Source organism: Bombina bombina, chromosome 4 (assembly GCF_027579735.1).
Source record: "Bombina bombina isolate aBomBom1 chromosome 4, aBomBom1.pri, whole genome shotgun sequence".
Classification (NCBI taxonomy): Eukaryota; Metazoa; Chordata; class Amphibia; order Anura; family Bombinatoridae; genus Bombina; species Bombina bombina.
Genome location: NC_069502.1, coordinates 724894744 through 725038922, shown reverse-complemented (window position 1 = coordinate 725038922; position 144179 = coordinate 724894744).

Sequence of the window (144179 nt, the reverse complement as noted above, 5' to 3'; positions counted from 1 at the left end):
TCTACCCCTCTCTGTTGGGGTACTTCAAGGCTCAGTTCTAGGTCCCCTTTTTTCAGTCTACACATCATCACTAGGCTCATTAATCAAGCACTGTTGGTTTCAGTATCATCTTTATGCTGATGACACCCACATCTACCTTCCTGCACCAGGCATTTCCTCTTCTTGTCACCAGCTGCCTAGCTAATATCTCATCCTGGATGGCTTCTCACTATCTAAAGCTGACCTTCTCTAAAACTGAACTCCTTCTATTTCCTCCTTCTACCAATATCCCCATTCCCCAAATCGCACAACTCTGTCATCACCTCTTTCCCTCAGGCCTGCTACCTTGTGGACTGGTCACACTTGGCTCAGGACTTTACTCCCCAAGTTAAAGGTACAGTCTACCCCAGAACTTTTTTGTTTAAAAATATAGATAATCCCTTTATTACCCATTCCCCAGTTTTGCATAATCAACACAGTTATATTAATATACTTTTCACTTCTGTGATAAAGAGGAAGTGGCAGGACTTAGCTAAGGACTTAAAGGGACAGTCTAGTCAAAATTAAACTTTCATGATTTATATAGGGCATGCAATTTTAAATAACTTTCCAATTTACTTTTAGCATCAAAATTGCTTTGTTTTTTTGGTATTCTTTATTGACAGCTAAATCTAGGTAGGGTCATATGGTAATTTCTAAGCCCTTGAAGGCTGACTCTTATCTCACTGCATTTTGACACAGTTAGACAATGGTAGTTTGTGTGTGCACGCCTCATAGATAACATTGTGCTCACTCTCGTGGAGATATTTATGAGTCAGCACCGATTGGCTAAAATGCAAGTCTGTCAAAAGAACTGAAATAGGGAGTAGCCTGCAGAGGCTTAGATACAAGGTAATCATGGAGGTAAAAAGTATATTAATGTAACTGTGTTAGTTATGCAAAACTGGGGACAGTGTAATAAAGGGATTATCTATCTTTAAAAAAAAAAAAATCTGTAGTAGACTTTTCCTTTAATGCTACAGTGCAGTGTAATATGTTGGTTCTTTACAAATAAATAATAATACTAATAATAATAAAATAATTATAACTTTTAGGTAAAGCTATTGAATATGGCTGTGATTTGTGATGCACTGTGTAGGGATAACTACTGCAAGCTCACAGTAGCAATTAGCGCTCAGAAAATTAATCAGAGATTAGATCTCTGGTTAATTTTATAAATGTGCCCAGTTTTACACAACCAACATGGTTAGAGAAATATCATTTTTACCTCTGTGTTACCTTCTATCTAAGTCTCTTCTGACAGCCCCCTAAGATACTTGTATAGCACACAATCTCTAACTTAATCGACTTGCAGCACAGATAACAGGTATTGTTATTACCCAACTTAATGGTACTCATTTTACCAACCGCAGAAGGATGAAAGGCTGAGTGGACCTTGCCGGGATCAAACCTGCAACCATGGGGTTGCCACAAATCTCTGCAACAGTGCATTAGCATGATGAGCTATCTGTCTGGCTTTCACATGGCTATTTATTTATTATATATTGACTTAAATTTTAGCCAATTAGTTCTGTGTACTGCACAACACCACGGGAGAGAGCAAAATGTTATCTATATGGCCCACATGAATTAGCTGTCTCTTGTTGTGAAAAGCTAATAAAAAAGTATGTGATAAGAGGCTTCCTGTAGTGGCTCACTGGCTTATAAACATGCAAACATTTAAAAGGTTTACATGTTATAAAGTATATAAATATAACAATGTTGGTTGTGCAAAGTTGGGGAATGGATAGTAAAGGCGTTATCTATCTTTTTAAACAATAAAAATTGTAGTGTAGACTGTCCCTTCAAATATTTTATTCATTTGCATTCCTTTTATAGTTCAGTATCATAATTTACAAACCCGGCTTAAAAGTAAATCCCTGTATTTTAAATTTAGAATTAAATGTAGTTATTTTTATTCCGCTAGTTACTTCTTTCATACGTGATAATGCTTGGCATGGCAGATGTTATTCCTGCTGTGCTATAATAGTCAAAAGATCATTTTTTTTACTTTTTTTTATTATTTTCATGCCAGACCTTTTCTGTTTAGCAGGATCTGAACATTTCTTCCTTTAATTTGTAATTTTATAGTCTTGTGTTTTTCTCCTTTGTGTATCATTTTGCATGTGTTTGTACTGAAGCCTATTTGTCCTGGGACCTTATTTCAATTACTAAAACAAAATGCAACTGTACATTTCAATCATTTTGTCTTTATAAATTGCACAATCTGTTTCTCCTGTGTTGAAAACAAAGACAGCATTTTAATAACTTGGTTTCACTGTGAAAACAGCATATTGACAGCCTTTATAATTGATAGGTAAAACTGTACAGACATATATAAATGACTCCCACAATAAAAAAGCTTAATGTTACTACCTCACAATCAGGTTAACAAGAACTTGCAGCATATGCTTGGAGTCCCTGATGAGCAAGTTTATTATTATGGGTAAGATTACAAGTAGAGTGGTATTTAACACTTCCTCTCACATGCTAACTCTGCTAGAAGTAAGCTTTTGGGCTCGTCAGGTAATGCTCATATTGCAAGAAGAAAGGGAACAGTTTTTGCACTAGCTCTAATACAATACATGCAAAAAGCTGAACTTAGGATATTGTTAATGCGCAAACTCGTTCAAATATTATACCTATATATATATATATATATATATATATATATATATATATATATATATATATATATATACACACAATTACATATAGGTAGCGATATATACATATATATTTAGTGATATCTATTTTAAAGTACATAGAACATTCTGCTACGGAAAGAACTAGAATATTACTGTGAAATATTTACAGTAAAAACACAGTATAACACTTTATTCAATCTGAATATTGCATAAATAGTTTTTTTTCATGTTTTCATCTACTTAAAGGGACATGAAACACCATTTTTTTTCTTTCATTATTCAGATAGAGAATACAATTTTAAACAACAATTTACTTCTATTATTTAATTTGCTTCCTTCTCTTGTTATTATTTGCTGAAAGGTTTATCTAGGAAAGCTCAGGAGCAGCAGATAACCTAGCTTCTAGCTGTTGATATGTTGCTGCATTTATTTACCAATTGTGATTGGCTCAACCATGTGTTCAGTTAGAAACCAGTAATGCATTGCTGCTCCTTCAGCAAATTATACCAAGAGAATGAAACAGATTAGATAATAGAAGTAAATTATAAAGTTGTTTAAAATTGTATTCTTTATCTGAATCATGAAAGAAACATTTTGGGTTTCATGCACCTTTAACTGCAAAGGGCTTGAATGCACTTATATACATGTCTACAAAGTGCACATACGCTTATAATAACACTATCTAATAAACAATATTTAAAAAAACAGTATTGCACACAAAAGTTATAAGGGCTCAAAGATAAAAGGCAGGCAAAGAGCTTTAACATTGAGATACATATATATACATGTCTAAAGATGTATATATATATATATATATATATATATATACCTATGTATTTATATGTGTATATATGAATTTACAGACATATATACACATATAAACACATAAATGCATATGTACACATATATATACATACATATACGTGCATTGGAGCCCTTTGCAGTTAAGTAGATGCAAACATGTAAAAGCATATTTATGTCATATTTATAGTTAATAAAGGTTTTAACTATGTATTTACAATAAATATTTCCCATTCCAATTTTCTGCACATAGGGAATATGTTCTTTGTATATATAATTAGCACTCCACTTGTAATCTGGCCCTATATGGCTAAACAGCCACGATAAACCTGATTTTGCTTGCTTGTAACTATTAGAGTGCCACTCATAATCTGGCCCATAGAAAGTAAACATTATACTTTTCTGCAAATCTGATTGTGACATTATTATTTAATATATTTTTGTGCAAATTACAGTTTCACACCAAGTAGTTGAGTGTTTACCTTTATGCTAAAGCTGCCCTTTATTCAAATTCACAGCCAAACCAATATGGTATTGCTTACCTCATACACGCTAAGCAGACAACAGTCCAATAACTGTACTCCAAGCAGTTCTTTCATTTTCTGAGGGTAAGAATGAGTGATACAGGTAATCAGATATGGTATTGCTTACCCCATACAAACCAAGCCGCCTGCATTCCTACACCTGTACTTAAAGTTACCAGGTTCCAGTATTTAACCAGACTGTCCAGTATTTAAGCAGGCTGTCCAGTAAAATCGTCACTAAAATACTGGACACTTAAATGTCCAGTTCTTAAAAGTCCCTGTATGTTGGCTAAATGTAAAAGGCTTCCTATTCCTCAACTCAAACATTTGGAGCAGAAAGAAGTGAGGGTCAGTCTAGGGGGCATTACTGGCAGCCAAAGAGGTAAAAAAATTGGTTTCTATGTTATAGGCAACCCAGGGGTAAAATTACTGCTCAGTTGTGAAACTATACATGTTGGGTTCAAGAGTGGGACTAACTTAGAGCTTCTGTGATCCCACTTACCATTGAGTCCAGTCAACAACAGTTTGTCCAGTATTTTTGATGAGGACACCAAGCAACCCTACTTGTACTCTAAGCAATTTTCCATTTGTTTTTTGATGGTGAGTCATACAGCCAATCAGTCACTGCATTGCATACCCATGCAAACGTAGCAGAATGCATTCATACAGCTGTACTCTCAGTAGTTTTTTGTTGGTTTTTTTTTTTTGCATTTTGACCTCGATCACAATCTATCAGCAATTTGCTCCCATAAAGGATTTTTTCTTTCTGACCAAACTGTGAGTCATACAGTTGTTAAAACCTCAACCAAAAAACTCCCAAAAGGGATTTTTAGTGTGTTAAGTACCTGTTTTTAAAATAGAAACTGGGAGGTATCCTGAAACGGAGTGATACAATAGTCCATGCACTCCTCTTAAGGTTACAGGAAAGTTCTATTCATGTAACCCCTTTGTTCACTCTGCAAGGAAAATACTCATTTGCATATGAGACATTAACCTATTGTCTTCAAAATCCATCCTCAACACTCATTAACCATAAGACTGCCAAAGGTATCTTTGCATGAATGGGCATGCTTCTATAGTCACTTCAGGACCCCAACATCTACAAATGGCGTGCTTTCATTTTTCCTACTTTCTTGCTACATTGTAGAATATTTTCTGGCAAATTTCAATTTTCCCTCCCCCTGTATAATGTAACAGCCATCAGTCAATCAGAAAAGTCATACATATATATATATATATATATATATATACAGGGAGTGCAGAATTATTAGGCAAATTAGTATTTTGACCACATCGTCCTCTTTATGCATGTTGTCTTACTCCAAGCTGTATAGGCTCGAAAGCCTACTACCAATTAAGCATATTAGGTGATGTGCATCTCTGTAATGAGAAGGGGTGTGGTCTAATGACATCAACACCCTATATCAGGTGTGTATAATTATTAGGCAACTTCCTTTCCTTAGGCAAAATGGGTCAAAAGAAGGACTTGACAGGCTCAGAAAAGTCAAAAATAGTGAGATATATTGCAGAGGGATGCAACACTCTTAAAATTGCAAAGCTTCTGAAGCGTGATCATCGAACAATCAAGCGTTTCATTCAAAATAGTCAACAGGGTCGCAAGAAGCGTGTGGAAAAACCAAGGCGCAAAATAACTGCCCATGAACTGAGAAAAGTCAAGCGTGCAGCTGCCAAGATGCCACTTGCCACCAGTTTGGCCATATTTCAGAGCTGCAACATCACTGGAGTGCCCAAAAGCACAAGGTGTGCAATACTCAGAGACATGGCCAAGGTAAGAAAGGCTGAAAGACGACCACCACTGAACAAGACACATAAGCTGAAACGTCAAGACTGGGCCAAGAAATATCTCAAGACTGATTTTTCTAAGGTTTTATGGACTGATGAAATGAGAGTGAGTCTTGATGGGCCAGATGGATGGGCCCATGGCTGGATTGGTAAAGGGCAGAGAGCTCCAGTCCAACTCAGACGCCAGCAAGGTGGAGGTGGAGTACTGGTTTGGGCTGGTATCATCAAAGATGAGCTTGTGGGGCCTTTTCGGGTTGAGGATGGAGTCAAGCTCAACTCCCAGTCCTACTGCCAGTTTCTGGAAGACACCTTCTTCAAGCAGTGGTACAGGAAGAAGTCTGCATCCTTCAAGAAAAACATGATTTTCATGCAGGACAATGCTCCATCACACGCGTCCAAGTACTCCACAGCGTGGCTGGCAAGAAAGGGTATAAAAGAAGAAAATCTAATGACATGGCCTCCTTGTTCACCTGATCTGAACCCCAATGAGAACCTGTGGTCCATCATCAAATGTGAGATTTACAAGGAGGGAAAACAGTACACCTCTCTGAACAGTGTCTGGGAGGCTGTGGTTGCTGCTGCACGCAATGTTGATGGTGAACAGATCAAAACACTGACAGAATCCATGGATGGCAGGCTTTTGAGTGTCCTTGCAAAGAAAGGTGGCTATATTGGTCACTAATTTGTTTTTGTTTTGTTTTTGAATGTCAGAAATGTATATTTGTGAATGTTGAGATGTTATATTGGTTTCACTGGTAAAAATAAATAATTGAAATGGGTATATATTTGTTTTTTGTTAAGTTGCCTAATAATTATGCACAGTAATAGTCACCTGCACACACAGATATCCCCCTAAAATAGCTATAACTAAAAACAAACTAAAAACTACTTCCAAAACTATTCAGCTTTGATATTAATGAGTTTTTTGGGTTCATTGAGAACATGGTTGTTGTTCAATAATAAAATTAATCCTCAAAAATACAACTTGCCTAATAATTCTGCACTCCCTGTATATATACAGGATACCTTTTCACATGCTCAGTAAGATCTAGAGCCTCAGAAAGAGTGCATATAAAAAATGTGCACATTTTAATAATGGAAATATATTGTAAAGTATTTTTTTAATTGCATGCTCTGTCTGAATCATGAAAGTTTAATTTTGGGCTATTTCCATACCCACAATTGTGTTTTCAGATGTTCGCTTAAAGCCCAATTTTTACTATTGGACCACAAAGTTCATAGAAATCCCAATACATTTTTCATAGACTTCTCAGCACCTTATCAAGATCAGTTTTGACTTTTCAGATTGGACATTTTGATAAAGCCTCTGAATAGCATTTTGTGAACAATGGAGATCAGAACACAACACAAGAGACTGCAAGACAACTACAAGAAAAATGCAAAAGCAACACAGAAAAAATTAATGAGGGTATCATACTGCAGCGTTGTCAGCACGTACACAAAATCACTGACTTGCAATACCAAAAAAGGAAAACAAGAAGATTGTAAACTTTGGAGACAAACTCATATGTGAAACCACTGATGCAATTAAAAGGACCACTCAATGAATAATTAACATGTGTATAATAAAAAGACAATGATTTAATGCCTACTCTGAATTTCAAATAAGCAGTAGATTTTTCTCTGACAAATTCTTTTTTTTTCACCCATTTTCCGGCCCCCTGTATCATGTGACAGACATCAGCCAATCCCAGACTAGTATATGTACACCATGTAAGCATATGCATAGTAGGATCTTGTTCCCCAGAAAGTGTGCATACAAAATTACTGTGCAAAATAATTATAATTGAAGTACATTGGAATGTGTCTTAAAACTGCATCATCTGTCTGATTCATAAAAGTTTATTTTCACTGGCTTGTCTCTTTAAAGTAATGAAGGGCATCAAGTAAAATTGCTATTTTTATTGTACATTTTACAAGAAACTAGAAAAATACAAGGTGGTAGCATTCATTGCACAGTATTTTACATCCCCATGTGGGACATAATTTACTGATTTGCTTGTAGGACCATTGGGCTATACATGACAATTTTGAACTCTAAGGGGTCCATTTGGCACGTGTAGGAGTTTATTCCACATGTTGTAGAAAATGCACATACTATCATTTGTCTTTATTTACCTCCTTATTATAAGGAAATTTCTTAAGACATTTAAATAGATGTGCTGACTTTGCTTTCCTTTATGTTTGAAAACTCCTTGGGAAGCGATTCCTCCCTACTGATAATGACGCTGCTCAGATGCTGCACTTCAGTGCTTTTATTCTTTCACTGCTAATGCCTCTCTTATTTTTGTCTCACTAACTCCCTTGATATAAAGACTCCCACAGAAATCTTTATCTGCAAAAAAAAAGTTATTGAGAGTGCAAAACAATTGGAAGTGTAGAGAGGTACTTTTCCCACATAGCGCTGGTACTTTTGTACAGTTTTGATATTGCTATAGATTATAATTCTAGCAAAAAAAATGGATGATTATTGAGATAACTCTAAGTATGATTACAATAGAAAATCTGCTGTTTTGTAACCGCTGGAAAATGCTGCAATTAAATGGACACAGGTAATGAAATTTAAAGGGACGTGGAAGTTAAAATTAAACTTGTATGATTCAGACAAGGCATGCAATAAAAAGCAAAAATGTTACTTTTATTATAAAATGTATTTTGTTCTCTTGATATCCTTTGTTTCAACTTAGAACCCCATTTAAGAAACTATCACCAACATCCCGGCCAAAGGGCAGTAATACACTGCCAACATTTAAGATTGCGCAAGCAGTTTCTTGTGCAAATACCGCCCCCAGCTCGCACAGTCAATCACGTAAGCAGGGGCTGTCAATTACCCTGGTCGTACTAGTCTGGGGTGATTTGAATCCACCTGATCAGAGATGGCATATAAGTTGATACCAACTGTTCCTTAACTATCGGCTGCAGACTCGTTCAAGTGAGCCTTTAGCCTAAGACGCTCCAAAGCTGCAACCAAAACATTTTGAAATAGAGCCCTTAGCTACTTTCCGTGACAATTTTATACATACAGGGGTTTATCACAATCCTTTAGAAAAAATATCTAATGATTTACCAACATAACAAAACATTTTATGCAGAACATCATTTTGAGTTTAATGTCCCTTTAAACTGCTTCAACTTAGAGATCTGACATTATGTAAAGGATAAATTGATATTAAACTCAAAATTTTAATCTACGTAAATTAAAAATGTTAGTGTACTTACGTTATTTATTTTGCCACAGGTAATTTTAATACAAAACTCTGGGGTCTATTTATCAAGCTCCGAACGGAGCTTGATGTCCTATTTTTCTGGCGAGCCTTCAGGCTTGCCAGAAACACAAGACATCAACGAAAATCAACCCGATCCAATACGATCGGGTTGATTGACACCCCCTGCTGGCGGCCAATTGGCTGCAAATCTGCAGGGGGCGGTGTTGCAATGATAAATGCCGACAGCATATGCTGTCGGCATTTATCGTTCTGCGGTGGACATGGTTTGCTATAGCGGATCATGTCCGTCCGCACAATGATAAATGGACTCCTTAATGTAGAGTAGTTTGAAATTCAGAATATTTGTATATTTGCAGCTGTAAAATGTGACAGCTTGGAGAGGGGATGGCACCAAGTATAAACACTAATATAGATTATATCATTTAACAATATTTACATGCCATACTACAGCTTATACATGCAGCTTAAAGGTAGAATTATATGATTTTTTATATACACAGTAGCATCAGAAAGATAATACATTACTATAATCAGAAAGGTAACACCCCAATAGCCAAACACTTCAGACAAACAATATGTAGGGCGCACCAAGCACGCATTATGAAATAGAGCCCTCCAACACCTAAGAGACAGCAAACCTGGCAGTAACACCCCAATATCCAAACACTTCAGACATAAACATCAGTCAAATGACATGTTTTTACAAATATAAGGAATTGATCATGTCCCAAGACATAGAAGCGGAGGGGTGATAGGGAATGACTGCTGATGGATGTCTATGATGGATGTCAATTTATTTTATTGAGATCATATTACAAATATATTATTTTCCTAAAAATCATAGAGTTTTAGATTTAAAATCATATATGTATATATAGGTATTTATAATCATTTTATTGATCCATTCTGGTGCAGAGGTTACCTGGCTTTTGCTCAAGTGCTAACCCAAAGGCAGGCTTAGTTTAAGTATGCTAAGCCGAAGGTGTCTTATTGCAAAGACAGATTTCTAAACAATATGTTCCTTGTCAAGAAAAAAAAGGAACTTCTTGTCCAGTAATAAATTTAAGATTTCTAAATTATTTTATTGCTTACAATGATTTCAACATGAAAGGAATTCATTTACTCAAAGATTGTCTGATGGACAAAGATTGGTTGGTATGGTTGGATCTATTTAATGCTTACCTTACAGGGCCCATTCATTTTTCCCATAAGAAGTATCTCCATTTTATTTAGAAAAAATATTTATGGCAGTCTACTTGTCTACCCTTTTGGCCTTCCTCAGCTCCTTGGGTATTTACAAAAATTCTCAAACCAGTTATTGCCTGGCTTCTATTTCAAGGAGTCCATCTATTTATTTATTTAGATGCATCAGTCTCCTACTATACTTCTTAAACATCTCAATATGACCTTTTTAAGCTTTCAGATAGAGTCCCTATCTTCTACCTTGAGTCAACCCTCAAATAGGATTAAAAAAAGATCAAAAATAAATTTATCTATAAAAAATAATTTTTCCCAACCTGGAGTTTGGCTGAAATCGTGTTATTAATATCTTCCTCAATTCAAGCCATATTCCTGGCTCCTCTTCACTACAGAGCTGCCCAGAGATAAAAAAAAAACCATCACCTATGGAAAGGTTTATCTTTTCCACAGAAAATAAAAATATCATCAGATGCAAAAGAGAAACTCCTTTGGTGATTATTCAATATGGAAGCCTGGAATGGCAGAGCCATTCAGCAATTTCCCAGATGTAGTCGGATATGAGCAATTCCGGTTAGGCCGCAAGATTTGGCTATCTAATTATAGAGGGGAAATTTTATTGATTATATCACCAAAGAATTAATCCACCATTGTCTTCAACAAAACACTAACATTCATGCTTTTATCAACGGTCTCTCCAATATAGCTGCAGACTGGGGTTCTCTGTATCTAATCTATTCCAGTGATTGGAGACTAAAAAGGAAACTTTTTCTTTATATTTAGATGCTCAGAGGTCCTCTGATTCTGGATGTTTTTTGCTTCTCTTTTGAATTACCAGATTTGTTCCTTCTTCAGTTTGATCCAGAAGCACAAGTTATATATACTTTTCTCCAGATATAACCAAAGGGGTGAGCTTATGCCTTTCTCCCTTTTTCAATGATTTACCAAACAATAGCCAATTTCAGGAGAGATCAGGTTTCCATAACTCTTCTATGGCCAACTCAACCCTGATAGCCTTCTCTTTTAGATATGTCCCTCAAATTCTTAAAAATATGAACTGGAATGTTCCATCATTTAATAGCCTTGACAATATACATGGGTCTTTCATCAGGAGCTAATCTCCTGCTGCAAAATATATGGGCCCCCGGAACTCAGAAATGTTTCCTTTCATCTTGGTCAAAATGAACTAGCTGGTGTAGCGCTGAATATCTTTTTTTAGCACCTTTAAATCAAGTTTTAAATTATTTCACTCATCTTTTTGAATCTAGTTTAACCTACAGATATATTAATCATGTGAAATTTGATATTTCAGTAGGCCATTCTCCTTTATCAGATATTCTTATTGGACAACAGCCACACGTTTGTAGATTTATTATTAGTTATTAGTTAATACAGGGAGTGCATAATTATTAGGCAAATGAGTATTTTGACCACATCATCCTCTTTATGCATGTTGTCTTACTCCAAGCTGTATAGGCTCGAAAGCCTACTACCAATTAAGCATATTAGGTGATGTGCATCTCTGTAATGAGAAGGGGTGTGGTCTAATGACATCAACACCCTATATCAGGTGTGCATAATTATTAGGCAACTTCCTTTCCTTTGGCAAAATGGGTCAAAAGAAGGACTTGACAGGCTCAGAAAAGTCAAAAATAGTGAGATATCTTGCAGAGGGATGCAGCACTCTTAAAATTGCAAAGCTTCTGAAGCGTGATCATCGAACAATCAAGCGTTTCATTCAAAATAGTCAACAGGGTCGCAAGAAGCGTGTGGAAAAACCAAGGCGCAAAATAACTGCCCATGAACTGAGAAAAGTCAAGCGTGCAGCTGCCAAGATGCCACTTGCCACCAGTTTGGCCATATTTCAGAGCTGCAACATCACTGGAGTGCCCAAAAGCACAAGGTGTGCAATACTCAGAGACATGGTCAAGGTAAGAAAGGCTGAAAGACGACCACCACTGAACAAGACACACAAGCTGAAACGTCAAGACTGGGCCAAGAAATATCTCAAGACTGATTTTTCTAAGGTTTTATGGACTGATGAAATGAGAGTGAGTCTTGATGGGCCAGATGGATGGGCCCGTGGCTGGATTGGTAAAGGGCAGAGAGCTCCAGTCCGACTCAGACGCCAGCAAGGTGGAGTACTGGTTTGGGCTGGTATCATCAAAGATGAGCTTGTGGGGCCTTTTCGGGTTGAGGATGGAGTCAAGCTCAACTCCCAGTCCTACTGCCAGTTTCTGGAAGACACCTTCTTCAAGCAGTGGTACAGGAAGAAGTCTGCATCCTTCAAGAAAAACATGATTTTCATGCAGGACAATGCTCCATCACACGCGTCCAAGTACTCCACAGCGTGGCTGGCAAGAAAGGGTATAAAAGAAGAAAATCTAATGACATGGCCTCCTTGTTCACCTGATCTGAACCCCATTGAGAACCTGTGGTCCATCATCAAATGTGAGATTTACGAGGAGGGAAAACAGTACACCTCTCTGAACAGTGTCTGGGAGGCTGTAGTTGCTGCTGCACGCAATGTTGATGGTGAACAGATCAAAACACTGACAGAATCCATGGATGGCAGGCTTTTGAGTGTCCTTGCAAAGAAAGGTGGCTATATTGGTCACTGATTTGTTTTTGTTTTGTTTTTGAATGTCAGAAATGTATATTTGTGAATGTTGAGATGTTATATTGGTTTCACTGGTAAAAATAAATAATTGAAATGGGTATATATTTGTTTTTTGTTAAGTTGCCTAATAATTATGCACAGTAATAGTCACCTGCACACACAGATATCCCCCTAAAATAGCTATAACTAAAAACAAACTAAAAACTACTTCCAAAAATATTCAGCTTTGATATTAATGAGTTTTTTGGGTTCATTGAGAACATGGTTGTTGTTCAATAATAAAATTAATCCTCAAAAATACAACTTGCCTAATAATTCTGCACTCCCTGTAGTTTAAAAAGACCACAAGTTGCTAAACATTCTTATTTTAGTCATGTTAATCTAATTTTTTCCTTATTTCAAAGCTGGTCTTCTAGCTATTCACTTACATTATAGCAGCCAGTTAACTTTTAAACTTGCTACCATTTTTTATGTTTGTTTTCTTGTAAACATGTTTCTGATGTTAAAGGGATAAAACAGTGCTCCTTTGGTAAAAACAAATATGCTAAAACAAAGCAAACTTTACTTAGCACTTAGAATTTTTCAATGTAGCCCCTGCCCCCAGTGTGTGAAGCTTAAGATTCATCCTGGAAGTTCTGAGCATGTGTTAATATGACTCCCTTTTTGTAGAGACAACAGCCTCCTTGTAGCGCTGTGACAGGAGGCAATGGACACTGCACAAATCAAGTTATAAAAGATAAATAAAATATAAAATCTATTTAATTAGATGAATATCACATACTGCAACTATTTCTATTAAGTATATACCACTGCAGTTTCATATCCCTTTAAAGCTATTGACTATAATTCAAAAATGTTTTCTCTACAAGGTGTTATTTTCTCACTCTGTCATAGAACTAAAACTCTATTATCTAACTTTTTGTATCCCTATTTTTTATTATCCTCATTTATGTGTTGAAATTTGTCTAAAAAAGTATGAATTTAGAACTAAGCTGGTTTTGCTGCTTACTGGTTACTAAATGGTCAGTGGGACATCTCTGATTGGTCACTCATAACTTTGACCACTTAACCTCTGTTTTCATTGGTTTCATTCTTTTTTTTGTCTTTTTATTGGTTGTTTTATTAATATCTGTGTATCTATTTGCTTTCACTTACTGCCAATACAGTAAAGACAAAGTTTAAAGGGACACTGAACCCATTTTTTTTTTTTTTTGTAATTCAGATAGAGCATGCAATTTTAATCAACTTTCTAATTTACTCCTGTTATCAAATTTTCTTGGTATCTTTATTTGAAAAGCAAGAATGTAAGTTTAGATGCTGGCCCATTTTTGGTGAAAGACCTGCTGTCCATGGTCGTGAACCAAAAATTGTCTGTCTCCTTAGCTTAGATGCCTTCTTTTTCAAATAAAGATAGCAAAAGAACGAAGAAAAAATGATAATAGGAGTAAATTAGAAAAGTCCTAAAATAGTAACAATATCATTAACTGATACCTCAAATAATTATTAAAATATAATGTATATTTTTTAAATTCAGTGACCACTCTTAAAATCTTGTTCCAAGCATGTTATGTAGAGGAGTGAGATAGACTTTAAAGGGACATTATACACCTAAATTAATATTTAAATAAAGCATTAAGTATATATAACATTTGCAATTGGCATGCATTACCTATTTTGCAGCTAACTCTCCTAATAATGGAAAAAAATTATGCAGGGTGTTTCACTGAATATGTATACCTACGTACTATACTCTAATCACTGAGCTAATGTTTCTTGCTAGCTCCCTAACTAACTGCCTATAGCCAGGAAGTCACATAAATATTGACGGCAGATAAGAGCCATAGGCCCAACAAGTCTGCCTGATATTACCTAACAGTATAAACGTATCTAGTTTGTAGGATAGCCTTATGCTTGTCCCAGGCATTTTTAAAGTCCCCAACAGTGTTTGTCATTACTACCTCTTGAGGAAGTTTATTCCATAAATCAATCACTCTTTCTGTAAAGAAGTGCTTCCTCAAATTTCTCCTGAATCTACAACCCTTCAGCTTGAGATCATGACCCCTTGTTCTTGAATTTTCCATTTTATGTAAAATACCCACAGCCTCAGTTTTACTAAGCCCTTTAACCTACTTGAAAGTTGCTATCATATCACCTCTTTCCAGTCTCTCCTCTAAGCTATACATATTTAGGTAATTGAGCCTATCATGGTAAGTTTTATGTTTTAGACCATGTACAATTTTGGTAGCCCTCCTTTGCACAGATTCAAGTTTGTTAATATCCTTCTAAAGGTATGGCCTCTAGAACGGCACACCATACTCAAGATGAGGCCTAACTAATGATCTATAAAGTGGCATAAGAACCTTACTATTTCTGCTGCAAATACCTCTACCAATACATCCAAGCATTCTGCTAGCCTTACTCGCTGCATTACTACATTGTTTACTAAGTTTTAAATCATCTGAAATAATAATTCCCAAGTCCTGTTCCTCATCTGTAACAGTCAGTAAAGTGTCATTGAGTCTGTAATTAACATTTGGATTTCTCTTCCCTAAATGCATAATTTTACACTTTGCTGTGTTAAACTTTAGATCCCAGTCATTTGTTTAATTGTTGTATATCACTTCTCATTTTGTCTACCCCCCCTGGAACATCCACTCTGTTGCAAACAGACATACTTTCCCCTGTATACCAAGATATACACACAAGAGGAGGGCGGAGCTTGGTGGACAAACTATTAATATTTAAATGTTTCATGTACTTCTTACAAGCTTATAGATGTGGGACCAGTTGCAGTATGTAACAATAAGTAATCAAAATTATGTATTGGGTCTAGACTGTCCCTTTAACAAAGCCTCTCTTGACTGTTTAGGTTTTCATACGTTTAGTTCACAACCCACTTAAACATGATTCTTTCCTGGTTTGATGTAGGTCCAATTACACTGTTAAATTATGGAACTGTACGCCACCAAAATACCAAATACTTTAATCAGTGTGCTAATTTATTACTGCAATTTTGGTAGTCAGATTAAACTAAATACTAATATAAAAATAGACAAAATTATATGACATTATTAAATGTAAAAATTTATATTATTGGCTGAAGGGAAAAATATCTGTATTTTTATATATATATATTAGACAGTCATCTGCAATACTGAAGCTATTAAAGGGACAGTCAAAATTAAATTAAAGATTCATAATACAAATAGAGCATTCCATTTTAAACAACTTCACAATTTATTTTGCTTCCTAGCTTTGTATCCTTTGATGAAACACATATATACCTCTTATCACTGGCTTACCAGATGTGTTCGGTTAGCTACCAGTAGTGCATGATTCTCCTTCAACAAAGGTAACAAGAAAATGAAGCAAAACTTTATAATAAAAGTAAATTGGAATGTTATTTATAATTAAATGTTCTATCTAAATGAAAATGAAAGACATTTTTTTTAATTTTATGACCCATTAACCACCATGTTTCACTTATTCATTGGCAGGTATATTTTTCTTCAATATAGGTGTGTGGAAACTGTCCAGGAAAAACTCTACAAAGTGCTTGAGAAAATCTTGTTTTGTCTAGGGAGTAACATTTATCATTAAAATATTCAAGACAAAAATGTATATATCATTTTAAAATGCAAGCAAAAATCATAGTATAAAAGGACATAGTTCAAAGTGAATAGGGGTGTTCCTTTGGTGTGTCTCAAGTTCTCTCACAGGTCACATAATAGTCGCTTAGTATGTTTCTTCTGCAGGTCTCCATGATTTATCTGCACAAATAAACTAGAGAGTTAGTCTGAAATACACTATGTACTTTTTACACTGCTAAAAAAAAAATATGAAATGCAAGTTAATTTAATTTGATTTGAATTTGCACCAGGTGCTCCCTGTAAACCTACTCTTTCTAGCTAAATTCTGTAGTACAGGTATCTTAATTACTTTCCCATCAGATTACACCCTGAGAGGTTCGTCATGATGATTTCATCCCATGTCTATACATTTTTTTAAATTAGATCCACTGTCACAATTATAGTTTGAAAACAACAGGAATGGGGAGTGAAAAGAGGACAAGAAAGGGATTAACTAGCACTCTCTCCTAATTAATGAATATCTAGGCTGAATAAATCAGCTCACTAAGGTATGTAAATTAATTAAGTTAAAAATCAAACTTTAATTAAATGTATTAAAATGGGTAAAGTACAAACCATCTACCCTTAAAAAACACACAACCACTACCATCACCTCTGAGAATAAACTAGAACCACTTTAAACCATCCCCCTGTATTCCTGGCCTATATCTGGAATCGTCCACCTCAGCTGCCAGGGATAGTAAAATCAGTGGTCAAGCTGAGTACAAACGCGTTTCGGCCACTAACATGGGCCTTTTTCAATGTATATCTTATTGCGGTTTTTCACCGCAGTTATTTAAGGGTAGATGGTTCGAACTTCACCCATTTTAATACATTTAATTAAAGTTTGATTTTTAACTTACTTAATTTACATACCTTAGTGAGCTGATTTATTTAGCCTAGTTATTCATTAATTAGGAAAGAGTGCTATTTAATCCCTTTCTTGTCCCCTTTTCTCTCCCCATTCCCTGTTGTTTTTAACTATTATATAAGGGGCAGCACCGATATCTTAGTTCTTTGTTTCCTGAAATACACTACTCACAGTGATAATATATCTCTTCTTTTTTATTAAGCAATTATAGTTTGGCAAAAAATGTTTTTACAATGTGCCTGTTGGCTGCTTCATTGCCAGTATGTATCTGACCATTCAAAAACTGCAACTGATAGCAACAGGGTAAACATATCCAGAACAACTCATTGTGGGCAAGATTATGAGTGGCGTGTTGGTATTACAGGTGTGGCGCAATGCAAAAGTAACCTCGGGTTCACATTGCCGAATGTCAAGCACTCATGAGAGTGTGCTTCTATAGGCTCCAATGGCAACAGCAATAAATAAATATATTTGTATATGCTTTTATATATATATATATATATATATATATACACATACACATATATATATATAAATATATATATATATATATATACATACATACACATATATATATGTGTGTTTATATGTGTACATATACATATTAACATAAATATATATGTATATAAGCATTTATATTTATAGAGAAAACACAGTCTCTGGTTATTTAACGTGCCCCCGTAAATGGGCAACTGTGCCCCTTTACGGGTGCACGTTAAGATAGCATCTCACTTGTAATCTAGCCCTGTATCGTTCTGTGAGTGTAAATTATTATTTTTTTTTTAAAGGACTTCAGAGTTTAAGTAACACATTGTACAATGTATAATACTTAAATTACCCCTAAATGCAGTAGACTTGCATAATTAACAAGTGCATAATAAAAAGAGAATGCAATAAGTATTACTCTAAATTTCAAATAAGCAGTAGATTTTTCTTTGACAAATGTATTTTTTCCCTATTTGCCGGCCCCCTTTATCATGTGACAGACATCAGCCAATCACAGACTATTATACATATACCCAGTGCTGGTGCCAAAATGTGATAATAAAAGTAAATTGGAAAGTCTCTTAAAACTGCATGCTCTATCTGATTCATGAAAATATAATTTTGACTTTAGTGTCCCTTTAATTCCTTTATTTCTTTTTTATTTTATTACATTAACAGTGTCCTCTTAAATAAATATACAGTGACTAAAAAAACTACAAATAATTACTGCTGTTGTTTTAAAAAAGTTTTCTAAGTTGATATTGTTTTATCTTTAATCCTCTAACTTATAGTGTAAAAATGCAGAAATTGTATATTCTTAAAAGTTAAAATAATTCTGATCATTGAACTGAACAAAAGCTTGGTATATGTTTAAGCTCTGATTAATAAAAAAACAAGAGTGCTCATTATTTTTCCTGATTTCGTGGCTTATTCACTGAGGTAATAGTATGCAAAAAGAAATGGCAAAGGAGCTCATTAACAGAAGCTTAAAGTCACATTATTTCAAAATTCCAGAAAATGAAAAAGCCCTTTAGTTGGAAAATATTACTAAGGAAGTAAAGAAAGGAAAAACTATTTTTTTTTCATATTATTATTTCTGTTTATATTAAATGCTCTCCTTAAAGAGGAAATATACCAATGAATTGCTGACTCTACAACATTAGCAAATACATGTTAACAGTGGAAAACATTACAAATTAGTTTATGGGGCTGATTTAACAAAGCGGCAAGCTCTGTGCATTTGCTGGTGTCAATATGCTCGCCAGATATCGCTAAACATCGCTACAGCGAATCTACATACGACGCCCTTATTTATTAAAAACTCTGTCAAAAACACACGCATCAAGTACGGAGCGATAAACATCGGACTGTTGATAAATAAGAGTCATCGATGTTGCGGATATTCTGTTTTTTCCAACTTTATTTACCATTTCATTATCACATTTCTCTAAAGCTAATCTTTTATTTTTCATCTGTTAATGTCCAAGAAATAGCTAGATTTATACCTGAACAAACAATAATATTTCATAGATATATCTTTTTTATGTATTTGTTATAAAAAAAAAAACTAATATATGATATTTTCACATACATTAATGCATATTTGTATTTCTAGAAATCATGAAATGCCTATCTCATGTTTTTTATTTTTTTTTAAAATGATTATTAATGCTAGAATTTGTACATATATCTTTGCACATACTTGTGTATATATATATATATATATGTGTGTTGTCAGAAATCTTTTGCAAACATATTTACATGTCCCTAAATTTACATTTATATAGTGTAAATATATTATTATTATTCTGAGCAAGAATAATTGTGAATGTAACATGTAATCAGGGTATCATATGTATTTATTTGCAATCAATGGATATTTTAAGAGCTTGGCCAGTTTTCTCTCTGCACCTGTGTAACCCCTTCCTGATTGCAGTCTAGTTTTAAACACCACCCCTACACAGGTGTTATATAATGGGCTGGCATATAAGATATTTCTTTATGAAAATGAAATTCAAGAGAAGGAAGAAAAACATTAAAAATTGCATAATAATAAAGAGGTGATTTAAATTTCTGCTGTATCTGATTCATAACAGTTTAATGTTAGGTAGACTATCCCTTTGAGCTATCAGTTTAAGATTATATTGAATCAAACATCATTCAATTATTAAAATCATTGTCAGAAATATTACACTGTGAGGCCTAATGTCATCATCAATGTTTATCTTTAATACTAATTTCACATATACATACTTTCAAAGTATAATACACAATGTAACAAATTGCACTTACTAGTTCTGATGAGTGATCAACAACACAAGTATTGAGGAATTTGATTCGTTAGTGATATTATAAAATGTATATTTCAATCAGATTTGATGATGTCATAAATCATTTGATTATGCATATCCCAATCAAAAGTGGTGGAAAACTTCAGTATTTTGTGGGTTGTTTATGAGTTTGCGTCAAATTTGGTGCGAAAAGTGTTGCGTCAAATTTGGTGTGAAGTGGAGAGTGGGACTTGTATTACATGCGTTAAGCATAGTGCAAATAGATGTATCCAAAAAAGGAAGTTATCTATATTATGTAATGTATTTATTTCATTTTTATCCCTATATCTACTAGTGCCCCAAATTTGGAGCAATAATTGCTTTGTAATGAGAGACAAAGATGTAACATAATCCACAAGTAGCAATGTATTTATTCCATTTTATCCCTATATCTACTAGTGCACCAAATTTGGAGCAATAATTGCTTTGTAATGAGAGACAAAGATGTAACATAATCCATAAGTAGGGTAACATCTCCCTAATTTACTTTTATTATGTAATATGCTTCATTGTCTTGCAGCATCGAACATAACCTCTCTGTGTTTTCAGACTCCCATTGATTTCTATGGCATTCGCCGCCTCAAGGGTGGCAGTTTGAATGATGGGTATGCTGCGGCGGAATAGACGCAAGCGTACCTGTTGAATGTTTGATAAATTGGGAAGAGGGTCAAATAGAGTTGAATATGAATTTGAAACATCTGGAATGACGCAAGCATCGTTCTGCGTCGGATTGATATTGCGGGAGCGTATATTACATCACACATTTTAATATTTGATGATCTTGACGCTTTGTTAATTACGGCGGATCAACTTTGCATCTAATTTGACGTGAGATTCCAGAGTATTATCAGTTGAAGCTTTGATAAATTGGCCCCATGTGTGTATATGTATGTATTTTATATATATATATATATATATATATATATATATATATATATATATATATATGTAATATAGTGATTTTCAGACAGATGTTTTCCAATTATGATTTCCAAGAGGGGGGGGGAGATGACATACAATATTCAATAAAAATCTAAATATATTCATTTTAGCTTTCTTCTTTAGTGGTGACCAATTCCTTCCATGTGTGATGCTAATAGCCCAAATTATTAAGGCTGCATTTAAATAGTTGTCAAATAATGAATAATTGTCAGCCACTAACTGTCCCTTTTATATATATATATATATATATATATATAATATATAATATATATATATATATATATATATATATTACCATGGTAGCTCAAAATCAGCAAAATCAATCATTTAGCAATACATTAAATGATCAGATGATGCATATTTTTCAATATAACTGTTTTAACGGGTGGAAAAGTTTTAAAAATTAAGGCAAAGCCATAGTTAAGGAATCTGTGGGGCTCATCATCTGCTATGCCTCTTTATCAATACCTTCCCTGATTCCAGAATAAAACAAAAAACTTTACCTTAACTTTTAAGGCCCTCAAAAACACTGTGCTGACCTTGTCACCAGATACTCTCCCTCCAGTCCCCTTTGCTCTGCTCATGACCAAATTATGTCTTCTCTTATTACCTTCTCACATTCCTGTCTACAGGATCTCTCCAGATTGGATCCTATCTTGTGGAACTCTTTGTCTTGTTCCATAAGACACTACATGAGTTATAAAAAGTTTAAAGCTCTGCTAACAGACTCAATTGTTCAGGGATGCATATAATGTACGCTAACCTCTTCTTATCATAGTTCTTCACATCTTATGTAATCCCCTTAAACCCCCTTAGTACATAATCTTACAAGCTCAGCTGTCCTAAAGATCACTTCCATGTACGGCAATCTACAAAAGTTGGCAACTCTTTGCAGCTTACTCTACCTATTTCCTTCTTTTAAATGATGACTTTGCATATTATACCAATGATTATAGCCACAGAAGAATCTGTTGACACTCTACAAACAAATAATAATAATTCTAGTAAGACCCTCTAGGATTTGCCTACTTATAGTAGAAGACTATATTTCAATGAAAACATACAATAGAATCCAGAAAGTCTTAAATAGAAAATTTTAGATGAAAATGTTGATGAGCTGCTTAACCAAATTAGAGGAAAACTACCAAAGAAAAGATACAAGTGCAAATAAAATAGTGCACATTATGAGAACTGGGGGAATTTTAAATTAGTAGAGTTTTAATATTCAAGAAAAAGGGCAGTGAGGGAGCAATTTTAATCAACACCAAACTATATATATTCTCTGTCATCACAGTACCTTCAAAGGCAGATCAAATAATCATCTCATGTAACCTGGAAAGACATAAAGACTATAAACCAATAATGCGCACAAGCAAATTGCAATAATAGTATAAAATTACAGATACAATCCCCAACACAATATGCTTGTATACATTATTAGCATACAGTCTTCTATTTTCAGAATACATACATATTTGTATTTTCTACATAAGTATGTATATGTCTTATTAAATTACTTAAATGCAACATGTCTGTATATTGAATTATTTTGCTGTAGAGACATTTTCTTTTACTTTGTACTACATATACACTTTATCATTTCTGTGGGAGGCAGCTTCATATGTCTTACTAGATTATGTGAGACAATAGTGATCATTTGATCTGCCCTTTAGGGAATATAAATAGAAAAGAGAAAAACAGATACAGTTCTGTGTTGATCAAACATTGCTATGCCACCACATTTTCTTATTCTTCAAAAACCAACAGAAAGTATAAGCGTTTTACTCATTTACTTAGAAGTGATTTTTTTAGCAAGTTCAGCGAACATTGGATGAAGAGAGTAAGTTATTGAATTTATCAATTAAAAATATAAACAAAAATCTACATTTATATACATTGTGGGCCACATTACGAGGGGAGCACAAATAATTATGCGCAAGCTAAAAGGGGTTTATCAAAGGTTTTTGCTCATGTCAGGTTTTTTGCTTGTATTACAAGTTGAAAGTAAATGCGATCACTTGACCACAATTGAAGTTAACGCGCTTCGGGATAACGCAACCCCAGAGCCCTGGTTAACTGTTCTGCAAAACAAAAAGGGGTCACAAAACACATCATAAATAATGTTTCACGGTCCAATATCCTTCACATAGGGAAATATGTTTTAAGTATTGATAAATAGATATTCCTATATATATCTGTATATATCAATACCTATATATAATTGTCTATATACTGTATATATAGGTATATATATTTATATATATTTGTCAAAAAAATATCAGATATATGTAGAAATATGTATTTATGAATAAATAGAACATATTCTTATATGTGAAGAACATTGGAATGTGAAATATTCATATTGTCATGTTGAGTTAGCTCACTTGATAATATGTGAATGGGTATGCGCGCAAGAAGGTTGTTAGTCTTTTTCCAATTTGTTTTTGCTGCATTGCCTTCTATGGGGAAATACGTTATCGCGTGCAATATTTGAAGTTCGGCTTTTTACACGCATCAGGGTAGTGCATGAACAAAAACAGTTTACTTTCAACTTGTAATATGAGCACTACCCGAAGCATGCAAAAAGCTTAGTTCTAGCAGACTTAAAGCTCGAGCGGGAGCATTAAATACCGCTCCACTTGTAATATGGCCCTGTATTTGGCATGCAATATTAGAAAATAAAAAGTTCTGTTTTGAAAAATATTAATAAATTGTATTTATATTAATTAACATTAGGTTTGCTCAATGTATACATTTATTTGGACATATATTAATACTACTTTTTCCACAACCCATTTACCGTAACCTGTACAGTGTAAAATGTTATGTTTACACAACAGTCTCGGAGGAATAATTTATTTAATCAGTATTCAATTTGGCTAAATCAGAGTCTTTAGCTTCAGGATTGGTCTCTATTAATTGCCAAACATACTAATTTGTTTTAAATTAGTTTTCATTTACCTAAATCTTAAACAGTATAGATTTTTAGATTCAGCAATCAGAGATGCAGTAAACGATCATTGATAAAGTGTTTGCATTATATTACATACAAAAGCATACACAGCAATGAACTTGGATTATATTATTTTCAGTTACAGGATTACAGTTTTATAATAATGTTACAATTCTGGCGTGAGCAAAAACATTTGTTTCATAAAAATGAACATCAACTAATAAAAATAAACCAAATCACTAATGGAACTTTAAAATGGGAAACACAAACACACAAAGGTTATCTATAAGGTTATAATGTATAGTTATCTAGAGAGGAATAGAAAAGCAAGAATCAATAGAGTTCTCAGGTGTTAAACCACAGGGGGAATAGGGCAGAACATGTTCTGACAATTTTTTCTGTAGCTATCAAATAACCTTGTTTAAAAAGTATTTGTAATAAAATGTTGAGTTAATTGCGGAAAATATGAGCAGAAAACCTATTACTATTTTCTGTTTGCTTTAAAGAGAGGATCAAATTAACCTATCCTGAAACAAGTATATTTTTGCTAGGAAAATTCCAATGATAGACACTAAGAGCTACTAAGCATCATAGAGGATAAAAAGTGTGAGCCACAAACTCTTTTCCCCTCCTGACTGTCAGCGAAAAAACACTATACATATTAACTGCAGATTAAGAGAATAATCCATTTGTAGCCATATCATTTCAAATGGCAGTGATGGGGTTAACTGACAGTCACTAAAATATAAATATGTCATTAAACCCCCATGTGTAGTGCTTCTCATGCATGATATAGGTTCAAATATTATAATTTGTGGTAAACTGTTTCTGGCATTTGATTGGTTGAGTTCAGGATTATGGCACGAACATCTATTAAATATGTCAACAATGGATCTTTTGGTTTCCCCATGAAATTAGTAATGCAACTCCACAAAAATACAACGTAAACGGCAGATGTGTTTTGCAAGCCAATTTAGTAAGTCAATTTACAGGTTTATGGATCATGCTCTTTTCTACTTTATAATCAACCTAGGGAGATATCCTAATGAATTCACTAATTGACAGAAAATTGTTAGGTGGGTTAGGAAGTGGTGCAGTACCAGAAGATATTGTGTACTATTTTTATTGTTACTGGTATCTTTGCAAATGGTGCATAGTAATTAATTAATTAATTAATTTGTTCTTTTAATAAGTAAATGTTTTAAAAGTCCTTAATGCTATTATAGAAAAAGTTACGTGTGGTTACAAAAGACAAAAATCCATAAAGTTTCTTATAGAATTATGTCTACAAAACTTAGTTGAGAGCAATATAATTCCAGTAACATTAAACAAATTGAAGATAAAGCTATTACTTCATTTACAAAATATAACTTACTTTTCTTTAAAAAGACATTCTAGTGTAATAATAAAATGCTTTCATTTGTTAGAGTATTTTATTATTTAATAATTGCTTAGTTATGATTGGTTAAGTACTGATAAAGAAGATACAATGGGGTCGAATTATTAGTCCCAATATGTCAAGTAGCAGGTGCGCTTTTATTCTATTCCTGGTTGTTTAACTGGACGTGTCTTTCTCAGGAGTGATGATACACTGTGCAGACAGAACAGTTTGAACTTTGTGTTTATTTCCTTTGCAGGATTAAACCACGCATAGGCCACATTTCAATCAGAATTCAAAAGAAAAATGCATAATCTAGCATTAATGGTAAATAAAAATTAACGCATGAATCATATTTCTATTTATAATAAAACTCACAGAGTAAAATTGACAAAGTAAAATTCAATAAATGCATATATGCTCATTAGCAATTCATAAACATAAATATCTAAAAGTATGTTGTGGCCACAACAAAAAATAATCAAAGGATAAAAAATAGTAAGCTAGCATATCTAACAAAAAAAAAGAGACTTGTATAGGCGTCTATTGTTGATGTATACAAAGTGCGTATAGCAAGACTTGTTGGCGTTTATTATTGATTTATACAAAGTTCGTATAGCAAGGTCTCTTTATAAACACAGTGGAAATATTGGTATTGACTTTGTCGAAGAAGATAACACAATGTCCGTGGAAAGTGTGAATGAATGCGTTCCAATTCGGCTTATACAGTATAATGTAATACAAAATGTTCAAAGGGAGATCATACACCAGCCGGGCTTACCCGGGGAATCTTACCAGGGTCGTCTTAGATGTAGGAATCCATCTAGAGTGGAATTGGAGCAGTTCTCACCACCAAAGTGACACCGGAGAGAGCATCTTCTCTCTGCGCTGTTTGAGCATCCTTGGTCACTGCGGGCAATCAACTCACTGAACTCACAACTTGTGAATGGTCACATGTGTATCATAAGATTCCCCGGGTAAGCCCGGCTGTTGTATAATCTCCCTTTGAACATTTTGTATTCCAATATATAAACCGAATTAGAAGCCATTCATTCACACTTTCCACGGATATTGTGTTACCTTCTTCGACAAAGTCAATACCAATATTTCCACTGTGTTTATAAAGAGACCTCGCTATATGAACTTTGTATACATCAATAATAGACGCCATCAAGTCTTGCTATACGCACTTTGTATACATCAACAATAGACGCCTATACAAGTCTCTTTTTTTTGTTCTATATGCTAGCTTACTATTTTGCTAGCTTTTTATCCTTTGATTATTTTTTGTTGTGGCCACAACATACTTTTAGATATTTATGTTTATGAATTGCTAATGAGCATATATGCATATATTGAATTTTTACTTTGTCAATTTTACTCTGTGAGTTTTATTATAAATAAAAATATGATTCATGCATTATTTGTATTTACTAGTATTCATTAGACATATTTTATGATCTAACTATACTGTTAAACTTAAGTTTGAACATTATTCATCAGATTATTATATTTAGATACAATTACACATTTTGGGTTGTTATATATACATATAATGCATCAATACATTTGTCCAATAATCCCGATTCCCTAATAGAAGATACAACCTGTAATATCTTTTATTTGTATATACTATTATTATCATACCTTAACCCTAGCATCTAGTGCCCCTTTTCCACACCCTTATATTTGCCCATTTTTTCTAAAGTGGTTTTGGGAGATCCACTTTTATTTAAAAGGGAGCTTTGGGATTAGAGATCGAAGATAGAACTTTACCTTCTTTTTTACTAGCATTAATGGTGTCTTCTAACCCATAGAAATCTATTTGAAAACACAATGATAACTGTTGAATCACAACTGCATTATTATCATGAAAACATCCACTATACACCTGTACTCCAATCGTTATGAACTCACTTTACAGCAGGATTTTTTAACCTTTCAGATTCTTTATGGTGGAATTGTTAAAAGACCATTATCTTCATAAATTAGCAGCCATGTTTTAATTTTACTTTGGCCATCAATTTTTTGGTTCCGTTAAGGTTTTTGAGATTCTTGCTAGAGCCTATGTGAAAATCCTGTGATACCTCATTAAGAAAATACTTTACAGAGGTGTTTTGCAGAATTCTTGAACCTTTTAAATGGACTTATTAAAAGACTATTTTCATTATCAATATTAAATTACCTGCCATGTTTTAATTTAACTTTGTACAACACATTTTTATTTACTTTTTTGCTTCTGTGAAGGTCCATAAAATCCTCGCAAGAACCTATGTGACAATCCTGAAATACCCAATTTCTAAGTTGTTGCTTTTTTTTTTGCTGTTATATTAGCTAATAATTATTTTTTTATTGATATATATATATATATATATATATATATATATATATATATATATATATATATACACAGTGCCCTCCACTAATATTGGCACCCTTGGTAAATATGAGCAAAGAAGGCTGTGAAAAATTGTCTTTATTGTTTAACCTTTTGTTAAAAATAATACACAAAAATACTCTGCTCTCATGGATATCAAACAATTGCAAACACAAAACAAAAACAAAAAAAAGATTGGCACCCTTTTAGTTAATACTTTGTGCTACCACACTTTGCCAAGATAACAGCTCTGAGTCTTCTCCTATAATGATAAGGTTGGAGAATACATGGCAAGGGATCTGAGACCATCTCCAGATCCTTCAAATTTTGAGGTTGACCCTCGTGGACTCTCCTCTTCAGTTTACCCCACAGGTTTTCTATGGGGTTCAAGTCAGGGGACTGGGATGGCTATAGCAAGACCTTGATTTTGTGGTCAGTAAACCATTTTTGTGTTTATATTGATGTATGTTTTAGATCATTGTCCTACTGGAAGATCCAACAACAGCACATGTTAAGCTTTCTGGCGAGACAGTCATGTGTTCATTTAATATCTGTTGATATTTCATAGAGTCCATGATGCCATGTATCCTAACAAAATGTTCAGGTACTCTGGCAGAAAAACAGCCCCAAAACATTAAAGGGCTACCACAATATTTAACCTTGGGCATGAGGTACTTTTCCATATCGCTACCTCTCTGTATGGAAGTCATGGTTGAACAACTTCCTGTTCCTAGTCACCCAGATGTACTAAAAATGTCAAATATCAATATATATATATACTACAAATATATTGTTCCCATATGAAATTATAGGGGTGCCAATAATTGTGGCACACATTTATTTAACAAAGATTTTTTTTTTTTGGATAAACCTGTGTTTTGTTTGCAATTGTTTTGATATCAATGAGAGCAGAGTATTTTGTGTAATTTTTTAACAAAAGATCAAAAGGTTAAACAATTAAAGGACCAGTAAACACAGTAAATTTGCATAATCAACAAATGCAAGATAACAAGACAATACAATATCATTTACCCTGAATTTCAAATGAGTAGTAGATTTCTTTCTAACAAATTTCAAAGTTATGTATATTTCCACTCCCCCTGTACCATGTGATAGCAATCAGCCAATCACAAATGCATATATGTATAGTCTGTGAATTCTTGCACATGCTCAGTAGGAGCTGGTGACTCAAAAAGTGTAAATATTAAAGACTGTGCACATTTTTTTTAATGGAAGTAAATTGGAAAATTGTTTAAAATGACATGATGTTTCTGAATCATGACAATTTAATTTGACCTGAGTGTTCCTTTAAGACAGGTTTTTATAGCCTTCTTTGCTCATATTTACCAAGGGTGCCAATATTAGTGGAGGGCACTGTGTGTATGTGTGTATATATATATATATACACAGTTACAAGAAAGGGATTCACTGAATAATGAGGTGAACGATTTATACAGTCCTTTAGACTAAATGCTTACTCGTGCGATAAAAACCAGCACTATGTGGTGCCAAATTATCCTTCAAAAGCGGTGACAATCATTGTGCATATAGAAAAATAGGATCACATTACAGAGTCCCATTTCCAAAGTTACGTAAACAATCAATCAATGCAGAGAGGCCCAGCGTATATACACACATGAACAGTGCTACGCTGTGAACAAGGGATCTTCAGTACACACACGGTAGTGGATAATGTAAGGATCAGCCTGTGCTCTGACAGCCTGTGGCTGTTTCCACTTACCGCTCTGTAGTGTGTCTGCAGGCCGAGCTCCAAAGCCTCCAGCCTCCAGATAATACGCTCCAATCTTCTGCTGCCCACGGCAGCATCACATAGATCAGGGGGCGTGTCCGGTCGCTCCGTTGTTGCCGTAGTCTGTGCAATGAGTGTATTCTGTCAACCGCTATTACAAACAAGTAAGAAATCAAGCTCCCCTTGCCTCTTGGAAGTCTGGCCCATAAGTAGTTTAGAAACAAAAAGCGATCCAAGGGCAAGTTAAAAACAAGTACTTTATTCTTCACAATGTTAAAATTTCCAGGAGAGCCCAAGATACATGTTAGTATGACATCACAGGCAAACTGAAGGCTAACATGTTTCGGCTAGAATGCCGTAATCATAGCTAATTCAGTATACCTGTGGTGCCTATTTAAAAGCAAACCTTGTAGATAATTGGTCAACAAATGCACCAATGCCTGTATGGCCATACAACAATGTTGGGGATTAACCCTTAGCTGAGATTACACCTAATATATCAAACCTAGAGTCTTATATGAGAAAATATAAAACAAGTACAGAGTATATACATCAAATTACTGTACACATACAGGAATACAGTTCATATTATTATGTGTATTCAGAAGTTTACTATGTATTTCTATAGCTTATATTTGCAAGAGAATTATCAGCACATAATTACATATGCTGTGTGGGGGGTAATATCTTCCTTTTATATATACCAAACAGACAATTCAAGTCTGTATAAACATAGTGTAAGAAAATACATATAAGAGAAATTAGTGTGTGCAGGTATACGGATTATATACATCAGTGTGCACAAACTCTCTTGTTAAAAAATGCATACATCAATTTGAATAAATCAAAGATATAAAGGATATAAAAAATGGCATAATAGCCCATATATGCACATACACACTCATATACCTACAGAGTAAACACACTAAAAAACTAGAAACTCAAGTGCAAATATAGCTTATGCCTTAGGGAGCCAAATACTGTATTATATAGAATACATTCACAAGAGCATGTATATATATGCTGAGTCGCATTGTATAAAAACAATGTTTTGTACTCATAAATTGCAAAGTAACTTATATTTCACTGTGCAAATTATACACTGCAATATATACAATATAATATAGTGCATGGCTCAAACACTTAGCAGAGAGCATATTTATATACAAATCTACATGTAGCACACCACATGTAGATGTATGTGCATACATATATATACTCCAAGAGCAGTATGTAAAGGCAGTACTTAACCCAGAGAAATGATCACAAGATGTATCAAAGCAAACCATCTTGCGTAAGTTATTTCCAATAATTAATTAAATCATACTCTGAGTTAAGTCCCTTGGGTACTCAAATTTGTAACTTGAATACCCAGAACATTTATATATATATCTATCTATATATATATATATATATATATATATATATAATTCCACGGAAGAAAGCGCACTCCTAAGGACTTACTTAAAGATCCACTTTATTATGTGAAAGTTTTCGAGCTAAACTAGCTCGTCCTCAGACAGACAGAAAAACAACAATTGCATTTACTACCACCGTGACTTAAATACCCAGTGAACTGAACGTGCACATTCTACACGTTTGCCACGCCCCTCTGGGGGAGGAGTAGTCAGCCATGTCAGCGTAGCAACATAACAGTATTACCCAAATGTGACATACAAACATCGTCAAGCATATTTAAATTCATCCTAACCAGTGCGTCTAAACCAGAAATGCTAGAAACAGACCCAAAATAAGCTATCCCTAACAGTATCTAGTAATACAATGTAGCATAACAAACCCCAGGTACCAAGGACTGATCCACGCATGACGTTTGTAAAGACCTTTACAGGGGATAAAAATTCAATCTCACAAGTCTTTGAGAAACAATGGAACCTCATCAGGTCTGACAGAACTCTCTCGTTCACAGGAGTATCAGCACCCAGACTGGGTTTTCGGAGGGCAAAATCTTTGAAAGACTTTTTGGTCAAGACTGACCCAATTGAGTCCTACAGACAATCAACCTGGTTGGATACCAAAAAGGTGGGAGTATTCTGATGCCTGGGCTGTGTCACTTGTAGTGGATTAATCACGGGGACATCCTTTACACACCCACACAGACGACAGACATATAGACACAGGTTTTGCCTTACATGTACTACGACCTACATTGTGTACTTGTTACACTGCACCTGCGGTCTGTACTATGTGGGCAAGACCTCTGATGACCTCAGGACCAGGATGGCGAACCATCGTTCAGCCATCCGGACCGCCCTCAAACAGGGGACTTCAGAACAGCCGGTAGCACGGCATTTTGTAGACTACCATCACACGGTTGCGGACCTAAAATATACCATAATAGATAATGTCCCCCCTCTGGTGCGAGGGGGTGATCGCAATAAGTTACTACTCCAAAGAGAGGCGCGTTGGATGTACAAGCTGGAAACCGTGACACCAAAGGGACTTAATGCCTACCAGGATTGGCAGGTGTTCCTCTGACTAATCAAGCCCATAAATATTGAGAGCCACTTCCCATTCATCCCCTGACTAGGGTTTGATAATAATTTTTTGGAATTTCTTATAACTTTTTGCAATTTTTGGTAAAAAATCTTTTTGTATATTTTTTTGGATTTTTTTTTTTTAATTGTCTAATATTTTCTTTTGCATTTTTTGGAATTTTTTGTGACCTTTGCACATTTTTTGGCCGGTCTGTTGACCTTTTTTGCTGACTTTTTTGCTGTCTTTTTGATTGCTGGCTTTTTGTTGGCTAATTTCATTTTATTTCCTTATTTGCTAGATCAGGTACATATTCATAGTTTTAACATTAGATGGTGGGCAAATTCTCCCAATAGGTTTTATATTATAAACCTTGCCTTTTTTCTATGCCCTATAGAATGGTCTAATATTCTTTTTTGAGTAGGCTATGTACTTTCATTTTTGTTCATTTCTGTTTTTCAGTATATTGGATTTATTTCTTCAGATTGTTTAATATGCAACTATATTCATTTTGTATTCTGCAGCTACATAAACTATCTTGTGATTCTATGCCTTAGGATTTGTGTCATCGCGATTATATAATTGACTTGTATTACAGGATACTACACCTGCTCAGTCGTTTCGCCATCACACATTTCCTGCAGTTCCGGCTGCATCAATATTAAACAATTGGTATTTGTTAATTTGTTATATTATTTTATTACATCCTATATTGTTCAACGCTCTTTTTGGTGCTTATGCCTATATTGTTTAGCAGCATTTACTCCGCCACAGTTTTCATGGCATCTGACTTTATTTACAAACTTTTGTTTGTTGCAGTCCCAAGTCTTAGCCGATGTCGGCTTAGTTGTATTGGGTTACCATGCCAACTGGGACGGACATAACTGCTTCTAGTAATAATAATATAACATTTTATTTCTCAATTGTTTCAATTGTCATTTGGATATTTGGACTTTCAGTCTTGCAGCGCTTACCCCGCCACGGACATCATGGCACTGAAGTTTATTTACAAACTCTTGCTTGCAGCTCACACAGTCCCAGTACTCAGCCGATGTTGTATTCAGTTGCCATGGTTACCAGGACGGGTATAATGGCTCGTGGTTTTAAGGTTTACTGTTCCATTCAATATGCATGTACATTGGTATGTATAGCTTCTTTAATGTCCCTGCCTTTTCAGGATGGCCATAACATATTATGTTAGTGTAAGTGTAGCCACATAGTTTACGGTCTTGGCTTCTCAGTTTCCATAGTTACCGGACTGGAAGGGATTGCAATACAGTTTATTATGCTACATTGTATTACTAGATACTGTTAGGGATAGCTTATTTTGGGTCTGTTTCTAGCATTTCTGGTTTAGATGCACTGGTTAGGATGAATTTAAATATGCTTGACAATGTTTGTATGTCACATTTGGGTAATACTGTTATGTTGCTACGCTGACACGGCTGACTACTCCTCCCCCAGGGGGGCGTGGTAAACATGTAGAATGTGCACATTCAGTTCACTGGGTATTTAAGTCATGGTGGTAGTAAATGCAATTGTTGTTTTTCTGTCTGTCTGAGGACGAGCTAGTTTAGCTCGAAAACGTTCACATAATAAAGTGGATCTTTAAGTAAGTCCTTGGGAGTGCGCTTTCTTCCGTGGAATTATACATATTGTTTGCTGCACCCAAGGCTATTCATAATAAGGTTTGGAGTGCACTTTGTCCATATTATATATATATATATATATATATATATATATATATATATATATATATATATATATATATATAAATGTTAGGAACTGCACTCTCACTAACCAAAAATGAAAACAACCAGGGTGCCGGCAAGGGCGATAAATAGAAAGTATACAGACCGCACTCGCTGGGTTTCAGACAAACTTCAATATTTCTTTATCTTGGTGACGGAAGGGGAGATTATCCTTGAAACGTCACCAGCATAAAGAAATACTGATGTTTGTCTGAAACCCAGCGAGTATGGTCTGTATACTTTCTATATAAATAGTAATAAAAAGAATATTGTAATAAAAAGACCAATCTTCTCTATTAGGTTTTAAAATGCAAATCCAAACTGGTTGATTGACTATTTTTTAATGCTGTGAATTTAAAGAGACATTCTACACTAAAATTGTTATTGTTTAAATGTATAGATAATGCCTTTTCTACCCATTCCCCAGCTTTGCACAACCAACATTGTTATATTAATATTCTTTATAACGTTTAAACCTCTAAATTGCTGCCTGTTTCTAAGCCACTAAAGACAGCCTCTTATCACATGCTTTTTTAATTTGCTTTTCTCAACAGGAGACTGCTAGTTCATGTGGGCCATATAGATAACATTGTGTACACGCCTAAAGAGTTATTTAAGATTTAGCACAACACAGTACTAAATGCAAGTCAATAGATAATACATAAAAAATCATGTGATCATCGGGCTGTAAGAAAATGCTTAGATACAAGGTAATCACAGAGGTCAAAAGTATATTAATATAACTGTGTTGGTTATGCAAAACTGTGGAATTGGTAATAAAGGGATTATCTATCTTTTAAAACAATAAAAATTCAAGTGTAGACTGTCCCTTTAAGATGCTCATTAAGGTGTAAAAACAAATTGAATTACCAAAATAACGCTGAATTTATTGTTTTTGGGCTTTTTTTGCTTTTGAAGTCACTTAAAAGACGAAGAAACCTTAACCATATATAAACGGGTTCATATGTATAAATTACACGTTCTCTTTTCAGACAGAGAACTTGGAAACAATGTCACTGTGTTAATCAATAAACAAGGGAAACAGCCCATTAATATAGCACTACTTTAATGTCAAATCCACGTTTTACTAAACTTAAGTATATCTCATACAAAAAAAAGGGTCAACCCAAATGAATATACTCATAATAGTAACAGTGTGTATAATAGGAAACAAAAGAATAAATGGAAAAATGGAAAATATGGCAAAAATTTCTTATAATGATGTATATTATAATCTTTATTATTAGTAGCCTGACAAGTATTAATGTTACTATAATTATTACATAAAAAATGATCAAATGCACTGAAATAAAAATAATACAAAGTCATAAAAATGTATTTAAATCCAATGATTTTTCTTTGTTATCTTAACACTTTAAATTGGATTTTAAGCTCTATTTGAATGGCAGCTTGACATTTTGGTGTGAAAAAAGACAATCACGTGTTGTGTACAAGACATTTTTTCACTGCCCTTTACATATCCTATCCTATATAGGATAAAGGTGTCTGTGACCAGCCAACTCTCTACAACTTTACATTGCCTCACTTATGTAAGAAACATAGGGCTAGATTACAAGTGGTGTGGTATTTGTTTTTTTGCGTTAGCAAACAGACATCTAGCATTAAGCTTTTTGCACTATTTGGTTTGCACTGGTATTGCAATCTACAAAAAAACATATTTTGCGCTAGTGCTAACCCCAATATTGCAAAAGCCCTAAAAAGTTTTCACATGTGTGTGCATGCATTCCCCCATAGAGATCAATGGAGAAAAAAGTGGGGAAAAACGTAACACCTAAGATCCCGCAAACTCCATCGCCTTTTCACATTCCTTATAGAAGTCAATGGAGAGAAAAAAAAAATTGTTGGGAAAAAAACCACCCATTGCGCATACAACATAGCATATTCGCGTTATTAAATGAGAAATATTTACAATAAATACATAGTTAAAATCTTTATTAAATATGAGTTCCGGTAGAAGGAGGACCTTGGTTGCAGGAACGAAAACCCTAAGCGTTGCAAACACTGAAACGCTAAGCAGAGAATCTTCTTCCATAACAGCAATTTTCCTGCCTAAAGCAATGACCTGGCAGCCCAAGCAAACCTTCTTGCATACTGCCTAGGCATGAGAGAAACCAAGGGGACAACCCGCTACATTTGCTACACTCTGCGGGCAGCAGAACCCACTAAGGGGTAGAAAGAGTTATGGCTCACTGTGACGCTCGACTTAAGAAGCTGGTGCACGGCACAGAGAGGTCTAAAGACAGAGCTGTGTCTACAGATTACCCCAGGCTGGCGTCGGTACTCCACATAGAGCTGGTCTGTCCTCTGGCCAGGACACTATATTCATTACAAGCTAAGTAGCGTTTCCCCTGTTATACAGTACTAATGGCTATTTACCATGATTATAACGCTGAACACAATGTTGAATCATTCTGTTGTTTGTTATGCTGGCTGAAGAATAGTGGTTCTTTTATTGGGACTTTTTGAGGCCATCTACTTAAGTGCCAGAAATTACTATCGGCTAGATTACGAGATGTGCGTTAAGGTAAAAAAACAGATCCTAACGCTGCTTTTAACACCCGCTGCTATTATGAGTCTTGCAGGTATAGGTGTACCGCACACTTTTTTGGCCTTACCGCAAACCTACTTACGTAAATTTCATAAAGTCTTTTTTCTATGGGACTTCCATAGCACTGGTATTACGAGTTTGTCCTGGGAGGTCAAAAAGTGAGCAGTACAGCCTCTACCGACAAGATTCCTAACGCATTTTAGTCATGTTATGAGTTTTACACTACAACGCTGTAGCATAAAACTCATAACTAAAGGGCTACAAAGTACACTAACGCCCATAAACTACCTATTAACCCCTAAACCGAGGCCCTCCCGCATTGCAAACACTATGATAAAAAATGTAACCCCTAATCTGCCACTCCAGACATTGCAGCCACTATAATAAACATATTAACCCCTAAACCGCCACACTCCCACCTCACAAACACTAGTTAAATATTATTAAACCCTAATCTGCTGCCCCCAACATCGCCGCCACCTACATTATACTTACTAACCCCTAATCTGCCGCTACGGACATCGCCGCCACTATAATAAACATATTAACACCTAAACCGCTGCACTCCCGCCTTGCAAACACTAATTAAATATTATTAACCCCAAATCTGCTGCCCCAACATCGCCGCCACCTACATTATACTTATCAACCCCTAATCTTCCGCTCTGGACATCACCGCCACCTACATTATATTTATTAACCTCTAATCTGCTGCCCCCAAGATCACCGCCACCTACCTACATTTATTAACCCCTAATCTGCCGTCCCTGCCACTATTCTTAATTTATTAACCCTTTAAACCTAAGTCTAACCCTAACCCTAACACCCCATAACTTAAATATAATTTAAATAAATCTAAATAAAATTAATATCATTACCTAAATTATTCCTATTTAAAACTAAATACTTACCTATAAAATAAACCGTAAGCTAGCTACAATATAACTAATAGTTACATTTTATCTAGCTTAGGGTTTATATTTATTTTACAGGCAAGTTTGTATTTATTTTAACTAGGTAGAACAGTTACTAAATAGTTATTAACTATTTAATAACTACCTAGCTAAAATAAATACAAATTGGCCTGTAAAATAAAACCTAACCTAAGTTACACTAACACCTAGCACTACACTACAATTAAATAAATTCCCTACATTAAATACAATTAAATAAATTAAATAAAATTAGCTAAATTACCACAAACCCCCCCCCCACTAAATTACAGAAAATAAAAAACAAATTAAAAGATCTTTAAACTAATTACACCTAATCTATTAGCCCTATCAAAATAAAAAGCCCACCCAAAATAAAAAAAAACCCTAGCCTAAACTAAACTACCAATAGCCCTTAAAAGGGCCTTTTGCGGGGCATTGCCCCAAAGAAATCAGCTCTTTTACCTGTAAAAAAAAATACAAACAACCCCCTCAACAGTAAAACCCACACAACCAACCCCCCAAATTAAAGCCTAATTAAGTAAAACCTAAGCTCCCCATTGCCCTGAAAAGGGCATTTGGATAGGCATTGTCCTTAAAAGGGCATTTATCTCTATTGCTGCCCAAAGCCCTAACCTAAAAAATAAACCCACCCAATACACCCTTAAAAAATCCTAACACTAACCCCCGAAGATTCACTTACCGGGAGAAGTCTTCATCCAAGCGGCAAGATGTCCTCAACGAAGCCGGCAGAAGTGGTCCTCCAGACGGGCAGAAGTAGTCCTCCAGACGGCAGAAGTCTTCATCCAGACGGCATCTTCTATCTTTATCCTTCCGACGTGGAGTGGCTCCATCTTCAAGACATCTGGCACGGAGCATCCTCTTCAATCAACGGCTTCTTCGGAATTAATGTACCTTTAAGTGATGTCATCCAAGATGGCGTCCCTTAGATTCCGATTGGCTGATAGCCAATAGAATGCCAGCTCAATCCTATTGGCTGATTGAATCAGCCAATAGGATTTTTTCTACATTAATTCCGATTGGCTGATAGAATTCTATCAGCCAATTGGAATCTAAGGGGCACCATCTTGGATGACGTCACTTAAAGAAACATTAATTCCGAAGAAGCCGTCGATTGAAGAGGATGCTCCGCGCCGGATGTCTTAAAGATGGAGCCACTCTGCTTCGGAAGGATGAAGATAGAAGATGCCGTCTGCATGAAGACTTCTGCCCGTCTGGAGGACCACTTCTGCTCATCTGGAGGACCACTTTGGCCAGCTTCGTTGAGGACATCTTGCCGCTTGGATGAAGACTTCTCTCGGTAAGTGAATCTTCGGGGGTTAGTGTTAGGATTTTTTAAGGGTGTATTGGGTGGGTTTATTTTTTAAGTTAGGGCTTTGGGCAGCAATAGAGCTAAATGCCATTTTAAGGGCAATGCCCATCCAAATGCCCTTTTCAGGACAATGGGGAGCTTAGTTTTTTTTAGTTAGGCTTTTATTTGGGGGGTTGGTTGTGTGGGTGGTGGGTTTTACTGTTGGGGGGGTTGTTTGTATTTTTTTTACAGGTAAAAGAGCTGATTTCTTTGGGGCAATGCCCCGCAAAAGGAACTTTTAAGGGCTATTGGTAGTTTAGTTTAGGCTAGGGTTTTTTTTTATTTTGGGTGGGCTTTTTTATTTTGATAGGGCTATTAGATTAGGTGTAATTAGTTTAAAAATCTTGTAATTTGTTTTTTTATTTTCTGTAATTTAATGTTTGGTTTTTTTGGTAATTTAGCTAATTTTATTTAATGTATTTAATTGTATTTAATGTAGGGAATTTATTTAATTGTAGTGTAGTGTTAGGTGTTATTGTAACTTATGTTAGGTTTTATTTTACAGGTAAATTTGTATTTATTTTAGCTAGGTAGTTATTAAATAGTTAATAACTATTTAGTAACTTTTCTACCTAGTTAAAATAAATACAAACTTGCCTGTTAAATAAAAATAAACCCTAAGCTAGATACAATGTAACTATTAGTTAAGTTTATAGGTAAGTATTTAGTTTTAAATAGGAATAATTTAGGTAATGATAGTAATTTGTATTTAGATTTATTTAAATTATATTTACGTTAGGGGGTGTTAGGGTTAGGGTTAGACTTAGGCTTAGGGGTTAATAAATTTAGAATAGTGTTGGCGATGTTGGGGACAGCAGATTAGGGGTTAATAAATGTAGGTAGGTTGCAGCGACATTGGGGGAGGGAGATTAGGGGTTAATAAATATAATGTAGGTGTCAGCAATGTTGGGGGCAGCAGATTAGGGGTTAATAAGTATAATGTAGATTGCGGCGATGTTCGGAGCGGCAGATTAGGGGTTAATAAGTATAATGCAGGTGTCTGCGATGTCGGGGGCAGCAGATTAGGGGTTAATAAGTGTAATATTAGGGGTGTTTAGACTTGGGGTTCATGTTAGGGTGTTAGGTGTAAGCATAAAATGTGTTTCCCCATAGGAATCAATGAAGGCTGCGTTACTGAGCTTTACGCTGCTTTTTTGCAAGTGTTAGACTTTTTCTCAGCCGGCTCTCCCCATTGATGTCTATGGGGAAATCGTGCACAAGCAAGTACTGACTTAAGCAGCGCTGGTATTGGAGTGCGGTATGGAGCACAATTCTGCTCTACGCTCACTTCTTGCCTGTTAATGCCGGGTTTGTAAAAACTCGTAATATATCAGCGCTGCAGGTAAGTGAGCGGTGAGAATGACGTCCAAGTTAATACCGCAACCGTAATTTTTTCTTATATGGACTGAATAATAGTGGCGCTCTTACTAGGACATAAGAACCTAAACAAATGTGTTTGATTTGGCTTTTCTACATATTCATCTGCATGGGTACCTGTCTAAATCTAAGCAGAGTTAATTAATATAATGCTGAATAAATTGGTTGTTTGGATGTGTGTTATATTGGCTGAAGAATAGTGGTTCTCTTATTTGGACATAAGAAATTAATGGATTCTCTGAGACCATCTACTTAAGTGCCAGGAATCAATTTGTTTATTATATAGGCTAAAGACTAGAGGTTCCCTTATTCTAAATGTTCTCTGTCAAATTCTGATTTGATTTTCAGCAAAGGATATCAAGAGAATAAATCAAATTAGATAATAAAATAAATTAGAAAATTACTTAAAATTGCATGCTCATTCTAAATCATGAAAGAAAAAATGTGGGTTTCATGTCCCTTTAAGACCACTACTACTTAACTATAGTTTTAGGCAATCCTCCAAAGCAGAAATCGCTGCTTGGTAAATGGAGTCCTATGCCTGTGCTTTATTCACATTTCAATGTTGAATAATTGCATAATGTTTTACATTATTTTCCACTCATGGTAGGGTGAAAAAAATATTAACAAACCATAAGACTTTATGCTTAATATTTCACACAATTTCTATCAGAAGCACATAATTTTGTATTTGATATTTTAGATAATTTACACATAATTGTTTTTTAGCCCAAGCGGCAGAAGGCAAAAGGGTAACAAGTCACCAGTCACATCACATTTTAGCTTAAGGCTATAATAAATTCATTTTTATGAACTGGATATTAATGAAATGAGAACCATCAAGAGGAGATGTCAGTCAACTGAGGTATTAAAAATAAAGAAACCAGACAGAGAGGTGGAAAGTGTAGATTTTATAATGAGTGTAAATATTTTACTGTAGAAATCATCAACACATAATATTCCTTTCTTGCATATAGTGGTTAATCATTTAAATGATGTGTATTATATTATTTATGTTTTAGATAGCTAGACAGGAAAAATGCAGATAGATGATAGATAGATAGGTAGATAGAAAGATAGATAGATAGATAGATAGATAGATAAAGAGATAGATAGATGATAGATAGATTATTGATAGATAGATAGATAGATAGATGCATAGATAGATAGATAGATAGATAGATAGAAAGATTATGATAGATAGACAGAAAGATGATAGATAGATATATAGATAGATAGATAGATAGATAGATAGATAGATTATGATAGATAGATAGATATATTATGATAGATAGAAAGAAAGAAAGAAAGAAAGAAAGAAAGATAGATAGATAGATAGATAGATAAATAGATAGATAGAAAGGTTATGAGTAGTCCCGGGATTCAGACACCAAAACAAAAGTTTAGCTCTGTTAAAAAGGTAGCTAGAACACCCACTTTAAGTGGAAAATAACAGACACTCCCCCCTCCACCTTCCTCTGCAAGACCCTTTACAGAAACAAGAGCAAGCTGTCAGTATTCTCCTAAAACTTTGGGGCTTGGTTAGGAGTCTGAAAATCAGAGCAATGTTATTTAAATATAAGCAACACTATACATTTTTTTTTAAAAAAAAATAACCTGTATGGGCTATATAAATGGATCATCTATAAAACATTTATGCAAAGAAAAACGAGTGTATAATGTCCCTTGAATCAGATATCAAAAGATTGCTTTACTAGATTTACTGTTGCAACAGAGGTTCAGCTAACCGGCAAAAAAGTCTCATAAAACTTAATATGTTTCAAGTGTTGACCAATCTGTTGCTGTGAACTTCGATAACATAACTTCATGCCTGGGATTCAGAGTTCATTGCTCGCTGTATAGAAGTTTCTAACCGAAGCTGCTCAATATTGAAATCGTATTGCACACAGTTTGAAAGGGGCAAAACACCAACTTAAGTTACAGACCTTCTTCTACAGGATCATTTACATTTGCACTCCATGTACAGAAGTTTGGGCTGCTCCCCTGGCAACCGGGCTATTAAGCAGAGTAATAATCCTTCTTATCTGTCACTACCCTTGGAGTTTGATAGAGTACAATGTAGATGGCTCCAAAAAAAATTGAAGAAGCGCTACAAAGAATTTTTGAGGAACATTTCAGAAACCTCATTTTGGAGCTGACCTATTTCCTCTTGCTACAGGTGACAGTGATGCACCTCTCTCGCCACCTCAAGAGACATATTTTGCTGATCAGGGAGGCTCTCATGACTCAGAAGTAGATGTGAGGGCTGCAAGTGATGATCAAGTTTTCTTACTACTTGTACATAGTGAAGGGTCAGACACTCTAAGTATCACCCTCTCATCGAGCTACCCCAAAACACTTTGGGCTCTATGTACAAAGCAGCAAGATCTGCTCCTGAGCCCTTGCGGGGCAGGTTCGCATATGCAAGCCTGCTTCCCGCAATGTAAGAAGCAGGGGTCATTAGACTGCTGCTTCTTACCACCTCAGAGGTGGCGAAGAGAAATCACTGAGAGCTTACTCGCTTTTGGAGAATGACAGTCCCTTCACTCACGTGATTAGTCGCACGAATGAAGGGGGCGGGCATTACACACAGTATACACATATTTTATAGTAAGTGTCAGCTACTTAGCATATTGCTGTTTGGTGCCAACGCTCGGATGTAGGCAGACTTTTCTGTGTGACTCTTAAATTAAGCATATTGCTCCTAGCAGTAGGTTCGTATTGTTTCTATTTTGTTAATATTTTGGACATCTCCTATGCTAAACGAGGATGATATTCATTTCAGGGGTATATACAATATATGTACAGGTATAGTGCTTGATTACAAATTGAGCGCAAATTTATTGCGAGCCCGTAAAGTGGCTGGTTGACTATTTATATCTGTTCGCTAAATATTTACTGTATAGATTGGTACAGATTATACCTTATTATTTTGTTTATTGTTTATATGACTCACATGATGATGCATATGGGCAGTTCTTCTCTAAATAGGGGTGGGGATAGCACCTGTTAAATGCACTATTTGTCGCTTACCTTTTCCCTTAGTCTGATGAAGGGGTGATTGATCCCCGAAACGTTACTGTTTTTTACTGTGTGCCAATAAAGCACCTTTTTGGCACAAATCCAGCGAGTGCATGCCTTTTTGGAACTATATATATTTATACATATATATATATATATATATATATATACATACACCTAAATATCTAGATGAATATTTACAGGTATATATATATATATATATATATATATATATATACAGTACAGGGAGTGCAGAATTATTAGGCAAGTTGTATTTTTGAGGATTAATTTTATTATTGAACAACAACCATGTTCTCAATGAACCCAAAAAACTCATTAATATCAAAGCTGAATAGTTTTGGAAGTAGTTTTTAGTTTGTTTTTAGTTATAGCTATTTTAGGGGGATATCTGTGTGTGCAGGTGACAATTACTGTGCACAATTATTAGGCAACTTCACAAAAAACAAATATATACCCATTTCAATTATTTATTTTTACCAGTGAAACCAATATAACATCTCAACATTCACAAATATACATTTCTGACATTCAAAAACAAAACAAAAACAAATCAGTGACCAATATAGCCACCTTTCTTTGCAAGGATACTCAAAAGCCTGCCATCCATGGATTCTGTCAGTGTTTTGATCTGTTCACCATCAACATTGCGTGCAGCAGCAACCACAGCCTCCCAGACACTGTTCAGAGAGTTGTACTGTTTTCCCTCCTTGTAAATCTCACATTTGATGATGGACCACAGGTTCTCAATGGGGTTCAGATCAGGTGAACAAGGAGGCCATGTCATTAGATTTTCTTCTTTTATACCCTTTCTTGCCAGCCACGCTGTGGAGTACTTGGACGCGTGTGATGGAGCATTGTCCTGCATGAAAATCATGTTTTTCTTGAAGGATGCAGACTTCTTCCTGTACCACTGCTTGAAGAAGGTGTCTTCCAGAAACTGGCAGTAGGACTGGGAGTTGAGCTTGACTCCATCCTCGACCCGAAAAGGCCCCACAAGCTCATCTTTGATGATACCAGCCCAAACCAGTACTCCACCTCCACCTTGCTGGCGTCTGAGTCGGACTGGAGCTCTCTGCCCTTTACCAATCCAGCCACGGGCCCATCCATCTGGCCCATCAAGACTCACTCTCATTTCATCAGTCCATAAAACCTTAGAAAAATCAGTCTTGAGATATTTCTTGGCCCAGTCTTGATGTTTCAGCTTGTGTGTCTTGTTTAGTGGTGGTCGTCTTTCAGCCTTTCTTACCTTGGCCATGTCTCTGAGTATTGCACACCTTGTGCTTTTGGGCACTCCAGTGATGTTGCAGCTCTGAAATATGGCCAAACTGGTGGCAAGTGGCATCTTGGCAGCTGCACGCTTGACTTTTCTCAGTTCATGGGCAGTTATTTTGCGCCTTGGTTTTTCCACACGCTTCTTGCGACCCTGTTGACTATTTTGAATTAAACGCTTGATTGTTCGATGATCACGCTTCAGAAGCTTTGCAATTTTAAGAGTGCTGCATCCCTCTGCAAGATATCTCACTATTTTTGACTTTTCTTAGCCTGTCAAGTCCTTCTTTTGACCCATTTTGCCAAAGGAAAGGAAGTTGCCTAATAATTATGCACACCTGATATAGGGTGTTGATGTCATTAGACCACACCCCTTCTCATTACAGTGATGCACATCACCTAATATGCTTAATTGGTAGTAGGCTTTCGAGCCTATACAGCTTGGAGTAAGACAACATGCATAAAGAGGATGATGTGGTCAAAATACTCATTTGCCTAATAATTCTGCACTCCCTGTATATATATATATATATATATATATATATATACAGTGGGACCTCGGTTTACGAATTTAATTCGTTCTCCGGGACGTTTCTTATTGCGAAAAATTCGTAAACCGAAACACGGTTTCCCATAGGAATGCATTGAAAACCAATTAATGCGTTCCGGAGGTGAGAGATAAAGTCTACAAAACCTGCTGCAAAAGGCTCCAATGGCTCCAAAAGGCTCCAAAATTTGCTGCAAATGGCTCCAATGGCTCCAAAAGGCTCCACAACTTGCTGCAAATGGCTCCAAAGGGCTCAACAACTTGCTGCAAATGGCTCCAAAAGGCTCAACAACTTGCTGCAAATGGCTACAAAACCTCTCCAACTGCTACCCACACTTCAGTATGCAGGGGCAAACCGGGACACTTGTTTCGTATTGCGAAAAAAAATTCGTAAACCGAGGGGCAAACCGGAACATTTGTTTCGTATTGCGAAAAAAATTCTTAAACCGAGACAATTTTTTTCAAGATTTTGAATTCGTAAACCGAAATTTCGTATACCGAGTCGTTTGTAAACCGAGGTCCCACTGTATATATATATATATGAGTATATACTTAAAATAAAAAAACAAAGAATATTTTCTACTATGTGAAGAACATTGGAATGTAAAATATTTACAGTAAAACACATTATAAAATATTATTGTATATACATATATACAAATATAAACACATAATACACATGTATATACACATATAGGCACATATATGCACACACACACACATATATATATATATATATATACACATACACACTCATACACATATTAAGACATATATATTTTTTATATATACACATTATAGCCCTTTCCATTTAAATACCTTGTCATATACTATATACCTCTTAACCTTTCAACCCTTATACGATATCTTTTTAATATTTATATAAATCATTTTTATTAGTGTATATATGAGTGTAAAACTTTATTTTATGTTGTGTTTGGTAAACATTTTTTTACGCTAGGTCTCCACTTGCGCTAACCCGAGGCATGAAAGTTTGTATTGCATTCGAATAAACGGACATTTAATACGCTCACACGTTTGCGTATCTATTAGTTATTGCGCAACACTTAAAATCTGGCCCTGTATCTTTATCAGGACATTTCTTATCCTTTTGTTTGTAAGAAAATATAATACCTTTGATCCCTTTTATTACAGGGGAAAAAATAATAATAGATATTAGCACAAAATATAACATATTATAAACTAATTAATGTATAAGGCCCTTTACAATTAATTAATTAATTAATTTGATTAATTAAAAATATGAAACTGTAGAAATTACACATGTAGCCTCATATCTATTAATATATAGAATAAATATACCAATAAATAAATATGCATATACTAAGTATAAACAGATACATTTTATAGTACCTCAAAAGGATTGCACTACAAATAAGTTAGAAAGAAAACCGTGTAAGCAATATATGCCTTAGGTTAAAGTAATGGTAACACATGAACAATAGAATTAATGTGTGTATATAAAAAATATATATTTATATATATACATATGTGTGTGTGTCAGTGATATAGAATGTGCTCCTAACTTTTGTCAAAATGCTGTGAAATATTTTTTACTTAATAATAAATTATACCTTTTATGGCACCTTCAGACTGCCCCCTTCAAAAGCAGTTTTTTTCTCTTTTTCACATAGCATCTAGTATTACACATGTAGAGCTGTGCTGCATATTCAATTCCACTAAATGAAAGAGAGCTCCAGTGTCACAGCAAACTCCATGTGCTGCAGCTGCCTATGTAAACAGTGAATCTTCACTGTTTTTGTGATTCTTGGTTTACTGGGATCGTAGCCAGCAAGCTTTATATACTGAGTAGTGAGTGACAGTGGTTTAAACAAATAAAGTGGTGATTGTAAATCAAAGAAATGTTGCCTCTACATATGAAGTTACCTCTATATTTGTTTATTTCAACTTATGCTTTTGAATTTTGCTTTTGCTTAGGTACTACACTGCTACAGGTCACTGAATAGCTTTTTAAGCTTCTAAGGGGGCAGAAGGTAGATTGGTACCTGGTGGAATTTTATTGATTAAATAGAAAATAATACTGAAATAGAATTAACTAGTACAAAATGTTATATATATGCAATGCACAAATTGCGTAGTATGCACTTTTTACAGCATTTTTTACTATCACTTTAAAGGGAAACCGAAAAAAAAAATTTTCTTTTGTGATTCAGATAGAGCATGCAATTTTAAACAACTTTCTAATTTACACCTATTGTCAATTTTTCTTCGTTCTCTTGCTTTCTTTATTTGAAAAAGAAGGCATCTAAGCTATGTGTTTGGTTCAGCACCATGGAAAGCACTTGTTTATTGGTGAGTGAATTTATCCACCAATCAGCAAGAACAACCCAGTTTGTTCACCAAAAATGGGCCGGCATCTAAACTTACATTCTTGTATTTCAAATAAAGATACCAAGAGAATGAAGACAATTTGATAATAGGAGTCAATTAGAAAGGTGCTTAAAATTGCATGCTCTATCTGAATCACAAAAGAAAAAAATGTGGGTTCAGTGTCCCTTTATATAAATGGAGGGATAATATCATAAATGGTGGAAGCAAATTTGACTGCAGCAAAATATAAAAATGGTAACAATAAAGATTTTGTAAGATCTCCCATGTGCGATCTGGGTGAGAGGGGGAAGCAACAATCAGAACAAAAAGTAGACAAATTACTACTAAAGAAACAGAAACTAAAAGAAATACACACAAAAAAACATAAGGTTTACTTGAGGAAAAAAAAGTTGCAACTTACAAAAATACCAAATAAAACAGACAAGAAAGATGAAAACATGAAACATAAGACAATGGAAACAATATATTGTGAGTAAATAAGTTATATTTATCTCATAAGCGAGAAAAAAAAAAGAGGGCTGGTTGGAAAGATTTTTGAATATGCTATTTGTTTCTGGTTGTTAGTGCTGTTGTGGAAGAGAAAGTTCATTTGTTGCAATAAAATTGTGGAACAACTTGAAAAGAGGCGCACGTCTGGTCTCTGGTCTGATGCGGGAATATAGCTGTCATAAAGGGGTTGTGGGGAGCATTTCTCTTTTCTTGGGGTCCTTTGTTGACATGCAGCTGGTATAAAGTGTTGTATTGGGATGCATTAACTCTGGAGCGTTATATGAGTATACAATTGACACTTGTCATTTTGTACCTTGTTCTTTAAGTTTGTGTTTTTTAGGTAAATCTTTGTTGTAAAAGGATCATGAAACAGTTAATACATGTTAAATATATTGAAGTATATAAAGTAAAGATTAACCTAAGAAAAATACCTAGATGTGTAACATTTTAGTTTTCATAAAGTTCTATAGTTGCTATAAACGAAAGAGTGCCATCATGTTGAACCTAGAATTCCCTTATCTTATCTATTCTGCTGAGTACAATTATGGAGAGATAAAGTGTGCAAACAAGGGATGTGCGTGCATACAGCTTTGTTAAGTCTATTTAACACTGTGATATTGCCCAAACAACCACCCTTTGTTCATTCTATCTGTCATTAATTGTCATTAGAAAAAAAGAGTAAGTTTAAACATGGTGATACCCATTACTTTTTAGCAAAAAAAGAGAATTAGAAAGCTTACATTTTTTACATTTAAATTACAGAAAAGGAGGACAAAATAAATTATGGAAATATATTGCTATTTTTTTTTTAACTGCAAATAATTAAACCTTTTGGCCTAGAATACAGAGGGAGCGCAATCATTACCACAAGAAGCACAAAAGGCATTAAACAAATATCACAACCTTGCTTGCACAAGCTTGCAGTAACTGATGCTCTCTATACTTTCAATAAAGACCCCAAAGTGGAAAGTCACTCTCGTATTATTACAAGTCCATGGTTAACCATTGTACATGAGATATAATCACATTACCACTGGAAATATTAACCAATCTGGAAAGCTCTGGTAAAGTCATTGTCACTGCTTATAAAGGACTTCATAAACCATAAAACTTCACTTCACTGTTTCAAGACTTTTTACAAAGAACATTGCTTTTGTGCATAGATAAAAAAATACTAATGCCATTTTTAGATGTACTGAAAGAGAAAGTGTATTATAAAATAGTTTTCCCCTTGATACCAACCAGGATTGCAGGAACCCAGTCAGTACAGTGAGAAATTATACTTTTTTGATAAAGAAGTGGCTCATTAGTGTCAATGGTAGAAATCTCACCTTTTTACAAAACACGTTTTATAGGAATCGATTTATCAACCCCTGCCTATGACTGCAGGTTCTCACAAGAGAACCTGCAGTCAGTATTTGTGAAGGAGCAGTCATCAGAACGCTGCTTCCCTAACCTTTCGCCACCTCTTAAGTGGCAAATTTCAATATCCCCAGGGAGATTGACAGCTCCTGCCCGCACGTGATTGGCTGTGTGAGGGTAAGGGGGGGGGGATTGCACGCAAGTGCAAAATAGTGCTTGTGTGCAATGCTGAATTTCGGCAATGGAATTGAGCACGTTGGAGGCGAGCTGCAGCGGACAGGGAATCGTATGTGCGCCCCTGTCCACCGCAGCTTCATAAATCAACCCCATAGTGTGAGAAATATTTAAATGCCCCCCCCCCCCCCCCCCGGGAAAAGCGGCGACAATTGTTTTATGTGACATATTAATATTCTGCATTAATCTTATTTCTAGAGCAAAACATCACCAAAAAAATTAAAATGTTTTCAATAAATAAAATTAGAAAAAAGGTATAATGAACTGTTTAAAACTAAAATATACATCATATACTTTATATCCTTACACGATTTGTTACTCTTTTGGAAGGGAAAAAGTTCAATTGAAACATGTAAATTGCTAGACTTTTTAGTGGTTTAGATTTGTATTATGTAAAATTGGTAGGTTTCTGGTAACTTCACAATTGAAATTATAGTTTACTTTCAGTTCTGGTAACTTGTGCTCAAGCAATAATAAATGTTAACCAAAAAAAATGCTACTTTCAATTCACGAACGCACAGATGATTGCAATATACTGACTGTATGCATTTCACTCAAGCACAATTCATATTGGAAATCTCAAGCAAAATACTGCTCTACTTGCAATCTAGACCTTTTTTTATAAAAATCTCAAACCACATTTAAATTTAAAAATGTTTGCTTGTTTTAATTCCTATAGGTTGACTAATAAAAATAATCCCCTTTATAATGCAACATTTGGGATAAATAAAAATAATCTTTTGGGTTTTTTAAAACGAATACTCAGTAAAAATCTTTGATTTATAACAAAAATAAATACAATTCCATGTGGGTAAATCCCCAAAAAATTGCATGCAATCACCCACGCCACGAAGTCTTCTTTTGTCTCTTTCAAGTTTAAAGGGACACTGAACCCAAATTTTTTCTTTCATGATTCAGATAGAGCATGAAATTTTAAGCTACTTTCTAATTTACACCTATTATCAATTTTTCTTCATTATCTTGCTTTCTTTATTTGATAAAGAAGGCATTTAAGATATTTTTATGGTTCAGGACCACGGAAAGCACTTGTTTATTGGTGGGTGAATTTATCCACCAATCAGCAAGAACAACCCAGTTTGTTCACCAAAAATGGGCCGGCATCTAAACTTACATTCTTATATTTCAAATAAAGAAACAAAGACAATGAAGACAATTTGATAATAGGAGTCAATTAGAAAGTTGCTTAAAATTGTATGCTCTATCTGAATCACAAAAGAAAACATTTGAGTTCAGTGTCCCTTTAAGATTTTAAACTGAAAAATAATGTTGCTCATTTATCTCTGTATCTAATGTCTACATTTCTTCAGCAGTCTCTTTATAGACTAAGAGTCATAAACTGGACATATTTTTTAGCATAGTAATTGGTAAAAATCCCTACATGTAATATGCATTCCCTTCAAATTTGCCTCATGCATATGAAAAATATCCTGAAAACCTTCAGGCAAGCACTGTAGTTCTAAATGAACACCTGTATAATTTACTCTGTCCCAGAATGGTACTACATAATTACAAGTCTGTTTCTATTTTGATGCCATGGTTTGAAGAAAAAAAAACTGAAAAGAAAAGAAAGAAATAGATCAGACCAATAGACAAAAACAGGAAAAAAAAGTGAACAAATTAATTCCAGTCTTTGCCTTAAAAAAGATGAAATCAAGTAATTACAGTAAGCCTCAGCTGTACTAAACTTTAGCTGCACTGCATTTATGCAAACAAATTCAATTCACATAATTTAGGAAGCTTGACTGATTTTTTGAAAATTATGCTGAACATTGTCATCTGTTTAAAGCTCACTTCTTCGTTTGCTCCCTGGTGTTCAATAGTTCTAGAAAATCAAGAAAAAATCAGGTGCTCCTATTCAGAGCGGAACACAATTTCAATTAAACCTCAGACAAAAAAAAAAAATTAAAATGGTGTGAGGCAGCAGTGGTAATAAACTGCTGTTCTTTATTTATGTGGCATGAATATTACTTGATGAATGTCAGTTAATTTATTCCATATAAATCTTGCTGATACTCTATTTCTATCTGTCCCCTTAATGAAATAGCAAGCTCACAAACATATCCTAACAAGTTTTTGGTCAAAGATCAAGCTAAAAAATAAATTAGCATTCAAACTAGCTATACACAGCAACTCATTGGAAACAGCACTGTCAATTTAGCATTTGGACATAAATGATGGCTTTTGAATAAATTAAATTGAGATGACTTTATTGGATTCAATTACAAATGAAATTGAATATCCAGAAACAAAGTATTATGAAAACAAGAATGTATTTATTAAAGTGATGTGTTACAAGCTCCTGATAGACATATTATAAATTTGAGTTACAGCAAACAGAGTCAAGCCAATCCAATTTCATCACTGGCTAAGAGGTAAGATTCCATCAGTGTCTGTAGAAGCAAATTATTTTAAATGTTTTATATCTCTGAGTGAACAGGTCCAGTCATCTTAAATATGCATATTATCAAGAGTCATTTTTAATCAGAGGTTTTAAAATGATTTTTGTACCCAAATACCATAATGTTAAAGGGACATTACACTCAAAATTATATACATTATAGAACTATATGCATGTGTGTGTGTATATAAATATTGGCAATGAAAAATACTGTGGGGGACTTTAAGAATGCCTGCGATAAGCATATATATACACTGCAATGAAAAAAAAAATAACTTTACTGTCCATTTAACAATATATTCTGTTTTATGCAAATGTAAAATATTTCTGGTTGGGGGTGGGTAAGGTTATGTGGTGCCTCGGTAACCCCCTTTAGCAATCACTAGTGAACTAGTAGCTTTTAATAGCATTGCTATGGAATGTTGCATGCCATTGCAGTGCAGCTTTATGGTGATATCATGAAGGCTCAACAGTCCCAATATGCAGAATTGAGCTAAAAATATAAAAAACAAAAAATGGCAACAGAAATGAATATCTAGTTGTCCAATGATGGACTTAAACTTAGGCACTAGTAAATATATATAGAAATTAAGGGTCTATTCCAGTTGATGGGAAGAGGTCTCCAAAGTGATTCATGCGGTTATTTATGGGGTTTTCAAGTTTAAGGCACTTCCAGTACATTAGAAATCCCTTGTAAATCTGGTTATCACATGGTTTTCCATAAGATTCAAACTAAGATTATTAGATTATTCAGCGATTTTGCTTGCGCCCTAACCAGTGGAGGCTCTTGTATAGGAACACAGGCGCACGTGAACCAGCTGAGAGAGGAAAAGAAAAAGAAAAGAAAAAACAACTTTTTGGCTGAATAAATATAATTTTTCCAATAGCCCCCTTTTGGAAAATGTATATTTATACAGCCAAAAATGTTCCAGTCCAGTTTTTTAAAAAAAACAAAATTTTTCTTTTCCATTTTTACATCTATCTATCACACCGCAAGTGCGATAGATAGAAGTATAGGCTTCAAGCCCTTTGCACTTATTTCAAAGTGCCTGCAGCGCCGCCCCTAACCCAGCCCTATACCTTGTTAATCTCATAGTTTTTGATGTGTGAGTGAGAGCACATTATGATGGCGTGCAAGAGGAGGAGCCTGGTTGGTGCAAAACTGAGTTGGAGCTAGTGAGATGAGAGGGAGTGTCCTGTGGCCAGGACCAGATTGGGCGATAGGGATACCGGGAGAAATCCCGGTGGGCTGGCAGCTGGCAGGAGCTGACTGTGCTTCACTTGTAAGAGTACAAGGGCCGTTTCTAGCTGACTTTTGTTTTATTGTTTAGAAACATTTAAGTGTAGGGGCCTGTCTAGCTGTCAGATGTCAACCCCACATCTAAAGTGTTGTTGGTCATATGCAGATTCAATACTAGCCCCCTCATCTTGCCATTTTAGCTTTAAGCACTTTTTAACCATTTCACTGCCAGGAGGCATTACAGTCTGCAGTGAAATAAGTAAAATAAGTTTACTAAAACTCCAGTAACCACATCCCACCACTCGTAAGAGTGAGAAATGTAAGAATGATTTAATAAAACGTAAGGGGGAAAAATGAATAACCCCCACCCCCCTGGAGTTATTTCATTTACCTTTATTTTGTCATTTGATGTAGCTGTTTTTGCCTGTTAACGTCACCACGTATACAGATAATATGAATACTGCTGTATTGCTCTATCTCCACTGCTATAGTTGAAACCAATTATAAAATACTTGCTAGGTGGTATTTAGTCCCAGTGCATGTATTGTGAACCCCCATTTGAATAACCCACAAGCCGTCACTGGCCCTAACTGCACTAGAAGTAAACTTTTTGCACACACCGGGTTGCACTCGTATTACAAGTTGAAAGTAAAAATGTATCGCTCGCACGCTAACCTGATGCATGCAAAAAGCCAAAGTTAGAATATTGAGCTTGCGATAACCCATGCCCATGGAGAAAAAAGTATAAAAACACCTAACACCCAACTCGCACGCTAACCAGAATGCATATTCCCAAGTGCACTAACCCTACATAAAATTCTCAATATTCCCCATTCCTATGTTCTTCACATGTTCTATTTATTCATAAATACATATTTCTACATTTATCTGATGTTATTTTGGTCGAATATATATATCTATACCTATATATCTATATTATTATAAATAGGTATATACAGATATATATAGGAATATCTATTTAAAAATACATAGAACATATTCTGCTATGTGCAGAACATTGAAATGTGAAATATTTACAGTAAATACACATTATAGCACTTTATAAAATATGAATATTGCATAAATATGCTTTTACATGTTTTCATCTACTTGACTGCAAAGGGCTCCAATGCATATATATATATATATTCCTATATATGTGTACATATGTATTTATGCGTTTATGTGTATATATGTCTGTAAATACATCTATACACAAAAGGAGAAAAATATAGAGTAAGGGTTGGACCTTCTTACTTAAAATTATCTGAGAAGGTGCTAATATATATATAGCTTGTAAAAAAAGTCATCAATAAAAGCCAAACCAACCAAGGCGATCAAATATAGGTAAACCAAATAAAGCTGAAATGGTAGGTAGGTGCAATGAAAAAACGCCTAAAATGGCAGGGGAAGGTTAGTTCAAAGGTGCCAAAAAACAGTAAGAGTGCTCAACAGCACTGTTAGTTTTATATATGACTTACTTATAACCTATGTTACACCTCTCAGATAAGCCACAGGTGCAGCTTCTCACCAACAGTAATCCCGGTGCCATTTCTTCAGCGTGTCCAAAGTGGGTATATAGGGGGTGTCTGCTCCATCAGCCAATCAGCGTCGACTTTGCTAATATTGCGCTGTAGCAGAATAAGCCCTCTCAAAACCATCCGGTCCTTTAGCAACCAGCCCAGCAACCCTGAACGATCACGGTGTCATCTTCTCTAGCGTGTCCAAAGTGGGCAAGTACAGGTCTGCTGTATCAATTGTATTGTACTTTGGCAGGATTAACCCTCTAAGACCTCCATGTAGCAGCCTTGTCACGAATACCCTATGATTGAGATGACAAGGGGTTAATTCTCTTTAGCCTGTGAGCTGAAAAAACATTTGTTTTTTCAAGAAGAACTGTGTCCTGTTTTTATGTTGTTTGTTTTTTTGTGATAAAACCAAATCCCATTATAAATTGTTTCAGAGTTCCACTTGAATAAATGTTATCTTATAGGCATTGGTGCATTCAAGCAGTGAAAGTGTCAGTTTTAGAGACACAGAGCAGGGGTGCGGTATTAACTTGCACGTTATTGTCACCACTCACTTACCTACAGCGCTGGTATTACAGGTTTTCAAAAACCCAGCGTTATTAGGCAAAAAGTGAGCGTAGAGCAAAATTGAGCTATTCCTATGGGGAAACAAATTTTATGTTTACACCTAACACCCTAACATGAACCCCAAGTCTAAACACCCCTAATCTTACACTTATTAACCCCTAAACCGCCGCACTCCCGCATCACAAACACTAGTTAAATATTATTAACCCCTAATCTGACACCCCTAACATCGCCGCAATCAACCTACATTTATTAACCCCTAATCTGCCGCCCCCAATGTCGCCGCCACTATACTAAATTTATTAACCCCTAAACCTAAGTCTAACCCTAACCCTAACACCCCCTAACTTAAATATAATTAAAATAAATCTAAATAAAACCTACCATCATAACCTAAATAATTCCTATTTAAAAAGAAATACTTACCTGTAAAATAAACCCTAAACTAGCTACAATATAACTAATAGTTACATTGTAGCTAGCTTAGGTTTTATTTTTATTTTACAGGTAAGTTTGTATTTATTTTAACTAGGTAGATTAGTTAGTAAATAGTTATTAACTATTTACTAACTACCTAGCTAAAATTAATAACAATTTACCTGTAAAATAAAACCTAACCTAAGCTACACTAACACCTAACCTTACACAACAATTAAATAAATTACATAAATTAAATAAAATTACCTAAATTACAACAACAAAAACCCACTAAATTACACAAAATAAAAATAAAAATTATCAGATATTTAAACTAATTACACCTATTCTAATAGCCCTATCAAAGTAACCCCCCCCCCTCCCAATAAAAAACCCTAGTCTAAACTAAACTGCCAGTAGCCCTTAAAAGGGCCTTTTGCGGGGCATTGCCCCAAAGAAATCAGCTCTTTTACCTGTCAAAAATACAAACACCCCCCAACAGTAAAACCCACCTCCCACACAACCAACCTCCCAAATAAAATCCTAACTAAAAAAACCTAAGCTCCCCATTGCCCTGAAAAGGGCATTGGGATGGGCATTGCCCTTAAAATGGCAATTAGCTCTTTTTCGGCCCAAAAGCCCTAATCTAAAAATAAAACCCACCCAATAAACCCTTAAAAAAACCTAATACTAACCCCCGAAGATCCACTTACAGTTTTGAAGACCGGACATCCATCCTAAACGAAGCCAGGAGTACTCTTCACCCAAACCGGCAGAAGTGGTCCTCTAGATGGGCAGAAGTCTTCATCCAGACGTCATCTTCTATCTTCATCCATCCGGCGTGGAGCGGCTCCATCTTCAAGACATCCGGCGTGGAGCATCTTCTTCTTCCAACGACTAACGACAAATGAAGGTTCCTTTAAATGACGTCATTCAAGATGGCGTCCGTTGCATCCTGATTGGCTGATAGAATTCTATCAGCCAATTGGAATTAAAGGTGAAAAAATCCTATTGGCTGATGCAATCACATTCTATTGGCTGTTTCTCGTTGGGCCTCGGTTTAGGGGTTAATAGGTAGTTTATGGGGGTTAGTGTTCTTTTTAGCACTTTAGTTATGAGTTTTATGCTACAGCTTTGTAGCGTAAAACTCATAACTACTGACTTTAGATTGCGTTACGAATCTTGCCGGATAGGCTGTACCGCTCACTTTTTGGCCTCCCAGAAAAAGCTTCTAATACCGGTGCTATGGAAGTCCCATTGAAAAAAGACTTTACGCAAATTGCGTAAGTTAATTTGCGTTACGGCCAAAAAAGTGTGCAGTGATCCTAAACCTACAAGACTCGTAATACCAGCGGGAGTTAAAAAGCAGCATTATGAGCCTTAAACAAAAAAGTGAATGTCAGATGCGCCTCCTAATATAATGTAAAATCATGTGTAAATAATGTGTAAATACTGTCGACATAAACAATACAAACATATATTGTGCAATAGTGTAAATCTACACAAATACCAATCTCAATAGAGGAATGAATATTCCTTCAATTTTAATACATATCCATATCACATAACAAGTATAAAATATAAATGAGGTAAATAACTGTGCGACACCCACATGGGTTAATGGATGAGTGTTATTATAACAGTCTCATTAGGTTTACTTATACATAGACCTTAAAGTCCACTGATGTAAATAGATTCTTGGTATGGCTGCAAAAACTTCTTCCACAACTTGAAGGCAGTTCAAGCGAAACAGATCTGTACATAGGAAGATAAAGAAGAAGGCGCCAACATAGTGTGTATCAGTATATAAATGTCAATCCCCACGCAAAAAGATAAGCGTACTTACAAGAAGTCAAGCACTTGATAAGTGCCACAAAAGCCTTCTGGAGCATTAACAGCTGTCCAGGTAGCTGCTCTCTCGTTACACAGGTTATATCCTCTTGATGCAACACCTCTCCTGTTAGCCAGTGGCACCTAGGATTCCTGTGGCTCTTGGTCTTGTAGTTCCCTCCAGAGGTATAGCCGTCCTCTAGTGTCGGTTACCCGACAAGATGTAAACTGGATATTTAATAACTATTGTACCTAGTTAAAATAAATACAAATTTGCCTGTAAAATAAAAATAAATCCTAAACTAGCTACAATGTAACTATTAGTTATATCGTAGCTAGCTTAGGGTTTATTTTATAGGTAACTATTTAGTTTTAAATAGGAATAATGTAGTTAATGATAGTAATTTTCTTTAGATTTATTTAAATTATATTTAAGTTACGGGGTGTTAGGGTTAGGGTTAGACTTAGGTTTAGGGGTTAATACATTTAGTATAGTGGCGGCGACATTGTAGGCGGCAGATTAAGGGTTAATAAATGTAGCTAGGTGGCATTGATGTTAGGGACGGCAGATTAGGGGTTAATAATATTTAACTAATGTTTGTGAGGTGGGAATGCTGCGGTTTAGGAGTTAATATGTTTAATATTGTGGCGGCAACATTGGGGGCGGCAGATTAGGGGTTAATAAGTGTAGGTAGGTGGCAGCGACATTGGGGACGGCAGATTAGGGGTTAATAAATATAATCTAGGTGGCGGTGATGTTGGGGGAAGCAGATTAGGGGTTCATAACTATAATGTAGGTGGCGGCGGTGTCCGGAGTGGCAGATTAGGGGTTAATCAATATAATGTAGGTGTCGGCAATGTCGGGGGTAGCAGATTAGGGGTTAATAAGTGTAAGATTAAGGGTGTTTAGACTCAGGGTTCATGTTAGGGTGTTTGGTGTAAACATAACTTTTATTTCCCCATAGGAATCAATGGGGCTGCGTATAGGAGCTTTACACTGCTTTTTTGCAGGTGTTAGACTTTTTCTCAGCCGGCTCGCCTCGTTGATTCCTATGGGGAAATCGTGCATGAGCATGTACGACCAGCTCACCACTGACTTAAGCAGCGCTGGTATTGGAGTGCGGTAATGAGCAAAATTTTGCTCAATACTCACTTCTTGTCTTTTAACGACAGGTTTGTAAAAACTCGTAATACCAGCGCTGTAGGTAAGTGAGCGGTGAGGGAAAACTGCTCATTAGCACCGCATAGCCTCTAACGCAAAACTCGTAATCTAGCCGTAAATTAGTTAGCAAACATGTTTTACTTTTGCATTGAACTTATTTTGCTTCTAAGCTTGTTTTTGGGAAAAAAATATTTTATATTGTATTAATAATTTGCTTATATTAACTAATTTAAACAGACTCTTCTAGCAGACTGGAATGTCATAGAAAATAGCCAAAAACCTGAGTTGAATACGAAAAAAGTGAATTGCAAAATTAACCCCTGTATCTTTGTTTTTATGGTCTTGTTGTTAGTTAAGATATTTTCTTGTTGTTTGTTTAAAAGAGAATATCTAAAATGGCAATCTAGATTTTTCTTTGCATAAATGTTTTGTAGATGATCCATTTATAGAGCCCATCTGGGTGTGTTTTTGTAAAAATATATAGTTTTGCTTATTTTTAATAACATTGTGCTGAATTTCAAATTCCTAACCAAGAGGCAAAGTTTTAGATGCATACTGATGTCTACAGATTCCTGTGGCTCCTGTTTGTATATGTCTTTTCATATGCAGGGGAGCGGGGAGGATGGAGTGTCTGCTCCATTTCAGTTGGTGTCCCAGACTAACCTCATCAACAGTGCTAAGCTGGGAGCTTCTAAGTAAGTTTTTAAAAGGTTTTATACTGGATTTCTAGAACAGTATCTGTGTATATTCTTCTTTATAGTAGTGTCCATTACATGTAGTTATATGAAAACTGGTGTATAATGTCCCTTTAATATATTAAGTCTTGAAGACATTTTATATGACAGACGGATCATGTTTAGTACCAAAATAATAACCATAAATTCATGATGTGAGTGATCAACAGTGTATTGTTACTTAATGTACCTAAGTAGAACTAAAAAGTAATATATAATTTCAGCTAGGCTGCCATAAAATGTGTGGCTACATTCTTGCCCATGCTGTGGAATGGAAATGGCAAGAAACCTGACCTCAGCAAAAATGTATTTAAAAAGAGTGATAAACACCTTAAGATTTTAATATAAAATATTTAGTTATGTGTAATGAAACATATTTTCTATATATTTTCATTATTTATTTTTACCCCTTTTTATGTAATTTAGCTCTGAAAACTGAGGAATTTCTAATTCTCAGAACAGGAAAAGCACACTACTGACTTATTAACTGTAACTCTGCTGCACATCCTTCACTAATTGGCTTTAACTTACAATAACAGCAAAACAGATTACTTTAAACTAACTTTATGACAGTGGCTAGCCTGGTAGTCTGCCGATTAAAGCCCAGATTTGGTCTTCCAAATAGGGCAAATGATGGGTGGAGTTTCACTGATGAAAGATCATTGCAGTAAAAAAATATTTTAATTTGTTAAAAAAAAATATTAATACTTAGCTGACAAGTTATTCTATGGCAATACAGCAGAAATGGTTTGTATATACCAGGTGTTAACTGACTCTTTAATGTTGAATCTGGCTAAATTATACTGTCTTGTACTTGAGATGCTGCAACACCATAAATAACAATCTCTCATGCCAATCACCCTTGGAGCAGAGACTATACTGGTACAGTATTAGGTTCTGTTATTTTCTCCTTTTATTTTGCTTAGTGTAATTGTGTTTGTTAATTAAATTTTTGTATAAATGCACTGTGACTATTTTTATTCATAATAAATATTCCTTTTATAAACTTTGCCTTTGTCTAATATCTGAACCAAATTGCTGAAAAGACTATTAATAAAAGTATTGTGTTTATAGATTGATTTTTGCCAAATTGAGGGTTTAATCTATTAGGCTGGGGTTTCCTTAGGATTTCCAATATAAAAATCCTAAGAGGTTGCAGCTGAGATAGTTTAGTGTGGGTGACATTAAGAAGGGAGTTTGGGGCATTTTTCTAGGCCTAGCACATACTAGAGAGTGTTTTGTTAACACTTGATCCTACTGAACTAAGATACAGACTTGCATCAAGTGGCTTTACTGTGTCAACCTGATTAAAGTGAAAAGGGCTGGTATAACCCTGTGTTGCAGGATTGGTTAACCCTTTTTGTTACACTTATAAATCTAATTTCTGTGAATAAGTTATACCATGAAAGTTATCTACTCCTTTTTGACAGAAGGTACAGTTTACTAAAATCACTTAATGAAGTTATAATATGATCAAAAAGCTGATATATTTTTTTCTGTCATATTCTAACATACAACCTACAATAAGAGAAAAAAATTGTTTTCACCCACAAGCATTTTGATTGCCTGATGATGCAAATATAATTATTTTATATAAGAACTGCCAATGATTCTGATAGTGAATAAAGACACAACATGGCATCTAGACTGTCTGCTCATTGTGACCAGCTGCATAATCATCTGGTTGTTTTTATACTAGGCCTGGAGGATTTTTTTATGTTCAAACAAGTGCTGATGTATTTAATTAAATGGCAATATAGAACATTAAGGAACATATTATTTGACAACATTTCTATTTATTCCAGGAGCAAATGGAATGACATTTTAAAAATAAATCATGAAATTTAGTGCATTTTTATTTAGCTTAATTTAAACCATAAGGCATATCTATACCAATTAGGTTTTCAATATAATATTTTTATACTAGTCAGAGCTAACCTTTAAAAAAAACACTATATAGTAATCAGGGGTCAAGTCCTACAAAAAAGTGTGGTAACTCACAATTAATATTGTTTTAAACACACACTGTTTCTAAACACTCTGGTTAATGAAAGCAAATTAAAATCAATAAAGGGCTGAATGGTTGCCTTTGGGTATGAGGATGGACATCCATGGTTACATTTTTACATGGCAAGGGTGATTGATGCTGAATACTGAGAAGCCAGACACACACTTTTTAAAACACATGAAGAGGCTAGTTTGTATATTGATGATGTTGAATAATCCAAAAAGCTAAGAGCCTTAGTGAACTTTTAGGAGATGTTACTCCCTGGCTCTCAGGATGTGTAAGGCTCTATAACGTAAATACCTGACTTCCCTGCCTATATATTTAACATTAGCTTGGGCTGTGCATTGCTACAACAACATATGTTCACATTTTTGAAGTGAACATTTTATAAGTGAGGCATTAAGAATAGAATTATACAAGAATTAAATAAGGATTGGGCAAGGAGACACAAGGCAAGTACTTTTGTAATATTATGTTTTATGTACCTTATTGCTGTTGTAATACTGTGGCTTATGTGTTTAATTGGTTCCCTCTTTTGTAAAAATGCTCATATCTTCATATTCCTTTTTGCTGCCTCTTGTCTCTATAACAAACTACATTATTCAATTACTCCTTCTCCCTCTCCACCTGCACTGTTCATTAGCCCATCTCTCTTAAACTCACCTTACTTTTGTACTCATGAACTTTACCTTTTCCTAAACACTCTCTCTCACCCCCTGTACCTTGTCTCAAAAATAGTCTCATTACTGCAAATCTGTATCTCATCTCATGTCACTCTCCCTCTTGCTTTTACTAACTGCTGGTTACATCTCCCCTAATCCTGGTCCCCAACAACTGCCTAGGCATGCACATCCATGTGTACTGTCCATAGACTCAGAAAACAAAACTCTGCCAACCTTACTCACATTCCTCTTGCATCTAAAGTCACTACCCCTTTCACTTGTGCACTCTGGAACTCTCGCTCTGTTTGCAACAAGCTCACTTCTATACATGACCTCTTTATCTCCCGCTCCCTCAACCTTCTGGCCCTAACAGAAACCTAACTCTCTCCCCTAGACACAGCATCCACTGCTGCTCTGTCACATGGGGGTCTCCACTTCAGCCACACTCCTAGGTCTGGTAATAGACAAGGAGGTGGTGTAGGTATTTTACTTTCCTCTCGTTGCACCTTTTTAACAAATACAACCTATCTCTTCCCTTGCATTTTCCTCATTCAAAACCCACATGATTAGCTTATTCTCTCCCCTCTCTATACGTGTTGCAGTCATATACCGCCCCCCTTGCTCCTCAACTCAATTTCTAGATAACTTGGCTGCCTGGCTACCTTATTTCCTTTCCTCAGACACCTCTGCCCTCATTCTTGGCGACTTCAACATCCATCTTGACAATCCCACTCCCTCTTCTGCAAAACAACTTCTGCAACGTATAAGAAGAATTTATAGGATGATGCTTCATTTAGTCCATTTGGCAAAACAGATTTTAATTCATGTATCCATCGACATTCTTTTGTAGTTTTTTATTCACATCCCCCTTACGTCCCTTGAGATTCACTTGTTCAATGGCAAAGAATTGGATATCATATTTGTTCTCTCTGTGATGTATATTCATGTGTTGAGCAACTGGGACTGACTAGTTCCATTCTATATCCCCTATATGCTCTAGGACTCTTGTCCTGAGCTCTCTTGACATATCTCCGACATATATTTTGGGGCATTTACGCAGTGCAACATATATCACTCTTTCTGAACGACAGTTTAGGAGTGTTTTTATATCATATGTTTTTCCTGTGTCTGGATGTTGGAATGTTTTTATAGGACTCATGTTTCTGCATGCTTTGCATCTTGCACATCTAAAAAAGACCTTTGTCCTTTTCAGCCATGTTGTAGATTCTGGGGGTTTGAAATGGCTATTCATCAACATGTCCTTTAAATTTCTTGATCTTCTGTTGGTAATTGTTGGAGTGATAGTAATTACCTCCTTCAAATCAGGATCCCCTTGTAAAACATGCCAGTGTTTCTGGAATATTTTTCTGATTTGGTCATGTTTATCATCAAATGTGCCGATTATTGACACTACATCTTTTTTTGCATCTGTGTCCGTCCTCATGAGCCTTTTGTCATCTAGCAATGTTGGTCTCTCGATTTGTTTTGCTCGTTGATATGCCTTTTTCAGGCCTCTACTAGGATAACCACGTTCTTTAAATCTACTTTGGAGTTCTTTTGCTTCCTTTTCAAATGCTTCACCTGTACTGCAGTTCCTTCTAGTTCTTAAATACTGGCCTGTTGGTATTCCCAGTTTTTTATTTTGATTTAGCCGTACTTTTTCTGAATAATTTGGTGTTCAATGAGCCATCAGTTTCTTTTGTAACTAATAGATCAAGATCAAGAAAGGGGATGCTTTTCTCTTCTATTGAATGTGTATATTTCATTCCATGTTTGTTGTTGTTTAACCATATCATGAATTCACATGAATCATTTTTTACCAGACCAAATGATTAGCACATCATTGATGTACCTGATGTAAAAATCTATGTACTTCATATAGGGATTTTCATCTGGGTTCAGAATACTTGTATTTTCTATCCACCCTAAAAAGAGGTTAGCATATGTTGGTGCACAGCATGTGCCCATTGTTGTGCCTCTTTTTTGTAAATACATCTTATTGTTGAAAAGAAAATAGTTATGCTGTAGTGTGAATTCTAAGAGTTCCACAATAAACTCATATTGTGGGGTTCCCTGATTTACCGTCCTCAAAAAATATTGTACAGCTTTTATACCTAAGTCATGCTGAATGTTTGAATAGAGACTCTCCACATCAATGCTTGCTAGGAAAGTTTATTTTTCTGCTATCAAGTTTTCCAGATTTTTTAACACATCTTTAGTTTCTTATACATAGGATGTCAATGTATGCACAAAATGCCTTAATTTCTTATCAATGAAAATACTCACTTTTTCAGTGAGGCAGCCATTTCCTGAGATGATTGGTCTCCCTGGTGGATTTAATTTGTCTTTATGTACCTTGGGTAAGCTATAAAAGGTTGCAACTCTAGCAAATTTATTGCACATAAAGTAATATTCATTTTTAGTGATTAGCCTTTCATTAAAGCCTTGGTCCAAAAGGGATATTAATTTATTGGTGAAACTTTTGGTTGGATCATATGGGATAACAATATAGTTGTTAGTGTCATTCAATATGTTTAGACACATATCCACATATTGATCATTGTTCAATATTACAGTATATCCACCTTTATACGCATTCTTCATTGTTACATCTTTATTATTTCTTAGTTCATTAAGGGAAGTTCTTTCCTTAAAAGTTAGATTTTTCTTAACTTTGCCTCGTGGGTTAATATGGTCTAATTCGGTAGTTACTAAAGACACACATTTATCTATTGCTGGATATGTGGAGATATTTGGCATAAACATACTTTTATTTTTCACAGTACTCTGTGTTTTGTCTTCTACCAAGTCTTCATTGTCATTTAGTAAAGTTAGCATTGAATTGAAACCTCATGATAATTTTCTACAATGCCCATGTCAGTTAACGCATTTTTATTAGTTATCTTAAGGTACTTATGTAACGCTAGTTTCCTTGTGAATAGGTGTGTGTCTTTGACCCATTCAAAATTATCAAATTTTAGGGTTGGTATAAATGACAGTCCTTTTTTCAGTAGTGAATGATGTTCCTGTTTTAATACCATTTTTGATAAGTTAATTACTTCCAAACTATCTTTTAGTACCTCTGTCTATTTGGTGGCTGGCCCCTGTATTGTTGCCTTGCTCTCACACCTCTCCTTGGAGGGAACAGGTCCTTCTCTAAAAAAATCCTAGTAATAGATGGTTCATTAGTTGGAATTACTGTAGGTACTATGACTGTTTGTGTATGTTCCTCGTCTGATGTGTCTGTCTCTGTAGAAGGATTATCAGATAAGTTAGCTTTGTCTTTTTTGTCTTGAACAAACCTCAGATTCCTTCTCAAATAGTTATATACACATCAATAATCTCCACTATAGGTTTGTGTATTGTTTTTGTCTTATTTAGCATAAATGTCAATAAAGTGTTGTGTTTTTAATAATATATTTACCTAATCTAATAGCCCTATATAAATAAAAAAGCCCCCCCAAAATAAAAATACCCCCTAACCTACAATAAACTTAGGGCATTGCCCTAAGTTAAACAGCTCTTTTACCTAGAAAAAATACAAAGTCCCCCCAATAGTAAAACCCACCACCCAAAATAAAAAACCTAAGTCTAAATAAAACCTAAGCTACCCATTGCCCCTAAAGGGGCATTTGTATGGGCATTGCCCTTAAAATGGCATTCAGCTCTTTTACACTGCCCTTAAAAGGGCATTCAGCTCGTTTACAGTGCCCAAAAGAACCCTAATCTAAAAAAAAAATCACCTCCCCCCCAAAAAAAAATAACACTAACCTCAGAAAATCTACTCACGGTTCCTGAAGTCAGGTCATCCCTCCTCATCCAGGCGTTGAGAAGTCTTCAAATACAAAAACGATTCCACTTGCACTGTTAATGGATAAAGTTAGACCAGCTCCACAATTTATAAGACTCCCTAAAAATCTTAAAAAGATATTGTTAAAAAATAAACAATAGTGGTGGGAACTAAACAAGGCAGGTCTAGAATAATATAACAAGTAAATTCACAATGGTTATACCAAAACAAGTAGAAGCTTCAAAGTAATAAGATGTTAAAACATGCGTTTAGAAAAACTTAATACAATTTATTTAGTGCAATGGAGTAAACAAGCACAGAGTAAACAATTTATGAGCAATTGGGGCAGAAAAAAACAAAACACACAATGATAATCTCTGCTGCAGACAGATTTTTAAAAAGTGAAAATAGGGTATACGCAGAATAAGAGAGCAGCTTCACATAGGATATGTCAAAGTCAGCAAATGGATCCCAATAGTGAGAAATCCCCAAATGCGATCCATTCATAAAGTGCAGTGCACAGAGGTAATAGCAACCAGGTACCTTACTAAGGGCTCGCTTCCATTAAGCCATTAAAAATGGAGCCATAAGCTACCAAAGCGGCCATCAGCTAAAAGTAATTTACGGCTCCATTTTAATACCAGGTTTCCATTAAAAAGGTTTTCAATAGAATTTCAGTAGCTCTCATCCTATTGGCTGATTTGAAATTGAAGAATCAAATCAGCCAATAGGAATGCAAGTGACACCATATTTAAACGCGTAACTTGCATTCAATATTCAGTGTACGGCGGTGACCGTACGAAGAGGATTCTCCATGCTCCTTGGCACCGCGGTCGCCGGTCTTCAGTTCCTCCATCGCCGGTCTTCAGTTCCGTGGTCCTGGATGTAGATAGAAGAGGTCGCAGCTTGGAAGAAGACTCCACCACCGGACTTCAGGAACCATGAGTACCTATCTGGGGGTTAGACTTATGGTTTTTTTTAATTTTTTTAATTTTTTAGATTAGGGATTTTGGGAAATTGTAAAAGAGCTGAATGCCCTTTTAAGGGCAGTAAAAGAGCTGAATGCCATTATAAGGGCAATGCCCATACAAATGCCCCTTTAGGGGCAATGGGTAGTTTAGGATTTTTTAGTGTTAGGTTTTTTTTTCTTTTGGAGGGTTTGGTGGGTGGGGTTTTTTACTGTTAGGGGGAACTTAGTTTTTTAAAGGTAAAAGAGCTGTTTAACTTAGGGCAATGCCCTACAAAAGGCCCTTTTAAGAGCTATTGGTAGTTTAGTATTAGATTAGGGGGTGTTTTTATTGGGGGGGGGCTTTTTTACTTTCATAGGGCTTAGGTTCAATTTTTTTATTGTTGATAATTTGATTTATTATTTTATGTAATGTTAGACTTTTTTATTTTTTGTAATTTTAGTTGAATTTAAACTTATTTTTTTTTATTTTTAAAGTAATGTTAGGTTTTTAATTTTAATTGTAGTTTAGGATTATATTAATTTATGTAATGGGGTTAATTTAGGGGGTGTTAGGTTAGGGGGCTTAGTGATTAGTTATTTGCGTTGTGGGGTTTGGTGGTTTAGGTGTTAATAGATTTATTAGGTTAATTGCTACGTGGGTTAATGGCGGTTTAGGGTTTAATAGATTTCTTAGGTTAATTGCGATGTTGGTGAATGGCGGATTAGGGGTTAATAGATGTATTAGGTTAATTGCTATGTGAATTAATGGCAGTTTAGGGGTTAATAGTTTAAATCGATACTTTGCGATATAGGGGCATAGCAGATTAGGGGTTAATGGTTTAAATAGATACTTTGTTATATGTGGCAAGGTGGATTAGGGGTTAATAGTTTTAATAGCTAGTTTGCATTGTGGGGCATGGCAGATTAGGGGTTAATAGATTTATTATAATTTGTGATGGGGGGGGATGGCAGATAGAGGGGTTTTGACATGTCGGGTTAGACTTTAATGGGAAAAAGGTCTCAAAGAGCACCTTTTTCCTGTTTTAGACCAAGTTGAGCTGGGTGTAATTTTTATTACTTTATCGGCAGCCTCCAACAGTGTAGTAAAGGTTTGCGCAAGGCATTGAAAACCAGGTATTATTTAAAAGATTAGCCGCTTCTGATACTTTGTATGAGATACAATTATGTTTTCGGCTGCTGGAGTCCATTTGCCGAAATGTAGTTATAATTGGCCATTGGAAGCAGTCGATAAATGATATTGCACCCGACAGCTTATTTATCGGTTTGCGAGCACACGCAAACGAATTACGGCTCAATGGAAACGAGACTCTAGGAGCTCCGAGTATTTGTATCCGAATGGGTCCTTATAGGAAAGGATTGAAGATCACATCCAGCATATACAGCTCTGGGACTCTTGAAGAAGCCACCACAGAAGAAAGCCGCAGAGCTCTACTCCCCTGTACTTCCTCAAATCCGCCTACAGCTGTTAGAACGTAACACGGTGGGTACATCACACAGTGTGTGGTGTCCTCCCTAGTACAAAAACAAATGGAATAACGGCAACGCTTTTCGGCTCACACAGAGCCTTTCTCAAGCCTGATACCATCCATTGCCAAAGGTCTCTTTAAATACCCCTAAGGGTACACTTTGCTTGGTAGGTATTCAAATATTTAAAAGGGCCCAATATGTCAATAGTACTCACTTTGATATGCATATAAACTTAAAAAGCGCCCTAATATATCATTAAGTGCAAGTAAACACATCATTAAATTCATAACTAAAATACAGTTAATAGCAATTATTAAGCTTAAAAAGGAATTATGAAACAAGATCCAGGAGACTTCCGGTGGGCGGCTCACTAAGATGGTGGCAGGTTTCTTTTGCTCTGCAGAAAAACTTGGATTATCTAGAATAATTGCCACTATCCTCTGCCATTCGTGCCTCCCTTGACAGACTAAGCTGTCCGGGAACCTCATACGAACAGAAGAATATCCATCTCTTCTACCCCGGAAGGCACATTAAAGAAATATTTAAGACTTTACCGAATCGACGGTACCCACCGCATGTACCCGCTGTAACCATGCAGTGTGCAGCTGAACCACTGCTGACTAAAATCTCGGACATTTTCATACCTTTATTTGATTCCCTCACTGCGCAATGTGCTAGCCTAAGTGAAGTAATTCGGCAGCAACTGGCCCGGACCCCTGATGGTGAGGCTCGGCGATGTGCTGGGAAAAAGTTGGCGCCAACCCTGGAGCAAGAAGCAGTAAGCCCCATTTTGGATGATGGGAGAGCAATTAGCACGCCAAACTTCACGCAAGAGCTGTTAGAGCCTGCAGCTCCTTATACTACAGTTGCCGACACTGCCCGAGAAAACAGTGGAATTTGTCCTACACTGTCTTACTCTGCTGACCCGCTGCAGCTTCATTACTCAGGACATTGCACTAAGCTGACCCCGATATGCTCACCTTTCTACAACATAGGTGGAAACAACGCACTTGCACATACTCATTACTGTCCACAGCGCTTTTTCTCAATGGGATTACTTTTCCCAGGCCGCCCTGTGCTGTGTATTAACTGGCTGCCAGACTTGCGCAACCGACCGCTGATTCGGGGCAGAACTGGTATCGGCTAGAGTGGCAGGATTTTACAAAGGCTGACTCAGATGGTGTCGGGATTAACCTGGCTGACCCCGGCAGTCGGAACAAAGTGCGAGGCTAAGTTGTGCAAGACTTCATACGGATTTTTGAACTGAACCCATGTATTATGTTAATATCTTCAATGCTCTTAGATAGAACCGGTGAAGCAATATGGTATCAGACTACCGGTCTCAGGTTCAATTGTTATTGGTTATATGTTTAATTTTCCTATATCTGTAATCATACCTTCCCTTCCCCAACCCCATTCTGGCTCTACTGCAAATCACCTGCTCTATATTTAACAGAACTTCACCTTGATTGATCTGGGTTGTTAAATCCTGCCTCACATGCTGCTCTTCATGGTACCTAGACATAACACTCTTTTGCCAAAGCCTGATTATGTTTATTAAAAAGCGGCGCAACAAGAAACACATGAAAGCAGAACAGCCTCTTATGGGCGACACCAGACATTGCTCTATAACCCTTTTTGAATGTCCTTTGATAGCAAATATGTAGTTGAGCACCCTACTATTATTATAAACAATGGACTGAACTAATGGTATAACTACTGTAGCGGTGTTATGTAATCCAGTGGCATTATGCCACGAATGCTAAGACCCTAGGTAACTTTATGGTTGGGATTGGTTGTTCGATATGTCCTGTGTGTGTGATTGGTTTACTTGCTTAGTTTGTGTGCTTGGAGTTAGCGACATGTGAAGGAAGGTTCATTAGGGGCAGAGCGATATGACACTGTAATGTTAGCCTGTCTGTTTCAGGTTTAGAACTTATTTGCCTAATTCTTTTGCACCTGCACTTATACTTCCCCTCTCTTATCTTCCCGCCTGAGCGAAAGAGGAGTTGTGAGCAGTTTTATCCTATCTTGCCTTTTATGCAAGCTGTTTGTCCCACATTTATTGGAACACTATTCTGAGTGCGCTAGAATACAGGGGACACACACGCTATTACCATCAGAACTTAAAATCAATAGATACCTACCAACACTTGATCATATTCCTTGGAAAGTGTCAAACGGCTAACAATGCACAAAAATGTTCTTTTACAGCAGCCTTTAATCAAAGCCGTCAGTTTTCGCTATTGGTAACTCTTCTGAATACTATCTTGCACTATCTAAACAGTTGAGAACCCTACTTGCATAACCTAGGATGAGTAATTTGCCCCCTCTGTAAACTTTTAGCTGGCTTAAACTCAGTTACTATATATAAGTCTACTCCCACAAAACACCCTATCTCCTTATGTTTCTTCCACTGTGTACCAACCCTTGTTTCAAGGAGTAAATAAGTGGAACATATCATACTCTGCCCTTGCTGATTATGCTCTACCTACATTTTATTATGGGCTCGTGCCTGAATGAGACTATCATCTGAGTCTAATTGTTTCCTTAACTATGGTCAGGATAACTTACTTGTGTACAGGTTTGCCACTTAGAATGTCAATGTGTAGCCTAGTTACATGGAAAATTACTCTGCACTCTATTGTGAAGCCCTATACTCTACGAAACTCTGATATTAACATAGTCCTGGTGGCGGCTTGATGGGCTGTTACTAGTGCTAGAATTCTAATATGCTCAGGGGATGGGACCGGTTGCTAGCTATGTCTTGTCTGAGTGATTGATTGGTTTGTTTGTTTGGTATGTGTGTTAGCAGTTGTTGTTTAGTTAATAATAAGAAAAAAACCCAATGTTGTGGTACAAGTACTTAGGTATCAAAACATTTATTAATTCATCTGAAAATACTCAAAATCATATTGTGTAACGTCATAACATACTGTAATGTAATTCTTGTCTCATGCAACACCCTGTGAGGTGTGGGATGTTTCGTTTTGTAACACTGTACCCCTCATTGGTTATAAATAAAATGTTAAAAAAAAAAACAAGATCCAATTGATATGTCTCTGATTCAGATAGAGCATGCAATTTTAAGCAACGTTCTAATTTACTCCTATTATCACATTTTCTTCGTTCTCTTGCTATCTTTATTTGAAAAAGAAGGCATCTAAGCTTTTTTCTTAGTTCAGAACTCTGGACAGCAATTTTTTTATTGGTGGATGAATTTATCCACCAATCAGCAAGGACAACCCAGGTTGTTCACCAAAAATGGGCCGGTATCTAAACTTACATTCTTGCATTTCAAATAAAGATACCAAGAGAATAAAGAAAGTTTGATAATAGGAGTAAATTAGAAAGTTGCTTAAAATTTTATGCTCTATCTGAATCACGAAACATAAAATGTGGGTTCAGTGTCCCTTTAATATTAGATATTAGTAAATTCTAAAAGTACACATACAAATTATATATAAAAACTTGCTCATTAAAATACTTGCTCATTAAAAAATTGTGATTTTTAAAAAAAAACTAAATTCTAGTATATACTGCTGTACAATTGATATAATAGACAAATTTAAATATCTAAAATTTCATCTCCAATATTTAAAATTTTAAATAAAATAAATACATATTGATACTAACAGATAAAAAAAAAAACCTGACACATTAAAAATTCATTTTAAAATCATTTTAAATTCATTTTAAATTCATTTCAGAAATATTGATAAATCCATCTCCAATTTAAGACCATTGGGATTTAAAGTGTCTAGAATAAATATTCATTTGTAACAGATGTTTCTCAATCTCCCACCCCCACACCTCCATCCACTAACTTAGCTATCCCTATATAGGAGAAACATTTTAGGTTACCCCTATTACAGTTAGTAAAATGTTTAGGGTCCGGTAGGTCCTTATTCCTGTCTTTATCTGTGTGTTCAATTGATGAAATATGTTCGCGGATCCACTCCCTAAGGGGTCTAGTGGACTCACCTACTTACTGACTGCCACATTTACACTGTATTAAATAGACAACATTTTTGTCAGTACACCTAATAAGTTTATTATATTAAAAGATCTCCCATTACTGTTTGAAGAAAAAAACTGATGTTTTTGTAGTGTGCCTACAGGAGTTGCAGCAATTACAAGGGAAAAAAACTTCCAAGTTATTTCCTACCAAATTCTTCTCCATCCCTCTACTTCTTTTAAGTACCGTAGGAGCAAGGATTTTCTTTAAATTATTAGTTTTTCTATATACAAAGAGTGGGTGGTTGGACAGTTGTTCACCTATCCCATTATCTTGTTTCAGAATATGCCAATGCTTTTAGAAGATCTTTTCAATTAATTTATGGTTAGCATTGTACTTTGTTATAAATGGAACTCTTAAATCTGTATTTATCCTTTCATTAATTTTTCTACTTTGGAGGAGAGGTTTCCTTTCAATTTTTGTGGTTTGATTTCTAATCTCTTTAATTTTTGTTCCTTTATATAGGGGTTATATCCTTATAAAATTAGGTAATGAAATTAACGAACTTGAAATCAAACTAAAAAATGATGAGACAATTCAGGCATTTAAGGATAAATAGAAACAACTGAAGGAACAAATAGAAACTTTAAAAAAAGAACTTCTAAAGATTAACCCCTTAATGACCGAGGACGTACGCCATACGTCCTCAGAAAAAAACAGTTAACGCCTGAGGACGTATGGCGTACGTCCTCGGCTTGGAAAGCAGCTGGAAGCGATCCTCATCGCTTCCAGCTGCTTTCCGGTTATTGCAGGATGCCTCAATATCGAGGCATCCTGCAATAACAATTTGTACCCCTCCGGTGCAGAGAGAGCCACTCTGTGGCCCTCTCTACACCGGACATCGATGGCCGCAATCGTTGGCGGGTGGGAGCTGCAGTGGGAGGCGGGTGGGCGGCCATCGATGGTTTCTGACACACAGAGGGGGGCGGGATCGGGGGCGGGAAAGTCAGGGGTGCGCACAGACACGCGTGCGTGCACGGGGGGTGGCGGGCGGGCGCGTGCACGGGGAGGGAGCGGGTGGGAACCACTTACACTACACTATGTAAGTGGGAGGAAGAGGGGGAATAAATGCCCCAAAAAAAGTAATCTAAGGGATCTGGGAGGGGGTGGGGGTAGGGGTTGGTCGTGGGGAAGCTACACTACAGAAAACCATAAAAAAAATTAAAAAAAAAGAGAAAATATATTGTAAACTGGGTACTGGCAGACAGCTGCCAGTACCCAAGATGGCCCCCAATAATGCAGAGGGGGGCTTAGAGAGCTGTTTTGGGGGGGATCAGGGAGGTTGGGGGCTAAGGGGGGATCCTACAAAGCATATGTAAATATGCTAAAGATTTTTTTTATTTTTATTTAAAAAAAAAACGTTTATTTTAGTACTGGCAGACTTTCTGCCAGTACTTAAGATGGCGGGGACAATTGTGGGGTGGGGGAGGGAAGGGAGCTGTTTGGGAGGGATCAGGGGGTCTGATGTGTCTGGTGGGAGGCTGATCTCTACACTAAAGCTAAAATTAACCCTGCAAGCTCCCTACAAACTACCTAATTAACCCCTTAACTGCTAGCCATAATACACGTGTGATGCGCAGCAGCACTTAGCGGCCTTCTAATTACCAAAAAGCAACGCCAAAGTCATATATGTCTGCTATTTCTGAACAAAGGGGATCCCAGAGAAGCATTTACAATTATTTATGCCATAATTGCACATGCTGTTTGTAAATAATTTCAGTGAGAAACCTAAAATTGTGAAAAATTTAGCGTTTTTTTTAATTTGATCGCATTTGGCGGTGAAATGGTGGCATGAAATATACCAAAATGGGCCTAGATCAATACTTTTGGTTGTCTACTACACTACACTGAAGCTAAAATTAACCCTAGAAGCTCCCTACATGCTTCCTAATTAACCCCTTCACTGCTGGGCATAATACACGTGTGGTGCGCAGTCGCATTTAGCAGCCTTCTAATTAGTAAAAAGCAAAACCAAAGCCATATATGTCTGCTATTTATGAACAAAGGGGATCCCAGAGAAGCATTTACAACCATGTATGCTATAATTTTTGTAAATAATTTCAGTGAGAAACCTAAAGTTTGTGAAAAAAATTGTGAAAAAGTGAACAATTTTTTTTATTTGATCGCATTTGGCGGTGAAACGGTGGCATGAAATATACCAAAATGGGCCTAGATCAATACTTTGGGATGTCTTCTAAAAAAAAATATATACATGTCAAGGGATATTCAGGGATTCCTGACAGATATCAGTGTTCTAATGTAACTAGCGCTAATTTTGAAAAAAAGTGGTTTGGAAATAGCAAAGTGCTATTTGTATTTATGGCCCTATAACTTGCAAAAAAAGCAAAGAACATGTAAACATTGGGTATTTATAAACTCAGGACAAAATTTAGAAACTATTTAGCATGGGTGTTTTTTGGTGGTTGTAGATGTATAAAAGATTTTGGGGGTCAAAGTTAGAAAAAGTGTGTTTTTTTCCATTTTTTCCTCATATTTTATAAAAAAAATTATAGTAAATTATAAGATATGATGAAAATAATGGTATATTTTGAAAGTCTATTTAATGGCGAGAAAAACGGTATATAATATGTGTGGGTACATTAAATGAGTAAGAGGAAAATTACAGCTAAACACAAACACCGCAGAAATGTAAAAATAGCCTTGGTCCCAAACGGACAGAAAATGGAAAAGTGCTGTGGTCATTAAGGGGTTAAATAAAATAAAGACGAGAATGATTATGTGAATTTTGATAAAGGGTTGTATACAGAAACTTACACAACACATAAATGAAGGTATAATAAATATAAAATTGATTACAGGAATAATAATCAACATCAAAATGAACAGCTAAGGGAGGATGTGACCCACAAGGAGTACATCAAAGGGAGGATAGAAATGTACAAGGAAGACAACATACAAATGGTTACAAACCCCAATATTATAGGAGATATGAGGATACAAATAAGGCTTTGAATTCAGAAGTGACTGCAAGGGCCCCCATAATCCCTGTGTTAAATAGGTATTCTGTGTTTAATCAGAACAATTGGGAGGTTACAATAGGCATACAGGAAATAACCATACTTTTTTAGACAGGGGTCTGATAAAATCACCCACAAATTGGAGAAACCAAAAAGAAAGCAAGGATTTAAGACAAAGAAAAAGAAGGTTCTCAGAAAGAGAGGAAAACGGGGTAGGGGGCTACATAAAACCCAAAGACAAAAGAATGAGGTGAATTCCACTAATACATGTAATGGGATCTATAATTTGAGTACATATAAATTATCAGATGAAGAAAGTAAGATATTATCCAAAAGGGTTATCCTTTGCCCCTATAGATGCTTCTAAATTTATAGGGTCCTTAACCTTAAAAAGATATTTTGCAAAAATAGCAGTTGAAAGAGAAGTACAGGCACCTTTGATAAATGGTCGCAAAGATGTAAATGGTTTTATACATTCTAACCTAAAGAAAAAAATTTTTTTACCCTAAACATGAGAAGGGCCCTGTCTTAGAGACTTTTAGGAAAATGGTATTAAAAGATATAAAAAAAACATACCTGATAAAAAATTAAATAAGGTCCAATTTAATGTATCAAAAAAACAAAAAGATCTTATAAAGAATTTGGAAATGAAAAAGGACTTAAAGGGACATGACACCCACATTTTTTCTTTTATGATTTAGAAAGAGAATGCAATTTTAAACATCTTTCTAATTTACTTATATTATCTAATTTGTTTTATTCTCTTGATATTCTTTGCTGAAAAGCATATCTAGATATGCTCAGTAGCTGCTGATTGGTTGCTGCACATAGAAGCCTTGTGTTATTGGCTCACCATGTGCATTGCTTTTTCTTCAACTAAGGATATCTAAAAAATGAAGCAAAATAAATAATGGAAGTAAATTGTAATGTTGTTTAAATTTCTATTCTCTATCTGAATCATGAAAGAAAGATTTTGGGTTTAGTGGCCCTTTAATTTTTAAAAGTACGGATAAAGGCGGAGGCATAGTGATTTTGGGTGAGGAACACTACATAAATATTTGTGACAAATTATAAGAGGACACAATAACATATGAAAAGAGAAAAAATAATCCCACTACAATATATAAATGGGAGCTGAAAAGATTGTTAGACAAATACAAACAGGTAGGAGTACTGAATTAAAAAGAATATCTCTTCCTCCTGAATTTGTTACAGAGTGGGAATCAGCAGCACAAGAATGTTCTAACAAATTCATTAAAACATTAATAAAATATAGAGAATTTAGACTCAATAAGGTAAAATTAGAATTGGAAGAGGTGATTTCAAAAATTCAACCGTTTAGAAATGTTGAGAAGTGGATCAACAGAAATAAAAGTATTCAGTTTAGGGTGAGTCAACTGGATAGAGATTTACAATATAGTAAACAGAAAAAATTAAAAAGGGATATTCTAGATTTCAAAGAAAATAAAATATATACATATAATAATAAAAAAATGGATAAAAAACAAGATGTAAATGGGAAAAATCTAGAAAGTATAATCAATACTAACACAAATCATAATACAAATAATTTTCCAATAAGGTCTTATGAAGAACCTAGAAAAATACATATGCAACAAACTAGGATATATTCAGATAGACCTTATAATGCTCAATACAACAATAGAGATACACATTCAGGTCAATACAATAAACATACAAATAACAATAATCAAACTAGACAAAATACATATCAAAACACAAAATCTAATAATACATATAATGGTGGTTCATGGCAACAAAATAAATCAAACTATTCGGATAACTATCCACAATGGAGACGTAGACCAAGTTATACAACAAATCATTATGCTAGTCCACGAGCACAAATAGATACAAATAATAGGTACGAACCTCTAATTAACCATTCACAAAGACAAGATGAACCCATTTGGGAAGATAAAGGAGCGAGGCCCAAAGAAACAGCCGATAATCGAAATTTTTTAGGCCAGGGACACAACCATGCACCTCAAGAAAGACCAATAGAACGAATAAGACAAAGAAAAAGATCATTAGAAAGAGAAGAAGAGGAAATAGAGGAGGAAAAAAGATACAGGCTAACAGGACGCTCAAGACTAGAATAAATAAAACCAAAAGTGACATTTTTAACCTAGCTGGGGTCAATTTAGATTCTAATGACATCAGTCTCCTACAAAAAGGTTTAAAGTTCGCCCCTAAAGCAGGGCCAAATAAATTTGAGATGTATGTAGATATCCACAAATATGTGAGAAAGTTAACCCTGAAGAGGTATTATCTTAAGAATCCCCTAAACAAAAATGTTGCCAATAACACATATATGGAGGCTACAGATTTAGGTATCCTAAATATATTGAAAGATTTGGAAACTGAAAATGTAAAACTCAGCGAACTCTCGGGAGCACATAACTCAAAAGATTCACCAGTTGAACATACAGAAAATCATATTAATGATTTTATTGACTCATTAGATATATCTTTACATGAAACAGAACCAGAAATCCAGCACTCGCACTTTAAAGGTAAATCAACTTTTAATCCAGTAGGAGCACAGGGAGACCATTTGAAATCCTTCTCTAAATTAGTTTTAAATGAAGTAGAAGAGTTATTTAAAAATGAAAATGCTAATCAATTTTTAAACAAACATAATGATAACTTGACCATTATGGAAAGGAAGTCTCTTAAAAAACTTATGTCTAATGACGATATAATAATACGCCCCGCCGATAAGGGCGGGGGTATTGTAATTCAAAAAAGGGAACAATATATGCAAGAAGCTTTTAAATTGCTAAGGGACAAGGATACTTACCAAACCTTAGACAAAGACCCCACTGAAATATATAATAAAGAGCTTTATAAAATTTTAAATAAAGCAAAAATAGAGGGCAGTATAAACGAAAATGAGTTTAAATTTATATTCAATACTCAGCCTAACATAGCAATTATATACCATCTTCCCAAAATACACAAGGACAGTAAAAATCCACCTGGTAGGCCAATTGTGTCCGGGATAGGATCAATTAGTGACAATCTATCCAAATATGTTGATTTTTACCTCCAACCAATAGTAAAAAATATGAAAGCATATATTAAAGATACAACGGAGGTAATTAGAAGGTTTGAGGGCAAACAATGGGAAGAGGATATGTGTTGGCTAACCTGCGACGTTGCTTCCTTATACACGTGTATACCTCATACTAGTGGCACAAACGAGATAAAAGAGGAACTCTCAAAATGGTCAATTCCGATGAAACATATATCTTTTTTAATTGATAGCATTAATTTTATCTTACATCATAACTATTTTATGTTTGAAGATAAATATTATCTACAGACCCAAGGCACAGCGATGGGGACAACATTTGCCCCATCCTATGCCAATCTCTATGTAAATGCGTTCGAGAATAAATACATTTGGCATAATAATCCATTTTTAAGTAATATAGTATCATATGGTAGATACATAGATGATGTCATCATCCTGTGGAAAGGGGATTTGACAGAAATAGATAATTTTATGAAACATATTAATAGTAATGATTTTAATTTAACTTTTACAAATGCATGTTCGAAAGATAAAATAGAATTTTTAGATTTGGTATTGTTTACAGATAACACAGGTAAAATAGCAGTAAAAAACTATCGAAAAAGCACAGATCGAAATAGTTATATACAAGCCAAAAGTGCACATAAAAAATCATGGTTGGATAATGTTCCATACAGTCAATTTTTAAGAATAAAAAGAAACTGTACACATGAAAATGACTTTGAAATGGAAGCAAAAATATTAGAAGAAAATTTTTTAGAAAAAGGCTATGAACCAAAACTAATACAAGCTGCAAAAAATAGGGCTATTGCAAAAGAGAGAAATATAAATATCAAATTAGACAAACCAAATGCAATAGGGTCTCTTATACATAATAAATTAATAGAACCAGTGAAACTAGATCCACCAAGATTCATAACAACTTTCAATGGAGGTTCAAAAAGTTTAGAAAAGATAATTAAAAAACATTGGCCATTACTCCAATTAGATCCTGTTTTAGGGCCATCATTGGGGGACAAACCAACTATTAATTATAGGAAAGGCAAAAGCCTTAAGAATATTCTTGCTCCAAGTAAAATAAAACCTATTATTAAAAATAAGGGTAGTGAAACCGGGACCGAAAAAATAGGAAAAATAGGAACTACTTGGTTGAGTGAATGGAAGGGAACCATGAGATGTGGAAAACCCCGCTGCAACATGTGTAAACATGTCAATAGAGCCCCTACATTTTCAAATAGCTCATTAACTGAAACTTTTAACATTTCATTTAGAAGCAACTGTGAATCTATTTATGTTGTATATTTATTACAATGTGGGTGTGGCCTACTTTATGTGGGCCGCACAAAACGTCAAATAAGACGGCGAGTGAATGAACACATATATAATATAGAAAAAAAGATGACAAATCACAGTGTTCCCAAACATTTTTTGGAATGTCACAGACACAACCCTAGTTCTCTCAAAGTTCAAGTTATAGATAGAGTCCCTATAACTAAATCTAATCGTCTTTTAGCACTAAGAAAGTTGGAGACCAAGTGGATATATAAATTAAATACATTACAACCACATGGTCTTAATATAGATATAGACGTAGCAGCATTTATATAAAAACCTATAAAAACCTATGAGATTAAGATTTTAATTCATTTTTTTATATATATTATTAATATTATCAATTTTTAGATTCAATTAATTTTTTACTTTTTAATTTTACTTAATATTATAATAACATGTTTTTATTGTAGAAAATTAGATTAAAATTTTATAAAATAAGATTAGACTAAATTAAATATAGGTATGAAATTCATTGTGTGATAGATTTTGTGTATTATGTGTGTATGTTCAAATAATACTTGTTCAACATGTGTTTTTAAATAATCTTATCATGATTTAAATAATAATTTTATTATGATCTAAATTTATAGATATAGATATTTGTAATAAGGTATACACCAGGTTGTAACATATTTAAAAATTCAGGGGAAGGAGCATAAAATAAAAGGCCAATATATAATGTGACATTAATAATACCAATAATATTTTTGCATATAGAGACACATATATATACATACATATACGTATCTGCAAAGCAACCTTGGGTATTTGAAAATAAAAACAATATATAAAAAACAAAAAACAAAAAATAAAAAATAAAAGATGTAATCTCCAATTAGGTATAGAATTTATGCTCTGATATTAAACAGGAAATATAACCCAATTATAACAAAATTTGATTTAGAGTCATTTTTTTCCTAATAACCCTGTGACAATAAAATAGATCGCTAATATTTCTGATGAAAAACATAATATGTTATAGTTTGGTGACACACGTTAGTTACATGTTTTTTTATAATAAGGTATATTTCGATTATTTTCGTATAACATTTACTGCTGAGGAATGGCAATGTTTTTGTGCTGTTTTGTTTCTTTACTGTTATGTGGCTAACAAATATGCATATGGAGTATGGCATTTGGTCTAGAGAACACTCCCTTTAGTATTAGGTGAGCTAATGGTGTGTAACAACACAGAGGAGAGATATGGACGCTATGATTGGCCGGATAGACACACCTACAAATTCAATTGGACGCTTGCCTTTTAAAACTTAGGGCGGAAAGAAGAAAAAACATATTTGATCTTATCCTTTGAAAAAGCCCAGCCGCTGACTGGGGGAAACGCGTTAGGAACCGGCAAACAGGTCCGACGCTCAGACTCCAATTTGATCCGCTCCACCCCATTGACAGACAGGCAGTTAGCAAGGGCATCCGGAAAGCCCTGCTACAGAAGCCGGTATCTTGCATCAACATCCGGGGACACTGACTCTTCCTAGGCAGCAGTGTGGAGCGGCTATATAAGCGGAGGAAAGAGAGTTGAACTCTGATTTGCCTTTTTAATCTTACTTCTAGTAAGTGCATTATTTTATGTGTGCTAATGTTGCTAATAAAAATCTACACTTGAATCCTTTGTGCGCTCTCTCTCTTTTTCTATTTACATGTATCACTATCCCTACGACTGAGGTTTGGATTCACCCTGTCTGATTGGAGCTGCACAGAACGGGACTCAAGTTTACACTCATTTTAAAGGGACATATCTCATTGCACTGGTTGTTTTACTTTCTGCAAAAGAAAGTAATGAGAATGGTCATGGGAAACCATTAGAGGTACTGTGGAATACAAATAGTGTGCAATATATTTTTGACCCGCAGGTGTTTTTCTGACACACCCTTCTTAACCTAAGGTCAAGTGAATCTATATTTTATATTTTGTATGTTTATGTTTTTTCAATGAGTATTTATATCATTTTGTCAAATTAAGGTGCTGTTCTCTATATACATTTTTTGCTCTATATATAATTTTTTAATTTTTTGCTTTATCTATATACATTTGTAGTTATATCGAAGGTGCTATTGTGAATTTACATTTTGATGAATTTTTACATTTTTATCAATTTTTTATACAATTAACTTTTATGTGATTTTAGAATTTTTTAGAATATATTATTTATATTTATCATACACTCATCACTGTTAAGATCTACATACAGTTATAGTCCTTGTGGATACTAAGTCAGTTCATATAGCGCAATTCACTTTTTTCTTCGTTGCATTATCTCTTCCTCCTAATTGAACACCCTAAAAATCCAGTTTTTTATATTCTGCCAAAAAATGCATAAGTCGATAGAAGATCCACTGGGACGACCAATAGGTTCAGGGATAGACTCTATAACCTCAAACATTTCCCAATATATAATAAGTAGAAAAAAGGATTCCAATATCCCCTTGTTAAAAAATAGCGCTAGTAACCATCAAGGTAAAAGCAAAGACAATCTTTATTTATAATCCAATTAAAACGGCTAGACTCCAAGGGTAAGAATAGGTTAGCAAAAGTTTGACCGGTTTCGGTCTCTCAGACCGTAGTCATAAACTAAAATAATGCAACATGTGCACAGCATATAAAACAATCAAGCGCCTCTCATTGGAGGAACTTGACAACACCCTTTTCTTAACCCTTTAGTTATTAAAATGTGGACACAGAGAGCATGCTTCTACACAATATGATAGCACACAATATACATACAATAATAGAACCATACAGTAGTACAACGGTATATATATATATATATATATATGTGGAACAACTGTAGAAAGAAACAGATGCTAGAAGTTAGCTGAGACTCATGGTTTAAAAAAAAAAAAGGATGCACAAAAGCTGTATATGAAATAAGGGAGAAAGCAAGTTAAGTGAACTCTGTAAATGATTCTAACTATTAACTCTGAAAAAACACAGTTAGAACACCCAAACAACAGCATAATTCAATTGATGATGACAATATAGTTAGATTTGTTTATACCCAAGTATGCTACATACATAATCTTTAGTGGTGATGGAGACATGACATATGCCTACCTTATCACTACACATTTACCCGGGTATACAAAATCCTAACAAAATAAAACAATATAGTAAAACTAACAGCAAAATCAGCAAAATTCCATTTCTGATAGAAATACCTAGATCTATATAGGCATACCCAAGTATGCTACATGCATGATGTTTTATATTGTTTTATTTATTCCTACTAAAATATGCTACAAACATGATGTTATATGATGATAAAGACATAACCAATTTCAACCTTTTATCGCTATACATGTGCCCAAGATTGCATAACCCTGATGAAACAAAAAGCTACAACCATTATACTCACAATCTCAACAATAAATTGTGTATAGCTTATAGGTCCTATTCTGACTTTACTTACCACAAACACTAAATATCAATATATATATATATATATATATATATATATATATATATATATATATATATATATATATATATATATATATATATAAGATATATATATTTTACAGAAATATGTGGTCCAATTAGACTCATATCTCAAAGACTGTACAGAGGTCTTAAAACTTATGGAGAACATTATTTGGGAAGAGAATATGTGGGTAATAAGCTGTGATGTAGCCACCCTATATAAATACATAGACCACAAAGATGGCTTGACAGCAGTACGTTCCTTTCTCATACAAGATAAAGAGATCATACCAGTCCAAAGAGAGTTTATAATGGAAGGAATCAAATTTATTCTTACTCATAATTATTTTTTATTTAAAGTTTTTTTCTATGAGCAACTTTGTGGTACAGCTATAGGGACTAGATTAGCCCCTAGCTACGCTAACTTGTTCATGGGATTATGGGAAAAGGAGTTTTGGACAGGTGCAGGGGTGGGGGGCGAATCTAGTCCTCTACAAAAGATACATTGATGATGTGTTGATTATATGGAAGGGTACTGAGACTTCATTCCTATAAATTTTCGAACTTATGAACTCTAATGATTTAAATATCAGGTTTACTAAAGAAATGAGCCAAGAACATTTGAAGTTTTTAGATTTAGACATTTTTATTGAAAATAGCCAAGTGCATACAAAAACTTTTTTTTTTTAAATGTTGATAGCAACAATTTTATACATTCTACCAGTTGCCATAACGGCAGATGGAAAGACAACATTCCAAAAGGTCAGATGTTAAGATTAAGGAATAATTGTAGTAAAGAGGAGGATTTTATAGTTCAATCTGATGTTCTGAAGGAAAGATTTGTAGATAGAGGCTATGAAGGAACAAAAATTGAAGAGATTAGAAATCAAAAAACAAAAGTAGAAAAAGTAAAGAAAGGACAAATATTGATTTAAGAGTTCCATTTATAACAAAGTACAATGCTAACCATAAATTAATTGAAAAGATCTTCTATAAGCATTGGCATATTCTGAAACAAGATAATGGGATAGGTGAACAACTGTCCAACCACCCACTCTTTGTATATAGAAAAACTAATAATTTAAAGAAAATCCTTGCTCCTACGGAACTTAAAAGAAGTAGAGGGATAGAGAAGGATTTGTTAAGAAATAACTTGAAAGGCTTTTTCTCTTGTAATTGCTGCAAATCCTGTAGGCACACTACAAAAACATCAGTTTTTTCTTCAAACAGTAATGGGAGATCTTTTAATATAAATTAACTTATTAGATGTTCAGACAAAAATGTTGTCTATTTAATACAGTGTAAATGTGGCAGTCAGTATGTAGGTGAGTCCACTAGTCCCCTTAGGGAGTGGATCCACGAACATATTTCATCAATTGAACATGCAGATAAAGATAGGAATAAAGACCTACTAGTCCCTAAACATTTTACTAACTGTAATGGGGGTAACCTAAAATGTTTCTCCTATATAGGGATAGCTAAGTTAGTGGATGGAGGTAGGGGGGAGATTGAGAAATATCTGTTACAATTGGAATCTAAATGGATATTTAATCTAGACACTTTAACTCCCAATGGTCTTAATTTGGAGATTAATTTATCAATATTCCTGTACAGCAGTATATACTAATATTTAGTTTTAAAAAAAATCATCGGCTAGATCACGAGTTTTGTCGGTAAGGCTGTGCGGTGCTAACAAGCCTTTTTTTCTTACCACTCCTTTAAGCCAACGCTGGTATTACGAGTTTTCTGCAAGCCAGCGTTAGCCTCAGAAAAGTGAGCATTGAGCAAAATTTAGCTCCACATCTCACCTCGATACAAGCGTTGCTTAAGTCAGCGGTAAGCTGGCTAAACGTGCTCGTGCACGATTTCCACATAGAAAACAATGGGGCTGAGCTGGGTGAAAAAAAACTAACACCTGCAAAAAAGCAGCGTTCAGCTCCTAACGCATCCACATTGTTTCCTATGGGGAAATTAATTTTATGTCTGCACCTAACACCCTAACATGAACCCCGAGTCTAAACACCCCTAATCTTACACTTATTAACCCCTAATCTGCCACCCCCGCTATCACTGACACCTACATTATATTATTAACCCCTAATCTGCCGCTCCGGACTCCGCCGCCACCTACATTATACTAATGAACCCCTAATCTGCTGCCCCTAACATCGCCGAACCCTACATTATATTTATTAACCCCTAATCTGCCACCCCCAGCGTCGCCGCAACTATATTAAATTAATTAACTCCTAATCTGCCCCCTCCAATGTCGCTGCAACTATATTAAATTAACCCCTAATCTGCCGCCGCCAACATCGCCGCAACTATAATAAAGTTATTAACCCCTAAACCTAAGTCTAACCCTAACACCCCCCTAATTTGAAAATATAATGTAAATACATCTAAATAAAATAACTACAATTAAATAAATTATTCCTATTTAAAGGGATACTAAACCCACATTTTTTCTTTCATGATTCAGATGATTTTTAACCTTTTTTTTGCTGTGGCACACTTTTTTACATTAAAAAATCCTGTGGCACACCACCATCCCAAAATTTAAAAAACATCACACATTGTAGCCTAATACAGCATATATGTATACACATACACACAAACACACACATACTGTATGTATTGTGCTGTTATGCCATGCCTCCTACAAACTACCCCTGCACTGGGAGTAAAAAACAAGCAAAGTTTAAAATATATGTCACACTGTTGTCAGTCTGCCGTGGCACACCTGAGGATCTCTCACGGCACACTAGTGTGCCACGGCACCTTGGTTGAAAAACACTGAGATAGAGCATGCAATTTTAAGCAACTTTCTCATTTGCTCCTATTAACAATTATTCTTTTTTTGTCTTGTTGTCTTTATTTGAAATAGCAGTAATGTAAGGTTAGGAGCCGGCCCATTTTTGCTTCAGCACCTGGGTAGTGCTTGCTGAATAGTTTGCTACATTTAGCTACCAATCAGCAAGCTCTACCCAGGTGCTGAACCAAAAATGGGACGGCTCTTAAGCTTACAGTCTAGCTTTTTAAAACCAAGATAGAATGTGAACAAGGAAAAATTGATAATAGGAGTGAATTAGAAAGTTTCTTAAAATTGCATGCTGTACCAGAATCATGAAAGTCAAAATTTGGGTTTAGTAAACTAAATACTTACCTATAAAATAAACCATAAGATAGCTACAATATAACTAATAGTTACATTGTAGCTAGCTTATGATTTATTTTTATTTTACAGGCAACTTTGTATTTATTTTAACTAGGTACAATAGTTATTAAATAGTTATTAACTATTTAATAACTACCTAGCTAAAATAAGTACAAAATTACCTGTAAAATAAATCCTAACCTAAGTTACAATTAAACCTAACACTACACTATCAATAACTTAATTAAATAAATAAACTACAAGTACCTACAATTAAATACAATTAAATAAACTAAACTAAATTACAAAAAAAACAAACACTAAATTACAAAAAATAAAAAAGATTACAAGAATATTAGGCTAATTACACCTACTCTAAGCTCCCTACACCTAACACTACACTATAACTATAATACCGGCGATAGGCAAATCCCATTAAAAAGATAGGATACCCAATTGACGTAAGGGGATTTGCGGTATCCTCGAGTCGCGGAAGAAAAGTGAGCGGTAGACCCTTTCCTGCCTGACTCGTAATACCAGCGGGCATTAAAAAGCAGCGTTGGGACCTCTCAACGCTGCTTTTTAAGGCTAATGCCAAACTCGTAATCTAGGCGCATGAATTTTAATGAGCAAGTATTTTTAATGAGCAAGTTTTATAGGGAAGCTATTGTTTTTATATATAATTTGGATGTGTACTTTTAGAATTTACTAATATCTAATATCCTATGTGAAGCTGCTCTCTTTTTCTGCGTATACGCTATTTTAACTTTTTATAATCTCTGTCTGCAGCAGAGATTATCATTGTGCGTTTAGTTTTTTTCTGTCCCAATTGCTCATAAATTGTTTACTCTGTCCTTATTTACTCCATTGCACTTAATACAATAAAGATTTTCTGACCGTATGTTTTAAAATCGTATTACTTTGAAGCTTCTTCTTGTTTTGGTACAACCATTGTGAATTCACTTGTTATATTATTCTAGACCTGCCTTGTTTGGCACCCACCACTGTTGTTTATTTTTGGGCGAGAAGTCTTTATCCAGGCGGTGACACTTTCATCCATCCAGGGCCGGCCCTAGCCATTGCGGGGCCCAAGGCAGGATGACAAAATGGGGCCCCCTTTATCTCCGCCCCCGACTCTGCCCAATCTCCGCTCCTACCATTTTTACAAATTTAAAAAATTAAAAAAATGGGAGAAAAATCATTTAAGGAAATGCACAACATTTTAAATAAAAAAACATTTAAATCCACTAAAGTAGAGCACTATAACATTGTATATATTGCAATATATCAGTTATACTATTGGAACATCGGTTTATGTATATAATGAAGATTTATGCTGAGAATTCGGAACAGTTGAGTTGAAATGGGCCTTATTTTTATGTGTTTTCTTATGATAACAAGAACATTACAAAGATGTCAGTGCCGCCCTAGCAAGTGCAGGTCCCTAGGCAGAATGGCAGCGTGGGCCTCAACCCATAACAAAAAATACTTAAAAGAAATGGGGCAATGCACTGTACCACACAAACACAGTGCACAGATATAATACACACACTCAGACACCCACACACAGACAGCCCACACACACCCACACACACACAGACAGCCCACACACACACACACACACACACACACACACAGACAGCCCCCCCCACACACACACACACAGACAGCCCCCCCACACACACAGACAGCTCACACACACAGACAGCCCCCACACACACACAGCCCACACACACAGCCCACAGACAGCCCACACACACACACACAGACAGCCCCCCCCACACACACACACAGACAGCCCCCACACACACAGCCCACACACACACATACAGCCCACACACACACATACAGACAGCCCCCACACACACATACAGACAGCCCACACACACACACACACATACAGACAGCCCACACACACACACACATACAGACAGCCCACACACACACACACACAGACAGCCCACACACACACACACACAAACACAGACAGCCCACACACACACACACACACACACAGACAGCCCACACACACACACACACACACACACACACAGACAGCCCACACACACACACAGCCCACAGACAGCCCACACACACACAGACAGCCCACAGACAGCCCACACACACACACACAGACAGCCCACAAACACACATACAGACAGCCCACACACACACAGACAGCCCACACACACACACACAGACAGCCCACACACACACAGACAGCCCACACACACACATACAGACAGCCCACACACACACATACAGACAGCCCACACACACACACAGATACAGACAGCCCACACACACATACAGACAGCCCACACATACACACACACACAGACAGCCCACACACACACACAAACACAGAGAGCCCACACACACAGACAGCACACACACACATACAGACAGCCCACACACACACAGACAGCCCACACACATACACACAGACAGCCCCCCCCCACACACACACATAGACAGCCCCCACACACAGACAGCCCACACACACACTTTCACTCTGTCTCACATACACACAATGCATTTTAGTGGTGGACACATTTTAGTCAAGGTCTAATTGAGATTGATAAGTATATAAAAGTAAATTTAATTTATCACAACAGGGGGATGTATTATTTTTGGATGTCACAGAAATCAAAGCACTTGCTATACCACAAATTAATGGTCCATACCACAAATGTATCACAAGAAATACAGTTAAAAACAGATTTATTAGCATTAGAAACTCTTTAAACACATATACTATAACCTTATTCTTTGTGCTCCTCTTAGCTTGTCTCCCCAAATTACATTATACAAATTTACTTGAAGATGATATTGCCAAGATGACATCACAGAGTGCATACTTGTATTGTATGTATATATATACACAGACATACATATTTATATACATATACATACATACATACATACACATACTGCAGATGTGTTATAACAAGTAAACAAAGCTGTAGGCAGAGTTTAATAAATTATGTAAATCACTCTGACGTTTTAAAATTCATCTAAGTGCTTTGTTTTCTCAGTTTAAATAGGAGGTGCTGTTCTCTCATTCAATCTGCTGCTCACCACATGTATTTAGCACTACTATGTCACTATCTGCTGCACAATGTACAATACTCTCTCCAGTGTGATGCTCACCACTTGTATTTAGCACTGCTGTGTCACTATCTGCTGCACAATGTACAATACACTCTCCAGTGTGCTGCTCACCACATGAATTAGCACTGCTGTGTCACTATCTACTGCACAATGTACAATACTCTCTCCAGTGTGATGCTCACCGCTTGTATTTAGCACTGCTTTGTTACTTTCTGCTGCACAATGTACAATATTCTCTCTACAGTATGATGCTCACCACATGTATTTAGCACTACTATGTCACTATCTGCTGCACAGGGTACACTACTCTCTCCAGATGTATTTTCAGCTTCTCCCATGTACAGTTTACCCTAGCTTACCTTCCATACTGCAGGAATAGTAGTTCTCCACTGACTAGTACATGGGAGAAGCTGAAAACACATCTAGTGCAGCGGTATGCAGAATTTGCTTTCATTCACTCCCCTCCTTTTCTACTCTGCTTGTTTCTCAGTGAGCTCCAGTGGCACAGCAGTGCTAAATAAATGTGGTGAGCATCATGGGAGAGAGTACTGTAAAATGTGCAGTAGTGACATAGTAGTGCTAAATAAAAGTGGTGAGCATCACACTGGAGAGAGTATTGTATCTTCTGCAGCAGACACTGACATAGCAGTGCTAAATACAAGTGGTGAGCATCACACTTGAGAGAGTATCGTACCTTGTGCAGCAGATAGTGACATAGCAGTGCTAAATACAAGTGGTGAGCATCAGATTGAAGAGAGTATTGTACCTTGTGCAGCAGATAGTAACATAGCAGTGCTAAATACATGTGGTGAGCATCACACTGGAGAGAGTATAGTACCTTCTGCAGCTTATAGTGATATAGCAGTGCTAAATACAAGTGGTGAGCATCAGATTGAAGAGAGTATTGTACCTTGTGCAGCAGATAGTGACATAGCAGTGCTAAATACATGTGGTGAGCATCACACTGGAGAGAGTATAGTACCTTCTGCAGCTTATAGTGATATAGCAGTGCTAAATCCAAGTGGTGAGCATCAGATTGAAGAGAGTATTGTACCTTGTGCAGCAGATAGTGACATAGCAGTGCTAAATACATGTGGTGTGAGCATCAGATTGAATGAGAGAACAGCACTTCCTATTATCCCTCCTGGCCAGCCCCTGACTACTACTCTACTTGTCGTATAGTGTGTTTTCTATAAATTGCCTTTTGCTTTTGAAGCACTCTGAATGTCACAGAGTGCAGTTTATGCCTCCTGTGACAGTTTATGGCTTCATGTAATACATGCCCCTCTTCACACTACACCAGTGATTTTCAACCTTTTTTCTGCCGTGGCACACTTTTTTACATTAAAAAATCCTGCGGCACACCACCATCCCAACATTTTAAAAAATCACACATTGTAGCCTAATACAGCATATACAGTATATATATATATATATATATATATATATATATATATATTGTTGCGGCGTGTAGAGCCGGCACTAGACACGTGTTGTGGTGGGTGGGGGTCCTTCAAAGTGTGAACATGGGTCGGGGAAGCGAGCTGCCGCTGCGCTGTTACCCTCAGTCATCATCTCACTCAAAATAAAAAAATGGCCCAGAATAAAAAACAAGCAAAATTTTAAAAATGTCACACTGTTGTCAGTCTGCCACGGCACACCTGAGGATCTCTCACGGCACACTAGTCTGCCACGGCACACTGGTTGAAAAACACTGCACTACACCATATCTAACAGGAAGAGGGAAAATAAATTGACTTCTGGAAGTGCAACTACAGAGCCCCTCAGAAATGACCTAGTACCTTAGAAAATGTGGACTGCTCCATAGGTCAGAAAGCCTATACAACCCTGATATCCTAAGATTTTAGCCTCTAAATCAACTGTTTTACTTTTATCAATGGTGCTCTGAGCCTAATAGAATTACTATCAACCTTTTTGGGGTTCTAAAGCAGGATGGATCTCGGTGCCTTGCACACTATATTGCAGCAGTGCTTGCAGTAAGTTGTTTTAATTGTACACTGTCTCTAAATCATTAAAGTTAAAACCACATACATGTTATATCACTGGTTTACAAACCTGTCCTGAGGGCTCCCTAACAAGCCACATTGTGAGGATATCTTAACTGGAGCACAGGTGAAATAAGCAGCTGATTAGTGAACATGGTTATTTTACCTGCTCTCATCCAAGGTAATCCTGAAAATCTGCCCTGTTGGGGAGGCTTGAGAACAGGTTTGAAAACCAGTGTGCTAAATAGAATGGTGTATTTCAAGAAATGATTAGCCTAAAAATAATGTGCCCCTCATACAACAGTAATATGCCCCTCATACAACAATAATATGCCCCTCACCTAACAACAATATGCCCCTCACCTAACAACAATACGCCCCTCACCTAACAACAATACGCCCCTCACCTAACAATAATATGCCCCTCACCTAACAACAATATGCCCCTCACCTAACAACAATATGCCCCTCACCTAACAACAATATGCCCCTCACCTAACAACAATATGCCCCTCATCTAACAATAATATGCCACTCACCTAACAACAATATGCCCCTCACCTAACAATAATATGCCCCTCACCTAACAACAATATGCCCCTCACCTAACAACAATATGCCCCTCACCTAACAATAATATGCCCCTCACCTAACAGTAATATGCCCCTCACCTAACAATAATATACCCCTCATCTAACAATAATATGCCCCTCACCTAACAACAATATGCCCCTCACCTAACAACAATATGCCCCTCACCTAACAATAATATGCCCCTCACCTAACAACAATATGCCCCTCACCTAACAATAATATGCCCCTCATCTAACAATAATATGCCCCTCACCTAACAATAATATGCCCCTCACCTAACAACAATATGCCCCTCACCTAACAATAATATGCCCCTCACCTAACAATAATATGCCCCTCACCTAACAACAATATGCCCCTCACCTAACAATAATATGCCCCTCACCTAACAACAATATGCCCCTCACCTAACAACAATATGCCCCTCATCTAACAATAATATGCCCCTCATCTAACAATAATATGCCCCTCACCTAACAATAATATGCGCCTCACCTAACAATAATATGCCCCTCACCTAACAATAATATGCCCCTCACCTAACAACAATATGCCCCTCACCTAACAATAATATGCCCCTCAAATAATATGCCCCTCACCTAAGAACAATATGCCCCTCACCTAACAATAATATGCCCCTCAAATAATATGCCCCTCACCTAACAATACTATGCCCCTCACCTAACAATAATATGCTCCTCAAATAATATGCCCCTCACCTAACAATAATATGCCCCTCAAATAATATGCCCCTCACCTACCAATAATATGCCTCTCAAATAATATGCCCCTCACCTAACAATAATATGCCCCTCACCTAACAATAATATTCCCATTGCCCCTCACCGTGCCCCCCTTATAGCCCCCCATAAGGATCAGCGGAGAATACATAGTGAGTTTGCCATCAATCCTCCAGCATACAATAAAGCTTCATATGTATAATAATAATATGCCCCTCTTCGATCTACTAACATTAAATAATATGCCCCTCATGTCATATAATAATAATATGCCATTGCCGCTCATATAACAATATTATCATGCCCCTCATATCTGTATAATAATAATTATGCCCCTCATCGATCTACTAACAATAATATGCCCCTCATCATGTCATTAATTTATATTATATCATCATATAATAATATGCCACATTGCCCCTCATAGAGATCATCTCCCTCCTCTGCTGCTCAACTTCAGGATGATTGACAATCCCTGTTATTGTGTGATTTATTGCAGGATTACACAAGATAGCAATGAGTGGGATTGCACAAGAGAGTTCTTATGCAATCTTAAATTTAGCGATTATGCATAATAAGTGATAAGATGGATAGGTTCTCTGCTTGAGAATTTTTTCGCGTCCAGCTTGATAAATTTCTTGTAAATATAGCTAATTGTTCAGACACACAATTTTTGTTAGAAGTGGATGAAAAATGTAAAATGTCTTGAAGGGCTTATTAAGTTCCTTGATCTTTAGTTTAGTCAAACTTATTATTTCAAATATCACCCCCTTGCAATAACAGTAGAGCTATGTAATAAAAATTCACATAGCTCTGCTTAGCCCATGTAATATTTTTATTTTGTTTGGTTGATTAAAAGTTATTTTTTCTTTTTGAAGAAAACAAAAATCCAACCACCTTACATTTTATTCTAAACAACTGGATGTGATGCAGCCTTTTCTAAGATCACAAACTTTTGAACCTAACATGGCAAATTATATATGTGTGCCAATATTTTAGATGTTAGTACACATAAAAGTAGTTTGTGTTGTGTCTGTCATCAAAGCCAGTTGAAATCTCAGTGGTCTCTTGATACAAATAACTCTTCTCTGACACAGATGAAAGTGCGTGAGGCAGGTTAATAAGTCATCACAGCAGGACATTATCTTAAATTAGCCTCTGCTACGCGGCTGCTGGTCCCAGTCCGACTCCCACACAGCTGACACACACTACACACAGGTCCACCACTGTCTGAGTCTGACAGTCAGTGACCAGACAGTTCACTCACCAAGTCGTCGTTGCCGCCACCGCGCTGCCTGCAAATTGGCCCCACTGTGCTGACAGACAGGCTGCCTTTGGTGCTCTGCCTACTCCCCTCTCTCAGCACTGCACCTGTCACTGTGTCTGCCCTCCTCCTCACTCCCGTGCTAACACACATTTGCTCCAAAAAAAAAAAAAAAAAAGATGGCGCCAAAAAAATTTTAAAAAAAGTTTTTGATTTTTTTTGTTTTTGCCTTAACCGGTGCTGCGGGCCCTCCCCCCGACTGCAGGGACCTAGGCGGCTGCCTCGCCCACCTTGCCCAAAGGCCGGCCCTGCATCCATCTCAGGGACGTCTTCTATTTTCATCCCGGCGGCATAGAGCGGAGCTATCCAGGATGGCGATTACATCCTGCGCCAAGCATCCTCTTCATACGATCACCACTGTACACTGAAGTTGAATGCAAGGTACCCATTTCAAAATCCTATTGGCTGTTCAAAACAGTCAATAGGATGAGAGCTACTAAAATCCTATTGACTGATTTGAACAGCCAATAGGATTTCAGAAGCTCTCATCCTATTGGCTGATTTGAATTTGAAGAATCAAATTAGTCAATAGGAATGCAAGGTACGCCATTTTGAAACGGGTACCTTGCATTCAACTTCAGTGTACGGCGGTGATCGTATGAGGAGGATGCTCCACGCAGGATGTCATTGCCGTCCAGGATAGCTCTGCTCCGCGCCGCCGGGATGAAGATAGAAGATGTCCCTGTGATGGATGAAGACTTCTCTCTGCCTGGATAAGGATGGATGACCGGACTTCAGGAACCGTGAGTAGATTTTCTAGGGTTAGTGTTAGGTTTATTTTTTATTTTTTGGAGTGTTTTTTTTTTAGATTATGGTTCTTTTGAGCACTGTAAAAGAGCTGAATGCCCCTTTAAGGATAATGCCCATACAAATGACCCTTTAGGGTTTTATTTAGACATGTTTTTTTTATTTTTTGTTTATTTTATTTAGTTAAAATAGTAATGTTAGTTTGATTTATAGTTTAATCATAGTTTTTTTTTATTTCACATTTAAGTTTATATTTATTTAAAGATAGTTATATTATAATTTTAATTTAAAGTTAGGGGGGTGTTAGGTTTAGGGGTTAATAGTTTAATTTAGTGTTTTGCGATGTCGGGGCAGCGGTTTAGGGGTTAATAATTTTATTTAGTGTCGACGATGTCAGGGGCGGTGGATTAGGGGTTAATATTTTTATTTAGCGTCAGCGATGTCGGGGAGTGGCGGATTAGGGGTTAATAATTGTATTTACTGTCGGCAATTTTGGGGGTTGCGGATTAGGGGTGTTTAGACTTGGGGTTTATGTTAGGGTGTTAGGTTTAAATGTAAATGGGGTTGCATTACAGCGATTGCCATTCCGCGATCGCAGGTGTTTTTTTTATTATACTTTCTCCCCATTGATATCTATGGGGGAAAGCGTGCACGAGCACGTAAACTCAGCCCTTGGCTTTTGGAGCTTCACGCACCCCACCGCACAGCACAAGGAGGCTTTTCAGTAACTCATAATGGCAGTGCTATGGAAAGTGCAATAACGCAAATTTGTTGACGTTATTTTCACACCCTGTTTAGCGCAAAACTCGTAATCTAGGTGTCTGGGTCTGACAGCAACTTCAGAATCCTCCTCTTTCACAGAATCTCACACACTTAGGTGCAATAGTCCTATTTCTGCTGAGGGGATCTACATAACCCCAGAGGAACGTACGCAGAAATTTAAGCACCATATTTTCCACACACTGCGAGGTGATCATGCAGCAGGACTGCTGACAGGCTTGCATTTAGTGTATTGTTGGAAGTTTTACTGCCCATTACTAGAGGGTCTCACTATCCCTCTAACCAGACTGTGCTCTAGCTCCTCCCACCAGCAGCAGCATTGTTTTTCTGAAGTGTTTCTGTTCTCTGTCTAGGTTGAAATTAGTTCCTCCAGCAAAAATAGTACAGGAACTCCATTCCCATGTGTTCCCACTAGACTTAACCCCTGATAATAATCATTCCATACTGTATATACATCAAGTAAAATGGTTAAACATCCAAGTAACAAAAGAATGAACAGTAGACATTTCATTTTCTTAAAAACTACTCATTATTACATTGTGGTTGCAGTTAATGTTACACCTCTAGGATATTCATTTTGATACCTCTAAGATATGACAATAACACTCAAATACCATTTTTTTTTCTGAAATAAACTTTATTACATTTTCAGAAATCAAATAACAGAAAGTAAAACATCTTTGGTGTCAATACAGTCATTAAAGGGACAGTATACACCAATTTGTATTTAACTGTGTGTAATAAACACTACTATAAAGAATAATATGCACAGATACTGATATAAAAAATCCAGTATAAAACAGTTTAAAAACTTAGAAGCTTCCAGTTTAGCTCTGTTTAAAAGGTTACTGGAACAACCACTGCAAGTGGAAAATAACAGATACTCCCCCTCCCCCTTCCTTTGCATATGAAAAGACCCTTTAAACAAACAGAAGCAAGCTGGAGTAGGTATACGTCGGTATTCTCTTAAAACTTTGGGGCTTGGTTAGTCTGAAAATCAGAGCAATGTTATTTAAAAATAAACAAAACTATCCATTTAAAAAAAAAAAACCCTTTATGGGCAATATGAATGGATCTACAAAACATTTATGCACAGAAAAATCTAGTGTATAATGTCCCTTTCATAACACTTGATTGCCAAAGCGGTCAGATACATTCACAATATCTACTACATAATATAACAATACCCAAACAAAATGTATCTACAAGATGCTAAGTAAAGTTTGAAACACTAAAAATAATTGTACAACAACATAGCAGCTACTGATTAGTTAGAGGTGAAAAAAATGGTGAGTGGAGATAACAGCTCTTAATGTGACATATTAACATCTTATTAGAGCAGATATTAGTTGTTGCTTAAATTCTACATTATTTGGTGGTGTTCTAGTCTTTTATGTCACACCATTCTTAAAACTTGCCTCAACATGCATTATCAAGGGTTCACAGATATTTAGAAATTGTTCCATTATGTCCAAAATGTCAGCCAATAGGCTCACCACCTGATAGAAATATTTAGACATGTACATTAATTAAGAAACACGTATATATTCATCTTGTTTTCACAAAATGAATATCTGTAGTAATGCAGCATGAAATTTAAAGAAAACAAATTAATGTTTCCTTTAAAACATAGAAACATAGAATTTGACGGTAGATAAGAACCAAAAAGGCCCATCAAGTCTACCCATATTACATGTTACTTTTTCCTTAGGATAGCCTTATGCATGTCCCAGGCATTTTTAAATTTCTTTACAGTCTTTGTGTTTACCACCTCAAATGGAAGTTCATTCCATGAATCCACCACCCTTTCTGTAAAAAAATGCTTCCTTAAAATAGAAACATAGAACTTTACCGTGCTGGACAGCCGCTCTAATCCACTCCTCTTCTTCAACACTCTAATAGGAGGATCCCAAAGGAGAAGAGCACACTAAATAAAGGTAAGTATAAACTTACAGGTGAAAGTTTTGGACCACATTAGTTTAATTTAGGTCTCAATTGATATATTGTGATTCTAGACTATATATATATAACCATCTGTAGCCTCACATCAGTATTTTTGTATTGTTTTGACCTGTAGAATTCGTAGTATTGTGATACATGTCCAGCATTTGTATCTAGTGTTTGCCAATATTCATTACAGTCTAGGTATCTGTTATTTGTGGGTGTAGTGCGGGTATTACAAGCTATGATCATATTTATTATATGGGCATTTTGCATCCATTTTGTAGGAGCATGTTATCAATTTTATCTGTTACCTTTTTGATTATTTATATGTATTAGCCTGTAACATACAAATTATTTTACAAGCTGTTATAAGCGGGACAATCAGAGAGGGGTGTTTATCGATGACCTTTTGTGATTGGATATGTATTAGCCTGTAACTGTCAGGGTTTTTTCCCTGTTGTGTTTGCCATGTGCTGCTGGCAGCCATTTTACTCACCTCTCTTCCTGACTATGGTGCATTGTGGGGGATGCTACTCAATTCCTGCACTTCCTTTTATGGTCAGACTGGTGTGCATCATCCATGTGAGACAGGATGCAGTCTCAGAATTGTGATGTCATCACTTATTATTTAAAGGGCCTCTGTTCAGTATGCTTTGCCTTTGCGTTGTCTCAGACCTGTTTGTGAGAGTTCCTGTGTATTGCCTGGCTGCCTGACGTCCTTCCTGGTTCCTGATCCCTGGCTTGTTCCTGAATCGGCTGTTTTCCTTGTTCCTGATTCCGGCTCGTCTGACTATTCGCTTTGGCTCCTGACTTGGCTCGTCTGACTACCAGCTCTGGTTTTTATTCCTGGCTTGTTATTTGACTTGTGGACTTTTTATTATTTTTTGCTATTAATAAAGGTGTGATTATGTTTGAACTTCTCGTCTCAGTCTGATTCCTGGCACCCTGACAGTAACATACAAATTATATTAAAAGCTGTTATAGGTGGGACTATTAGAGAGGGGGGGGTTTATCGATGCCCTTTTGTGATTTGATAGAGGAGGGTATATAAAGAGCATGTTATTTTTAAAGATTAAAGCCTGGTGAAACGGCCCATGTAGCAGAGAAACACTTTGCTGTTTGTATTGATTTTATATTTTTTTAATAAAACTACTTTTATTATCAATCATGTTCCTCTCCAATATTTGATCTGGGTGCTTTCCCGGACTCCGAGATGTGCCCTCACTTCATGCTGGGATTGATTTACTATTCCAGATACCTCCTTTGATGCAGCAAGATCCAAAGTGATTAGTTGACGTTTCTTCACGTGACTGAGTGTTTCTGTCAAGTGACTGAGAGGTCTTGGCCAGTTGTTTATAGCACTGTGTGTGCTTCTGAAACCTATGAGTTGACATTTGTCTGTCCATCTATGTACTTTGGATTAACGTTATTTCACCATTAGGTTTAACAAAAATTATTGTTAATGTTCCATGAATGGTCGGTATTAATTTTGTTTAAAATGAGCCAAATACCAAATAGCACAGCACTGAATATTCAAAACACAAACTGCAAGATTACAAGTCGCACAGCAAATCAGTTGCGAAAACTCAGCGCACGTTATTGCTTTTTCGCATTTGGGTTTGCGCAGCTATTACAAGTTGAGAAATTTTTAAGCCACATAATGCAAACTGCGAAACCGTGTGCGTGTTCACGCATTCTCCATAGAAGTCAATGGAGAAGACAAATAGAAAAAAAACCTCAAAAACCCTAATCTGTTGCGCAAAGCCCATGACGTATTCTCCTCGGAAAATGTACATGAAAATGCGAATATTTCATATTGCGAAAATCTTTTTATCTCTAAATAAATATTTCTCTATATATGTGATTATTGTTGGACTGATAGATCTATTTATTGCAAGATATGTATCTGAATATATACAGTATATGTCTATATATGTCGAGATTTATATGCGAATATTGCTTTAAAAATACATCTGAGATATTGTTTAATGTGCATAAGATTGTAATGTGAAATATTTTCATTATTTCCAAAGTTAAACATATCTCTATAATATAAATCCATGTTTATCTATGTATGTGTATGTATGTCAATGTAAAATCCCTGCGTCTGCTTTTTTTTTTCTAACACCCGAGATCTTGTATCTTTGAGTCCTTATGACTTTGGTGTGCAATATGTTTTTAAATCATTTTTATTAGACAGTGTTAATATGAGTCTAACTGTACTTTGTAATGAATTTTTGAAGTGTTTTGTCAAACTTTTTTGTTGTGCAAAGCTATTAACTACAGCTCTTTGAGCGCTGAAAGGATTGTTGTATAAATGGCGAATGCGCGAGCGCAACAGCGATTTTTCAAGACTGTAATAACTTCCCAATGGAAATTGATTGTGAAAAGACCACAATCACTTGACCACATCTTGCCCAAAATATTTTGAATATTCCGAAAGAATGATTCGGCTGAACCAAAAATTTTGCCGGTGCACATGTCTACAAATATTCAATTTTTCTGATTACTAAAGAGAAACTCTGTATTTCCCTCTTCCAATAACATGATACTGAAATAATTTTTAAAATAATAAAGTAATGATTAAATCACTTAATCATATCAGAGGTCTTTGGATGCATTATATGAATCTGTGCAAGTAAATAATTTCTTAATTAATTCCAGTGCATTACAGATGCTGTAGTTGACATATAAACAACTTATATTGAAAGAGAACATACTTAGGGGTAAATGTACTACATTTGTTTAACTATTATTACTGATATGTTTTACTGAAATATGTGATTTATTAGATAATTAAACTCATTTATGCATATGGGACATTATACTGTAATATTATTATACAAAAAGCACTTGATCTAAAAATTGTAGAGTCCGAATCATATTATTTCCATGAGTATCCTTCCCTGTATCATACAAATTTTTAGAACTAAATGATTTTTTCAACATGAGCTAATCAATAAAGAACATTGGTTTGTTGCTTCACTGGGTTGAGACACCTGAACATTGCTCAGATGCACTTCATAAATGATTTAAATACTTAATTGAGAGAAAAGATTTAAGTCCTCTTAAATAATGTTAGGAAAAAAATAATTTGGAATCTTGAACTCTTTGTTCCATATGATTAAAAACAATGGTTACAATGGCAATTTCTAACTGCAATGGACTAAAGAGCAAAGTAACCTCCAAGACACATTAGTATTTTACAATTTGGAGTTTTGGCTTCTGATTAAAGTACTGCCAAATATTTGATTAGTGGTGTTCTCTGATTTCTTATGCAAACACCCTTAGGGGTCAATTTATCAAGACCGCTTGATCCATAAAGACCGCTGCTCCATAACCCGTCCACCTGCTCTGAGGTGGTGGACAGAAATCAACCTGATCGAATACGATCGGGTTGATTGAAATCCCCTGCTAGCGGCCAATCACAAGAACTACTAGTGCAATGATAAATGCCGACAGCCTATGCTGTTGGCGTTTATCTCGATGTGTGGCGGACATGATACGCTACATCGTATCATGTCTGCTCACACATTAATAAATTGACCCCCCTAATATCCACCTGGGTATGTTACCCCTTTTTGAAAAAGAGGCCTCTCTTTTTTTCAAAAGAGGGCTCACTTGCCATGTTTTAGTGCTTATTTTGGGGTGCTAGGGTCCCTTTTATATACCAGAGGTCCGTAAAAATCACATAGTATACAGGTGATTGCCATTTCTATGGCAATCATCTGCTATCTAAAGGGGCATAAGACTCCTCCTGTGAAAATACGTAATCTCCTCTTTCTTCTGAAAGGTATTGTGTGTGTGTTTTACACTGACCTGAAGGGTTAGGGGCTCCTTTGAAGCCACTGCCCCACATAAAGCAAATAAATTAAGTAGATGATTGCCATACAATGGCAATCGCCTACCAATGACAGGGTTATCAGACCAGACATTGGAAAGAGGGGGCCCCCATTTCCTCAATAGCATCTCATAATCCTCTAAAAGTGCCCCTCTTCCTTATTAAACACTGTACAGGTGTGCACCATAGACATGTGATCACCTATGCCATGGTGATCATTTGAAAATTATAAGAGGGTGTTACTCCTCATTTAAAATAGGTGTATTTCTTTTTTCACATGAAGTGCATAATACCCCTAATAAAAAATAATAATAATAATTATTATTATACCTAATTAATAAGAGGGGAAGATAGTGACTAAGCAGTAGCTTCCTGGCCCCCCAGTACAAATACGTATTTTCTAGTGGTGATTCCCTGCATGCTAGTTGGACAAGTAATAATTTGAAAGAGGGAAATCTATCTTTTCAAATGAAGGGTAACTTGTCCTTCTAGCACAAAGAGTGGAGAAGGGAAGAGCTCTGTTATATCCCCCTAGCGCTCTGGTCAAACAGAATGTTAATCACCATTTATATGATAATGCAACCTAATGTGAACCCCCACATTTAAAAGGGCAGCCTCCCCTTTTCAAATGTATGTTTTTTTGTCCTGTAAGAGGTCTGGTGGGTGATATATGGACTTACAGGGGAGTTTCTGGATTACTTTGATATCATCACATGATGACATCACTGGTGTTTCTCCCATAAACAGGTTTTATTTAGGAAGGAAAATACTATTTCCTTCACACCTGTCATGCAGGGGGTCCATCCTGAGAACTTAAGTGGTTAAAAAAATCACATGTGTTTCTTGTCAATATTGCTACTTCTGAAGCACAAATAGGTCAGGTACAGTCCTGAAAGTTAAAGTACAGACTTGCTGATTTGTCTAAAATATTTTATGAACAGACAAACTATTACGTTCCTATACACAACTAGACTTACTGGAGATCCTGAAATCATATACTATTATGTTCCTACACTTGCTAATGATTACAAAATGTGGTAGTCCATCAAGACAGGCAAAGCTTGTCCAAAATATGAGTAGCTGAGGTTTGCAAGACATTATACCAGAGACCCCACCACAAGAAGACTGCCCAGCATTATAAAAAGTGAGGCCTTTAAATATGATTAATAGCAGCTGAAAGTGCTCTATACTACACATGTGCATTTGTTTCATTACAAATGCACATTTATTAACAAAACATAGCTATTCATCTTGTTTTAACGAGATGAATATTCAAATGAATGCAGCACAAAATTTAAAGAAAATGAAGAAATAATGCAGAATTCATCAGTATTCATTTGATTCCTTTAAATATTTAGAAATACCTAAGAGCACTGGAGAGCCACATTAACCCATTCCTCTTCATCACATAGCTCCAGCCGCGCTAACTGAAGGTTTAGCTCGGCGACTCACAGGTCAAGCACTAAAGGAGAAGTTCCTTTAGTGAACGCCATAGGAGCCTTCACGCTAAGGCTCCTGTTAGCACGGCCAGGGCTCTGTAAAGAAGAGCGGTGGGTCAGCACGGCTCTTCAGTGCTCTTAGGTAAGTATCTTATTTGTAACAAGCTAAATTTTTCACCTGTAGCAGTGGAACATGTACATTCGTTTAACGAAAACTAATGTAAATGTTCCACGAATGGTTGGTATTTGTTTCATTTAAAATTAGCTAAATACCGAATAGTAAGGGTGCCAAATATTCAAATAAGCATTTTGAATATTGATTTGGCCGAACCAAAAGTTTCACCCATCCACATGTCTACTATACTATATTTTCAAGAATGTACTCCTGTGTGGGTTTTATATCATAGATCAGACAACCCATTATTTTCTAGACATGTGCGATTCGGTTAGGTTCGATTCGGAAATTCGGAAAATTCTGCAAATTAGGCGATTCGAATCGAACCGAATTTCCGAATTCAAATTTTGCCGAATTTTCCTAATCGAACCGAATCGAATCGATTCGTAAATTCGGATGGCCATTGGATTACACTAGTATTATACAGTATGTTAGGTTAACGCCTAATATACAGTATAATACTAGTCTAATCACACCTAACACTTACCGAATTGCCGAATTTACAAACAGAATCGAACCGAATCGAACCGAATCCAGCCGAATTTCTTTGAATCCGAATGAATCCGAAACGAATCAATTCAAAATTTTCTGAATTCGAATCGATCCGAACCGAACTTCGAAAAATTCCGAATCGAACCGAACCGAATTTTTTCGCCATGCACATGTCTATTATTTTCCAATTGCATTCAAGGAAAGCAATCTTAGATAGTGGTGACCAGTACAGTCAGCTATTAAAGAGCCACTCATATGAAAGACAAACATTTACAAATATTATTTTGATATATTTTTACCCAATTTAATCTGTTGTCCACTTCCAACTAAAGCTTATTGGCTTATATGCCCATTTAGAAAGTGAGAAAACTTATTAACAATGAACATTAACAAGAAGTATGTATCAGTCAATAAGCCTTAGTAGGAAGTACCTATCAGTCAGTGAAATCCATGAGCCAATTAAAAGTATTTACTTTTTTTATTCATGGAAAAATATGTTTAGATATTTCTCTCGTTTACAGTGTCCCTTTAACAGTTGCCTCTTCACATGTTCAATTAAACAAAAAATAAACCTATAATATAATTTGGCTAAAGTTTAAAATCATAGGCATTTTCTCTTTAAATCTATCTTAGAGAACTGATCCTTAATAATGCTTTTTCAAAAGAATGAAAGAAAACATTTCACTTTAGAACATATGAAAAAGGTGTTAACTCATTTCCAAAGGTATTAAAAAATAACAATATTAAACCTTTGTTCTGGTGGCAAGCTAATTCTTCATAACACACATTACATAAAAGTGCTAACTCTGTTTTTTTATTCATAGTAAAAATAAATATTCAAATACACATAACACCTATTTTCCTGTGTCTGATTGTTTACGTCATTCTTAATCTTTCAAAATGTTATGATTTGTAGAAACGAAATATTAAGCATAATAAAAAGTCACTACTAGTGACCTTCATTGTGCTTATATAAATTAGACTGACAGAGTCATTTGTTGTATTACACAATATCATCAGCAACAAACAAGAGAAAAACAAATGCATTGATTATAATTTCTAAGATTTATGCCACTGTGCCATGCATATTCGGGAAAGGAGAATGCATTTGAAATTAAAATAGGATTTATTGCAGACGCTTCTGAGTGGATTTACTATGGGTGCTGGGGTTTTCATTTAGAGAGTCAAAAAGTTATATCTGATGCAAGGCTGTTTTAGCTGATAAAGATACACTCTACTATGGTACATATTGCTTAAAGGGGCATTCTGGTCAAAATGCTAATGCACAGGGAGTGGAGCTAACCATTGTGCTATGAGGACATCTGTGCCTGGAACTCTTGGAGCAGACAACACTCAAACTTGTTAAAAGTTAGACTCTTTTTCCTGATAGTTATTCTAATCAACTGAGGGAACCAACAAAGTATTCCATCAGCTTTGTATTTTAACTGAGGAGGACATTTGCTACTCCCTAAGAAGCTTGCATATTTGACTGAGTGGGGGCCTACCTCTTAACGACCTACCAGTGAAGTCACCATCTGCACACAGCCTGTGCTCCGGAGGGTCGGGGCTCCGCTCCGGAGCAGTAACAGGCATACCGAGTGCTGATTGAAGAAGCTAGAGGAGACTTACAGATCAATAGTAGCCCGGGCCCATATAGCGAGGCAGCAAGATCCGAAGTGCCTAAAAGCTGCCGACCGCTACTGACTGGAAGTTGGCAAGACGCCCAGAGTTTTGCGGCCACTTAAGCGTGTAATCGCTTGAAGACACCTGTTAAGGTGAGATACCTGGTAAATCCAGCACCCGAGAAGAGACGAGGAAACGGTGCCGGATGCAGTGACACGTGAATCGGCCATTTCTTATTAGGCCCTGTTGAGCAGTGAATACCCTCGCTTCTCTATCTCCCTCCTACCCGTGACTCCACTGAAATACATCTCACGAAGGTGGTAACAGCTCTGAGGGAACGTCTTGGACCTCAGCCGGATAACCCAGGACTAGAGAGGTGACCCAAATAATAGGCCAATAAGTAAGGGCACATAAAATCACCATTTTTGTTTTGTTGATCCCGTGTGCTCGGGAGAAAAAGGATCGCAAGTAAAATAACTGTGGAGCTGGTGAGTCCTACTATAAATCAACCCTAATTTAAGCAACAGTATCTTAATCTGGCAGAATGTAATTTGGTATCATATCAGGGCCCAAGAGACATATTAGTGCTATACTACAACCACACACGGCTTGGGCCTAATTTTCTTGAAGGGGGCTGTGCTCATATATCAAGACTGTATTTACCTTTTAGAGCCCTACCGAAATAAAATATTTGATGTCTATAAGAGAAATCTCTGTACTACAAAGGAATAGAATACAAGACTGCTATCAACCACCAAGATATTTGGGCCTTAGGTTTTTACTATAAATAATAGTCCATGATATCAAACTGTAACTGACATACCTAGCCTCTAAGTCAATAGACGTCCTCTGTGGAGGGACAACAAAGACTTTTCTAACATCGGGGAAAGGATAGTTGTCAGCCCCCACTGTGTTACTAGGATAATTCTATTGCATATCATACTTCCTTCAGACATGTAACTGCCCTAATACCCGCATATCTTTAGGAAGAGGACTTCATTCAGACATACTTGACCTCATATCTTCTGATAGCCACTCATCTAAGCCCAATCTGGACTGATCCCTATTAAAATAGTTACCTGATTTCCACTGTCCTCCATTTCCCATCTGTGCCTGCAGATGGGTCATATCCCTGGATCCTTTTCCCCACTTTGTCGATATTAGACACAGCCCCTGGAGTGTGGGATTTAGTTTTCTCAGTCTGAATCTATTGGATACATAAAAACGCAGCCATTTGGCAACTACAGAAGTGATAGTGGAGCTAAGGTAAACTCCTGGGTTCCATTTCAGTAATACACATCAACTAATGATGTGCTAAACTTCTGCATGGAGTAGGGGAACTCCCCATGCTTATTATTTAGCTAGAAGCTTCTATTCAACTGGCAAACTTGAGAGCTTGAACAGATTTGCGTAACTGATAAAGAAATGAGTCTCAACAAGACCTACATTGACTCTACTGACCTGGCTTGTGTGCTGCACAAATGGCACACTCACAGAGGAAGAAATTAAAACATCAAGAGGGACCGAAGTGAACAGTAGTGGATCACTTTGGCAGAAAACTACAAATGGACAGAGATTTCTCTGACGATGACTCTAGAGACTCTTCTGCACCATACAGGCAGGCGGGGTCCGCCAGTCCACAGGCTATCATATCCACAAATAATGATATTGAGCTAATTAATTCTCTATCTGCAAAGATGGACTCGCACCATGCTTCTTTAAAACAGGACATCAAAACGTCTATGATAGAAACAGGAGAAAAGAGGGGCACCTCATGTGTGTATCAGTATGTCAAAGTAATATCAATCAGATGAGATAGCCCAAATGGATACTCACATTTAGCCCAAGTACACTTATGTACTGGTAGAAGCAGGCTGGTAACTTGTGGTGTACCAGCTGACCCTCTCCAGGCACATGACGATAGATGCAGGGGAATCCTGCCACACTCAGTGTGAATAATAGGTCAGTAGCAGCAATGGTTACTGCTCAAGAAGGTGAAAACCAGAGCTTGTGTATAACAAGTTAGTTTATTAAAAACAAAATATAAAAGAGTAACAATCAAAGGTTACAAATGATGCAACGCATTTCTCAGCCCCAGCATGGGCTGTTTCATCAGGCATAATACACCTTCCAACTGACCATTTATTTAAACTAAAACCTAGCCAATAGTGAGCATGAATACACCCATAGTGGGCGTGTTAGAATACATCCATTCTAATTAATTAATTAATTAATTAACAATAAGTACTAGAATTATAATATAGAATAGATAGATGACAGGCAAATAACATATTTAAAAGTAAAAATAAAAAAAAAACTATACATTGCAAACCTACATATCAGTCAACAATCATAATGATATATATAAAACACAAAAGACAGGAAATTGCACTTCATATTGTGATCTATACATTACAACCCTGCATTATTATCAGCAATGGTGCAAATATATTCATTTTTACAAAAAAACAATTTATATACTATCCTCTAGTAGGTCGATATACCATTTAGATAAATTAACAGTATTGTATAAAAGCACATCAAATCTCTCACACCTCATCTCCCTAAAACCTAATTGAGGATTTTATAGCATAATAGAAGTGTGCTAGAAGGGATTTATAATAATTCCCTTATATAACCGCTATATAGTACTTACAGTTTCAAATAATTATCTTTTTCATAATCTTTTAGTGGTGAACCGATTATATAGACTTTCTCTTATATACTCTACGGCCTAGATTTAGAGTTCGGCGGTAGCCGTCAAAACCAGCGTTAGAGGCTCCTAACGCTGGTTTTGGGCGCCCGCTGGTATTTGGAGTCAGTGATTAAAGGGTCTAACGCTCACTTTTCAGCCGCGACTTTTCCATACCGCAGATCCCCCTACGCCATTTGCGTAGCCTATCTTTTCAATGGGATCTTTCTAACGCTGGTATTTAGAGTCGTTTCTGCAGTGAGCGTTAGAGCTCTAACGACAAAACTCCAGCCGCCTGAAAATAGCAGGAGTTAAGAGCTTTCTGGCTAACGCCGGTTTATAAAGCTCTTAACTACTGTACCCTAAAGTACACTAACACCCATAAACTACCTATGTACCCCTAAACCGAGCTCCCCCCACATCGCCGCCACTCGATTAAAATTTTTAACCCCTAATCTGCCGACCGCCACCTACGTTATACTTATGTACCCCTAATCTGCTGCCCCTAACCCCTCCGACCCCTATATTATATTTCTTAACCCCTAACTTGCCCCCCACAACGTCGCCGCAAGCTACTTAAAATAATTAACCCCTAATCTTCCGACCGCAAATCGCCGCCACCTACTTTATCCCTATGTACCCCTAATCTGCTACCCCTAACACCGCCGACCCCTATATTATATTTATTAACCCCTAATCTGCCCCCCTCAACGTCGCCGACACCTGCCTACACTTATTAACCCCTAATCTGCCGAGCGGACCTGAGCGCTACTATAATAAAGTTATTAACCCCTAATCCGCCTCACTAACCCTATCATAAATAGTATTAACCCCTAATCTGCCCTCCCTAACATCGCCGACACCTAACTTCAATTATTAACCCCTAATCTGCCGACCGGAGCTCACCGCTATTCTAATAAATGTATTAACCCCTAAAGCTAAGTCTAACCCTAACACTAACACCCCCCTAAATTAAATATAATTTTTATCTAACGAAATAAATTAACTCTTATTAAATAAATGATTCCTATTTAAAGCTAAATACTTACCTGTAAAATAAATCCTAATATAGCTACAATATAAATTATAATTATATTATAGCTATTTTAGGATTAATATTTATTTTACAGGTAACTTTGTAATTATTTTAACCAGGTACAATAGCTATTAAATAGTTAAGAACTATTTAATAGTTACCTAGTTAAAATAATAACAAAATTACCTGTAAAATAAGTCCTAACCTAAGATATAATTAAACCTAACACTACCCTATCAATAAAATAATTAAATAAACTACCTACAATTACCTACAATTAACCTAACACTACACTATCAATAAATTAATTAAACACAATTCCTACAAATAAATACAATTAAATAAACTAGCTAAAGTACAAAAAATAAAAAAGATCTAAGTTACAGAAAATAAAAAAATATTTACAAACATAATAAAAATATTACAACAATTTTAAACTAATTACACCTACTCTAAGCCCCCTAATAAAATAACAAAGCCCCACAAAATAAAAAATTCCCTACCCTATTCTAAATTAAAAAAGTTACAAGCTCTTTTACCTTACCAGCCCTGAACAGGGCCCTTTGCGGGGCATGCCCCAAGAATTTCAGCTCTTTTGCCTGTAAAAGAATAAATACAATACCCCCCCCCCCAACATTACAACCCACCACCCACATACCCCTAATCTAACCCAAACCCCCCTTAAATAAACCTAACACTAAGCCCCTGAAGATCTTCCTACCTTGTCTTCACCATCCAGGTTCACCGATCCGTCCTGAAGAGCTCCTCCGATGTCCTGATCCAAGCCCAAGCGGGGGCTGAAGAGGTCCATGATCCGGTCAAAGTCTTCATCCAAGCGGGGCAGAAGAGGATCTTCCATCCGATTGAAGTCATCATCCAGGCGGCATCTTCGATCTTCTTCCATCCGGAGCGAAGCGGCAGGATCCTGAAGACATCAGCGTGGAACATCCATCCGGACCGACGACTGAACGACGAATGACTGTTCCTTTAAGGGACGTCATCCAAGATGGCGTCCCTCGAATTCCGATTGGCTGATAGGATTCTATCAGCCAATCGGAATTAAGGTAGGAATTTTCTGATTGGCTGATGGAATCAGCCAGTCAGAATCAAGTTCAATCCGATTGGCTGATCCAATCAGCCAATCAGATTGAGCTTGCATTCTATTGGCTGATCGGAACAGCCAATAGAATGCGAGCTCAATCTGATTGGCTGATTGGATCAGCCAATCGGATTGAACTTGATTCTGATTGGCTGATTCCATCAGCCAATCAGAAAATTCCTACCTTAATTCCGATTGGCTGATAGAATCCTATCAGCCAATCGGAATTCGAGGGACGCCATCTTGGATGACGTCCCTTAAAGGAACAGTCATTCGTCGTTCAGTCGTCGGTCCGGATGGATGTTCCGCGCTGGATGTCTTCAGGATCCTGCCGCTTCGCTCCGGATGGAAGAAGATCGAAGATGCCGCCTGGATGATGACTTCAATCGGATGGAAGATCCTCTTCTGCCCCGCTTGGATGAAGACTTTGACCGGATCATGGACCTCTTCAGCCCCCGCTTGGGCTTGGATCAGGACATCGGAGGAGCTCTTCAGGACGGATCGGTGAACCTGGATGGTGAAGACAAGGTAGGAAGATCTTCAGGGGCTTAGTGTTAGGTTTATTTAAGGGGGGTTTGGGTTAGATTAGGGGTATGTGGGTGGTGGGTTGTAATGTTGGGGGGGGGGGGTATTGTATTTATTCTTTTACAGGCAAAAGAGCTGAAATTCTTGGGGCATGCCCCGCAAAGGGCCCTGTTCAGGGCTGGTAAGGTAAAAGAGCTTGTAACTTTTTTAATTTAGAATAGGGTAGGGAATTTTTTATTTTGGGGGGCTTTGTTATTTTATTAGGGGGCTTAGAGTAGGTGTAATTAGTTTAAAATTGTTGTAATATTTTTATTATGTTTGTAAATATTTTTTTATTTTCTGTAACTTAGATCTTTTTTATTTTTTGTACTTTAGCTAGTTTATTTAATTGTATTTATTTGTAGGAATTGTGTTTAATTAATTTATTGATAGTGTAGTGTTAGGTTAATTGTAGGTAATTGTAGGTAGTTTATTTAATTATTTTATTGATAGGGTAGTGTTAGGTTTAATTATATCTTAGGTTAGGACTTATTTTACAGGTAATTTTGTTATTATTTTAACTAGGTAACTATTAAATAGTTCTTAACTATTTAATAGCTATTGTACCTGGTTAAAATAATTACAAAGTTACCTGTAAAATAAATATTAATCCTAAAATAGCTATAATATAATTATAATTTATATTGTAGCTATATTAGGATTTATTTTACAGGTAAGTATTTAGCTTTAAATAGGAATCATTTATTTAATAAGAGTTAATTTATTTCGTTAGATAAAAATTATATTTAATTTAGGGGGGTGTTAGTGTTAGGGTTAGACTTAGCTTTAGGGGTTAATACATTTATTAGAATAGCGGTGAGCTCCGATCGGAAGTTTAGGGGTTAATAATTGAAGTTAGGTGTCGGCGATGTTAGGGAGGGCAGATTAGGGGTTAATACTATTTATGATAGGGTTAGTGAGGCGGATTAGGGGTTAATAACTTTATTATAGTAGCGCTCAGGTCCGCTCGGCAGATTAGGGGTTAATAAGTGTAGGCAGGTGTCGGCGACGTTGAGGGGGCAGATTAGGGGTTAATAAATATAACATAGGGGTCGGCGATGTTAGGGCAGCAGATTAGGGGTACATAGGGATAACGTAGGTGGCGGCGTTTTACGGAGCGGCAGATTAGGGGTTAAAAGTGTAATGCAGGGGTCAGCGATAGCGGGGGTGGCAGATTAGGGGTTAATAAGTGTAAGGTTAGGGGTGTTTAGACTCGGGGTACATGTTAGAGTGTTAGGTGCAGACGTAGGAAGTGTTTCCCCATAGGAAACAATGGGGCTGCGTTAGGAGCTGAACGCTGCTTTTTTGCAGGTGTTAGGTTTTTTTTCAGCTCAAACAGCCCCATTGTTTCCTATGGGAGAATCGTGCATGAGCACGTTTTTGAGGCCGGCCGCGTCCGTAAGCAACTCTGGTATCGAGAGTTGCATTTGCGGTAAAAATGCTCTACGCTCCTTTTTTGGAGCCTAACGCAGCATTTGTTTGAACTCTCGATACCAGAGTTAAATTTATGGTGCGGCCAGAAAAAAACCCGCGGAGCGTTAACAGCCCTTTTACCGCCGAACTCCAAATCTAGGCCTACATGTTCAATAATTGAAGATTATAGGTAGTGTTAAAAACTGCTAAATGGACGATTATACAAGATCATTTTCCTAACTTCCCAAATATGAGTAATTTTTGTTGGCGATATTTGACCAATCACTTTGTTACAGATTACTAACACACCCTCTATTCAGTGAATAATATGGCATAGGGCGTGTTGAATAAACGTCATGATTCATTGTGGCCTATTAGAAATGGTCTTTTGCTATGACATTTAGAAAGGGGCGTTATATACTGCCGTAATCGTGACTATGGATATTACTAATGTCTAATGAATGCTGATTGGCTCTAAAGTGATGACACTCGCAAGAGGGTGTGATATGTTATTTAACTCGATACCAATGATGTTAAATAATATATGCAATGTGCCAGCTAAACCATACTATACCCATCAGTTAATATGGTTAGAGGTGGTACTCTTGAAGGGGCATCAATGTTGTCATAACTCTAGAACGCCCCCAGAATTATCATCTACTCTACCTACTCTGATAATCCCTTTATTGGGAGCGTGATAAACTAACGGAAATTGTGATCCAAATAAAATGAAGATATAATTATATACATATAGGTAATGTGAAAATAGTGAAACATAATATGTATTATATATTATTGATATCACCTCAGGACCATCATTAATCCTTATCTATGAAGTGTAGTATAATATATTCTAAAACAAGTGTTTTAACTGTCAATGTAAAGAAACATTCTATTAAGTGTTGTATTTCTTATACCTAATTTGTATAAATTGTGTCTATGAATTATATGATGTGACACATGTAAGAATAATAAAACTATGATACATAATGACGTTAAGTGAACTAAATACTAACAAATAATAATGTGATATAATGAAAACTATATTAGTGACTAACTATGATGTGTAATGTGACCAAATACCTAAACCTAAATGACCAAAGAAAAGAGTATATATGATATGGCCTCAATTGTTAATCTCAAACGGGTATATTCTTATATCCATTCTCCTTTTGTCAATATCCTCCTAAGGAGCTATTCTTTTTGATATTATGATAATAGTCCAAGCTAGACCATGTACCTTGTAATACTAAAAAATAAGGGGCGCGATCCGATATACAGCGTAGTTTTCGGCGCAAGCGAGGGAACCTGCGCTGCCCGTAGTTTCACCTTGCACATCTGGGTATTACATATACCCCGCCGGCAGTTGCTAAAGTGCCGAAAGTCGTATAAACTAGCGATGTCCAGAAATGAGCCTAACTACAAATTTCTGCAGTCGCCAGTGACTTATAGCACTTTAGAAACTGCCTGCACCTTAAAAAACTAACTAAAATATTAAATCTCCTGTAACTGTCTAACACACCTCCCAAAAATAGCCCGACACATATACCCCTATATCCGCAATCCCCCCTCTTACTCCTAATAATAAATGTATTAACCCCTAGACCAACAACCCCCTACAACGCAATAAGCCTAATTATTAACCCCTAAACCGCCATAGCCCACACCGCAATAAACCTATCCTAGTATTAACCCCTAAACCGCCGCTTCCGGAGCCCACCGCCACCTACATTATATGTATTAACCCCTAAAGTGCAGCTCCCAGACCCCGCCACACCTAAATAAAGTGTTTAAACCCTAAACCGCCGCTCCCGGACCCCGCCACCACCTACATTAAATTTATTAACCCCTAATCTGACCCCCCTACACCGCCGCCACCTACATTAAATATATTAACTTCTAATCTGACCCCCCTACGCTGCCGCCACCTACATTAAATATATTAACCTCTAATCTGACCCCCCTACACCGCCACCACCTACATTAAATTAAGGTAGGAAAAATCCAATTGGTTGATTTAATCAGCCAATCGGATTAATGTTCAATCCGATTGGCTGATTAAATCGACCAATCGGATTTTTCCTACATTAATTCCGATTGGCTGATAGAATCCTATCAGCCAATCGGAATTCGAGGGACACCATCTTGGATGACGTCATTTAAAGGAATATTCATTCGTTGTTAGTCGTCTGCCTAGAAGGATATTCCGCGCCGGAGGTCTTCAAGATGAAGCCGTTCCTCGTCAGATTGATGAAGATAGAAGATGCTGCTTGGATGAAGATGTCTGCTGGTCCGGATGTCCTCTTCTCCCCGGATAGGATGAAGACTTCTGCCGATCTGGATGTCCTCTCCTGCACCATCGGATGAAGACTTCGGCCCGGCTGGGTGAAGACGGCTCAAGGAAGGTTGATCTTCAATGGGGTAGTGTTAGGTTTTTTTAAGGGGGGATCGGATGGGTTTTAGAGTAGGGGTGTGTGGGTGGTGGGTTGTAATGTTGGGGGGGATTGTTCTTTTTTTTACAGGTAAAAGAGCTGATTACTTTGGGGCAATGTCCCGCAAAAGGCCCTTTTAAGGGCTATTTGTAATTTAGTTTAGGATAGGGAATTTTATTATTTTGGTTCTTTTTTTTAATTTTATTAGGGGGCTTAGATTAGGTGTAATTAGTTTAAACTTCTTGTAATATTTTTTTTATTTTTTGTAATTTAGTGTTTGTTTTTTTGTACTATAGTTTAGTTTATTTAATTGTATTTTATTTTAGATAATTGTAGTTAATTTAATTAATTTATTGATAGTGTAGTGTTAGGTGTATTTGTAATTTAGCTTAGGATTTATTTTACAGGTAATTTTGTAATTATTTTAACTAGGTAGCTATTAAATAGTTATTAACTATTTAATAGCTATTGTACCTAGTTAAAATAAATACAAAGTTGCCTGTAAAATAAATATAAATCCTAAAATAGCTACAATGTAATTATTAATTATATTGTAGCTATCTTAGGGTTTATTTTATAGGTAAGTATTTAGTTTTAAATAGGAATAATTTAGTTAATAATATTAATATTATTTAGATTTATTTAAATAATAATTAATTTAGGGGGGTGTTAGGGTTAGACTTAGGTTTAGGGGGTAATACATTTAATGTAGGTGGCATCGGTGTAGGGGGGTCAGATTAGAGGTTAATATATTTAATGTAGGTGGCGGCAGTGTAGGGGGGTCAGATTAGAGAGGGAATTTTATTATTTTGGTTCTTTTTTTTAATTTTATTAGGGGGCTTAGATTAGGTGTAATTAGTTTAAACTTCTTGTAATATTTTTTTTATTTTTTGTAATTTAGTGTTTGTTTTTTTTGTACTATAGTTTAGTTTATTTAATTGTATTTTATTTTAGATAATTGTAGTTAATTTAATTAATTTATTGATAGTGTAGTGTTAGGTGTATTTGTAATTTAGCTTAGGATTTATTTTACAGGTAATTTTGTAATTATTTTAACTAGGTAGCTATTAAATAGTTATTAACTATTTAATAGCTATTGTACCTAGTTAAAATAAATACAAAGTTGCCTGTAAAATAAATATAAATCCTAAAATAGCTACAATGTAATTATTAATTATATTGTAGCTATCTTAGGGTTTATTTTATAGGTAAGTATTTAGTTTTAAATAGGAATAACTTAGTTAATAATATTAATATTATTTAGATTTATTTAAATAATAATTAATTTAGGGGGGTGTTAGGGTTAGACTTAGGTTTAGGGGGTAATACATTTAATGTAGGTGGCATTGGTGTAGGGGGGTCAGATTAGAGGTTAATATGTTTAATGTAGGTGGCGGCAGTGTAGGGGGGTCAGATTAGAGGTTAATATATTTAATGTAGGTGGCGGCTGGGTCCGGGAGCGGCGGTTAAGGGGTTAATACACTTTATTAGGGATTGCGGTTGACAGGTAGATAGACATTGCGCATGCGTTAGGTGTTAGTTTTTTTTTCGAAGGCATTTTAGGGAGTTATGGTGCTCCAATACTCAGCGCAAGGCCTGCTATGGGTGCATTTTATGGCGAGGTGAAAATGGAGTAAGATTTCTCCATTTTCGCCACGTAAGGCCTTGCGCTGGATATTGGATACCAAATTGCGCGTGTTTTATATGTTAGTCTATGGGGAAAAAAACTACGTCCGACGGGTGAAATATACGTGCCGCATTTATATGTGGCGCTGTATATAGGATACCAAACCCACGCAAAAAACGGTGTCGCCAGCTTTTGCGGGCGACGCTGCATATCGGATAGGGCCCAAGATGAGCAATCTAATGCCTTTGTAATAATGAGTTTGGTAGAATTTTTAACTCCTCTAGATACACGTTAACTAAATAACTATTATTATGCTATTTAGTCTAAGAGAGATGAGGAGTGTAGAAAAAGGATTCCTGAGAGATGCATGAATCTAAGTCTGACAAGCATTATATTATAAGGATATACTAATCAAAGCCATCTCAGGGAAGTTTTGATTCCGATATCATATCTACCCTCACAATAATGTAGATACAAAAAACATACAGACACTGTTATTTCTAGATACCTTAACAACAAAATTGCAGAAAATTGCATAAGATCTTCATATACTGCATACCATTACATACTAACATGAATCAAAAAGCAGCTAAATCGATGACCTCATTTAATCCAGAGGGGAACAGAGACTGGAAACGGTAAATCCAATATGTCTCCCTCTGGCGTAAACGATTTTATCTATTGCCCCTATAAGAACGTGATATAGTTTTCAAGGGAGTTACGACAAAAGTGTTATGTTTCCTGTGTTGCAAAACACTCGGCTAGTTTACAAGTTTTGCGTTAGTTTAAAAAAGCAGCGTTAGCCGGTCCTAATGCAGCTTTTTAACACCCGCTGGTATTACGAGTCTTGCAGGTACAGGTGTACCGCTCACTTTTTTGGCCAGACTTGGAAATACCGCAAATCCACTTACGTAAATTGTGTATCCTCTTTTTTCAATGAGACTTGCATAGCCCCGGTATTACGAGTCTGTCAAAAAGTGAGCGGTAGACCCTCTCCTGTCAAGACTGGTACCGCATTTTAAAGTCAGTAGTTAAGAGTTTTACACTACAAAGCCGTAGCATAAAACTCTTAACTAAAGTGCTAAAAAGTACACTAACACCCATAAACTAGTTACATTGTAGCTAGCTTAGGATTTATTTTTATTTTACAGGCAAGTTTGTATTTGTTATAACTAGGTTGAATAGTTACTAAAGAGTTATTAACTATTTAATAACTACCTAGCTAAAATAAATACAAAAGTACTTGTAAAATAAACCTAACCTAAGTTACAATTACACCTAACACTACACTATAATTAAATAAATTAACTAAATTAAATACAATTAAATAAATTACATACAATTACCTAAATCAAATTAAATTAGCTAAAGTACAAAAAACAAACAAACACTAAATTACAGAAAATAATAAACAAATTACAGAAATTTAAACTAATTACACCTAATCTAATAGCCCTATTAAAATAAAAAAGCCCCCCAAAATAAAAATAAAAAACCTAGCCTAAACTAAACTACAAATAGCCCTTAAAAGGGCCTTTTGCAGGGCATTGCCCCAAAGTAATCAGCTCTTTTACCTGTAAAAAAAACATACAAACAAACCCCCCAACAGTAAAACCCACCACCCACACAACCAACCCCCCAAATAAAATACTAGCTAAAAAAACCTAAGCTCCCCATTTCCCTGAAAAGGGAATTTGGATGGGTATTAGCTCTTTTGCAAGCCCAAACCCGTAATCTAAAAAATAAACCCACCCAATACACCCTTAAAAAAACCTAACACTAACCCCCTGAAGATCAACTTACCGGGAGACGTCTTCATCCAAGCCGGGCGAAGTGGTCCTCCAGATCCACGGCATCTTCTATCTTCATCCATCCGGCGCGGAGCAGTTCCATCTTCAAGACATCCGACGCAGAGCATCCTCTTCTTCCGACGACTAAAACAGAATGAAGGTACTTTTAAGTGACGTCATCCAAGATGGCGTCCCTTAGATTCCGATTGGCTGATAGAATTCTATCAGCCAATCGGAATTAAGGTAGAAAAAATCCTAGTGTCATATCTGCAGAACTACCTGAGTATCTTGCAGAGCTATTTAAAGCCGTACTGTGCACCTTTTCAACCCAGGAGCACTGAGGCCACAAAATGCTAATACAGACCAACCAAGAGACGTAATCATCTTACTTCACTACTTCACATTCAAAGAAAAGATACTGAAAGCTGCATTCTTAAATAAAGCACTACCAGATCCCTATCAGACGGTCCAGCTGTTCCCAGACCTATCCTCTCAAACTCTAGAGAAAAGATGAACTTTTAATCCTCTAACACAATGTCTGAGATCTCAAGATATCAAATACAGATGGGGATTTCCGGTGAAATTGTTTTTCTATATAGTGGTTATATAACGGAATTATTATAAATCCCTACTAGCACACCTTCTATTATGCTATAAAATCCTCAATTAGGATTTAGGGAGATGAGGTGTGAGAGATATGATGTGCTTTTATACAATACTGTTAATTTATCTAAATAGTATATCGACCTACTAGAGGATAGTATATAAATTGTTTTTTGTAAAAATGAATATATTTGCACCATTGCTGATAGTAATGCAGGGTTGTAATGTATAGATCACAATATGAAGTGCAATTTCCTGTCTTTTGTGTTTTATATATATATAATTATGATTGTTGACTAATATGTAGGTTTGCAATGTATAGTGTTGTTTTTATTTTTACTTTTAAATATTTTATTTGCCTGTCATGTATCCATTCTATATTATAATTCTACTACTTATTGTTAATTAATTAATTAATTAATTAGAATGGATGTATTCTAACACACCCACTATGGGTGTATTCATGCTCACTATTGGCTAGGTTTTAGTTTAAATAAATGGTCAGTTGGAAGGTGTATTATGCCTGATGAAACAGCCCATGCTGGGGCTGAGAAACGCGTTGCATCATTTTTAACTTTTGATTGTTAGTGTTTTATATTTTGTTTTTAATAAACTAACTTGTTATACACAAGCTCTGGTTTTCACCTTCTTGAGCAGTGACCATTACTGCTACTGACCTATTATTCACACTGAGTGTGTCAGGATTCCCCTGCATCTATCGTCCTGTGCCTGGAAAGGGTCAGCTGGTACACCCCAAGTTACCAGCTTGCTTCTTCCAGTACATAAGTATACTTGGGCTAAATGTGAGTATCCATTTGGCTTATCTCATCTGATTGATATTACTTTGACATACTGATACACACATGAGGTGCCCCTCTTTTCTCCTGTTTCTATCATAGACATTTCCGGATTGGTCTGTGAGGAGGAGAGCAGCCTTTTTTCATTTGTGTCCTACTGACGGAGCTGGTTCATTGCATCATTTTGGATACATTGTATCTCCCTAATGAAACTTTCCACTGGGACTTACCTACCTACCAACATTGGAGTATATAGTTTGCTCTACATGTTATTTTAACATCTGTTACATGTTCTAAAATTATATGCCATTTGGTTACATTTTCATTCACTATATTATAGAGCGCCCCCTTATTTATCTGTGTATATATACATCAAAACGTCTGTAGCTGATCAGAAATTGAGAAAAATATTGCACTGTTAAAAAATAAATTGATTGATAAAAAAGAACACCAAGAATATAAAAATAGACAAAAGGAAATCATGGCTAAACTAATTAGTCTAAACAATGAATTACAAGAGGTAAAATGGAGAAAACTAAACATTGATAAGGATGATTATTCAGACACAGAGCCAATACACATAGATGAGAACCCTAACACTGAAACACAAAACACAAGAGAGAATATAAAACCAAAAGAAAATACAAAACTTAGAGAAAGGACAAATTATAGACCTAATCATCGGTCCAGAAATAGATATGATGATCAATATTCATCTAATATACACTATAATTCGGGAACATACAACAGACCCAATCAAATAAGATCACAATACAACCATACCAGAGACAGACAATTTGGACAAAATAGAAATATATCACAAAATGACCAATATTACAAACAAACCCAAGATAGATCTGAATATAGAAACTATAACAGATACAACTCTTGGGAACAATGGGATAGAAGATATAACGAAAGATCACATTCAGACAGACAAAGACAATATTATGATAGAAGAGATGATGAGTGGGAAAGACCTAAACACTATAACTCATATGATCAACAAAATAACGAATGGAGAATTAGAACATCAAATCGATTTGAACCATTAAATACAGATACATATAAAAATGAGAACCAGAAAAATGAGAGTGATTTTTTAGAGTTACGCCATCCGACACCAGGGACTTCAAAAGATACAGAGTACAATATAGGCCCACCACAAAGGGAAAGAAAAAGAAACAGAGAGGGTCTAGAGGAGGGCGAAAGAGAAAGGGATACAAAGAGAGTCAAATAACACCTACTAATGGAATCTTTAATATAAGTAATAAAGTTTTAACAGAGGAAGAAAAAAAGAGTCCTCAACTTAGGTTTAAGCTTTGCCCCCTCAGCTACAATGAACAAATTTAATACTCACATCAATGTGAGTCAATTTGTTAGAAAACTTACACTTAAGAGGTATTTCCTCAAGAATCCAATAGAAAGAAATTGGCAAACACAATCTATCAATTCAACCCCAACATCAACCACATTTAAACACTCTAACTTAAAACCTAAGTCAACCTTTTATCCGGTGAATGAGAAAGGGAGAAACTTAGAAATGTTTGAGAGATTGGTACAAAGAGACATTAAAAAAGCAAATACAAAAAATAGATCTAACAATTTAACATTCACAGAAAGAAAAACTTTAAAAAATTTACAGTCAGACCCTAACATAATTATAAAACCTGCAGACAAGGGGGGAGGAGTTGCAATAATGAACAGATCCCAATACACAGAAGAAGCACATCGACTATTGGGTGATACCAACACATATGAAATACTAAAACTTGATCCTACAAAGAAGTACTCACTTAAATTCATGAAATTAATCGATGAAGCTAAAGATAAAGATATATTAAATGATAGAGAAAATGCAACGAAGAAAAAAGTGAATTGCGCTATATGAACTGACTTAGTATCCACAAGGACTATAACTGTATGTAGATCTTAACAGTGATGAGTGTATGATAAATATAAATAATATATTCTAAAAAATTCTAAAATCACATAAAAGTTAATTGTATAAAAAATTGATAAAAATGTAAAAATTCATCAAAATGTAAATTCACAATAGCACCTTCGATATAACTACAAATGTATATAGATAAAGCAAAAAATTAAAAAATTATATATAGAGCAAAAAATGTATATAGAGAACAGCACCTTAATTTGACAAAATGATATAAATACTCATGAAAATGCAACGAAGAAAAAAGTGAATTGCGGAAGGAGCATAAAATAAAAGGCCAATATATAATGTGACATTAATAATACCAATAATATTTTTGCATATAGAGACACATATATATACATACATATACGTATCTGCAAAGCAACCTTGGGTATTTGAAAATAAAAACAATATATAAAAAACAAAAAACAAAAAATAAAAAATAAAAGATGTAATCTCCAATTAGGTATAGAATTTATGCTCTGATATTAAACAGGAAATATAACCCAATTATAACAAAATTTGATTTAGAGTCATTTTTTTCCTAATAACCCTGTGACAATAAAATAGATCGCTAATATTTCTGATGAAAAACATAATATGTTATAGTTTGGTGACACACGTTAGTTACATGTTTTTTTATAATAAGGTATATTTCGATTATTTTCGTATAACATTTACTGCTGAGGAATGGCAATGTTTTTGTGCTGTTTTGTTTCTTTACTGTTATGTGGCTAACAAATATGCATATGGAGTATGGCATTTGGTCTAGAGAACACTCCCTTTAGTATTAGGTGAGCTAATGGTGTGTAACAACACAGAGGAGAGATATGGACGCTATGATTGGCCGGATAGACACACCTACAAATTCAATTGGACGCTTGCCTTTTAAAACTTAGGGCGGAAAGAAGAAAAAACATATTTGATCTTATCCTTTGAAAAAGCCCAGCCGCTGACTGGGGGAAACGCGTTAGGAACCGGCAAACAGGTCCGACGCTCAGACTCCAATTTGATCCGCTCCACCCCATTGACAGACAGGCAGTTAGCAAGGGCATCCGGAAAGCCCTGCTACAGAAGCCGGTATCTTGCATCAACATCCGGGGACACTGACTCTTCCTAGGCAGCAGTGTGGAGCGGCTATATAAGCGGAGGAAAGAGAGTTGAACTCTGATTTGCCTTTTTAATCTTACTTCTAGTAAGTGCATTATTTTATGTGTGCTAATGTTGCTAATAAAAATCTACACTTGAATCCTTTGTGCGCTCTCTCTCTTTTTCTATTTACATATATTAAATGATAAAGAATATGGCTTCCTGCTACCAAAAATAACCAAAATCCCTGTGTTCTATTACCTACCTAAGGTACATAAAAATTCCACCAATCCCCCAGGTAGACCAATAATATCAGGTATTGACTCCCTAACCTCTAACTTATCAAAATATATAGACGGATATCTCCAAACATATGTTAAAGAATTACCTTCATACCTCAAAGATACTACAGAAATACTTCAAATTTTAAATAATATTAAATGGGAACACAACTACACTCTTGTAACATGTGATGTGACCTCCTTATATACGATAATTAATCATGAATTGGGTATAGAATCTGTTAGAAAATATCTTGATAAAGATACCACTCTAAAGAAAGAACAACATATTAAATGGTATCAGATTTATACTTGAACAAAATTATTACTCTTTTGAGGGTAAGTTCTATAGACAAAGGACTGGGACAGCCATGGGTACAAGATTTGCACCCAGCTATGCCAATCTCTTTATGGGATATTGGGAAGAATCTTTCTTCCCTAGGCATGAGCTGGGTGCAAATCTTGTACTCTACAAGAGGTACATAGACGATGTTATTTTTATATGGAAAGGGGAACTGTCAGAATTAGAAATGTTAATCAATGACATGAACAATAATGATATGAGTATTAACTTTACATATACTTTCAGTAAACAAAAAATTGTCTTCCTAGATCTAGATATAGAAATTATTGATAACCACTTAAATACGTCTACCCACTTCAAGAAGTAGACGCTAATAATTTCATACACTACAAAAGCTGCCACCTAGAAAGGTGGAAAAATAACATACCCAAAGGTCAATATCTGCGTATTAAAAGGAATTGTTCTAAACAATTAGACTATGAAAGACAAATAACAATCTTAGAAAATAAATTTAAAGAAAGAGGGTATGAGGATAAAATAATACACCAAGCAAGGGAAGAGGTAGATAAAATAGACCGCAAAGATCTACTATCTTATAGAAATAAACAAAGTAGGGGCCATGGTGATACAAAGAATGAGGTAAATGTGTCATTTATTACGGATTACAACTGCAATAACAAATTAATAAACAAAATACTTAAAAACCACTGGCACATAGTACAGACGGATCCCATAATAGGGGATAAAGTAACACAATTTCCAAAAATCATATACAGAAGAGCAAAAAATTTAAAAAATAAACTAGCGCCAAGTGAATTGAAACCACTAAAAACAAGAAATCAAGATATAAACTTAGAAGGAAATAAAATAAAAGGCTTCTTTCCATGCTTTGGATGCCGATCCTGTAAATATAGTAGCAAACTAAAAGAAATAGAAGTGAATAACTTTAAATACAGAATTGATGAAACAATCAGATGTCAAGACAAAGGAATTATATACATAATTGAATGTTCATGTAAAAAGTACTATATAGGTGAAATGACAAGAACCCTCCGCGATAGAATTAGGGAACATCTGTCATGCATTGATAGAGGCACTCTTGACACACACCTCTATTCTCATTTTAGGGACATTCACAATAACAATCTCAAACATTTTAAATTCTGGGGTCTAGCCAAGATAAAACTTAATTGGAGAGGGGGAAATTTAGAAAATCAATTATTGAAGTTAGAAGCAAAAATGATCTACAATATGGACACACTATTTCCAACTGGCTTAAATTCAGAGCTAGATATTTCCCCTTTCTTATAATAATTTTACACCATACTAATATATATATATATAAATACCTCCATTCTATGCTAACACAGAAAGTGAGATACACATAGCCTAATGGTTAAGATCTCTCTCTCTAACCCTAAAGGTCACGAGTTCAATTCCCACCACATTCCTTTGTTGGTTCAGGTAAATGTTACTAAACATCCCTTACTATCACTAAAAACTATCTATATAGATTTTATTTTTATTTTTTTTTTATTTTTTTTATTGAAGTTCAGTTAAAGGCTTACATGCATGTCATGTCATCAAAAAGAAAACATATAGAATAACTGGTAGGTAACATACAAGCAATAGAAGGCTAGAATAAACATTATGTAATAATGACACATCGTGGAAGTATATATATATATATATGTAATGCTTGCCTGTCGAAACTGTATACCTCCTAGATGATGACTGAGGCCGCTCTTGGACCTCTTATTTATATGCAGAGTGCAAAGCTACAGGAGGTACCCTCTAGCTGGGAGAGACCACTCTTGGATCCCATATGTTGAACTTCCATTTTTATTTTTATTACTTATATCTTTTATATTTCGGTATATTTATGAAATAGAGGAATAAAATAAAATTTACTATCTAACAGGATGGATTTACCTTAGGAGTCTAGTATAGAATAACATAACTAGAGCCACACTACACACCAACATCCAAACAATTACATAGTCATAGGGTCATAGGTATAACCTAGTTCAGGGGCATAATAATAATTAGTAGGACCTGAGAGACACAAGCTGTAAATAAAGAGCTATTGGTTATCAGGGGGCATGCTTTAACTGGTAAAACAATATAGCTCATATCCTTAGCTAAACAGTCCATTTTAAGACATATAATGTAGGCTTGAATTTATTAATGGGAATATCAAACAAAAAAGAAATAAGGGGGTATTCCACATTATACTCATAACTGATTTTGGAAATGGATGAAAGCTTCTCGACTAGGGGCATTATTAGAACAAACATCGTAAGCATATGTCCAGGTATGGAACACCCAATTGTATCCCAATATAGAAAGATAGGATCTCACCATCCCGGCCGCAGACAGCGGGACCCTAAAACATGCTAATAGGGGACCAGAAGCAGACATTCTTAGACGTAATTATGGGGGTCAGAATAAGGAGTAACATTGGCAAAATTGATGCTGCTAGCTGGAAGAGAAGAAATACACTTGCTTTGTAAGTATATATTAGGTGTGGGCTAAGTTTCTATAGGGTGCTGCCTCTACAAGCAATTATTATAGATTGCTTCTCTATCCCACCTATCAAATCTCAGTCTAGTAGGGGCCATAAAAATATAAACAGGAGTTATTTAGGATGCATACATATCTATGTTTGTCTTACAGAAATATATGAATTGAACATTAAATAAACATTCAGCCAAAACCAAAAGGCTCCTTTAAGAGAAGTATTTACAAATAGCTGCTCTGATTGCTTTGTGATAACCCAAGCTAGTAAAAATAAACCTCTATGATGGCGTAAACGGTAGAATATATAGGGGATAACTGATAGCCATACATCAGTAATGCTAAGGACATGTTTAACCTGCAAGTATACATTTAGTCAAGCATTTATCCTGAAATGCAATAACTGACAAGTGCCTACATATATAAAAAATAACTTTAGTGTGCATCTCTGGCTGTCCTATTGAATCTCAGGCTGGTAGCTGCAATAAAAAATATAAGAGCTGTGGGCATCAAAGCATAGAGACAGTGCAACTAGTATGGGAGGAAATAAGAGACAATTGATATATGTTAGGCTAACACTAAGCACCCACAGAGTACCGCAATATCTGTCTCATCCCTTCTTTAGCCCTATGTACATAAAGAATACACTCCCCATTTAACTTACAAATATCAAAACACAAAAAATATAACAACCTTGCAATGCAAAATACTTTTTAAATAAATGAATGAAAATACACAACTGAAGTCCCGGTAATGATTATGAGGGTCTGCATAGTCCAGAACGCTCATTCACGCTGGGAACTGTATAGGCTCCCCACCTTAAGCTATATGTGAATCAATGTCTAGCCCACACCAGTTTTGTTACTTGAAAATCCATATGACAATTGTCCGCAATCCTGATAGATAAGAGCCCGCATATTTGATCCCCAATTGGTGTCTCTCACAGAGCCGGGTGTGGAACGGAACGCCAGCTTGACCAAAGCTGTGGTCGCAATGAAGGACCTCCTGTCACTGTCCTGCAGCGATATTGCCAGTTGCGGAAACATGGTACCCGGTTGGATAACAATGTCCTTATCACTTTGCCCACACACATAGCAACTGTCCATATCTGATCCGGGAACCAAACCTGAGACAGGAGGAGAGTGGAGATGCGTAGGCAGTGATGGTGCGATGATCTCTATGCTACGAGTTAAACAGATTGTTGCGCTTGGTTCATTTGGAGGGCCCTTACTTATGGGGAGGTCATCATCTATATAGATTTTAGTCTCTTATGAATATCATCACTTCTTTCTCTATGGTCTTCATTTATACAAACAAAACCATATTGTAAATATAAATGTATATAAACATATATGTGTGTGTATTTACATATACTTTCACTAATACATGTATTTCACTATATACAATGTTGAGGTAGATGTGGTTTAGTGGATAATACCCTCTGCTGAATTACCAAAAGGTCGTGAGTTCAATCACAAAAGGGAATACTGAAAACAGTTTTAATTTTTTTTTTTTTTTTTTTTTGAAAAATTACTCACTAAGTCATAACTTTTTTATTTTAAAAAAATCTTTACTTATAATTTCTATTTGTTTTATATATTTAAAAATTAACATATTCTCAATATTCAAGCAACTATAAGCACATCAAAATCAATACAAATACATACATTATACATTATATAGATATATTTAGAACTCTCTAAATAATGTTTATTGCATTCTTACAAGAACCTTTCTAGGATCTATCCATTCTTTCATTTATTACAACACAAAGAACAAAAACAAATGAAGAACAATAAGCTTCTTGTAGACACACACAACTATATAATTCCACCTTTATATTGAATTTCCATATATCTATACTTTCCACCTTTAATTAAATTACATAGAATAGCCAATCCAAACCAGTTAAGCCCTATATATAGACTCAGACAAACATGTCTTGATAAAGCCTAAGGGCGAAACGCGTTGACCTTGACACTGTTGTCACTCTGCACTTTATGTTTTTATTTTGATTGCTGTTATAATTGCCAAGAAAGGAAAGACAACTACTACAAGACTTCCTTTGCTGATTACCTCCTGCAACATTGCAGCTGGACGTTGTTACAACCTGCATTTGTTTCTAATCAGCTCTACTAAGTTGCACAGAGAGATTTTACTTTGATCTCCAATGATACAGATCATTCTGTTAGTCACTACTAGTGACCGCAAAGATTTCCTCTAAGTCACCACTGTTAGTGACCGCAAAGACCACTTTTAAGTCGCAATCTGTGACCGCAAAGATACAGCCGCAAGTTAATACATGCAAGTCACAATCTGTGACTGCAAAGACCTTGCTGTATAACATCACTGATGTCCGGTAAAGATTCTACTTCTAGTCACCACTTGTGACCGCAAAGACCCCACCACTAGTCACCTCCGTGACTGCAAAGACCTCATTACAGTCACTACAAGTGACTGCCAAGTCCACTATGCTAACACAGAAAGTGAGATACACATAGCCTAATGGTTAAGATTTCCCTCTCTAACCCTTAAGGTCACGAGTTCAATTCCCACCACTACAAGTGACCGCCAAGTCCACACTGCGAGGATTGCATTATAGTCACTGCACGTGACCGCAAAGTTTAACATCCAAGTCACTGAATGTGACCGCAAAGACCACACTAAAAGAGAAATCAAGTGTGCCAAGAGACCAGCGTAAGTTGCAATCTCCCCCAAGACTCCCTAATTACACATGGAATAGGGGAATACACCTTCTGATACACATACAGATTAAAGTTAAAAAAATTGCAACATAATAAGCACTTGACAGAATATCAAGGATCACTGATTACATTACAACTATATTGAAACAGCTACGATCACAAGTGTGATGTAGGAAAAGTCACATGACATTTTTTTAAATACCAGTCTCTCACTAACGGACCGGTAACACACACCCGCCACAAGAGCAGGGAGGTCATCTCGTTTGGATCTTTAAGTTTTTTATAATCCAATTTCTGGACATTATCATTTGTTACACTATATAACAGGTACCTGATTATCAAATAGCGGAAATATATACTACAGTTATTTAATTGTTTTCTCTGATGAAATCGATGTTATAAGGGAGCCGTCCCTTTTTATTTTATGTATGCTTTTAACAAGTTATTACATTTCTGTCTAATTATACAAATGTTTTATTAGTTTTTATATATAGATAAGAAGCTCACATTAGACAACAAGTTTATATATATATCAGTTGTATATACCTGTTTATATCTTTTTATTAACCGAATGTTGATAAATACTTAGGATTACCTACAATAAATATATAATAACAACATTGCAGTACATACATTAAACATTTATCCAATCACAAAATACAATATATTCAAATTATAGAATTTAACTAAATACTCTACCCGTGCTAATCTAGCGCTGGACTACATTCACTACATATCAACCACTGTTTTCTTAGAGGGGAATACATTAGTCTAGCAGGGTCAATTCTCCAGCGCCTCATCTTTCTCACTACCAAGCTGATCAGAAATGAGACATTGCCTCTCTAGGTGAGAGGGCAGATACTTTAGAAAGAAAACAAGAGGACTTGGTAACAGATCAAAATAACTTGCTCTCTTACTCACAGAACCTGGCAGAGCAGATATCTGACCTAGAGATAAAAATAGCTGATCTTGAGGACCGCTCAAGAAGAAATAATGTCCGCATCCGCGGCATCCCAGAAAGTGTCATATATGAGGAACTACCTGAGTATATTGCAGAGCTACTTAAAGCCGTACTGTGCACCTTTTCAGCCCAGGAGCACTGAGGCCACAAAATGCTAATACAGACCAACCAAGAGACGTAAATCATCTGACTTCACTACTTCACATTCAAAGAAAAGATACTGAAAGATGCATTCTTAAATAAAGCACTACCAGATCCCTATCAGATGGTCCAGCTCTTCCCAGACCTATCCTCTCAAACTCTAGAGAAAAGATGAACTTTTAATCCTGTAACACAATGTCTGAGATCTCAAGATATCAAATACAGATGGGGATTTCCGGTGAAATTGTTTTTCCAACTCAACAGACAATCCTATGTAGTATCCTCCCTCCAGCAGGGCTTGGAGCTCCTGGAAAGTTTGGAACTTTTGCAGCAGTCTACTGCACACATAAAGATCGCGCTAACCTACAAAGGTTGAGTGCTGTGGCTCTGGAGTGGAGACCTTCAGCTAGGGACCGTCCTTAAGAGAAAAGATCCTACCCAACAGGCACCTAGATAATGGTATCCTTTTCTTTCTGTTTGTCTTATAGACTTTATTCTTGACTTATATAACCTCATTTATGATATTAAACAATGATGATGGACAATGTTGCAGATAGACTGTTGGCAGAATTAGCTTGCTATAACCTATAATATTTTATATGTAAGAAAATGTTGTGTATAGGCCATTGTCTTACTTAAACAAATATTTGTATTATAACTGTACTGGTCCTGCATTGAGATATGACGTGATGCAGGGGGAATATTATTCTTGAGGCCTCACCCTTGCTTCACAGATAGGTCACATAGAACCAGTAGCTACACTAGTCATTCCTGACACTGGTTTATTCCCAATAGAATAAAGACGTCTACGAATATTTAGAATTATAGCAATGAATATATGAAGATATACCTCTCTCATGATCATACCTTTCTGCTAGTAGACTTTTATAATTAACATCATGTACTCCCAGGCTTCTAGTCTGGTTAACTATGTAAGTTAGTATCTCTGCAGGCTATTAGTCACCTACTATATTGTTTAATGTTTAAAAAGACAATAGGGAAGTTCATACTTTATTAGCACCTTTTAATTCATTTACCCTCTCTCATACTTATCTCATATAACTGCATTTAGGGTACAAACCCTCCACACCATCCTTAAACATAACTGTAATACATTATAATAACTAAAATATCTCTATCATCAGTTAAATAAAACTCAATTGAGTTTAAACAGGTATTTACAGCTACACCCCCCTTCTTATTTAATCCATTATTGTTTTTATATTTTGTTTTTTCTTATTGTTCATATATATTATTTCTATGATATACAAATGTGATTTAGTTTATTCATTCCTCAAATATTGTTAAGCAGTGTTTACTTGCTGTTTTTGCTCTTAGTAGTCTGGTACAGACATATTAGTACATCACTGTCACTGCTACTGAAATGGTCTTTTGGGCTCCTCTGACACTGCTTTGACCATCTTCCTCCCCCTTTCTCTTTTCCTTCCCCCCAATTTTCTTTTCTATACATATTTTTTTTTCTCTCCTCTCCCCTCCCACTGCCACTATGCTTAGATATTGCCACAATCTAAGGCGCACTAAAACCAAAGTAGCATTTATCCAAGATACTCATTGGATGGCCGATTCAAGTTTTTCATTCAAACATTGCTCAACAATATATAAATCCTCATTTAGTAATAAAGCACGAGGTGTTGCCATCCTTATTTAAGATAATTTTGATGTAGAAACTTTACATGTAGAACAAGACCCTAAAGCCAGATATATCATAGTGATATGTAGGCTTAACAAGTGCATATATACACTAGGAAACATATATGTGCCCAATACTCGCCAAATTCCTTTTTTGAGACGAATCCTAAGGCTGGTTGCAGAAATAAAACAGGGTACACTGATATTGGGTGGAGACTTTAATTTAATACGGGATCCTTCTATTGACAAAAAAGGGGTTAAAAAATACACTCATGATCGCTCCACCAGCTCCCTGGCCTCCGCATTTAGATCACTTTTGTCACAATATGGGTTATACGATATCTGGAGAGCCATGCATTCAGAGGATAGGAATTTTACATTTTATTCCAACCCACACAAGTCTTTTTCCAGACTGGATTACTAATTCTGACCCATGGGTTCTAGACACTGTGCATATGGTGTCCATAATACTAGCAGCTTGGTCTGACCATGATCCAGTGCTGGTCTCTTTTGGCCCACCTGGTGACAAGAGTAAGCCAAAATGGAGATTTGATGACTGGTTTATTAGAGACCCTACATCATTGACCCACCGGGTTCTGGTGATTTTATATGTGGCCAATAGACAGGGGGTTCCATTCCTGGCCCTGTTGCTTGATGCTGAAAAAGCATTCAACAGGGTCAGGTGGACTCAGTTTGGGAGGTCCTTAGAATATTTAATATTCCCCAACAATATATCTCAGCAGTACAAGCCCTATACTCTCACCCCACAGTGAGAGTGTGTGGAGTAGGATTCAGTTCAGGCTATTTTAATATGGCCAATGGCACTAGGCAGGGGTGCCCATTGTCACCTCCCTCTATTTGCCCTGGCGGTAGAGCCCCTAGCGAAGGCCATTAGGATGAATCAGAAGATATTTGAGATGCAATTTGGACACTCCCAGCACAAAATAGCATTGTTTGCTGATGATGTCCCCCTTCTCCTGACATCTCCTGAGTCCTCCATGTCTGCAGTCTTTGATAGCATTAACACCTATAGTAAATACAGTATGTATAAAATTAATATGACTAAAACACAGGTGCTAAATCTTAACATTCCCATGAATATACTCTCCACGTTAAAGAATGAATATACTTTCCAGTGGTCTCACCGCACAATCAAAATTTAGGAGTATTTTTAAGCCCTGACCTAAATATAGTTATCTCGACAAACTTCGCAGATCGTCTTGTAGAATTTGGGACATTACTGAAGGGATGGGAATTTAGGGAATTTTCCTGGACAGGCAGGATAGCTGCAGTTAAAATGTTTTTTTTTTTGCCTTAACTCACTTACTTGTTCAGATGTCTCCCTCTTACAGTTCCTAGAGCTATCTTAAATAAGCTTCAAAGTCTAATCTCAGACTACGTGTGGATGGGCAAGAGACCACGTACTAATGCATTGATTATGCAAAAATCAATTCACAGAGGAGGTCTTTCTTACCCTAGTGTCCCGACTTTCGCAGCTGATGAACTGGTCTACGCCGGCTGACAGTTTTCGTTGGCAGGAAGTCGAACAAAATATTATACTTAAAGGTATTGCACTGTCTGACTTTCCCTGGATTCTCTCCTATCTGAGAAGTAAATTGCTAATCAAACACCCTCTCATCATGGATGCTCTTAAACACTGGGATTCTAAGAGGGCATTGCCAAACATGGCTCCCCACCCTTCACCTCTGTTTAAATTACGCACCATATTACTATCCCTATCTGAGACTCATATTTCCAAATGGGCTGAAGCTACAGACCTCTTTGTTACAGAAACAGAAATAACAAGTTAATGGATATGGCAATGGCGAGAGAGCAGTTTGCCCTCCCAGATTCTTTGCACTATGAGTATCTTCGCACTATAAGCCTTCTGACCTCATGGGGACTGGGGGGAAATAAACCCAGGCTGTGAACACTGTGGGAATGTAGGTGGGTCTTGGGGAGGCCTCTTAAGGGATCTCTTTCCTTTTACTATCACATTTTAAGCACACCCACAGTACCCACCAAACACAGCCAATACTTTGCATTACAGAGAGAATTGCACTCAGTTACAGACACATCTTAATGGCTCAGAGAACGGCTGCCAGTTTTCGTTGGCAGGAAGTCGAACAAAATATTATACTTAAAGGTATTGCACTGTCTGACCTTCCCTGGATTCTCTCCTATCTGAGAAGTAAATTGCTAATCAAACACCCTCTCATCCTGGATGCTCTTAAACACTGGGATTCTAAGAGGGCATTGCCAAACGTGGCTCCCCACCCTTCACCTCTGTTTAAATTACGCACCATATTACTATCCCTATCTGAGACTCATATTTCCAAATGGGCTGAAGCTACAGACCTCTTTGTTACAGATACAGAAATAACAAGTTAATGGATTTGGCAATGGCGAGAGAGCAGTTTGCCCTCCCAGATTCTTTGCACTATGAGTTTCTTCGCACTATAAGCCTTCTGACCTCATGGGGACTGGGGGGAAATAAACCCAGGCCGTGAACACTGTGGGAATGTAGGTGGGTCTTGGGGAGGCCTCTTAAGGGATCTCTTTCCTTTTACTATCACATTTTAAGCACACCCACAGTACCCACCAAACACAGCCAATACTTTGCATTACAGAGAGAATTGCACTCAGTTACAGACACATCTTAATGGCTCAGAGAACGGCTGCCAGTTTTCGTTGGCAGGAAGTCGAACAAAATATTATACTTAAAGGTATTGCACTGTCTGACTTTCCCTGGATTCTCTCCTATCTGAGAAGTAAATTGCTAATCAAACACCCTCTCATCATGGATGCTCTTAAACACTGGGATTCTAAGAGGGCATTGCCAAACATGGCTCCCCACCCTTCACCTCTGTTTAAATTACGCACCATATTACTATCCCTATCTGAGACTCATATTTCCAAATGGGCTGAAGCTACAGACCTCTTTGTTACAGAAACAGAAATAACAAGTTAATGGATATGGCAATGGCGAGAGAGCAGTTTGCCCTCCCAGATTCTTTGCACTATGAGTATCTTCGCACTATAAGCCTTCTGACCTCATGGGGACTGGGGGGAAATAAACCCAGGCTGTGAACACTGTGGGAATGTAGGTGGGTCTTGGGGAGGCCTCTTAAGGGATCTCTTTCCTTTTACTATCACATTTTAAGCACACCCACAGTACCCACCAAACACAGCCAATACTTTGCATTACAGAGAGAATTGCACTCAGTTACAGACACATCTTAATGGCTCAGAGAACGGCTGCCAGTTTTCGTTGGCAGGAAGTCGAACAAAATATTATACTTAAAGGTATTGCACTGTCTGACCTTCCCTGGATTCTCTCCTATCTGAGAAGTAAATTGCTAATCAAACACCCTCTCATCCTGGATGCTCTTAAACACTGGGATTCTAAGAGGGCATTGCCAAACGTGGCTCCCCACCCTTCACCTCTGTTTAAATTACGCACCATATTACTATCCCTATCTGAGACTCATATTTCCAAATGGGCTGAAGCTACAGACCTCTTTGTTACAGATACAGAAATAACAAGTTAATGGATTTGGCAATGGCGAGAGAGCAGTTTGCCCTCCCAGATTCTTTGCACTATGAGTTTCTTCGCACTATAAGCCTTCTGACCTCATGGGGACTGGGGGGAAATAAACCCAGGCCGTGAACACTGTGGGAATGTAGGTGGGTCTTGGGGAGGCCTCTTAAGGGATCTCTTTCCTTTTACTATCACATTTTAAGCACACCCACAGTACCCACCAAACACAGCCAATACTTTGCATTACAGAGAGAATTGCACTCAGTTACAGACACATCTTAATGGCTCAGAGAACTGGTGGTAGCTAGAAAACTTCTCCACTGCGCTACATTGTGGGAGCTCTACTATAAACTTAAGGTGTGATGGCACTTGGTCCCCACCAAGGTAATTTAGGTATGCCCGTGCATATATGGTGGGAATGCCCTAAAATTTGGGGATTATGGAGAACGGTTTTCAAAATTTTGCATGCCCTACATATCAGTGTACCAATGGAGCCAGCCTTGGGCCTACTACATCATGGTATCTCTAAGTTACTGGAAACAGATATAGCCTTAACGATTTACCTACTGATGGCCACAAAGCTGGCAATAGCGAGAGATTGGAAATAATCACTAACTCCTACTTTTCAAAAAATTGTAGTATTCGTGGAATACATTAGAGACATGGAATTATATGCTTTTAAAATTTGCGAACAAATTAGATTTTTACCATAATATTTGGCGAGCGTGGGACTCTTATAGATTAGCACAGAGATAGTGAGCCCTATTTAAAGATCACTCGTAGGCGATAGAGCAGTGACTTCTCCCCCCCCCCCTCCCCTTATCCCCCCCTTCTTCCTTTTTTTTTTTTCTCCCCCTATATCATTTGTGTGTCCTAGCTGGGAGAGGTGTAAGAGGAGAGAATCTACTAGAGACAGTGGATACCTGAATTTGTGATGTCATAAATACAGTAAAGCAGTGTACCATGTGTCACGAAAACCTCAGGATTTAGCTAAGAAGGGGTTAATTCTATGTAGCTTGAACTCAAAACAGTTATTTGTTTTTCAAGAAGAATTGTGACTTGTGTTTTCTTTGAAGTGCCAGGAGCCTCCTAAATAGCCCCACCAAATGTTATTGTGTATGCATTGAGTCACAAAGCCACTCAAGCTTTTAGTTTCAGAAAATACACAGGAAAGGGTTTATGGCTTAGGTTGTCAATAGAATGCATGATGCAAAACAGGGCCTCCATCACAAAAACTGTCCAGGTCACTGAAAGGACATTGGTATATTATGTACATATGTGTGTTAAAACTGTTATAACCTTAAATGAAGGTAAATATGACAACCTATGGCATATTTGATATCAAACCGATTCTCCCAATGAAACTAAGAGGTTCCCGATCTGTAAATATAGGAATAGTTACCTAGCAGAAATTATAATGGATTGTATAATTTCAAGCAAGAACTTAATCTATTGAAGGGCATAAAGACAGGGGGGTTTCTTAGCCCGCCCAGGAGGGTGTGGTCAGGCAACCTGATCTCTGGAAAATGGTATAAGAATCTTATGTTTTTAATAATAAGGTGTTCATTCTTACAAGGGGAGCTGCTTTACAGAAGTAAGGAGCCATCATTTTCATGCCAGCCCCTGGCACAGATCTTGAAGACTAGGAAAGTATTCAATTCTATTTTTCTCCTTTTTATTTTAAAACACTGTTTGCGTGTATAATTTTATTTGTAACAACTTTTTATTAATAATGCATTGTGCAGAATACTTTTGGCATAATAAATAATTCCTTTATTAAGTTTGGCCTTTGTCTAATAATTGAACCCCGTTACTGAAAGAGACTGGAATATTAGAACTGTATAATTTAGGTTATTTTCTGCTAAATTGTATTTAGAGAGTTAATGTGTAAAGTCTGGGTTTTTTCTTAGGATTTTCCCTTTAATAAATTTTAAGTGTGACAGTATTGGAGCTATAGGATTGATAGTTTATTGTGGGTGGCATTAAAAGGGAGTTTTGGGCATTTCTCTTACGTCTAGTACAGACTAGGGACTGTGGTTAACCCTTGCACCCACTAAACTGAATCACAAGCTTGCCTGGTGTGGCTAGATTGTGACCTATTGGTGACAGAAAAAGGGGGCTGATAACCCTTTCTGTGCCAAATAAGTGACTGGCGCAGGGTTGGATAACCTTGGTTTGTCACAAATTGGTGGGCAGCGGTATAGATAATTTCTTTATTATTAGATTTTAGTGCGTGTGGATTTGCTAATGTGAAAATCCCGGTACTAAAACAAATTGTTTCTTATAATTTCCAAAGGCTAAAACTCAGTGCATTATATAGTCACACATTGCAAACAGTCCCTTTCCCTATTCTCTGTTTTTCTTTTCTATTTTATTTTTGCTATGCAATCGTACAAGCAGCAATCTAAAGAGACACTGGTACTCTTATGCCAGGAGCGTGATATTCCAACATGTTCAAAGAACAAAGATGGACTAATACAAGCTCTTGTTGAATATGATAACAGCCAAATCACACCAGTTGAAGTCTCAGGAGAGATGTCTGCAGCTGTGGGCAGTGATTCATCAGGATCTGGGGATCCATTGGAATGTTATTTGAAAACTGTTCTGAAACATATGGACTCAGTGGATGCAAGTTTGCGCATGGAACTGATTACAAAATTTTATGAGAGACAGGCTGCTGTGGAAGCAGCTGAGAGACAGGAGGCTGCGGAAGCGGCTGAGAGACTGACAGCTAGGGAAGCTGAGAGAGAGACTCTGGCAGCTGAGAGAGAGTCTCTGGCAGCTGAGAGAGAGGCTGCTGAACGACAGGCTGAGAGTATCATCTACAGTTTGCACGGTTGGAGAGAGGGATGGTCTCCCCTGGTGTTAGTGAACCTAGAGACCCACCTGCTCCCAGAGTGCGTGCAGAGAATTTTCCCACCTGGAGAAAGATGGAGATGTGGATGTATTCCTGCGTAGCTTTGAGACAGTTTGCAGACAGTTCCAGTTGCCAAGGGAGCAGTGGGCCAAGTACCTTACCCCTGGCCTGAAAGGTCCTGCACTGGAGGCGTTTGCTGACCTACCCCCAGAGTTTGATCAGGACTATGATTCCATTAAATCTGCACTGCAGAGGAGGTATAATCTTACTCCTGAGATGTACAAGAAGAAATTCCATTCTCTGCAGAAATGTTTGTCAGAGAGCTTTACTACAGCTGTTGGGAACTTGATGACAGCCTTTAAACAGTGGGTCAGAGGATTAAAAGTTGCCACTATGGAGGAGCTGGAAGATTTGATTGTGAAGGAGCAATTTATGCAGCTGTGCCCAGCCGAAGTTCAAGAATGGGTTTTGGATCGGAAGCCCATAACAGCATTGGAAGCTGGCGAGCTGGCTGATTTTTACACAGCCAACAGGTCACCAGAGAATGGGAGGAAATCCTTTTCTAAGGTGGGATCCACCTGCAAAGGAGCTGCTGCATGACCCCCCTTCACAAAACCTGCTGTGCCTTTATCTAGTGTGTCTGCTCCCTCTGGGAAAGGAGGGCGAGTGCTGCATCTGGGCAGGGGGATACCTGCAGTTGTTTTGCTTGCAACAAAGTGGGCCACATCAGCTCCACTTGCCCAGAGAGGATTAACTTGGAGCAATCAGCTGGAGGGGGTAATCCCTCAGAAGTACCAGCATCTGTTTTGTTTGTTACCTGTCCAGAGTAAAACAACCATGAGAACTTGCAACCTGTGACTGTTGGAGACAAGGTAACCTTGGGGCTGAGGGACACGGGTTCAGAAGTGACTATGGTGCGTCCAAAGCTAGTGAACTCTGAGAACATTATCCCTGAAAAGACTCTAGCAGTTAAAGGGATTGGGGGAATGAAACTTGCAGTGCCTATGGCACGTGTATATCTTGATTGGGGAGTGGGGAGAGGTTTAAGAAATGTGGGGGTATATGAAAATATTCCTAATGATGTTTTACTGGGTACTGATTTGGGTAGATTGTTATCTCCTTATGTGCCTGACAATGCTACATGTGACCTAGTGACATTAGTTGCAGACCCTTATGTGGAAAGGGCTGTGTGTAAAAATGCTCAGAGACATTATGACCAGGAGGGAGGAAGACGTGCATGTGTGCAAAGTGCTGTGCCTGAACTGGGGGTGTCTGTGCTGAGAGGTGAACCTGTAGGAGGAGAGACTGACTGGGGAGAATGACAGACAGACAGTGTGTGTCTTCCTGTACTTAAACCAGCAGTATCGGCAGAATTACATTTAGCTGTACAGGGTGAGACTGATGGGGGAGAAAGGCAGGTAGACTGTGTGGGTCTGTCTGTCTCTGAACCAAGTTTACCTGTACAGGGAGACACTGTCTGTGAGAGGAGGCAGATGAGGGGTGTGTGTCTGTCTGTGATTGAATCAGTGGATTCTATAGAAGGAGGAGAGATTGACAGGGGAGAGAATGCCTGGGTAACTGGGCCGCTGGATGATGTGTGCCAGTCTGTGCCAGGGCCAATTCCGTTCCCTGTGAAAAGACACAATAGTTGGGATAAATGGCAGAAAGAAGATGTGTGCTTGTCTGCACCAGTGTCAGAAGGATCCCAGATTCTGTGTGAGGATGCAAAGTGGCAGACTGACTGTGAGAGAGAGCAGGGGGGCAAGCTAGCCCAGTCTATGACAGAAGCAGCAGAGCCACAGATTTCAGAGTGTGTGGGGGAGGAGGGTACAGGATACTCTTTGAGGGACCCCCAGAGTGAGTGTGAAAGATTGTGGGTGACAGAGTCCCCAGTAACCCCAGCTGTGACTTATAAACAGACTGCACAGACTAGGGGACAGAGACTGACACAGACTGCAGGCACAGGGGGGGGGGAATACAGAGAAGTGTATTTACACAGCCCCACTCAGCAAATACAGTGATAGGCGTGCAGCATCAGTGTCCCCAGCAGGTTCAGCAGTTAGAACACAGAGTGGAGAGGAGGGGGGCAGTTAGTCAACCCCCTACCAACCATAACAGAGTGCAGGAGTACAGTAATTCTACTCCAGTGGGAGGTCAAGAGCCCATGGTAGTTTTTTTTTTTTTTAAATATTTTATTTATAACCAACATGTGGTATTGTAGACAAAAAAAAACAACATAACAAAAAAAAAAAAAAACACCACGCAGGGTGAAATAATATAGAATACAATTAATAGCATTGTAAGATACCATAGCATACATCAATGCACCATTATCGAGTACTATAGCAGTTTATATTGAACATGATTGTATTCAAGTATATACAACACTTTTATCATTTGTGTAACATATTCTTCTACACAATCAATATCTTATTAATACCACAATGTTGGGATTTTTTTTAACATTTTGGGGATCACTCTAAACCTGCCTACATCAACAACAACAACAAAAAAAAGAAGCCCCAAGATAAACCAAAATAAAACAGAACCGAACAGGGGAAGATAAAAGAAAGAAATGGAGAGGAGAGGAAGAAAAAGAGGAAGAAAAACCCCTAAGAGCTCCCTTCCTCAGTCCCACCCGTTGCCGCCATCTATATCTTTATCCGAGTACTATCCAATCAGCAGGGAAATCTCCTAATAGGACCAAGTCCATAAAACTTTCTGAGCTCAAAAAGGGAAACAGTATCGATTTTTGAATACCAATTGGGTAAGATTTAATTATAGGCAACCAACCAATTAAAAATTGTTTGATTTTTTTCTCTTTCAGAAACCTAGTATGATAAGATTCAAAAATAATCTGATTTTGGATTTCTTGAAGGACTAATTTTAATGGGGGGGCTCGCTTAGCCTTCCAACTATTAGATGTCTTACTAATAGGATTATAGTATTTAATATACTCAAACCTAGCGGAGAAACCAAGATCTGGGTATTTAAAAAGAATATGCTCTCTGGCTCTAAGACAACATTTAGCTGATAATGCTTATTGAACCAAAAAACCACCTTCTTCCAAAGCTGTAAAATCTTTGGGCAATACCAATACATATGTACCAAATCTGCTGCCATCGATGAACACCGAGGGCACACGAAAAATAGCTGGGAAGAAAATCTTGAGAGCCTAGCCGGGGTTAAATAAAAATTATTTATGAGTTTAAAATGAGATTCCCTCCAACTCATCGGGATTTGATATTTACTTATCATAATGCAGCTTGCTATGATTTTATCCGTATTTATATCTGGCAGATACAATAACCAAGACTCACAGGTCTTATTCAACAAAAATAGACTTTGTTTGGCAAGCATTATGTCATACATCAAGGATATGGAAGTATTCCCGGCTCTGAAGATTTTCATCCAACTCTTAACCTCAGCCCACTCTACCTCCCTATTAACATCCCAATTCAATTCCTGTATATAGTGTCTTATTTGTAAATACGCATAAAAATTATTACTATGAAGACCAAACTTATGCCGAAGATTCTCGAGCGTTAATATATACCCCTCAGCTGAGAAAAACTGTTGAATGACTGTGAGGCCCTTTTCGGCCCAGATCTGAAATACTAACTGGTGTATCCCAGGGGAAAAATTTACGTTACCCCTTATTGGCAAGAACTCTGAAAAAGAAAAGTCCATTTCTAATATAATACACAACTTCTGCCAGCCTATTACTACATTCTTTAATGACACAAGACCAGTAATATTTGCCGGGAGTTTCTTTACTGGACAATGCAAAATAGCTTTTAGAGAAAAAGGGTATGCCAGATAGCTTTCCAGGTCAATAGTAGAAAAGATATTAACATCTGACAGCCAATCTAATGCAATCCTTGCCAACATAGTAATATTATATAGATAAATATTAGGTAAGGCCAGTCCTGCCATTCTACATGGTTGCATTAATTTTTTCAAAGCAATGCGCGGTTTCTTATTTTTCCATATAAATTTTGAGAAAGACCTATAAATAGCTCTAATTTCACCTTTAGGAATCAAGAGAGGAAGATTTTGTAGGAGATATAACAAGCGTGGAAAGACATTTGTTTTTATTACATTTACCCTTGCCGTTATCGATAGCGGGAACTGCACCCACACTTCCAGGTCAGATTTAATTTTCTCAATAAGAGGGGCAAAATTAATACTATACCAAGTTTTAGGGTTAGAATTAAGGTATATACCCAAATACTTCAATGTAACTACTTCTTTAAAGGGTAACTTTTGTAGGCTATACCCTGATCTTTTTATCCACATCAGTTCACTTTTTTCACAGTAAATTTTATACCCTGAGAAAGAACTATATGTCTCCAGGCATGATAGAACAATTGGGATTTCTTGAGATGTATTCTCCACACATATCAGCAAGTCGTCTGCATACAAAAGGGTTTTAAGATTGTGTTCCCCCAGTCCAATCCCCTTGATAGAACTTCGTAGCCATATTGCCAGTGGCTCGATAGCCATATTAAAAAGTAGGGGAGATAATGGGCACCCCTGTCTAGTTCCCCTACCAAGATTAATCTGCGGAGAAAGAACCCCATTAATTAACAAGTATGATATTGGGTGTTTATACAAATTCTGTATAAATTGGGAAAACTGATCTTTAAATCCCATTTCTGCTAGTACTCTAAAAAGATGTTTCCAGACAATAGAGTCAAAAGCTTTCTCAGCGTCCAGTGTGATAATAGCTGAGTCAACTCTACTATAGCTCGGGTTTTTCTCAGAATTCCATACAAAATCCAGGTAATTGATTATTTTCCGAATATTCTTAGATGAGTTTCTAGCCTTCATGAAACCTACCTGGTCTGGATGTATAAGCTTATCAAGACATTTAGAGAGTCTCTCCGAAATAATAGCCGCAAGAATTTTATAATCAGCATTCAAAACTGATATTGGTCTATAAGAAGCTAACTCCTCACTATGTTTATCCTTTTTCAAGATCAATGAAATATTTGCTGCTGAAAAAAATCTAGACGGCACCATATTCATACCATAATAACTATTAAACAGTTTTTCCAGTGTATATTTAATATCATCCGCTAATATTTTCAAAAATTCTGCCGGGAGACCATCGGGGCCAGCTGCTTTATTCAGTTTAGCCTTATCTATGCCCTTAAGAATCTCATCAACTGTAATTGGACTATTTAAAGCCACCAATTCTACTTCAGATACTTTCGGCATCTCAATATCTGCCCAAAAATTTTCCAAATTTAACTCATTAATACCTGGAGTTGTATAGAGCTTCTGATAATAATTATAGAGCGCTTTACTGATATCTTCCATCTCTGTGTATCTATGGTTCTCATCACGGATAGCAAGAATATAGTTCTTTCTCTTTCTATTTTGTACCAGTCTCGCAAGATATTTCGCCGAGGTACCATGTATGCCACTATAAAGAAGACTAGTTTTTAGCTCTTCTTCTTGAGATTTACTTTTCAAAAAGATATCTCGGGCTTGCCTAGCTTTGATATAATTATCCCAATTAATGTTCCCATGCTCCGAAATAAACTTTCTGTAAGAATTTCTGACCTGATTAGAAAGTTGTATTTCCCGAGCATTCATTTTTTTTCTTTGGATACAAAGATATGCCTTAATTTCCCCGCGCAGGAAGGCTTTCGAAGCTTCCCAAAATATCTCTATTCTATCATAGTAGGAACTATTATAACCTGAGTACTCTTTCCACTTCTGTCTTAACCACTGTGTAAATCTTACATTATTAACCAGATATTTAGGGAAGAAAAAAGATGAATTTTTGTCCTTAGGCTGCAGGATGGCATCAAAAGAGATCGATATTATAGCATGATCTGAGATCATTATATCATTTATACAAGACTCTATTTTTAAAACAGATAAGGACTCAGCAATCAATAAAAAATCTATCCTTGAAAAGGTTCTGTGGACTTTAGATTCACATGTATATGTACGAGAATCCGGGTGCTTTATTCTCCAGATGTCTACTACCTTTAACTTATGGCAAAATCTCTTAAAATATTTAGCTTGTTTATTATATTCTACAGAATTTCTTGACCCATGCCTCTCCAAATCAGAGCATAGAGACATGTTAAAATCTCCTCCAATAATCAAATTTTGATTAATGTAAGGAAACAGCTTTATCCTCATTTTTTCCCAAAATCCAATAGAGAGCCTATTTGGGCCATAGATATTGCACAATACTAGTCTTGTGTCATTAATTTGAATATGAACTAACATATATCTTGCGTTCTCATCTCTCTCTATATTCACCAGCTTATATGAGAGGTTTTTATTAAAAAGTATCGCGACCCCATTTTTCCTAGCTGTACTGGGGGTGGCAACTACCTCCCCCACCCATTTAGATTTAAGTTTTGGGATTTCTTTATCTTTAAGATGCGTTTCCTGCAAAAACACTATACTTGGGTCTGATTTACCAAGTCTTTTAATTATTAGTTTACGCTTAATGGGGGATGTGACCCCTCCCACATTCCAAGATAAAATCTTCAAATTACCTAATGATATCATCTTACCATAAACTTTATTACAATGCCCATATCCCTACCCTGCAGGTCACCCCACCCCAGACAAGATATAAATTGAAAGAGGGGGAAGAAGAAAAAAAAAAAAAAAAAAAAAAAACCGAGGGAGGGAGCCCACAGCAGAGAGGGAAAGAGGAAAGGAGAAAGAGAGAGAAAAAGAGAAGAGAAGAGAAAAAGAAAGAAAAAAAAAAAAAAAGCCCTCCAAACCTACCGCATCACAACATCCAAACCATAAAACAATACAAAAAAATGTATTAAACCACATTAGCAGAAACATCCTTACTAGTGGAGACATCCTGTTAACACTTCCTAAGAAAGAAAACAAACAACACTTCCGGACATATACCATCCTTTGCAAGTCTTCTGACAGAAACAAAAAAAGTAACAAAAAACAGACCACTAACATTGTTTTGAATGTATAAAATTCTTCACCTCTGAGACCTCCGCGAAGGTCAGCCTACTGTCCCCGTCCTCTACTATAATCTTAGCCGGATACATCATCCAGGCACGGAGTCCAGACTTAATAAGTTGGGAGCAGAACGGGGCCATCAGCTTCCTCCTCGCTGATGTCTCAGAGGAGAAGTCTTGGAACAATAGGATCTTATGA